General features: G+C 40.6%; 2 protein-coding genes, 1 long non-coding RNA gene and 1 other non-coding gene across 12 annotated transcripts; all 4 read right to left on the reverse strand.

Annotated features, from left to right (window-relative positions):
- Positions 1 to 10240: 10240 nt before the first annotated feature.
- Positions 10241 to 18385, reverse strand: LOC132513422 (uncharacterized). The gene is made up of 3 exons (XR_009538474.1): positions 18288 to 18385; positions 13096 to 13227; positions 10241 to 10964 (listed from the first exon to the last, which is right to left on the reverse strand). It is a non-coding gene; the product is annotated as an uncharacterized LOC132513422 (long non-coding RNA).
- Positions 18386 to 24026: 5641 nt separating this feature from the next.
- TAF1 (TATA-box binding protein associated factor 1) lies at positions 24027 to 121541 on the reverse strand. Of its 9 annotated transcripts, none has more exons than XM_060138471.1 (41): positions 121353 to 121541; positions 120222 to 120336; positions 119967 to 120083; positions 116506 to 116625; positions 115150 to 115391; positions 114564 to 114782; positions 113954 to 114172; positions 113393 to 113600; positions 106077 to 106253; positions 105597 to 105724; positions 105396 to 105503; positions 105106 to 105279; positions 104484 to 104657; positions 104150 to 104254; positions 102173 to 102373; positions 101862 to 102003; positions 101311 to 101441; positions 100579 to 100659; positions 87344 to 87493; positions 87050 to 87169; positions 86569 to 86744; positions 85805 to 85983; positions 83933 to 84146; positions 76397 to 76562; positions 74888 to 75099; positions 71667 to 71775; positions 71349 to 71447; positions 70886 to 71063; positions 67228 to 67295; positions 66021 to 66143; positions 64155 to 64247; positions 63992 to 64076; positions 41106 to 41173; positions 40645 to 40761; positions 37120 to 37245; positions 36206 to 36304; positions 35782 to 35938; positions 35013 to 35190; positions 27737 to 27777; positions 24483 to 24645; positions 24027 to 24239 (listed from the first exon to the last, which is right to left on the reverse strand). In XM_060138471.1, the coding sequence occupies exons 1-40, from the start codon at positions 121530 to 121532 to the stop codon at positions 24506 to 24508; spliced, it is 5739 nt and encodes a 1912-aa protein (XP_059994454.1). In that variant the 5' UTR covers positions 121533 to 121541; the 3' UTR covers positions 24027 to 24239; positions 24483 to 24505. The 9 variants fall into 9 exon arrangements, with proteins under 9 accessions (XP_059994454.1, XP_059994453.1, XP_059994461.1 ...); XM_060138478.1 differs by lacking the exon at positions 24027 to 24239 and adding an exon at positions 26949 to 27088 and having other exon boundaries at positions 24568 to 24645; positions 27738 to 27777; XM_060138469.1 differs by lacking the exon at positions 24027 to 24239 and adding an exon at positions 27998 to 32315 and having other exon boundaries at positions 24568 to 24645.
- Positions 61036 to 61142, reverse strand: LOC132514202 (U6 spliceosomal RNA). The gene has a single exon (XR_009538689.1). It is a non-coding gene; the product is annotated as a U6 spliceosomal RNA (small nuclear RNA).
- A 3460-nt stretch (positions 121542 to 125001) lies between the features above and the next one.
- LOC132512916 (rho-related GTP-binding protein RhoG-like) lies at positions 125002 to 132812 on the reverse strand. The gene is made up of 2 exons (XM_060136953.1): positions 132711 to 132812; positions 125002 to 128453 (listed from the first exon to the last, which is right to left on the reverse strand). Exons 1-2 carry the CDS (start codon positions 132810 to 132812, stop codon positions 127863 to 127865), a joined length of 693 nt encoding a protein of 230 aa, XP_059992936.1. The 3' UTR covers positions 125002 to 127862.
- Positions 132813 to 137141: the final 4329 nt, after the last annotated feature.

Raw genomic sequence — 137141 nt, forward strand, 5'->3', positions numbered from 1 at the left:
TCTGTTTTGTAAATAAGTTCATTTGCATCATTTTTTTTAGCTTCCACATATAAGAGATATCATATGTTATTTGTCTTTCTCTGTCTGACCTACTTTACTTAGTAGGATAATCTCTAGATGACTTCCTTATTTTAAATTCCTTTTACTTGGCTTCTAGGTACTGTACTCCCATCCCTTAATTTTCTTCTTACTTCACAGTCTGTTCCTTCTTGGCTTCCTTTAATGAGTCCTCTGCATCTCCCTGGCCTCTGTATTTGTTGGAGGACCTCAAGATTCGGTCCTTTAATCTCTTCTCTTCTTTGCACTCAATTCTTAGGCCATCTCTCCTAATCCCATGGCTTTAAACACCATCTACATAGTGATGATTCCCAAATTCATATCTCTAGCCCCAACCACTCCCCTCAACTCCAGACTCATATAGCCAATTGCTTATTCAACATCTCCACTTGGTTGTCTAAATGGCACCTCAACCTAATATGTCAAAAACGGAACTCTCTTTTTCCCTTCAAACCTTCTTTTCTCTCAATATTCTCCATTTCACCAAATAGCATCTCCAGCCTTCCAGTCTCTCAGGCTTGGGAGTCATCCCTGACTCCTCTCTTTATTTCATACCTCACATGCAATCCATCAGCAAATCCTGTTGGTTCTACCTTCAGAATACAACCCTACTTTTAACCACTTCTTACCATCTCCGTTACTACCAACCTCATCCAAGCCACCACCATCTCTCGCCTGGATTACTACAATTGCCTACTAACTAGTCTCCCTGCTTCCACCATTGCCCCCTAGTATTTACCACAAAGCCTAAGAGATCCCTTAAAACACAGAAATAAAAATCATGTCACTCCAAGCCTAAAACCTTCTAATGGTTCCCCATACCACAAGGAGTTACATAATCTGGCCCCTGGAAACCTCTCTGACCTCATCACCTTCCACTCTCTCCTTGTTTACACTGCAGCAGACATGATGGCCTCCTTGCTGTTCCTCTAACATGCCAAGCACCTCAACTGTCTCGGCATCGTTGTACTTGCTGTTCTCTCTGCCTGGAATGATCTTCCCCCAGATATCCACATGACTTATTTTCTCACTTCATTAAGTTCTCTGCTCAAATGTCACCCTCTCAGAAAGGCCTTCCCTGAACAGTCTAATAACCCACCCACCCCCAACTCCCTCTCTATACCCTTACCTTACTTGTTTTCTCATGTACTTACCACTACCGTCCATATACAGTCAACCCTCAATATCCTCGGGGAGGCGGGGGGATTGGCTCCAGGACACACACACACACACACACCAAAATCCCTGGATGTTCAAGTCCCTTATTTGCGTATAACCTATGCACATCCTCCCATATACTTTATTTATTTATTTATTTATTATTTATTTATTTGGCTGTGTTGGGTCTTAGTTGTGGCATGCGGGGTCTTAGTTGCGGCACGTGGGATCTAGTTCCCTGAGCAGGGATCGAACCCAGGCCCCCCTGCATTGGGAGTGCAGAGTCTTAGCCACTGGACCACCAGGGAAGTACCCCTCCCATATACTTTAAAGTTTATTTTGTTTTATTTTGTTCAGTGCTGTATTCCCAGCACTTAGATCACTGCCTGGAACAGAGTATTCACTCGCTCAATAAATATTTGTTGAATGAATAAATGTATTAATGATTTAGCTCTTAGATGAACAGTAACTACATAATTGAATAAATGTATCTCTGTACTCCAGGGCCCAGCATAGTACCCTGTACCTAGTTGGTATCAACAAATTTTTGTTGAATGAATGAAAGAAGCCTGTAAATGTGCTCATATCTTACAAGTATTTAAAAAATCTTCTGATGATCCCATTTCTCCCTCTAGTTATTACTATTATTCTTCTTCCCTTCACAGCCTAGCTTTCTCACCTTCCAATCATTATTTCTTAGCCTAAAAATTTTTATGAAATGTATCACAAATACAAAACAATATATACATACTCTTATGACTTATTTAAATCATATATACAAATAATAAAATCATATGTATGTGATTTAAAGAATAATAAAATGAACACTCATGTAACCCACCAATCAGCTTCAGAAACAGAACATTACCAGAGCTTCTGAAGCCCTCTGTATGCCCTTCTGCATTGCATTCCTCTCCTTTCTCACAACATATAACTGCCCGCAGGGATTTTGCTTTTCTTTATTGCTTTCTCACCTGTTTTTGAACTTTACATACATAGAATCATACCGTATGAACTCTTCTGAACTTGACCTTTCTGTAGATTGTGTTTGCGGGATTTATCCATCTTGATATTGTAGATGTAGGTATTCATTTTCACCAATGTGTAGTTTTCCATTTTATGATTATACTGCAATTCATTAAGCCAAATGTCCTGCTGAAGGACATTTGAACTGTTTCCAGCTTTTTGCTATTAAGATCAGTGCTGCTATGAACACGCTTGAACTCCTGTACATACTTTCTGGTACATTTCTGCAAGAATCTTTCTAGTGCTCATAGCTGGGGTAGAATTGCTGAGTCAGAGAGTATGATCATGGGTACTTTTCAGTTCTTACTTGACTTCTTTGTTGCATTTTAAATATTGATTATTGGGAATTCCCTGGCGGTCTAGTGGTTAGAACTCTGTGCTTTCACTGCCAAGGGCCTGGGTTCAATCCTTGGTCGGGGAACTAAGATCCCACAAGCCTCATAGCCAAAAAAAACCAAAAAACCATCTTCTGATGGGAAAGAGAAAGAAAGAAAGGAAGGAAGGAAGGAAGGAAGGGAGGGAGGGAGGGAGGGAGGGAGGGAGGAAGGAGAAAAGAAAGAAGAAAGAGAAAGACTGATTATTCCTTCATTCCTCACTTTCTCTTCCCCCTCTAACTTCTGGATTACACACTTGCTGACTGTTCTTTTGCAATCACCTTGCTGACTCCCCTACCTTTGGTCACCCATTAAATGTTGGATCTTTTCCCCAGAGTTCTGCCCTTGGCCCTCATCTCATTTCCATAACTTCATCTGCCACCCATAGGCTAACGACACAACATGGCCTCTCTCCTAAGCTCCATTATTTCCAATTACTTCCTGAACATCTCCACTTGGATGTCTTACAGACATCTCACCAAACATGACACAACTCCTTATCTACCTCAACCCAAAGCCTATTCCTTCTTTTAAGTTACTCCTCTATTATTCTCCACCCCCACCCCTAGCTTCCCAAGACAAAAACCTGGAAGAATTCCACTCTCCCCTTTGGTCATTACATTCCAAGTTGCTCTACTCAAGTTGCAACACTTCGGTTCTTCCAATACACCAACCTCTTTTCTGCCTCAGAGCCGTTGTTCTTGCTGTTCCCTCTACCTAGGATGATCTTCCTGTGGCTCAATGCAAGGCTAGCTCTTTCTCATCTTCAAGGCTTAGTGAAAATGTCACCTCCTCATTAGAGACTTCTGCTGTCTATCTTACCTAAAGTAGGTCCACAGCCACCCCAACCTGGCCGCAATGACTAATATTCCACCTTCTTTTATTTCTAACACAGTTTGTGTTTCCTTGTTTACTGTCTCTTTTCCACTCAGGTATAAATTCCATGAGAACAGAGATTTATTTCCATGTTTTTCACTGCTACATCCACAGAGTCTAGAACAGTGCCTGGCACATAATAGGCACACTATAAAGATTTACTGACTGAGTCCTATAAGCCTCCTTATTTCTTGCCCCTCTAACAATTAGTCACCAAGCATGGTTAAGTCTACCTCCTAAACATCTCCCAAATCTATGCCATCTACTCCAACCCAAATATCATTGCTCTAGTTGAAGTCCACAACACTTCTCACCTGAACAAATGCAATCGCCTTGTAACAGGTACTCTTTCCTCCAGCCTGGCCTCTTCTCTAACACATTCACTGGAGTGAAGCCAGAGTTAATCTCTTTAAAACCAACCCAAATCGAATCACATCCTTCACCTTCTTCATTGTCCATCAAGATAAAGTCCAAATTCCTCACTGTGGTCTACAACCCCTTGTGGGATCTGTTTCATAATCTACTCTGCCTTCCCCACCTTTCCCCTACCCTCACTTGCCCTCCCCACAGGCCCAATGCTCCAATTCTGCTGGACTACTTGCAGCTCTGCAAACATTCGACGCTGATTCTAGGCTCTGGCTTTTGGATATGTACTATCTGTCTGGAATATCCTCACCCCACCTCACCTGCCAACCCCTCAGCAGCCATTCAAATTCAGCTCAAAGGTCTTTTGAACTGTAAAGCTTTTCTTCACCCTCATCACTGGCCCATAACTTGCAAAATTGATTACTTTTTCCTCTCAACTTTCCCTTTTCCTTTCACATGCTTCCACTGCATTGATCACACTGTACTGTACTCTTGGGTTTTGCTTCTCCTGTCAGTCTGGCTTCCTATGATGCAACAGAGCAGATGCTGTATCATTCTTCTTCGTAACCTCAGTTGTCTCCTGTAGTAGGTGCTGGAACGGTTATTGAATGAATGAAAATAGGCAAAAAACAACTTTTAAATAACATCTAAAATTGACAAAGTTATAGTGAAATTAGTATGTTCACATAGGATGGGTACAAACTTTTGGAAAGCAATGTGACATTACATATCAAAACCCATAAATACCTTTGTAACAGATAAAAGTGGTTGCTTTGGGGAAAGTGAGTGGAGAAGAAAAGGGAAGTGTGGGTAGGGAAGTTGCTATTCATTATGAGCTCTTCTGATTTTTTGACCATGTGTTACATAGATAGAAACTTTATAGAATTGTTTTTAACCACTGGCCTAATAATTCCACACTCACGAACTGATGCTAGAGAAACAATTCAACAGAAGTAAAAGCTATATGCATGGGACTTCTCTGGTGGATGAGTGGTTAAGAATCCACCTTCCAATGCAGGGGACGCAGGTTCGATCCCTGGTCAGGGAACTAAGATCCCACATGCCACGGGTCAACTAAGTCCATGTGCTGCAACCACTGAGCCTGCGTGCCACAACTAGAGAGCCTGTGCACCGCAACTACTGAGCCCCCATGCTCTGGAGCCCACACGCCACAACTGGAGAGAAGCCCACATGCCTCAACGAAAGATCCTGTGTGGTGCAACTAAGACCCAACACAGCCAATAAATAAATAGATACATACATACATATATAAAAAAGTAAAAGCTATATGTATGAAATGTTAATTGTTGAATTATCTAAGACTGGGAAACATTGGAAACAATCTAATGACACAATAATAGGGAAATGGTTAAATAAGTAATGGTAAATTCAATAAACTATTACACAGTCATTAAAAAATGGTATGTGCAAGTATGATCTAATCTTGGTATACATTATATATACACAAGTGTGTAAAGGCCTGGAAGCTAGCTATATACAAAACAAGTTAACGGTGATTTTCTTTGGTGGTGGGATTACAGGTTTGTATTTCCCTCTTTTTTGCCTATCTATATTAATTTTCTACAATGAACAATAATATTTAAATAATAATTATTATTTTTATTTTTTTTAAATAGTAATTTTTAAAAGTTTAAAAAACATATTTTGTACACCATGACTGCTATCAGGTAAAATTATGCAACTACGGGAACAAAGACTGGGAGGTGATACGCAAAAATGAAAACAGTTATTATGTTGGCATCTTTGGATTATAAATGACTTTTTTCTTGTAACAAAACTTATTTTCAACATTTTTATGATGAAAGTAATATATGTTTGTTACAGAAAATTCTCTATAGAAGAAAATTTTTTTAATAAGTTTCTTTTTTTTAATAAATTTTATTTATTTATTGCTGCATTGGGTCTTCGTTGCTGCACACAGGCTTTCTCTAGTTGCAGTGAGTAGGGGCTACTCTTTGTTGTGGTGCGCGGGCTTCTCATTGCGGTGGCTTCTCTTGTTGTGGAGCACGGGCTCTAGGCGTGCGGGCTTCAGTAGTTGTGGCATGCCAGCTCAGTAGCTGTGGCTCATGGTCTCTCGAGCACAGGCTCAGTAGTTGCAGCGCAGTGATTAAGAATCCGCCTGCCAATGCAGGGGACACGGGTTCGAGCCCTGGTCTAGGAAGATCCCACATGTCGTGGAGCAGCTAAGCCCGTGTGCCTCAACTACTGAAGCCTGCATGCCTAGAGCCCATGCTCCGCAACAAGAGAAGCCACCGCAATGAGAAGCCTGCACATCACACGGAACAGTAGTCCCCGCTCGCTGCATAGAGAAAAGCCCGCGTGCAGCAACAAAGACCCAACGCAGCCAAAAATAAAATAAATACATTAAATTAAAAAAAAACATTTACTTTATAGCAGTACACCATATACACTCAATAAATATTTGTTAATCAATAAATATTTAAAAAAAAACAAAAACACTGCACCACCAGGGAAGCCCTCTATGGAAAAATTTTAAAAATAAAATGAAAACCACTCTTCATCCCACTGTGTAGATATAACCAGTGTTGCAATTTTCCTGTATTTCCTTCCAGACTTTTTCTATACTTATTTTTTTTAACAAAAAATGTGGTCATACTTAATTTTGTATACTGTTTGTCTCACTTGACATTGTATCATGAGCATTGTTCCATGTCCCCTGTCCATCTTGTGGCTGTATCTTAATATAATTCCATATTGTCGAACACTCATGGTTTCCATTTTTTAATTTTTTTGCCGCGCCACGTGGCTTGTGGGATCTCAGTTCCCTGACCAGGAAATGAACCCAGGCCACGGCAGTGAAAGCCTGGAATCCTAACCACTAGGCCACTGGGGAACTCCCTCCAATTTTTTATATTAAAAATAGAATGCTTTGATGAGTGTATTTTACATAAATCTTCATGTTCATCTCTGATTATTCCCTTAGGATAATGTTTTTAAACTGGAGTTACTAGACGCAAAGGATGAAAATTCTTAAGGCTCTTGATGCAGTGTCAAATAGCTTTCAGCAAAATTGTACTGAGTTACACTCCCACACACAGTGTGTCAGTGCCTGCTTTATCATACCCTCATCATAACATTTTCTTTAAAGCAGTATTGTGTTCAAAAACATGGGTTTCAGAAACAGATAGCCCTGTATCCAAATCCTGGCTTTACCATTTATAAATACATGACTTTAGGAAAGTTACCTAATTATTCTGATCTTCAGTTTTCTCATCTGTAAAAATGGGCATACTACCACCAACCCTGAGGGTTACTGTGAGGATTAAAGAAGATAATGTATTAGGTTGGACTTCCCTGGTGGCGCAGTGGTTAAGAATCCACCTGCCAATGCAGGGAACACAGGTTCAAGCCCTGGTCCGGGAAGGTCCCACATGCCGCAGAGAAACTGAGCCCGTGTGCCACAACTACTGAGCCTGCGCTCTAGAGCCCGCGAGCCAAAGCTACTGATCCTGTGCGCCTCAACTGCTGAAGCCTGCACACTCTAGGGCCCACGTGCCGCAACTACAGAGCCCGTGTGCCACAACTACTGAAGCCTTAGTGCCTAGAGCCCGTGCTCCACAACGAGAAGCCACTGCAATGAGAAGCCCGTGCACCGCAACTAAGACTAGCCCCTGCTCGCTACAACTAGAGAAAGCCCGCGTACAGAAAGGAAGACCCAACGTAGCCAAAAAAAAAAAAAAAAAACTAGGATAATGTATTAGGTTGAACCATATTAAATCACCAACATTCAATCATTTTGACCTATAAAAATGTTTTCCATATTGTTCAACCTAATACATAAAGCATGCTATCTGGCAAATGGTAGTTACTGAAATTATTATTATGGAAGCAGGATAACAAAAATGAATAGCATCCTTACTGAAATCCCTCAGGTTTAGAAGAAATAAGCAGAGATAAACTCCTAAAGAAAAACTTCTGGCCTTTTTACAAAAGCAGTAGAGGCTTCAAGTACAAAAGGGAAAAGGGAAGAAGAGACCAAAACTAGAGGGAAAGAGTTGGGAGACCGCCTGCCCTTTCCCAGCTGGAAATATTTCTTGTCATTTACATTCAAATGTCCTTACTCTGTGGAAGATGGGAAAATACAAATTTCCTAAATTTGAAAAAGGAAATAAGGAAACTATATAAATAAGGAAACTATAAACATAAAGAATAGTAAGTTTTGTGTCGATGTTTCGCTATTGCAAAACAGGGAGAAGACAGAAATGCTGTAAGCCAGTGTTTCTCAAACTTGGTCTCATAATAAGAATCACCTGGGATGCTTTAAAGCTTGTTTCCAAGCCCACATCCCAGTTAAACTGAACCATATTGTAGAGGAAGGGCTGGGGAACTTGTATAGTTACCCCAGGTAATTATGATAATCAGACAAGCCTGGGAAACTGCTGTACAAATACCTATAGCTTTCAAGAAGGCAATGACGAATTCATAATAACCTCATGGATGAAGAAATAGGAAGTAGTTGGTGGATACTGCAGGCAATATTGGTAGTAATAATAAAATTAAGAGGAGTCAAAATATAAGGAGCCGGGTAGACTTGCCTGTAGTTCTTTTTTTTTTTTTGCGGTACGCGGGCCTCTCACTGTTGTGGCCTCTCGCAGCCATGGCTTACGGGCCTAGCCACTCCGCGGCATGTGGGATCTTCCCGGACCGGGGCACGAGCTCGTGTCCCCTGCATCGGCAGGAAGACTCTCAAACCACTGCGCCACCAGGGAGGCCCCTTGTAGTTCTTCTATAGCAAAGTTATCCCAAATTGCAATTCTCTGTTATTCCTGAATGAACCCATTTTTCTGGTAAAATAATTGGCTGTTTTATTTCTACGGTCAACACCTTCAATGGACTTTCGTACAAAGCAGCCTTTCCCAACTTCCCTTTTTCCTCTGTAAAATAATATTCCTCCCCTTGGTCTCTGGAGTTGCCTATCGTTTGCTATAGTTGGCATGTCCTTAATTGCTATTCCTCTGCCATTCCTAAATAAACTCATATTGCTGGTTAAAAAAATGTAAGGAGTCTATCAAAAGTTCATTACTTACTTTGGTGGCTTTAACTTATGTTCACAACTTCTTTGCTACTTCTTGCTCTAAGTGATGGAACTTAATTTCCCCTCATCTTGAGTGTGAACTAGATTCAGTGACTTGCTTCTAAGGAACAGTACATGGAAAAGGAAAACTAGTAATTTTATAGTGGAGAAACAGCTCCTTAACCAAGTGATTAAGGTTAACATCAACAGTGATAAGTCATGCTGATATTCTGTGCACCGCCTGGTATGATGTGACGAGAAAGGCACTTCACGCTGTGGTCCTCTTCGCCCACATGCATACCACCAGGATAATGAGAAAAATATCAGACAAACCCAAATTGAGGGCCATTCTACAAAATACTGGACCAGTACTCTTCCAAAGCACCAAGGTCATGAGAGACGAGGAAAGACCAAGAAACTTTCACAGACTGGAGGAGACTAAAGAGACATAATGATTAAATGCAACGTGGTATCCTGGATTGGATCCTGGAACAGAAAAAGGACATAGGTGAAAAAACTAGTGAAATTTGAATAGAGTCTCTAGTTTGGTTAATAGAACTGTACCAATGCTAATTTCTTAGTTTTGATAAATGTACCAGATTAAGATGTTAACATTAGGGGAAGTTAGATAAGGGTATAGGGGACCTGTCTGTACTATATTTGAAACTCTACTGTAAATCCAAAGTTCTTTCAACATAAAACTATCGAAGAAAAAAATATAATTTCTTATGTGGTAGGTACACATTTAATGGTTTTATTATTCTTTATATCTAGTACATCCATTATATTCTTTTAAAAAAATTTTATTTTGAACAGTTTTATTTTATTTTTTAAATTTTTGTTTATTTGGTTTAATTTTTATTTATTTGGCTGCGTTGGGTCTTCCTTGCTGCACGTGGGCTTTTAGTTGCAGCGAGTGGGGACTACTCTTCATTGTGGTGCGTGGGCTTCTCACTGCGGTGGCTTCTCTCCTTGTGGAGCCTGCGGTAGTTGCAGCACGTGGGTGCTAGAGCATGCGAGCTTCCGTAGTTGCGGCGCGCAGGCTGTAGGGCACGTGGGCTTCAGTAGTTGTGGCTCGTGGGCTCTAGAGCACAGGCTCAGTAGTTGTGGTGCACAGGCTTAGCTGCTCCGCAGCATGTGGTATCTTCCAGGACCAGGGATCGAACCCGTGTCCCCTGTGTTGGCAGGCAGATTCTTAACCACTGTGCCACCAGGGAAGTCCCCATCCATTATATTCTTTTCTTAAGTTTATTTTATTGAAGTATAGTTGATTTACAATGTTGTGTTAATTTCTGCTGTACAGCAAAGCAATTCAGCTATACAGATATATACATTCTTTTTTATATTCTTTTCCATGATGATTTATCACAGGATATTGAAGATAGTTCCCTGTGCTATACAGTAGGACCTTGTTTATCCATTCTCTATAGTTTGCATCTGCTAATCCCAAACTCCCAATCCCTCTCTCCCCTACCCCCCATTATATCCTTTTATACACATGGACTATTTTATAATTTAAAAACCAATATAGGAAAAATGTAAGGGATCTAAAACAAGCCATCTGTGGAAGGGACCTACAAAATTTTTAATACCCCAAATTCAATTAAGTTGATTTGGGGTAAGCACAGGATGGATTGTTCCAGTAGGTAAGAAGCTTTTATTTTAGCAAATATATGGGCTTTCTTTAGTTGCGTCGAGTGGGGGCTACTCTTCGTTGTGGTGCGTGGGTCTCTCGTTGCGGTGGCTTCTCTTGTTGTGGAGCACAGGCTCTAGAGTGCAGGCTCAGCAGTTGTGGTGCTCAGGCTTAGTTGCTCCGTGGCATGTGGAATCTTCCCAGACCAGGGCTCGAACCCGTGTACCCTGCATTGGCAGGCGGATTCTTAATCACTGTGCCACCAGGGAAGCCCTACTGAGCTCTATCTGACGAAATGGGATATTAACAGAACAAGGATAGTCTGCAAGTCATCAGATACAAGAGTCCAAGGTAGAGGCCAAAGTCATCAATATTCCCCAGCACTGTCTAGGAGGATGTTCTGGTATCAAGTCCATCCCTATACAGAAGATGGGTACATGAGGTTATGACAGCTTGATCCCAGCCATTCAAATTGGCCCGTGTAACAACCAGATAATCGTGTGCCTCCTGATGTGATACAACAGGAAGCACACACCATCAGTTATGAAACATCTTGTTCCTCCCCCTCCCTCGAAAATAAAAACATTCTGAACTTGACTCTAATCAAGCCTCCTGGTCTAACTTCCCATTTACAGGATATACAGGGAATAGAAGACTATTGGGGATACAGTCAGCCATACTGGGAGAAAGTCAGAGTGACCTGGTTTTCTCAACAACAAATGCCATTAAAAAAAGAGAGAGAGGTGGAACTGTTAAAGATTAGAAAGGACTTAAAAGACGTGAACCAAATATAATGTTTGAATCCTGATTTCAACAAGCCAAATGTATACACTTTTTTGAGACAATGGGGACATCTGTACATAGATGGGGTATTAGATAGTATAAGGGGATTTTTTTGGGGGGGCTGCGCCATGCAATATGAGGGACCTTAGTTCCCCAACCAGGGATCGAACCCGTGCCCCCTGCAGTGGAAGCTTGGAGTCTTAACCACTAGACTGCCAGGGAAGTCCCATGATTATTGTCATTTTTGGTATGTGATAAAGGTAGAGGAGTTTTTAAAGTTTTATCCATAAGAGCTACATAATGAAGAATTTTTCTGGCAAAATATGATGTCTGAAAAAAAAAATGATGTCTGGGATTTACTTTAAAATACTACAGCACCTCTCCAAGAAAAGTGGGAGGGATAGATGTAAGAAGACTGGCAAAATGTTAATTGTTCAAGCTATATGAGGGGTTCATGAGGGTTCATTATACACCTCTACTTTTAAGTATGTTTGGAATTTTCCATAGTAAAAATATAAAGGTAAAATCCAACTTACTGCCCTGGTTCTGATTGTCTCCTCACTAAGCAACATTCTGATTACAATGTCTTCTCCTGTAGACTTGTCAACTAGCAGAGAATGTACTAATGAGCAAATATGGGTACTTGCCTATTTGTTAAATTTCTCATTGCTGATTAACAAATTAGTAAATGTTTATGTATCAGTTTGCTTTAAGGTTTAGACACAGCTTCTGATTGGTGAGGCAGAGACCACGGGCTGGGATGAATGTGACCACTGGCCAACTAACTGGGTGGCCAACTGGTCTTCCCTGAGTGGACGGATTACCTCCCAACAGTTTTGCATTCATTGTTTTACGAGCGTGCCGTGCTTTCCTACTTGAACTGCAACCCTGGTAAATTGTGATTTAGGAACTGATGAGCTGTGGAATTAGAACAAGGAAAGAAGGTCCACCTCTCTTCTCCTACTCATCATTATTATTTGTAACAATAAAACGAGAGTTAACACATACTGAGTGCTTACTATGTGCCAGACATTATTCTAAGCACTTCACAATGTATTTTTCATTTAATCTTTACGATTATCCTACTATCCTACATTCACAGATGAGGAAACTTAACGCCCAGGGGACTTGCCTAAAGAGCCATAGGAGTCTGACTTAAAAGCATGTTCCTAGGCATTAGGACATATTATCTTCATTTGAAAACAATGTCGTAAGTCATCTGGTTTATTTTGTAAATCACACACAGGAGCATCTCTGAACTGTCTCTAGGCTCTGAAGCAGCATATTACAGACTAGGCAAGTAAATATGTCCCTGGCAAAATGCACAAGGGTAGCATATGTTGGAGAACAGAAGATTTTGTAATGAGTACTGGGGGGAGGGGACAGGGCAGTATAGCCTCTTTTACCTGTATATTGAGAGATTATCTTCTAAGTCTTGGGCACTACCTATGTTAAGACAGGACACCTAGGGAAAGCGCCAGGCTGTCCTCTTTACACAGCTCCCACTGAATCAAAAGCAGTTTAAGTGCTTGAAATTTTAATAATTAGAGGTTTGCATGGAAAAGCTTAGAATTCGTGTTATAAAATGAGGAGCCCTTGAAACTAGAAATTAATTGACTAAACTGGTACGTGAAATGTGTATAAATTGAATGGATGTATTACTATGTAATAACTTACTTCGAAATAATAATTTAAAAAATCATCATGCTAGGATGGAGTCAAAGAGAACAACTTCTGATTTAGTTGCAAGAAATTTCTCGTCTTACCTTTTTAAAGAATTTATATTATATCTTCTGGCAAAAAAATTCTGCCCAGTCTGATATTTATTGCTCAGAGTTAGGAGTAGCCATACTTGCTTGGTGATCTGAGAGTTAAATCTCATAACTTACAATTTGATTCTAAAGTAAAAAAAAAAAAAATGAAATGAGAAGCAAAACTTTTAAAACCCCAAGTTTTGGGAATTCCCTGTGTAAGGTCGGATCTTAACAAACGGCACCGCGAAACAGAGGAAAGCTTCAAGTGAGCTTTATTAGGGAGCGCTCCCGGGCGAGGTTCACTGGTCCCAGAGAAAGGGGCCAGAGAAGTCGCACCCGGGAGAGGGTTGGGCAAGATTTTATAGGGGAAGAAGGGAAAGGGGTGTGGTGAATCTGGGAGGGTGCAGGGTATTCCTTATTTGGTGGTCTTTTCAGGTATCCTGGGGGACAGTTAGTCCTGCCCCTCGAAAGGCGGGAAGGCTGGGCCGGGTTCAAAGTCCCCAGGTCAGTTCCTGGAACAGGGTAGTCCGGAAAGTCTCCAGGTCAGTTTCTGGAACTGGGTGGTCCGGAAAGTCTCCAGGTCAGTTTCTGGAACTGGGTGGTCCGGAGAGTTTCGGTCTGATGCAACCTGTGAATCTGATTGTGTTCCACTGCCTCGGGCCAGTTGGCCTTACACCCTGGCTGTCCAGTGGTTAGGACTCGGGCGCTTTCACTGCCTCAGCCCAAATTCAATCCCTGGTCAGGGAACTAAGATCCTGCAAGCCGTGTGGCCAAGCTTTTATTCTAAACTTGAATTTCAGAAACACATCAAGTAACTTGGAAGAAAAGCTAAAATATTTAAATTACAAAAGTTAGTGGTGGACAAATTCTTACGCTTTTTTCATATCTGCATAATTTGGCTTTATTACAGTACTTGGAGCTGTCTAGAGCCGTCAGATATTTGTGTTTTACTTTTATTTGACTGTGTCATAAAGAGTTGTTTATTTTAAATAAAGGAGAGTCAAGTAAACTGAGAAGTTGTTTTCTGGCCCTGCCAGAAAGGGAGGTGAAGTCAATACATGGTTCTGAAGCTTTCCCCTCTACCTGTGTAGATTCTCATCCGTAATAGTGACTCACCAAGGCACTGATCTTCAGCCAAGGGGATAATAAAACTCTGGGTGAGAGTGGAAGCAACTCTCCACGTGGGGGGAGAAGATTAACAGGGAATGGGAGTTTGAAAACGTCTCTCAAGTAATTCTGACAAACCCTCCCTTCCTGAGGATTTCTACTGAGTCTGGAATATTTTGCAATTTCACATTAAGATCGAGGTTTCACTTTAAGGAGCTAGAATAACTTAAATTGGTCTAAATGTGTGAACTATTGTTTATTCAGAATAGATAATAACCACAGCTAACATTTACTGGGTGTGAACCATGTGCCAGGCACTGTGATGAGCACTTCATAGGCACTATCTCATTTAACTCTCACTACAACTCTGTCAGATAGCTGAGGAAGCAATGTTAGTTAATTGCTAGTAAGCTGTTATACATAAGTATACATGATACTTAAGCCTGTATTTCAAACCACCACACACTACACTGTTTCTAAGACACTTGGATCTGAAATGTGGGTTTCTGTTGAAATTTTTTTTGTTTTTTTTTTCTGTATGCAGGCCTCTCACTGTTGTGGCCTCTCCCGTTGCGGAGCACAGGCTCCGGACGCGCAGGCTCAGCGACCCTGGCTCACGGGCCCAGCCGCTCCGTGGCATGTGGATCCTCTGGGACCGGGGCACGAACCCGTGTCCCCTGCATCGGCAGGCGGACTCTCAACCACTGCACCACCAGGAAAGCCCCTGTTGAAATATTTTTTTCCTCATAGTCCACAAAGAGATTCTACTGGAATCTGGAGTTACAGCTGGCAATCACAAGGTTGGAGGAAGTGAAACGACTGATAAATTTACCTCAAGAGAATGAAAAAGTGTTGTCCCAACTTTTCTCTCTATTGTAAATTGGTGATCGAGCCTGTAACTTGCTTATGATATTGTCTAAAGATTTAGGAGTATTTAAATTATGCTCTATTGTTTGCAACTTAGACACCCTTGGTGAGAAAGTTACGTTAAACCTCAGACTACACCTCTTTTTAAATTACTTTTTTTTTCAAATTACTTTCTTAACCAGGAGTCTAATAAGCACCTGATATTATATACAAAGCTTATGTACACACCACTATATTTAAAATAGATAACCAACAAGGACCTCCCGTATACCACAGGGAACTCTGCTCAATACTCTGTAATAGGGACTTCCCTGGTGGCACAGCGGTTAAGAATCCACCTGCCAATGCAGGGGACACGGGTTCAAGCCCTGGTCCGGGAAGTTCCCACATGCCGCGGAGCAACTCAGCCCGTGCGCCACAACTACTGAGCCTGCGCTCTAGAGCCCGCTAGCCACCACTACTGAACCTGTGTGCCACAACTACTGAACTCCGCACGCCTAGAGCCCATGCTCTGCAACAAGAGAAGCCACCGCAATGAGAAACCCGCGCACCACAATGAAGAGTAGCCCCCGCTCCGCTCAGTGCAACTAGAGAAAGCCCGCGTGCCACAACGAAGGCCCAACGCAGCCAAAAATTAAAAAAAAAAGAAAATTAAAAAAAATTACTCTGTAATAACCTAAATGGGAAAAAAACTTGAAAAAGAATAGATACGTGTATATGTATAACTATGTTGTACACCTGAAACTAACACAACATTGTTAATCAGCTATGCTCCACTATAAATTTAAAAAATTTTTTTTAAAAAATAAAAAAACTTTATGTGTATTTATATCACAGCTTTTACTATATTTTCAAAATTATCCATATCCCCAAACAGGGTAAGATCCATTATTTTAACCACTGTTTGATAGACTGAGAGCTGTTTGATAGAGAACAAAGGTAAAGGCTGAAAATTCCTCGTTGATAAGAAATCCATTAGTTTTAAATTTAAGTATTGAAACCTACGAATTTTTGTAATATAATATTGGGGAAACTTCATCAAATTGTCTAAATCAGGGATTGGGGAAGGACGGGGCTGGGGGTGGGGTGGGGCAGGTCTCCCTATCACTTGGGAGGCTTTAAAAAAAACCCTCCTCGCAGACTCTGGTGACCTTTCCCACCACCAGAATCTAGAGCAACCCCCCACCACCCCCACCACCCCACCCCGTCTCCCAGAATCTAGAACATTTGTTTACTAATGAATGCTCATCTTAACTCCCAGTGTATTGGGGGAAGAAACAAAGAAACAAATAAGACTGGTTTAAACTTTTGCCTTCAGGGTCATAATATGTGCCCAGCACTATGCTGATGTTATTTTAAAAGATAGGCAGACTGTCAATATTTAGGATAAAGGAATTTAGGAAGTGAGTTGTCTAAAATAAACAGCTTCTAATATACTTTCTTCGATACAGTTGTGAAAACTGAAGCAAAATATATCTGGCACCCTACCAACTTTCATTTTTCATTGATAAATTCTTTTTCCTTCCTAAGTATTTAACTATGTCTCTAGTTTTGGGAACTAGAGCAAATAAATGTGTTCCCAAGTTTTCCCATATAGCTGTTTCCTCCCTTTATAGTATTCCAGATTTCATAAGAAGGAAACACAGGAAAAATGAATAAATTTGTGATCATTGATATGACATACCCTTCACCTACTAAAATGTAATTTAATTCTGCTTACTCTGTTATTTGACCACTTCTTACAGTTAACTCAGTCAAATTTTTGGTTGATACAAGTTCTTATTTGTACTGTGTAAGTGAGAGAGTCACAAACACAGGATATAAGTACACATTTTTATTTTACTGTAAATCAGGATGAGTGGGTATTTTTAAAAGTTGAAAAGCTGTAATGTGCAGTTGATTGAAAACACTGCATTCTGAGACCCCAAAATGTGGAAAATCCAAACCTGTACAGGCATTTTTAAATAAATGATTTTTAAAGTCTTACATCTATTTAAACCAACTTGCAGAATTCATAATTTATATGTAATTTGTCAGTTTAGGTATGACATTTATAAATAATAGATTGAATGCATAACATTAAGGGTAATTTATTATTTTTAAAAACCTTGAATATTAAGTTATTACGAACCAAAAAGCGAAGGATAAATTTGTAATACTATATACCTGATAATTAAAATATTGTGATTCTATACTTCTTCTAAAGTACTTATGTTTACCAAAGGATTATTATGAATATTGTTGCTAGTATTATTTTAAGGATGATCTGCATCAGAATTATAGATGTGCATGTTAAAAATGCACATTCCAAGCCCAGGAATTTAAATTTACAATAAGCAACCCCTATTCCCATTTTGATGTAACACTTGTTGAAGAACAGTGATGCCAAGCAGGAACCTCTGGGGCTCCTGGGCAGGGAGGCCTTTCTGTCCCCCATTTCTTGTAGGCAAGACTCCAGCCTCCATGACCTTCCCTGAGTTCCAAAGGGCAGACCTGAACAGTTGCTAATCAAGGGCCTGAGGCAAGACTAAAGGGACCAGAGAAGTTCAGGAGATTAGTAGACCCTGCATACACCCTAATCTTGTCAGCAACCCCACCCTTTTGAAACTCTGCAGAAGAAAGAATGCAAGACTGTTACTGCCTTGATCCTTATCACATACCTCTGACCACTACCCCTGACTATATAACCTCTCCCTATTCCCCAGTGAAGGGAGGCACAGTTCTTGAGGTGCTAGCCTACTGTGTTCTCCTTTGCCTGGCAAAGAAAGCAAGCCACTCTTTCTCCTCCACAACACTGTCTCCATATTTCTGTTTGGCATTGCTGCACAGAGAGCCAAGATTTTGGCAACAAATCTGGGGGCTCGTCCGGGATTGACTCGTGGGCAGGAGGCCCCGTAGGGCCCTCGGTTTGATCGGTTACTCAGGGATTTCTCTCCACACCACCCTCCCCAGGGAGAGCAGAGGGTTGGAGGATTTCTCTGAGGCCAGATCGCCAGGGTTCCCCTGCCATAGGGCCCTGCCCCGATCATACCCGACCCGCCGTCTCAGCTGCAGAACTCCATGGCTGCGGCGGAGATCGGGGGAGAGGTTGCCCTAGCAGCTGCCGAGGCTTTCTTTGCCTTGAGGACACCTTCCTTCTCCCTTCTCCGCCATCAGCCCGGACATCTACCCTGAGACAACATTAACTCTTGGAGGATCAGAAAGAGGGCGTTTGGTACATCGCAACAAACCTGCCAGCAATTTGGTAAGTTCCCTGGAGTGCACACCGTAGCCTCTTTGACTTTGTTCGTTTGGGGAACTTCGGTTCCAGTTTGGGGAGTTCTCCCTGTGAAGGGAAATTCCATTTGTAAGGCGCCGCTTCGGACAAAGGTCACACGTCTAGTGGGACTGGGAAGTCACATTTAGGGCATTTTTGCCATTTGGTTTTTGATTTCTGGGCATCTCTTTGCTGATATTTTTAATTTTGAGTGTGGCTTCCAGCTGGCAAGGTTTGGGTTCGTTTGGTTACTTTGGTTTGAGCGCGCAGACAGACATGTTACTAACTGCTCAAGCTAGAATGGGAAGCGCTTCCTGTAAGGTTCCACCCCTACCTGGGAGCCCCTTAGAAAAAATTTTGAATGACTGGTCAACCTATAGCTATGATCCAATGACAAAGAAAAATGGCCTAAAAATGGGTCTCTTACAATTAGATCTTTATTGCCACAGGATGGGAAAATGGACTGAGGTTCCCTTATGTCCAGGACTTTCTCCTATAATTGAAAGCCTGAGGAATCAGAAAAACTCTCCTGGCTCAGGGAGGAAAACAAGCCTCCCCCACTTCTGCATGTTCCCTTACTCCTTCAAATTGTTCTGATAAGCCTTAGTAGACCCTGGAACGTGGAATATCAAGGTTCCCGGCTTGGCCAAAGATATCCAGCCGGTGATATTAAGTAGAAGGGTTATATAGTGTCTAAATATAAGGTACCAATTTCTTAAACGTAGGGAAGATCCTCAAAAAATGTTTATAAATAGATTACCAAAATAGGAGGCCACTGGTCTGACTAAACTAACCATAGCTGATATTCAGAGCCTGATAGGAATTTTGGAAGAGGACTCCTCCCCTAAGCTAAATGAGGAAAAGTAAAACTTTCCAACATGGGTAAATGGGTATGTCAGTCCTTCAATATCATTGAGGTAGTCACCCAATTCTTTGAAAAAGAAAACAAAACTGTCCTTGTTTTACAAATGTAGTCTTTACAGGACCAGAGGCGTGGCTCCGAAAATAATCCAAACCCCACCAATCTCTTTCACCACTCCCAAAACCTTCCCTATTTATCTTAAGAGGCTTGTAAGTATTAAACAAAAGGGAAACAAAGTCATCCTAGGAGGAACTTGCCTGTACCATTGAGATGCAAATGTCCTATCTGGTCTTCTCAGGAACACTTAGCTCTGCCATCTTTTTAAACTGGAAATTTTAAAAAGGGTAAAGTAATTTAGAATTTGACTTGTCAAGGATAAATAGAAATGTTAAGTGTCTTTTCTTCTGTAAACACTAGTAAAAAGGGTTTAACCATCTAGATAAGTGACCTTGATGTGTTCCATCTGCTAGAAACCCAATTTGAATCCAACCCCTTGTAACTGATGGCTTTTATGTTGTACCTGACTCAGGGCTGAAATTCGAACAGAAACTATGAGGCCTCTATGTTGGTTTGTGTGTTCGTAAGTGTCTATATGTGTGTTGTAGGTGTATGGTATTGCCAAAAATGAATTCGTAAAAGAGCTCTACTAGTTGGCTTTTTTAAAAATTAAGTGCTTATATAAATATTCAAAAATAGAAAATAATCTGGCTAGAATGAATTTCAGGTTCATGTCATCTGCAAAATATTCAGTACTAAACAGATACCTGGTATTGAAGGTGGCTTAAGCTTGTTGGTTTGATTAATATAGATATGTTAGAGTCATCAATGTCAAGTATAATACTTCTGTCGTACACCTAGAGGTCAAATAAGACCTTATTCTGTATCTATTACAAATTTGTCAACAAGAAAAGGAACTCAATGGGAAAAAACTTTTAAGGAAAGTAAGATATGTGTTTTTAGTAAAAGGTGTGAAGGGCTTCCCTGGTGGCGCAGTGGTTAAGAATCCACCTGCCAATGCAGGGGACACGGGTTTGAGCCCGGGTCCGAGCCCGTGTCCTGCAAGATCCCACATGACGTGGAGCAACTAAGCCCGTGCGCCACAAATACTGAGCCTGTGCTCTAGAGCCCGTGAGCCACAACTACTGAAGCCCACGCGCCTAGAGCCTGTGCTCCGCAACAAGAGAAGCCACCGCAATGAGAAGCCCGCGCACCTCAACGAAGAGTAGACCCCGCTCCCACAACTACAGAAAGCCTGCGCGCAGCAACGAAGACCCAACTCAGTCAAAAATAAACTAAATAATTTTTTTAAAAAAGCATTAAAAAAATGTGTGAAGAATGAAAAATACTGAAAAGAGTGATACATAATCAGGATTTTCTAAGATTGGACTAAATTTAGTTGGGTACATGGATTTCAGTAGGAATGGGCTAGAACAAGACTGGATTTGGTTTCTCCAAAGTATTCTTTTTTTTTTTTACATCTTTATTGGAGTACAATTGCTTTACAATGGTGTGTTAGTTTCTGCTTTATAACAAAGTGAATCAGTTATACATATACATATGTTCCCATATCTCTTCCCTCTTGCGTCTCCCTCCCTCCCACCCTCCCTATTCCACCCCTCTAGGCGGTCACAAAGCACCCAGCTGATCTTCCTGTGCTATGTGGCTGCTTCCCACTAGCTATCTATTTTACGTTTGGTAGTGTATATATGTCCATGCCACTCTCTCACTTTGTCACAGCTTACCCTTCCCCCGCCCCATATCCTCAAGTCCATTCTCTAGTAGGTGTCTTTTTTTTTTTTTTTTTTTTTTTTTGCGGTACGCGGGCCTCTCACTGTTGTGGTCTCTCCCGTTGCGGAGCACAGGCTCCGGACACGCAGGCTCAGCGGCCATGGCTCACGGGTCCAGCCGCTCCGTAGCATGTGGGATCTTCCCGGACCGGGGCACGAACCCGTGTCCCCTGCATCGGCAAGCAGACTCTCAACCACTGCGCCACCAGGGAAGACCAGGTCTGTGTCTTTATTCCCATCTTACCCCTAGGTTCTTCATGACTTTTTTTTTCTTTCTTAAATTCCATATATATGTGTTAGCATACAGTATTTGTTTTTCTCTTTCTGACTTACTTCACTCTGTATGACAGACTCTAGGTCTATCCACCTCACTACAAATAGCTCAATTTCGTTTCTTTTTATGGCTGAGTAATATTCCATTGTATATATGTACCACATCTTTATCCATTCATCCGATGATGGATACTTAGGTTGCTTCCATCTCCTGGCTATTGTAAATAGCGCTGCAATGAACATTTTGGTACATGACTCTTTTTGAATTATGGTTTTCTCAGGGCATATGCCCAAATCAAAACTACAATGAGATATCATCTCACACCGGTCAGAATGGCCATCATCAAAAAATCTAGAAACAAATGCTGGAGAGGGTGTGGAGAAAAGGGAACAGTCTTGCACTGCTGGTGGGAATGTACAGCCACTATGGAGAAAAGTACGGAGGTTCCTTAACAAACGTGCCTTCTTAAGTCTTTTGTCATTATAGACACTTACCGTTTCAATCTAATGCCTTTGCAAAAAATGCTTCCCCTTCAAGAAGATTTATAGAAAGGACTTTTGGATATATACAAGTTTCTGACTTTCAGACCATAATGCTGAACTGTGTAAGAGATTGAAGAATTCTAATGAAAAACCTGATGGCCTCATAAAGCTGTTAACCAAAAAAGGATTAGTTATACAGGATGGAGTGAACTGGTGAATATGGTTATTTTTATGGTTTCTATCTGAAAAAATTACCGGTTTAAATCTGTGTTTTCCAGGTATAAGGAGACCTTCCCCTCAAACTCATTATAACTTACAGAAATTTGGTAAATTATACTTTTTTGTAAGCAGAATTGAAACATTTATCTTATCTATCTGCTCCCTCCAGAGTTTGGAAACTCTTAGGTTCCCTGCAGCTTTATCAGATAAATTAGGAAGGCTACCCCACTAGTGGTTACAGAAATCCCAAGGTATTTTGGAGACCTCAAAAAGGGAGGAATTCACCTACATAGGTTAGGCAAAAATCTGTGATAAACCCTTGGTGTGACTTTCCTAGCCCTGAGAGGTCCTTTAAAAGTCCAGTCTGAGACTCCTTATAAAAGTTTCAGCAAGGGCTTCCCTGGTGGCGCAGTGGTTGAGAGTCTGCCTGCCGATGCAGGGGACACGGGTTCGTGCCCCGTTCTGGGAAGATCCCACATGCCGCGGAGCGGCTGGGCCTGTGAGCCATGGCCGCTGAGCCTGCGCGTCCGGAGCCTGTGCTCCGCAACGGGAGAGGCCACAACAGTGAGAGGCCCGCGTGCCACAAAAAGAAAAAAAAAAAAAGTTTCATCAAGTAAAAAGTCTATATGATCAATTACAGTTATATAAATCATCAAACCAAGTTTACTGAGACCACACTTATTTTGCAAACCATTTAGTTTTAATTTGGTTACATTTAGTAGAAAAGAGGGTAATTTTAGAGAGAAAAAGATTTTACAATGAATGTTAAATCCCAGTTTTGTTAATGGAGATCTGTAATTATTAAGACTCATCTCCCACATAGTTCTTTGCTGTTATGTTATATTAATGTAAAGTTTAATCGAATCATCATTATTATTATTTTTTAGAACAACAGACATAATATCTCACAGTTTCTGTGGAAACAGATATAGGAAAACAGGTGCAACTTAGCCGGGAGTGTCAAAGCCTCAGGCTCCGGCTCTCAGGCAGGCTGCCATCAAAATATTGGCAGGGGCTACAGTCATCTCAAAGCTCAACTGGGGGCTTCCCTGGTGGCACAGCGGTTGGGAGTCTGCCTGCCGATGCAGGGGACACGGGTTCGTGCCCCGGTCGGGGAAGATCCCACATGCCGCGGAGCGGCTGGGCCCGTGAGCCATGGCCGCTGAGCCTGCGCGTCCGGAGCCTGTGCTCCGCAACGGGAGAGGCCACAACAGTGAGAGGCCCGCGTGCCACAAAAAAAAAAAAAAAAAGTTTCAGCAAGTAAAAAGTCTATATGATCAATTACAGTTATATAAATCATCAAACCAAGTTTACTGAGCCCACACTTATTTTACAAACCATCTAGTTTTAATTTGGTTACATTTAGTAAAAAAGAGGGTAATTTTAGAGAGAAAAAGATTTTGCAATGAATGTTAAATCCCAGTTTTGTTAATGGAGATCTGTAATTACTAAGACTCATCTCTCACATAATTCTTTGCTGTTATGTTATATTAATGTAAAGTTTAATCGAATCATTATTATTATTATTATTTTTTAGAACAACAGACATTATCTCAGTTTCTATGAGCCGTGGCCGCTGAGCCTGTGCATCCGGGGCCTGTGCTCCACAACGGGAGAGGCCACAACAGTGAGAAGCCAGCGTACAGCAAAACAAACAAACAAACAAACAAACAAAAAAAACAAAAAAACCACAAAAACTGGGGGAGAGTCCCCTTCCAAGACTGCTCATGTTGCTGTCAGGTCTTCCTTCTTTGTCACATAGGCCTCTCCACTGGCTCTCTGAATGTCCTCATGACATGGCAGCAGTCTACTCATAAGGAGTTGGGAGATTGTTGGGGAAGGTCCACTCATTGGGCAGAAGTCAGGTTACAGAGAATAATTCACCAATCACTGTCCAGCAGCGGGGTGTGAATGTGCAGGTGTTTCACGGCCACCTGAACGCGCCAGTCTGCGTGGCGGGCAGAAGACACTGTGCTGGACGCGCCGCGGCTCAGGTAGCGCAAGTTGGAGAGCCTGTGGTGCGGGATGGTGGGCAGGGCACTGCAGATGGCCTCCTCGTTCATGGTAGTGGGTGGCGCAGGCACTCAGGCAGCCGGTCGATTCCCTGCGAGCCGGGTCGGCAGGCCCTACAGCCTGCCGGACATTAGGTCACGAGGGCATCCATTCTCTGCGCAGCCCACGCCAAGCCGCTGCTTATCCGGAGCCGGAGCGGAGTTTAATTGCATTATTAAAGGATACTCTAAGTTTGTTTCTGAAGCTTATCTCCGTAATTTCTTTGGATGAAGATCAGATGCCCCATGACCTGCAACCAGGGGATTATGCATACCGGAAAAGACAAAATTTAAAGGACTATCTCCAACCTGGAGAGAAGGACCCTTTTCAGGTACTCTTAACTAGCTTATGCACAGCAAAACTGAAGGGAATTGACTTTTGGATTAATTTCCACTCACAAAGGGCCCCTGCACTGGAGTGGCCTATAGAGAGGATGGCTGACCTTGAAAATCACCTCAAAACAATGCTCAAACAAAGGAGAAACTACACTCACACCAGGGCGAGAAGACGACGACATCAGAAGTAGACAGCTTGCCCGAGATCCTGGACCTGGCTCATTTCCCCTTCCCTTGAAGCTCTCTTACCTCCCTTCAAAGCGGGAGACGGGGTGCTGCTGAAGTATGAAAAAGAGCAATGACCTGAGCAGCAGCAGCAGCCTGAAGAAAAAAATGAAAGGGATCTTATCTTAGCACGTTCTTCTTACTACTCACGCCTCTCTAAAATTAGATAGAGTAAAACTGTGGGTACATCATACCAGAGTAAGAAGATTATCAGCTATTGACCAGCCAAGCCTGCCTACAGCCAACAGACTCCTGAGAAACAGACATCTCACCCTTTGGGAAACTTTATTTGTTCCGACAAGTGGAATGAAAGTTGTTTTCTTATCCTTTCTCATACCTTCTACCTATAGATTCACATGCTGATTATTTCGATAATTCTAACTGCTAGACATGTGGTCAGCTTCCTATTTCTGGGTCTTCAGGATTGCCTTGATAGGTTTTCCCCATACAGGGAATGGTTTGGAAACAACTGGCTACAATAAGTCTCTCTGAAGTGCTGGTTCCAGACTGGGCTTCAGACTTACTCCCCTGAATTCCCAAGGAAATGAGATCTGTTCTGTCTACTAACGTTCTAGTTGTCACTCCTCTTACTTCTAACTGGGTCTGCTACACCAAAATGGCAAAACAAAGGTTTGAGTTCTTAATCACACAAGACTCAGATCCAGGACTTGGAACTCAAATACTTCTAATTTGTTATCTATTCCCCAAAATTTAGGCAGGAATACGCCCCAGCTCAGCAAGAAGTAGTTAAAGCTGTTGTCGCCCCGTTCCCTAAAAGATTTGGGGAAAGATACAGCTGAAGTGGGGATGAAAACCGAGTCCCCCGAAAGCTGAGTTCCTCTGCCGAGTTTACGATTAACATCTCTATCCAAAACGATTGTTCCCTTTTCTTGTCCAACATCTGTTCTCCTCAAGATTGAGGAATATCAAAGAAAAGGGATCGATGCTGAGTAGGGCCCTCTGGGGCTCCTGGGCTGGGAGGCCTTTTTGTCTCCCATTTCTTGTAAGCAAGACTCCAGCCTCCATGACCTTCCCTGCGTTCCAAAGGGCAGACCTGAACAGTTGCTAATCAAGGGAGGAGCAGCCACAAAACCACCTGAGGCAAGATTAAAGTGACCAGAGAAGCTCAGGAGATTAGGAGACCCTGAACACACCCTAATCTTGTCAGCAACCCCACCCTTTTGAAACTCTGCAGAAGAAAGAAGAATGCAAGACTGTTACTGCCTTGATCCTTATCACATACCTCTGACCACTACCCCTGACTATACAACTTCTCCCTATTCCCCAGTGAAGGGGGGCACAGTTCTTGAGGCCCTAGCCTACTGTGTTCCCCTTTGCCTGGCAAAGAAATAAAGCCACTCTTTCTTTCTCCTCCATCACTCTGTCTACATATTTCTGTTTGGCACTGGTGCACAGAGAGCTAAGATTTTGGCAACAACAGCTGATACAGAGGATAGCATAAATTTGGGAATGTTGCTGAATCAGTTTCCCAAACTTCTCAGATAAGAATCACTTGGAGGGAATTCCCTGGCAGTCCAATGGTTAGGATTCTGTGCTTTCACTGCCAAGGGCATGGGTTCAATCCCTGTTTGGGGAACTAATATTCCACAAGCTGCGTGGCGTGGCCAAAAAATCACTTGGGCCATCTGTAAAATATACACACCACCAGTCTTCCCCAGACATTCTGACTCAAGAAGGTTGAACTGGGGCCTGGGAATCAGTACAAGTACACCAGTGGCTTATCTTCAACGTCAGGGGGAAACAAATTAGATTATTATATTTAGGCAAATATTTGCACCGTAATACCAAAGACCCTGGAATTGCCAAAGGAGATTAAACTACCAATAGGAAAAAAATTTGTCTATTTTTACACTGATATGGAACCGGTGTTTTGGAAACAATCCTGACGTTACCTTCTCAGGCTCCACCCCACTCCCACTGAAAAATTTCCCACTGCTTTTAGAATACAGACAAAACTCCTTACCATGGTCCACAATGCCCAGAGTCATGGTTTCCTTCCTACTGCTTCTCTATATCCAGTACCCATCTTTCTGGTCTTAATTTAAAGACGGCCCTTCTCTAGGCTAAGGCTAATCTCTTCGACCCTTGGTGCTCCTGAGGAAGTTTCCTCATTTGTAAAATGGGAATAATATTGATCTCATAGATGGTTCAGGATTAAATGAGGTCAGGTAAGAAGAGCTCTCTGCACAGAGGGGCTGGCACAGTGAATGATAGCTATTATTTAATCAAATCAAGCTCTGTTTCTACTTCACATTCAATTCAGTTCTTAAACCCACTTGCCATCTGGTTTCTGCATCCACCATTCCAAAGAAACTATTTTCATTAGGCTCACCAACTGCCAAGTCCAAATGACATATTTCAGTCCTTATCTGACTGACCTTTCTGCAAATACTGGACATTGCTGACCATTCCATCCTCTGAAATTCTCCTTTGGCATCCCAAAAAACTGTATCCTGGTTTCCTCATACTTCTCTGGCCAGTCTTTTAAAGTACCTTTTGTGGTTCCTTCATTGCTTACATTTTCAAATTAAAAAAAAATGTTTTATCACAGTAATACATGCATATTTATACGCCAATGAGAGCTACTCAGCAAGGTCTTCCTTGACCATTAAGTTAGAACCCTCACCCCATACCCTCTCACATCACTTTGTTTTGTCTTCGGAGTACTTCTCTCACTCTGATTCACTTGTTTGTCTCCCCGCCCCCACTAGATCCTAAACTCTTTGAGGGAAGGGGGTATGTTTTATTCACTGATGTATTCAGAGCACGAAGAATAATGCCTGGCACCCACTAGGCTCAATCAGCATTTGACTGACTGAAATATCCCCCACATTTAATCAATCACTTGTAGATTCTACCTCCTCAATTCTCTCAAATCTTTGCCCACTGTTCTTGCTTCACAACTGACTCATATCTTGCTTAAATGACTGCCACAACCATCTCCAGTCCTATTCTATAGTCCATATCCCAAATTGCAGCTAAAGTGATCCAAATCCTTCAATAGATTCCTACTGCCTTTAGGATTATGTCTAGATTCTTTAGCAAAGCATATAGAGCTCTCCATGATCTGGACCCTGGCTAATTCTAGTTTCAGCTTTTGCCAGCCCCTTCCATATGCACCATGCTCTAACCATCCCTATTTATAGTCACATGCAAACTGCTTTACCTTTTCTGCTTCTACACCATGACAGCTGTGTTGCTGAGGACCTTTGGGGAAAAATCACACAATAAAGTAAATCGGTACCATTTTAAATAAACAGCCTTTAACCTCATTTGTTCATTGAACACCTATAACAATCCTTTTATGGATCCCATGTCAGCTCCAGCTCCCATTTCCCTCATGACCATTAAAAAAAAATACCAAGAAACACTTCAACATTAATAGAAGGGTTTACAGTGAAGAGAATGCGCCCCTCCCCAACCCTACCTCACTCCTAGAGGTGTTAAGTTTGAAGTGCAACATGTGGAATCTTCTCTGTGAATATGCAAATATGGATTTACATTCCTTTTGTCTCCTAAACAAGTGAAATTAAATGTCACCTACTATTCTAAGATTTATTTCTTCAAGAATATCTTTCCTATTAGCACATGTAGATTTTCCTCATTCTTCTTCAACAGTTGCATATTTTTTGACTGGACGTACCGCAATTCAACCTCTCTGCTACTAATGGGACATTTAGCAGGTTTTCGGTTTTTCATTCTCTCTCTCAGCAGTTCAACACTTTTATTCGAGCTCCCATCCCATTTTCACTTTTCTCACAAGGATGATTTTACCTATTCCACAGAGGAAACTGAAGCTATGAAGTGTGAATTCCTCCAACTTTCTACCTCCCTCATCTATAGGCTGATCTGTAACTCCAACTCCTTCCTTCCTTTGTCTGGGGGGGGGAATCTCTTCTCCTATAGGAGGAAATGCTATCTATGCTAACATTCCTTCCTGTTTTCACAGAGGTCTTTCCAACAATTATCTTCTCTTGCTTTTTTCCAACCCCTCCTTCTCTATTGCTTTCTCCCTTAAGCCTACGCAAGCATACTTATTTATCTTCCTTTTTTTTTTTTTTAAATTTTGGCTGCGCTTCGCAGGCTCCGCATGCAGGATCTTAATTCCCTGACCAGGAATCAAACCTGCGGCCCCTGCAGTGGAAGTGCAGAGTCTTAACCACTGGACAGGCAGGGAAGTCCCTGTTTTTCTTCCATCTTAAGACTCTCCCCCTCTTTTATTCCTCACAGCCTAGCTTCTTTTTTATTTTTTATTTTTTTTCAGCCTAGCTTCTTGAAGGGGTAGTCTATGATCTCTCTTGTCACTTCCTCATCTTCCATCTGTCCCTCAACCTCCTGCTGGCTGGCTTCTAATCTCACTCTCTTGCTAGCTAAGGTCACCAGGGACCTCCTAGTTGCCAAAGCCCAAAGCTCTCAGGCTTTATTTTACTTCTCTGTGGTATAGATGCTAAGTCTTTTTCTTTTTTCCTTTAAACCTCCTTCCTTGGTTTAAGAAATATCATTCTTCAAGTTCTCCTATTTCTGACCACCCCTAAAAATTGGTCTATACCAGCATTCTGCCCTCCATACTCTTCTGACTCTACACAGGCCTCCTGTGTGATCTCACCTACTCCCAAGTTTGCACAAATCCTAAGCTTTCTACCTATCATAGTTTAAACACACATGCTCCCAACCGAACTTAGCTATTTCTCCTACCTTCCACCCTCAATCTGTTCAGTGAATGGCCATCACCATTTACCCAATCACCTAAGTCAGAAACCTAGATTCCACTTTTTTTTTTTTTTTACTTTCCATTATCCAATCAGTCACCAAGAGGTACCTCTCATTTCACGCCTACTGCCAATGCCTCAGCCAGTTTTAAGTCTCCATCATCTCTCATCTGGCATCAGCCCTCCCCAGCCCATCCATTTTCCACACTGTGCCAGTGATCTAAGATGAGCATTTGAACCTGAGCCTTGTAAATAATCACTACACTACGTATGTTTCCTATATTCCATCCATCCAGAACTACTTGTTGTTCCATGAACAGACCATGTACTTTCATGCCCCTAAGCATTCTGTTCCCTCTGCCTAGAATACTTCCCCCGCACTGACCCCGGCAAACTCCTCCCTACTCTTCATGATCTGAAGGGTTCCCCTCTACGAAGGCTTCTTATCCTCACTTCATAAGCAGAGTTGGTAACTCCTTATCACCATGAAACTTTATAAATATTTATTGCAATGATCATTTCTTATTAAACTTATTTATATTTATGTGTCTACCACTCATTCTAGACCTTAAGTGCCCTGCCATCAGAAACTGTATCTTAACGTCTGTATCAGCATCTAGCAGACTACTTGATAAAAATAGGTGGCTCGATAAATGCTGAATGAATGAATACCATGTACCCATCCAATCAAGCTAAACCAAAATTCTGGAAGCCACCTTTCATTCTTCCTTCTCCACTCCCAAATGCCAATTGGTCATCAAGTCCTGTTGATTCTATCCCCTAAACAGCTCTCAAATTCATCCCCCTCCTCCCCATCTTAATGCCACAGCCCTGGTTCAGGCTCCACTACCCCATACTTGAACTAGATTTGCCCCTCTCCAAACCACTCTCCGCACTAGTGCTGGAATTTTTTTAATTTTTTATTCCAAAAATCATACATTCTTGTAAAAAATTCAAATACAGAAATAAAAGCACAATACCCCACCCAGTATACACACAAGCATATAGCCCCCTCCCCTCCAATCCTCCTCCCCTCCAATCCCACTCCCCAGAGGTTATCACTGCAAACAGTTTTGTGTATATCCTTTCAGACCTTTTCCTTTGCATATACATATAAGCACATATAAATACACACACATGGGTTTTGTCATTTACAAAAACGGTATCACACTTGTTACATGATTGTTCAATTTTTCCTCATTTAATATACAGAAAATTCCTAAAACACAAATCTGATTATATCACTCCACTAGAGCGCCTCATTTCTCATAATATGAATTCATATGCATTAGCATCAAAATCAAAGCTCTTGACGATATGCTTCCTATCCATCTTTCAGTCTCATCTCTAGCCATTCCAGCATTCGAGGGACTGGAACATAAACCACCTTAAATCCTTTCTGGAACAAGGCTGGTACAAACAAACAAACAAACAAACTAGGAACACACTCTGCCATTTCTGGAGTTTGTCCTCTTCACTTCATGTTACACTCTGCCTGCACTTTTCCATCTGGCAAGCTCCTACTAATTAATTCTTCAACAATCAGCTTAAAAATTACCTCTAGGAAGACTTCCCTGACTTTTTCAGACATGATCACTCTTCTTTTTTCCCCTATACTTTATATCTAGCTTCTTAATTGCACTTATCTCACAGTACTGTAATGATTTATTATCGTCTTGAATTCCACCCCCCCTCCCCCAACTTGATGGTGATATTGTTCAGTGAAAGGAATGCGTCTTATTTCATTTTGCATCCCAAGGTTTTGATGGAACGCTTACCATGGAGCAGACGCTCAGTAATGAATCTGTTGAGGATTTTATGATTCTAGGAACATTTACTGAGTACCTACTCTGCACAGAACCATATCCTAAGCATGAAAAGAAACAGAAGACACAGTCTTTGCCCTAAGGAACTTACCATTTCCCTACCATTTCCCCTGGGGGGGAGGGACAGAACACATTTACATGGCAACATATCATTTCTGACATATAGGCTGTTTCAAACATTTAGTTATTTGCCTCCAATCCATTTAGGAACAAGGCATTGTATAATCAAATAAATAATAAAATAATGGGCAGTTCAGTTTGTCCAAGAGGTTTATGTTTTTAGTGTGGCATAGAGTCCACCAGAATCCAATTCTCTGTCCCAGCAGAGGGGCTGTCCCCTGTTCCAGCCTGCAAATTAGAAAACTGAGATGATACCATGCTTGGAAATTTTCTACTACATCAAGAGGACATAAAGTTATTGGTTATTTCATGATTTCTCTTCTTTCCCCAGGAAAGAATGATACTAAGAGCAATAAATGGAGTTAAAGGGGACACTGGAGAAGATTACTCTCTGTTAGTGGTAGGGGGAAGGGGGCTGCTTGGTTTTAAATCAAAGGGTGGCACTGCCCCCAGGAAGATCAGGAGAGGTGATTTTTTATCAGTTACTTACTTACTAAATTTTTTTTTTTTTTTTTTTTTTTTTTTTTTTGTGGTACGCGGGCCTCTGACTGTTGTGGTCTCTCCCGTTGCGGAGCACAGGCTCCAGACATGCAGGCTCAGCGGCCATGGCTCACGGGCCCAGCCGCTCTGCGGCATGTGGGATCTTCCCGGACCAGGGCATGAACCTGTGTCCCCTGCATTGGCAGGCAGACTCTCAACCACTGTGCCACCAGGGAAGCCCTTACTTACTAATTTTTAAAGGCTACGGTACTAGTTAATCTGGTGATTTCAAGATCAGACACTGTACAAATATAAACAAATGGGGGAAAGGTGAACCACCTAGGCTGGAGAACAGGGAAGGCTGACCAAGGAGGCCCAAAGGAAGCCTCATTCATCAGAGTCCAAGTCACTGTCCCCAGCAATGGAGTGGAAATCCTCACTGTCCTCCTCGTCCTCTGACAGGTGGACCTGGCTTAGTACGCTCGGCCCAGAGCGCTGCTCTTCCTCCTCCTCATCTTCTTCCTCCTCTGATACCTCATACCCACCGATGCTGCTGAAGCTTGTGTCTTGGGTGTTCGACTTGGGATCAGGCTCCTCATAGCTCCCATAACTGAGAAGAGAAACATGTCATCTCTCAAGCTCGGACACCATCCTCTAGCTGACCAGTCCCGTTCTTGGTGCCACCAAGGGATCAGCCCATCTCACCTCCCCTGGACACTAAAATGATGGTTCTGGACTGTTCTACAGGTCCCTGAGAGAAAAATGATCCTATTCAAAAACATCAACTTGCCAACTTCATATACGCAAGAATCTGAATGAAAGAAACTCCCCTACACCTGAACAACACACTGCCAGCTTACATGACCATAAATGCTCTGAGAGCCTCATAGTTTCTTCTGCCACTTACAGCTTCACTCATCTACATATCCAATTAGTCAACAGTCCTGAAGATTCTACCTTTTCAATATATCTTGTCTCTACCCCCTCCTTTCCAGCCCTATTCTGCCTGCCTTGGCTTAGTCCTTTGTGATCCCTGGCCGCCTGCACCACTGAAATCAGTCTTCATGCCTCCAGTCTTGCTCTCCTCCAATTAATTCTTCACATTTCTGCCAGAGTGCTGTTTATTTTTGTTTGTTTGTTTATTCTTAATTTTACTTAAAAAAACCCACAAGTAATGCACGTTCACTGGTTAAAAAAAAATTAGAATATACACCAGAAAAAAAGAAAAAGAAAAAAAAACACCAATAACTCTACCACCCAGAGATAATCTTTTGGTATATGACCTTCCAAATTTTTTTCTATGCACTTCACTTTGATGCTTAAACATTTTCTTTTTATTTACAAAATTGGAATACTCTACATACTCTTCAGGAATCTGCTTTTTCACTAATGTTTATAATGAACATCCTTCCATGTCAATAAACATACATCTATATCATCATTTTAATAGCTGCATGGTATTCCACTGTATGGCTGTAACAGGATTTATTTCAGTCTCTCACTAGAACATTTAAGCTGTCTTCAATTTTCCCACTATTAGAAACAATGCTGTGATAAACATCCTTGTACAAACATCTTGATGAAGGTATTTTATTGTTCCCATGGAATAACTTCCTAGATATGGAATGTGGGGGCCAAAGGGGACGCACGCTTTTTAAGTTTCTGATTTATAATGATAAATTGCTGTATCTCTCTCACCTACCCGTTTCAATTTACATTATCAACCAGTCATTTCAGAATGTCTTTTTCCTCATGCCTTTTTCAACACTGGGCATTATCATTCATTTTAATCTCTGCCCATCTTATAGGTAAAAAAATTGCATTTCATTGTTTTATTGCATTTCTTTCTTAGGAAAGCTAATTTTTCATATATTTATTGGCCATTTGCATTTCTTTTGTAAACTGTTAATTCATGGCTTTTGCCCATCTTTCTTTTGGGGCACAGAGCAACTTTTCCAAAATACAGATCTGATCATACTATGCTCATTCAATGTCTGCCCCAAATTTTCAGACCCTTCATGATTTGGTCCTTACCTACTTCTTTAAACTGTCTCTATTACACGGATCATGATCAAAACCTCCAGCCACACTGAGCTACTTGCATTCTCTAGAAGTGTTTCATGTCTCTGTGTCGTCATACATGCTGTTCTTAGTCTCTGGAATGTCCTTCACTTTCCTTTTCATTTAGCTGATTCCTATTCTGATTCAGCTCAGCTTCTCTAACCAGCTCCCCTACTCCACTCCTACCCAAGTCCCAGAAAAATCCTGTCGCTGCCTATCAGAGCACTTTTCTTGTTACACTGTGATCATCATCTGTTTGCCTGTTTTAGATTTCCCACTAGACTAAACTCCTTGAAGCAAGGACAACATCCTTGCTTTTGTACTTGTAAATATCTGCTAGATGAATAGACTCTTACTGCTTGCTGGATACCTGTGGCTTAGATGTATAATATGTACCTTAAATCCAACATGTCCACAGACAAATTCATTTTTTGCCTCCTTTCCCACTCCATCTAATACCTGTTTTTCCTCTTTCTTCTCTTAGTGACATTCCCATTCATTATATATCTAATCTCCTTACCTCCTAAATCCAATTGATCTACCCTCTGAACAGTTCTTGAATATGTCCCTTCCCTTTCTTCCACTCCTAATAGATTCTAGCTGAATTCCTTATCACTGCCCTAGAGTTATTTAACACACAAATTTGATGTTACTTTCTTTTCCTTAAAGTGATGATTCCCATTAACCACAATCCAAATGTCTTAGCATACCAGTTAAGGTCCTCTACAGTATAATCCCTTGCTACTTCTAGAGTCACAACGCCCAGCAACCTCCCTTCTGTCTGGAATTTACTTTGCTATATTTCTGTGCCTTTGAACATACTGTTCCATCTCTAAGGATCTCCTCACCTGTTGCCACTTATCTACTTAGTAGACTCCTATTCATCCTGTAAGGCCCAGTTCAAATGTTCCCTCATCTGTGACACTTTCCCTGATTACTCCAAGCAGAGAGAGATACTCCCTCCTCAGTGGTGACTTGGCACTTTGTACTTAACCTATGCTATGTAGCTCTCATCACACTGTATTTGTAATAATTTCGTTGTATCAGTCTCTTCCACTAGACTGTGAGCTCCTCAAGGGCAGGATATGTCTTGCTCCTCTGTGTATCCCCAAGGGCCTAGCACAGTGCCTGGCCCTAGTAGGTGCTCAGGAAATGTTTGATGGATGAAAGTAATCTGATGCTGGGCCCTCTGACATCATAGCTGGGCACTGATGCCACAGCCCTGTAGCATGTTGCTACCGATTACCTGATGTTGCTATCCTCCAAACCATGAGAAGCCTCCCCACCGTCTCCCTCATAGGACATCATGCTTTCTTCATTTTCCATGCCCATCCTTGTGTTCTCCTGAAGCATGCGGGGCTGTTTGGGTCTTATCCCACCAGATCCCACATCAGAGTCACTTCCACTTTCACTCAGCTGGATAGCTGTGAAAAGAGACAGATCTTGAGATAAGTTTGACAAAGAATTAACATCATTGGCTTAGTCTTCCAGAACTAGTTAATCCCATGCATCTACAGAGGCGTCTTGCCTGGACTCCTCACCTCAGAGGACTGCCTAGGGTCAACACTGACAAGATCTGTAGTTTGGAAAGAGAATTAAAAAATCATTTCCTTTTTCCATTTCAGTGCTATCTATCTGTTCTTCCCCCCCCCATCATGTCCTCCTATACTCATCCCCTGCTATTGTCATTAATCCACAAAAAAATCCCAAAGCAGGATCTTTTTTCTTCATTTTCCTTCCCTATTGCCACATATAACACTTCTATCTCGTTTTTATCAAGTATTTAAATCAAAACCGCTGCTTTGGCATTGCCTTTTTGACTGTCATCTTTTGTACCTCCTGTGTTGTATTTTTTCACCTCTTCTAAGACTAATGAATTTGATCAGCCTATGAGTGAGTGCTCAGTACCCTGAGGTCTACTAATGGGACTTCAATAAAAGAGCAATTTCTGGTAACAGCATATGTGGCCCAGAGCTTCCTCCCAAGTCCTGAGGGTGCCATGGTGAGCTACGTACCAGAGAAAGGGTTATCTCCTTCTTCATCACTCCCAGCATCTTCCTCATCATCTTCTCCTTCAGACATAAGCAAATCCTCATACAGGACACTGGCTTGAGGCTGTTGCACAGTTCCCTCCTCTTCATCTGCAAGATCACCATCTGCATCTTCACCTTCCTAAATGAGACCAGTTGAGGATCAAAGTCCCATTAATCGACCAAGTAAAAGACCAGAAGCCACCACCAGCCGCACCCCCCTTGCTGCCTTACAAGAAGTTACATAATTTTGGTGGATAGATTTGTTTAGCTGGTTCTTACAAGTCAGATTGGGCCTCACTATGGAGACCTTCTGATAGCGCCTGGGGATTTGGCCTGTCCTGTACTACTGGGGCTCCTACCATATAAGGGTATAATGTAACCATGAGCTTTCTGTAAGCATACTCACTGGGGCTGGAGTCTTAGGTTTCCCATCCTCCTCATCATCATACCCTTCAATATCTACATCAGAGTCTTCCTCGCCCAGCCTACCTCGGCCCTGGCGCATCTGAGTAAGGAACACAAATAGCACATCATTGAGGGACGTGCCAGTAGGAGGAGTTAACCGAGGGCTCTCACTCAGGACCGATGCTCCTCCCTGATATCCCAGCCAACCCCACAGCTAGTGGGGGCTGTTTACACAGCTCAAGGCATGTGCATTTTCCCCCATTCATTCTTTGGAAATCACAGGTAGGGTTAAAAGAAAGAAAAACAAAAACCCAAAGAACAGGAAGGCCTTGGTCTACTATTACTGTATCATCACAAGGAGACTCCTCCTTTCTAAACCAAGCTTTCCCTAGCTTGTGTTGGACTCTGGGACAGAAAAACCCTCCGGGATTTTGCACTCTCCAGTGGAACCCTGACTGAGATCAGCTGATAAGATTTCTGGATTCAGATCAGGAGTATCTGCTGATACCTCAAGAAAAGGCCAACTTAAAAAACTTAATTTTAAGAATAACTTTAATTTAGATAACTCATATACAGTAAAGTAGCAGGGCAATTATTTTGAACTCTGTCTCTGAATGCAGTTGGTCTTTCTAGTCACCTGTCAGGCTGCTGCGATGCCTCACACATTTTTCACACTTGTACCTTGCCTTAAGTTCTGCTGTGCCTGACTCTGCCCATGGTGACAGATAGAAGACAATGCCAGTCATGCGACCTGCCACCGTCCCACCTTGAAATCACATTTCCAGGCCTTAATTCCCAGGGCCAAGGGGTCCAATCATCATCCTTGACACATGTCCACACACCACCACCATCACTCCCCCATCCCCTACCCCCAAGCACACTACCAATCTCACAAAGAGAAAAAGAATATCCTACCTGTGTCACCTGCTTTTCTGGAGTGGCAGTGGGAATATCCAGGACAGACATATTGCTCTCATCTTGAAATACAGAGGCATCTCGAGACATACTGAGGGATGTGTTGGTATCATACAAGTCAGGAGGCTGTGGCACAAATCATACAACTTAGCTTCTATTTAGTAAAGGGAGCAAGAAATACAGAGAACTCCCCTTTAGAGCATTCACTGCAGAAAAAGGTCATGCAGAACAATCCATTTAAAGAGAAAACATAGTTTTGACATAGTTTTATGGACAGATTTTTGGGTATCTCACAAATGTTGCTCATTCTAGCAGAGAGGCATCTGATGTATATGATCAGAAGCCTGAAGCAGAAAAGCATCAAAGCTATGGGACAATTCTATGTCCTAACAGCCTTTATGGTCAATAACCTAATTTCTTCTAAGCCTTGTCTTATTGTTTTTAGGCCCAGGGCTTTATACCAGTGCCATTTAGATTGTTTGGTTTAGAGACATCTAATAGAAAATGGGATAAAGAAATTTCAGTTCCAACCAGAGCATGGAATGGGGTAAGAGCTTATGAGCTCACCAGAGGATGCTATGAGGCAAAATGGCATGGTGAAAAACCATGGACTTTGGAGTAAACTGCCCTGGGTTTGAGTCCTGGCTCTACCATTTGCTAGCTGAGTAACTTTAACAAATTACTTAATTTCTCTAAGCCTTGATTTCCTCAACTGTGAAACACGGATGATAATGTCTACCTCACAAGGTTGTTTGGGAGAATTAAGAGATATGTATATGCTCCTTACCCAATGCTTGGTAGTCAACAAATTACAGCTTCCTTCCTTCTTCCCTCTCCTGAAGAGAACAGGGGTTTAACAAACCGTCTAATTCAGTGAAAGGAGGGCAGGAGGGACTAAAAAAGAACAGGCTGGAAAAGTAGGAAAGCATTCTCTAAAAAGCTGGCTGCGGGTAGAAATATTATGTGGCTATTAAAAATGTTTTCAAAGACTATTTAATGAAATAAAATGCTCATGATATAATGTGAAGCGAAAACAAGACAAGATCATAATGACCAATTTCACTTTAAAAATATGTCTATAGGGCTTCGCTGGTGGCACAGTGGTTGAGAGTCCGCCTGCCGATGCAGGGGACACAGGTTCGTGCCCCGGTCCGGGAAGATCCCACATGCCGCGGAGCAGCTGGGCCCGTGAGCCATGGCCGCTGAGCCTGCACGTCCGGACCCTGTGCTCCGCAACGGGAGAGGCCACAACAGTAAGAGGACCACATACCGCAAAAAAAAAAAATGTGTCTATAAACGCACACGTACACGCATTACAGATTTGAAACACGCCAAAATGTTCACAGTGGTTGGTTCTTTCTGACTGGTGGACTTGATTTTAAGTAACTTATTTATTCTGTATATTTTCCAATGTGTCCCAATGAACATGTTACTTTTATCAACAAAAAACCCACATGTGTTACTTTGCTGTTGGTTTTGTTGTTGTTGTTTTTAAAGTAAACAAGGCTGATTGGGAACAGGGTTTTGGAGAAAGAGAGGCAAAACAGAATTCAAAGCATTACACTGCAAATAAACTAGTTGTGGAACAAAAGAAGAGAAAATCAGGGAATGAAACGCTATGTGGGAAAATGTAAAGCAAGCAATTTTAGAGAAAGTGTTAAGCTGAATGTATGGTGCAATATAAGCTGGGTAGAAATAGTTGAGTGAAAATACATTATTGATTACCACCATTTAGAGCTGGAAGTAAAGTAAGATTACTGTCATGTTTCTACACAACAAAATTGTATTATGACAGGTTAAACTTACACAAACACACTTTAATAGCATTTGGGTTTGAGAGTAGTTATGAGTAAGGACAATCACTCATGCGCATCTTCCTCAGGTTTAGAAATAATGCACTGGGCTTTCTAATTTAAAACGTGTATATATGAGTGAAGGCAATGATCAGAGAGTGAACTGGAATAATGAAGAGGCAATACCTACACCCTACTCCTCATAGGAGATCCTCTTAACTGCACAAAACAACAGCTACTGCTCCGGAGGAAGAACAGTTGCCAGGTTTTCCTCCACCATTTGTAGTGTGGGAGGGGAAGGGAAGAAAGGAAGATGGCTTCTGGGTCTAAGGGTCTGACTCACCAAAGGGCTAGCCTTAGGCTGTCACAGAGCAGAGCAAACACGCCACTCAGTAGTTAGACTCTCCTGGGGAATGATGGCTAAAACCCAGGCTTTAACTTACCACAAAGGGTCTTGTGGAAGCTGTGGGCCTATTAGCAAATAGGACCTTCCTGGGCAACATCACTCACCCAAGCCCCCTTGACCCAATCTGCCCACACACTCCAAGAGCCTTTCCTTGTTCTGGGCCTGGAAGACGTATCTTAGGGCTCTTTATACTTGGCCCCTCAGTGGCCTAGGTTTTGGGGTGAAAGAGAGAGTAAAAGATAGGTAAGGAGAGTGCATGAATGAGATATAGACAGCAATTATCCAACAGAGATCACACAGGTTGCATTATTAGTTCAGAGTGAAACCTGAGCAGAATGGAAAAACGTTTTCCAGTGGGAATTGGGAGAAATATGCATTAGAATATTTGGTTAAATTTGAAAGGGCCTCTGAGAACCCTGTAGGTGACTTTCATACAGATAAGGAAATAAACATTTCCTGAATGTCTACTATGTGCTGGGCAAATGACCTTGTTTAATGTTTGCAACAACCTTGAAAAGTACATTTTAGAGAAACGGAAACTGGATTAGAGGGGTTAAGTTAACTTTCCAAGTTCACAAAGCTAGATAGCAGCAGAGCTAAGACTCAAACCCAGGACTGTTTTATACCAACCTTCATGTACTTTCCACTTTACCATAGTGCCTCCAATACAGTTATATTCTGGTAAGTCTTATTATTCAAATATACCAGCCCTCTAAGAGTATAGTATAGATGAAAGAGACTCTTAGTACATTCAAGGGTCAGATCAGAAAGAATAAAAATTTCTTATTAATCTTGCTCTCTAGTCTTTCACATGAAAATTGAAGAACATTATAAAACATTACCTGTCTTCATTTATGGGGAGAGCGAGTCAATCCAGGAAAATGGGTGACATCTGAGCTACACTGAGATATCTCAGAAGGAATGAGTAATCAGGCATCTATAAGGCACAGGAACAATGTGGCCCATGTCTATACTCTAGGGATGTCCTAGAACCCCAATGCATGAGGCAAGGGAGCCCCAGAGACTCAAGAGAATGCCTCTGGCCATGGTAGTCAGGAATCTGGTATTCCTAAATACTGCCTAAACAACTAAGATCCCACCCCGTTCATTCATCCCATATCTGTCTCTTCTGGATTCAACAAGGCTACCAAGACCCACGGCCCTCACTCACCTTAGCCTTTGAGAAGACAAGAAAGCACACGAAAGGCATATGAAGAGGAAGGACAGAGAAGAAGGGTATCTCAGTAAATACATCTGTTAACATGCTCCCAAGTTCCCAAACCAAAAAGAAAACTGTAAGAGGAGGCTTCTAGTCCTCAGACTCACCTGAGGTGTGTAAGGCCCTGGGGTCATTGGGTCCAAGCTTTCTAACTCTGCTTCCTCCAAAGCTGCTTCTTTAGCTGTGCAAATATCCTTCTCAAGTTGAGTCAAATGCTCATCATACTGAGAAATAAAGAAAATTAGTGAATTCATTCAACATTTGTTTTAGACACTGGGGATACAAAAGTTGTAAAAAGAGCAAATGAAAATCCCTGTCTTCAAAGAGCTTCTATTCTAGTGGCAGGACACATATGGTAATTAAAGTAAATAATTACATAGTTTATTAAAAACATTTAGTACTAGGTAAGAAAATAAAGCAGGGGAGGAACTAAGGGATGTGGGCTGAGGTTTGGGGTGGGATATTACATTTTAAAACAGGATAGGCAGAGAAGGCCTCCTCATCACTCTAGGGAACAAAGGGATTCCAGAAAGCTAGATCCTAAGGGGACCTCCTCTTTACCACTTACCTCAGTCAATGTCTGGTAACAGACGTTCACAATCTCCTGAGCAGTCTTGGTATACTGACTTTCAGGCCCTAAAAATGAAAAGAGAATGCCATTACCTTTGCAGACTTCAGTTCCAGAAATTTACATTCTGTCACCAGCGGTAGTGTCCCATTACCCTAGATCCAAAAAATCATGCTTCAGCTTTAACTTGGACTCTTGCTCTACTTTTGGAGGTAGAAAATTTCAAACACATACAAAAACAGAGACACTAATAAAATGAACTCCCATGTACCCATTACTCAATGTCAATGATTATCAATACATGGTCAGCCCTGTTTCATTTACACCAACTTTGACACTTCCCAAATTATTCTGAAGCAAATTGCAGCATTTCATTTCATCCATAAATTGTTCAGTATGTGTCTTTAAGGACTCTAAAAAAATAACTATGTATGATACTATAATGGTAGATACTTGTCACTATACATCTGTCAAAACCCACAGAATGTACAATACCCAGAGTGAACCCTAATGTAAACTATGGACTTTGGGTGATAATGATGTGTCAACGTAGGTTCATTGATTTTAACAAATGTACCACCTTAGTGGGGGAGGCTGATAACAGGGGAAGCTGAGCATGTGTAGGGGCACAGGGTATATGGGGACTCTGTACCTTCTGCTCAATTTTGCTCTAAACTGCTCTAAAAAATAAAGTCTATTTAAAAAAAACCAAACAACTGTATTACACCTAAAATAGTTAACAATAATTCTTTAATATTATTAAACAGCCAGTCAACATTCAAATTTCCCCAACTGTTTTACAAATGTTCTTTTACATTTGATTTTTTGGAATCATAATCCAAATAAGGTCCACACACTGCATCTGACTGATGTAAGACACTTTGATCTATTAGGTGATTCTTAACCAAACTACACAGCTCCCCATACAGTTTTTGTCACAAGTTGCAAACTGGTGGCTTGCAGGTCAATCCAATTTTATTTGGCTCACAAAAAAATCAGTTCAGGTGGTGATCGTTTCATAATGTGCAGAAATGTCAAATCATTGTATTGTACACCTAGAACTAACATATTGTTGTAGGTCAATTATACTTCAATTAAAAAAAATCACTTCAGTTTGTGAAAATGGATTGAGCTGTGCACTCATAATATATACACTTTTCTGTATGTAAACTATACCTCAATAAAAAGTTAAAAAAAATCTTAGTTGGCAACATTCAACAATCAAGAGATTTCATATAAAAACCCAAATGTCTGGCTTCTCTTAAAAAAGTAAAAGATGTGGCAACACAGGGTTAACATTCTCATAATGCACCGATGGGCTGGATCTGAGTAGCAGCTGTCCCTTTTAGATAAGGCATGTGTTTCCCAGGTTACCTTGGTCCCTACCAGGTCTGCTTAATTCATTTACGCCCGGACCCTGAAGGCATCTGAGTTTTTACTCCCTGCCTTAATTGCTTTATAATATTCTTTAACATACTGTTCATTCACCTAATCATTCATAAAACATTTTTGAGTACCTTCTAGGTGCCAGGCACTAGACACAGAAAGGAGTAAGATATAGACCATATCCTCAAGAAGTTATGGTCTAGCACAGTGAGATAGACTATAAACAAATGGGGCAATACAATGCAGTGAAAAAATCTATACAGGGCTCAGTAGAGGCATAGAGGAGGAAGTAGCCAATTTGGGGATGTAAGAAGGAAAGCAGAATTAGGAAAGGCTTCTCAGAGGAGGTGATGCTTGAATTAAATGTACTATTTATCAGGACGTAAAGGATAAAAAATATACCACAAGTGAAGTTTTCGTGCCGTAACTACTCTATTGCAAGCTATTATACAAATAAATAAGTCTCCTTCAGTTAAAATCTCTCACAAGCATAGGTCATCTGTTCTTTTATTTATTTATGGCTGCGCTGGGTCTTCGTTGCTGCATGCGGGCTTTCTCTAGCTGCGGTGAGCGGGGGGCTGCTCTCTTCGTTGCGGTGCGCAGGCTTCTCATTGCCGTGGCTTCTCTTGCTGCGGAGCACGAGCTCTAGGCGCGCGGCTTCAGTAATTGTGGCACTCGGGCTTAGTAGCTGTGGCTTGTGGGCTCTAGAGCACAGGCTCAGTAGTTGTGGCGCACAGGCTTAGTTGCTCCGCGGCATGTGGGATCTTCCTGGACCAGGGCACGAACCCGTGTCCCCTGCATTGGCAGGCGGATTCTTAACCACTGAGCCACGAGGGAAGTCCCAGGTCATCTATTCTTTATAAAAGATAAGTAAAGCTGTGTCCTCACACAAGCTGACTGTGCCAAACACAAACCAGAAAGAAAACGCAGTCAACCAAAAGATATTCAGGACATGTATAAAGACAGCCAGAGCTGGCTCACAGTCAAGAACAGTCTGAGTGATAAGAAGACCGAAGCTGAAGTTTCTGAGTTCTAATCTTCTAGGGCCACCAGTAGGTTGGGTCCTCAAAGTACTGATGGACACAGACTGCAAAAGTTATCAGACAAGCTTTCATGTTGATAGAAATGCATGATGTTAGAGAAAACAGGCTGCATACAGGTTAGAGCCCTCCTTCACCAGGCCAGTACATCAGCTTATTGCAGTATCCTGGCTCTTATACCTACCTACCTGACTCATCCCTCAAACTCCAGCCTATAGAATAAGAATTCAGCTCTTCAGTTTTGAAACCTAAACATACACCAACGCTTTCAATATCTCAGTGCTCTCATAACACAAGGAAAAATTAGTTTATACATTTGCAAAGTTTTTTCTTACTTTAAACCATTTAAAAAATGTGACCTCGGGCTTCCCTGGTGGCGCAGTGGTTGGGAGTCCGCCTGCCAGTTCAGGGGACATGGGTTCGTGCCCCGGTCTGGGAAGATCCCACATGCCGCGGAGCAGCTGGGCCCATGAGCCATGGCCGCTGAGCCTGCACGTCCGGAGCCTGGGCTCCGCAATGGGAGAGGTCACAACAGTGAGATGCCCGCGTACCGTAAAAAAAAAAAAAGATGTGACCTCTTCATCACCCATTTTCTTTGCAACACACAACTCTAAAGAAATACCCACGGGCTTCCCTGGTGGCGCAGTGGCTAAGAATCCGCCTGCCAATTCAGGGGACACAGGTTCGAGCCCTGGTCTGGGAAGATCCCACATGCCGCGGAGCAATGAAGCCCGTGCGCCTAGAGCCCGTGCTCCATAACAAGAGAAGCCACCACAAAGAGAAGCCCACGCACCACAACAAAGAGTAACCCCTGCTCGCTGCTACTAGAGAGAGCCTGTGTGCAGCAACGAAGACCCAATGCAGCCAAAGATAAATAAATAAATAAATTTGTATTAAGAAAACCCTAAAAAAGTAAAATAAATACCCACTAATAAAACCCCCAGAATATAAAAAAATACACTTACTTATATAGCTGACATACTTCTCTGTGTGTTTTGATTACTAGCTGTGTCTGTTCTCAGTTTCTGACAGTCCATGCTCTCAAGAGCTACAAGGGTTTCAGCTATTTAACTCTATTATAACTCTATTATTAACTCTATTATATGCAAAGTGGCACTGAAGTATAATATTTTGGATCAAAGATGGTGGTGGAGTTGGCAAACCACTGTTAACATCACCAAAAACGGATAAAAATACAGATATTTTCTTAACCCTACCTATACCAGAAATTTGTTTGTTCATTTATTTATTTATGGCTGCACTGGGTCTTCGTTGCTGCACACGGGTGGTGAGTGGGGGTTACTCTTTGTTGTGGTGCATGGGCTTCTCATTGCGGTGGCTTCTCCTTGCGGAGCACGGGCTCTAGGCGTGCAGACTTCAGTAGTTGTGGCACGTGGGCTTAGTAGTTGTGATGCACGGGCTTAGCTGCTCCATGGCAAGTGGGGTCTTCCTGGACCAGGGCTTGAACCTATGTCCCCTGCATTTGCAGGCGGATTCTCAACCACTGTGCCACCAGTTAAGTCCCTACACCAGAAATTCTTGAATGGAGTGGTAATGAGTGAGATTCATGAACCCCTCAAACTGTAAACAGAATTCTGTATATAATACATATTTTTCTGAGTAGAAGATCCATAGTTTTCCATCAGATTCTCAAAGGGGTCCATAACCATCTCCATAATGCTAAAAATATTGCTCTATATTCTGCAGCAATCAGGTGCTTACCAAAAGTAGGATGATCAGGGCTTCCCTGGGCACAATGGTTGAGAATCCACCTGCCAATGCAGGGGACACGGGTTCAAGCCCCGGTCCAGGAAGACCCCACGTGCCGCGGAGCAGCTAAGCCCGTGCGCCACAACCACTGAGCCTGTGCTCTAGAGCTTGCGAGCCACAACTACTGAGCCCACGTGCCACAACTACTGAAGCTTGCGTGCCTAGAACCTGTGCTCCGCAATGAGAAGCCACTGCAATGAGAAGTCCGCACACCGCAATGAAGAGTAGCCCCCGCTCGCTGCAACTAGAGAAAGCCCATGCACAGCAACGAAGACTCAACGCAGCCAAAAATAAATAAACAAACAAATAAAAGTAGGATGATCAGCTTTAAGTTTCTCAGCTTAGGAAGAGAAGAGTCATCCAGTGAAAAGACATACACAGACAACAGGGCCTCTGCGGGAATAATAAAGATACTGTGGCTATTGTGGGGAAAAAGAGGAGGCAGAAACTGAATTCCAATTTCCCGGTCTCTAAAGGATTACTATACAGAAAATCAGAATTTATGAAGAGTAATTTCCAGGATGACATGAAAATGAATGTGAAAGATAAAACTGTCTATGAATTATCACTGTGCCCTACAGGAGAACAAGTGACCCATTTGCAAAACGAAATGTTTTTCTGAATAATTTTGTTTTTCTTCTCTCTCCTTATCTAGTAAATCATGGCAAAGCAACTGCAAATATCTAAGAAATATATTTATATTTATACTTTGCCTCATTCATAAGGATTGGCAGTAGCCTACAGAATCACATGTAATTCAAATCAAATGTCCTTAAATAGTGATAATTCCAATGACAGCTTTGGAAAGTTGATATTCCACCAAAATCAAAGAAAATTCCTTTTGTCATTTCTAAGTTAATTTTCCTCTTTAGTAATGTCAGGAGAAGAGAAGAAAGTTACAAGCTTTGTGGTTCTAGTTAGAGAGGGAAAACAAGTATTATTGCTATCTAAAAGGTTTCAGAGAAAAATACCAGTTGAGTTGGTGAGCAGTCCTATGCAACCAAGAGAAGAGGGTTTGTGATCACTCCTAAGCTCCTATTTCCTTTGAGAACATTTCCACAAATACTAAAAATAACCTTCCTCCTAAGAAGATGAACACTGTGCCAAAACAAGCATAAATTATTATCCTGACAGTGAACAGTGTGGGGGATATGCATGTGTTGCAATGTGAATCATTAAAATTAAAAAATAAAATCTCAGTAGCAGTAGAAAGCTTAAAAAAAATCAGTGCCAGATTTAAAAAGAAAAAAAAGGAAAAATGTGCACAGCTAATTCCTAAAGAAACTAGAATTACTAAATTCAATTATGCATAGTCCACAGATCCCAAAAAAGATGAGCTTGGGCTCTCCTAATTCTTAGATATTTATCTCAAACTAGGTCCAGAAAAGGTAAAAAGAGAAGTGAATCTAACCTTTCAGACTGTAGCTAGGCTCTTTACATTAGGTATGATGTAGATCAAATGCAAATTAAGATGTTTAGTTTCCAAGATAAGAGGTTTGAGCTCTCAAACCATTGTAACAGAACTTTACTCAGAATCTGGATTAGAAACTCAAGAAGCTAGAAAATCCAGAGGGGAACTGGGGTAATAAATCTCACTGGGCATGGGTAGGATTTACATTCAGGACCTACCTCATTAAAAGTCCCAAAGAATGTTAAAATACTTTTTTCCCCCAAATGGACCATTCCATTTAGCAACTTAAAAACTACACATATAGCCTTAGCTAAACACACTCATCTCATATTTCTACAATTAGAAAAACAACAATATAGACAATTCAAAACACCTTTTCTTGTAGAATAAAATTTATAACAGCCTAACTCTTCATTTTTAAGTACTTACTGGAAGCCAGGTATAGTGCTAGGCTCTGATGATACGAAGATACAAAAATAAAAAACAGAACAAAACAACAAAAAACAAGAGATAAGTCCTTGTCCTTGATGCCCTTTCACGGCTTCATGGAAGATAAATATACACAAATTCATAATTTCAACAACATACCAAGCACTAAGGGATCATAGAGAAAGTAGCAACTGTGTCAGAGAATGAGGCAGTGTTAAAGAACACTTCTTTGAAACTGTTTTCATCAGGTCAACAGTGATATGCTAACTGCCAAATCCACTCAACATTTTTCAGACTCAACCCTAGAAGTGCTATGTTACATACGCAATTGACGTTCACTTCTTTTCCTTGAAATTCTCCAAGCCCGAGCTTCTACTGCACCACACTTCACTTTTTCTGGGTACTCCACCTCTCTCTTTGACCGTTAGTTCATTCAACAGATATTTACCAAGTGTTTACTATGTGCCAAGAATTATCCTACACACTGGGATATGAGACAGACATGGTTCCTGCCTCCATGGAGCTTAGAGCAATCACTTATTAGATTTAGGCCATTTTTCTTTCTGTGCCCATTTTTCTTTCTATACTCTTCACCTAACTCTACATGATGCCAACTGTAATAGCTTATATAGAATAAACACGGGGAAGTTAACATTGATTTATATCCTTCATGGTAATAAGGTTTTTTGTTTTGTTTCTCCTGGCACCACAGAAAATACACTGCCTTGACAATACATTATAGAAACTCCCAGGCTGACAGAAAGCCTATTTTTCTATATCTCCTTTTTCTTTTAATAAATAATAAATAATAATTTTTATTTTCCCAAATGCTGTTTTTGGAAATGTGGGCTTTGTTGTAGCCTTAACACTTTCTGGTGCATATTTGTTTTCTAGCATATTATAATATCTCACTCACCATAAGTACAGGACTTTCAGTGAGATGATGCCTTGTAACAGATTGCTATATCACTATTTACTAGCTCAATACAGTACATAAGAGAAGAGGGCTAGTAACTTATGGACATCCTATGTCTATTCCCTATCAAACTCAAGCAGATAATGAATTCTTTTTTTTTTTTTTTGATAATGAATTCTTGAACAACAAACAAGTATTCTCACAGAAATGAAATGTCAAAAGACAATTATCACTGGGCAATCTCCCTCTACTTCAGCCACAGTATTTATTTATATATACATATACACACACACACATTTTATTGAGGTATAGTTGATTTATATATTAGTTTCAGGTGTACAACATAGTAATTCAAAATCTTTATCGATTATAGTCCATTTAATTATAAAATATTGGCTGTATTCCCTGTGCCATACAATATATCACTGTACCCTTTTTATACATAGTAGCAGCCACAGTATTTTTTAAAATTGAAGTACAGCTGATTTACAATGTTGTGATAGTTTCAGGTGTCCAGCAAAGTGATTCCATTATACATCTACATATATCTATTCTTTTCTGATTCTTTTTCATTATAGATTATTATAAGATACTGAATATAGTTCCCTGTACTATACAGTAGGTCCTTGTTGATTATCTATTTTATATACAGTAGTGTGTATTTGTTAATCCCAAACTCCTAATTTATCCCTCTCCCCACCTTCCCCCTTTGGTAATTGTAAATTTGTTTTCTACGTCTGTGAGTCTATTTGTTTTGTAAGTAAGTTCTTTTGTATCATTTTTTTAGATTCCACAAAAAAGTGATATCATATGATCTTTGTCTTTTGCTGTCTGACTTACTACATTTAGTATGATAATCTCCAGGTCCATCCCATGTTGCTACAAATGGCATTACTTCATTCTTTTTTATGGCTGAGTAATATTCAATTGTGTGTATGTATGTGTGTATATATATATTACATCTTCTTTACCCATTCATCTGTTGATGGACATTGTTTCCATGTCTTAGCTATTGTAAATAGTGCTGCTATAAACACTGGGGTGCGTGTATCTTTTTTTTTTTCTCGCTGTGTCGTGCAGCATATGGGATCTTAGTTCCCCGACAAGGGATTGAACTCGTGCTCCCTGCAATGGAAGCATGGAGTCTTAACCACTGGACCACCAGGGAAGTCCCCTTGCATGTATCTTTTTGAATTAGAGTTTTCATCTTTTCCAGATAAATGCCCAGGAGTGGAGTTGCTGGATCATATGGTAACTCTATTTTTAGTTTTTTTTAAGGAACCTCCATACTGTTCTCCATAGCAAGCAGCCACAGTATTTTTAAAAGCAAAGTAGAAATCCAATTTAGATTTTTTTTCCAGAAACATTCAAAATGATATTCAGTTCACTCTTTTGCCTTTTTGAGTCACATATGAACAGATTTTATTTAAACAAGATCACATACTTAGACGAATGAAAAATTGTCCATAATATAATGTCAACTGAAAAAAGAAAATTATAGAACAGAATATATGCTTTCATTTGTCAAAAAAAGAAAAAGTATATGGTGTGTACAGAAAAAGGCCCAGAATGCTTCACACCAAAACTAACACTACTCTGGAGAATGGGATGGGTAAAGGGGAAGGACAGGGAGATTTTTCCTTTTCACTATATACAATTCTATATGGTCTGATTTTTTTTAATGCACATGTAACATTTTTATGATGGAAAATTTTAGTTTAAGTTATATACTTGAATTTTACAGAAATAATTTGGCAAAGATTTTAAAACACTGATAATCTCCAGTGTTGGACAGGCTGTAGGGAAACAGGCATTCTCCTTCACTGTTATTTTTATTATAAACAGGTACAGACAGCCCTTTTGGAACACAGTTTTAGAACATCAAAATTTCCTACAAAAATATTCCTACAAATGTGCAAGGATATCAATTATGATATATATTTATGCTATGGAATACATTAAAAAGAATGATAGAGATCTCTATGTACTAACAATAAGACAGGATCAGTAAAGATGTCAATTCTCCCCAAATTGATCTATAGGTTTAACTCAATTCCTATCAAAATCCCAGCAAGACTTTTTTGTAGATATAGACAAGATTCTTCTAAAATTTACATGGAAAGGCTAAAGAATAAGAAAACAATTTAGAAAAAGAATAAAGTGAAAGGAATCACTCTACCTGATGATAAGACTTACTACATAGCTACAGTAATCACGGCAATGTGCAGAGGAACAGATACGTAGGTCAGTGGAACAAAGTAAACCCAGAAACAGACCTACACATTTAACTGATTTTTTACAAAGGTGCTCACAGCAACTCACTGGAGTAACAGTCTTCTCAACCAACAATAATGGAACAATTGGACATCCACAGGCAAAAAGAAAATGAACCTCAACCTAAATCTCATGCCATATATAAAAATAAATTCAAAATGGATCATGGGGCTTCCCTGGTGGCACAGTGGTTAAGAATCTGCCTGCCAATGCAGGGGACACGGGTTCAAGCCCTGGTCCGGGAAGTTCCCACATGCCAGGAAGTCCGGGAAGTCCCACAAGACCTTAGGTTAAGCAAAGTCTTCTTAGAGACATACTGGAAGCACAGTCCAAAAAGAAGAAACTGATAAATTGGATTTCATCAAAATTAAACATTTTATGCTCTTCCAAAGTTACTGTCAAAAGACTGAAAAGACACAGGCTAGAAAAAAATCTTTGTAAATCATATATCTAGGGACTTCCTGGTGGTGTAGTGGTTAAGAATCTGCCTGCCAATGCAGGGGACACGGGTTCGAGCCCTGGTCCAGGAAGACCCCACATGCCACGAAGCAACTAAGCCCGTGCGTCACAACTACTGAGCCTGTGCTCTAGAGCTCGTGAGCCACAACTACTGAAGAGTCCGTGAGCCACAACTACTGAAGCCCGCGTGCTGCAACTACTGAAGCCCGTGAGCCTAGAGCCTGTGCTCCACCAACAAGAGAAGCCACTGCAATGAGAAGCACGTGCACCGTAATGAAAGAGTAGCCCCTGCTCGCCGCAACTAGAGAAAGCCCACAAGAAGCAACGCGGCCAAAAAAAAAAAGTCATATCTAATAAAGGACATACCTAGAATATATAAAGAACCCTCAAAACTCATTAATCATAAGAAAACAATGCAATTAAAACCAGGGCAAAGAAACGAACAGACACTTCACCAAAGAAAATATATGGATGGCAAATAATCACATGAAAAGACGTTTAACATCAACAGCCATTAGGGGAATGCAAAGTAAAAACACAATGAGATAGATGAATGGATACAATTTTTTAAAACAGTGGTAATACCAAATACTGTGGAGAAACGATGATTCATAATTGTTGGTGGGAATGCAACTTGGTACGGGCACTCTGGAAGAGTACAGCAGTTTCTCACAAAACCACACATACATCTACCATCATATTCTTAAGCATTTATTCCAGAGAAATGAAAATTTATATTCACACAAAATCCTGTATACTAATGTTCACAGCAGCTTTATTCATAAGCAAAATACTGGAAAACTGAATGTCTTTCAATGACTGAATGGTTGAACAAACTCTAGTGAGATGGAACACTACTCAACAATTTAAAAAATGAACTACTGACACATACAATAATTTTGATGGATCTCAAGAGAATTATATTTAGTGAAAAAAATCAATCTCAAAAATATTATATTATTCTTTATATAACATGCTCAAGTTTCAAAACTATAGAGATGGAGAAGAGTAAAGAGGTTGCCAGGGAACAAGGAGAATGGTGGGTGCACGTGGAGGGACATGGATGCATAGGGGTAGCGTCAGGGAGTTCTTTTGTGATGACAGACCAGTTCTAAACCTTGATGGTGGTGGTGGTGGTGGTGGTGGTGTGATGGCATAAAACTGCATAAAACTATCCACATGCACAAATGAATACAGATTGTTTTAAAGGTGCAAACTGAATAAGGTCTGTAATCTAATTAACGGTAATGCATCAATATCAATTTCCTGATTTTGATATTGAACCACAGCTATGTAAGATGTCACCATTGGAGGAAGGTGGGTGATGGGTATATAGGACTCTACACTATTTTTGTAATTTCTTGAGTCTAAAATTATTTCAAAATGGAAGCTTAAAAAAGAGGATCAGGATATATTCATGAGTAGAGAGCAAATTACAGAATAATTATCTATAAAAATGACAATTTTTGTAAAAAAAACCCAAAAGTTAAAAACTATTTATGTGTAATTACTTAACATGTTTTGTATAAGTACAGAAAAAAGTATAGACGGGCTTCCCTGGTGGCGCAGTGGTTGAGAGTCCGCCTGCCGATGCAGGAGACATGGGTTCGTGCCCCGGTCCAGGAAGATCCCACGTCACGGAGTGGCTGGGCCCGTGAGCCATGGCTGCTGAGCCTGCGCGTCTGGAGCCTGTGCTCCGCAACGGGAGAGTCCACAACAGTGAGAGGCCCGCGTACGGCAAAAAAAGAAAAAAAAAAGTATAGACGGATACACACCAAACTGTTACCTCTAGGGAATAAAACTATGGGAGATAGGAGCGGGAGGGCAGGAACAAGCTTTTTTTTTTTTTTCCAGGAGAAGGATGGATTTACCACTTGCAGCAAGTAGGGAGAACAATGGGGATATTTCCCAAAGCAGTGTCTCTGGAAGAAGCTTTAATATTTAATTCTATTTCTGTATTGTTTGACCTTTTTCTAAGTATGAATTATTAAAGAGGTCTATCTGACAGGAATGTGAATGATAGGTTAGAAAGAGGTTAAGTCTAAAGGCTGGGACACTGGCCAGGTGACTACTTATTGTAATAATCTAGGCAAAATATAATGAGGGTTTTAGTGATATGCTTGAAGTTGGGGATTTATTCAAGGGAAAGAATCAAAAGTAACTCTGAGGTTTCCAGATGTAGCTACTCAGTGACACTAGCACCCCATTCAACCCAGATTGGAAACAGTAAAGGAGTGAGTCAAGTAAAGGACAGAGGGAGAAAACTGGAATAGAGAAAGGTTGGAAGAACACTCAGTTTGAAGCATGTTTCAAGTTCCACTGGGACATCCAACAGGAAATGTTCAGCAGGTGGTTGGGATATGATATAGATCTTTCCCCAGAATAGAGTTGAGAGTCACCAGGGAAGAGGTAGTAATTAAAGTTGTAGGAACAGGCAGAAGAACATTCAGTAAAGGAGATTGAAAAGGAATGGTCAAAGAGGTAGGAGGAAAGTAAGAGCTGAAAGTTGTTATGAAGCCAATCATACTACAGTTTCAAGGAAGAAATGGTCAGTAATGTCAAATACTGGGGTGAGATCAAGATAAGGACTTGAAAAGTGCCCACTATACCAGGCAATTATGTAATACTGTTCACTTGGTATGCCGGGCAGGGTAGAACCAGATTAAAGCTAAGTGAGGCATGAATGGCAGGTCAAGAATAGCAGAGAAACGTTACATATTCGTTTAAAAAAAAAAAGAAATCCTCATCCATGCTACAACATGGATGGTTGAACCTTGGAAACATTATGCAAAGTGAAATACAAGCCAGACACAGAAGGACAAATATTCTATGTACTGTATGATTCCACTCATATGAGGTACCTAGAAGAGGCAAATTCACAGACAGAAAGTAGAACAGAGGTTACCAAGAACTGGGGGAACGGGAGAATGTGGTTACTGTTTAATGGGTACTGAGTTTCTGTCTGGGATGATGAAAAGGTTCTGGAAATGGATAGTGGTGATGGTTGCACAACACTGTGAGTGTACTTAATGCCACTGAACTGTAAACTTAAAAATGGTTAAAAAAGGTAAATTTTTATGTTGTGTAAATTTTACCATTTTTACGATCAAAAGAGATTTTATTCTCTTCAATGATGTGAGAGACTTAACTTGTATGTAGGAATACGTATACCTTGGCCCCAATCTAAGGAGAGTCATTGACAGAAAGAAAGAAAACCTTAATATTTATTAATGGCCAAACTTACAGAGTAGTCTCAAGGACAGACTTAGAAACTAGTACACAGAAATACTTTAAGCATTATATTAACCTACGAACAATACTATTCTTCAAACTGATTGAAACCTTTAGATTTAATAATCACTTTGGGGGCGGGGAGCACATGTACAACAGTAGCAAAACTTTTAAATTAACTAGGAATAGGGACTTCCCTGGTGACGCAGTGGTTAAGAATCCGCCTGCCAATGCAGGGGAAAGGGGTTCGATCCCTGGTCCGGGAAGATCCCACATGCCGTGGAGCAACTAAGTCCGTGCGCCACGACTGAGCCCACACACCCCAACTACTGAAGCCCACGCACCTAGAGCCCGTGCTCTGCAACGAGAGAAGCCACTGCAATGAGAAGTCTGCGCATCGCAATGAAGAGTAGCCCCTGCTCGCTGCAACTAGAGAAAGCCCACGTGCAGCAACAAAGACCCAACGCAGCCAAAATTAAAATAAATTTATAAATTAATTAATTAATTAACTAGGGAAAAACTCAACAAGAAAAAAGTAGATGCTCAATAGCAACAAAAACTATAAAACATAGAAATAAACAAAAGATGCCTAGAAATTATACAAAAAACCTAGAAGTCTTTGTTGCGGGAGGTAAAAGAAAAATTGAATAAATGAAGAAACATGAGCTCCTAGATGAAGAAGCGTATTATTATAAAGATACACACTCTCTTCAAATTAATCCACAAATTAAAATGTCAATATTATCTACCTACCTACCTATCTATTTATGGACAAGATAGAATCTAACAAAAATGATCCTAGAGTGTATTTAGGGTACTTGGGTGAAGACAGTCTAGCAGAGGAATTCAAAATGATAAAGTCTGAATGATGATCACAGTGATACTATCTGGTGGTAACAGTGCAGACTGGATAAACAAACACATAAAACAAAATAGAAAGCTCCAAAATAGGTTCAAGAATATATATAAGAATTTAGTATATGATAAAGGTGGTATTTTATACTAATGTAGAAAAGGATAGACTATTCCATAAATACAACTTGAACACTTTGGCTAATCCTTTGGAAGAGAAAATAAGTTAGATATTTACCTTATACCTTAGATTCTATTTTTAAAAATCAATAAACATTCAAACGTTTAAAATGTTATATGTATTAGAAAAAAATACGGTTGGATATCTTGGGGGTAGGGAAGGTCTCTTAAACAATTATACCAAAGATAGAATTCATAAAGGCAAAGACTGATAAATGTAACTACATAAAAATGAAGTTTCTATATGTCAGAAAATACCATAAACCTAAAAGACCTCTGGGCATGATAGAGTAACTGCTATTGGACTAGTCTTCCCACTGTAACCAGAAAACTGGAAAAAACACATGAAACAACTGTTTCCAACCAGGAAGTATAGGACTGTGATTCTTGAGAGAAAGGAAATAAAGGAAGTGAGCCCTATAATTGTCCTTAGCTTTCTGCCGAACCCAAGAAAAGCACAGCTAAGTCTTGCTAAGTCATAGAGCCAGATAGTGGAGTCTGAGGAGGCTAAAACAGCTGTAAACTGCAGGACAGATCTGGAGAGAAGAGAACTCCACAGAAAAATAACCTAAGATCTTCCCAGTTTACCTTACATTTAAATCAAACGTTAAGTATTAAGGCCTCTGCCAACGATTTAAGACTTTGTGGCTTTGTTAAGACCAGTAAAAAATGTGGGCTGTGTTTTTCAGACAGGATTTATCTGTATGACTCTCTCACTGACATGGAATGTTGTGTGCCTTTTAAGACTATTGCAGATAGTTCCAATCCCAAGTTTTGGGTTTCCTTGATTATTAACGTTCCTTCAAATGTAATTTGAACATGAACAGAGGCTCTGAGATTGATTCAGTACCTACGTGGTATCTGGAAGGCCTAAAGGCCTAAACTCCAATATCAGTGTGTAGTCCATCACCACCACCTCAAGTACAAGACTGTGTCCTCCAATATGTACTGCATACTTCCAGATGCAGTTTCATCTGGAGTATTACTTATCTTCCACTTGTTGCCCGATGATAACCTTAGTGTTAAGCATTCTAGCTATGTACAATATAGCTCATGTGTCATATACATGATAATACAGGATAAGTCAATGAAGGTATATAAAATGCTATGGAAATACGCCACTATGCAGTGTGATATTATGTGTGAAGGATCTGAATGGAAAGAGTCAAAATAATGTTAACTAGAGATACCATTCTACTAATTTTGGTTAGTAAAATTTTTTGAAATAAAAATTTTAAAGCAGGGAATAGATTCCACATGGACTTTGTTACTATTATATATATATATATTTATATATATATATATACATACACACACATACACACATATATTTTTTTGCGGTACGTGGGCCTCTCACCACTGCGGCCTCTCCCGCTGTGGAGCACAGGCTCCGGACGCACAGGCTCAGCAGCCATGGCCCACGGGCCCACGGGCCCAGCCGCTCTGCGGCACGCAGGATCCTCCCGGACCAGGGCATGAACCCATGTCCCCTGCATTGGCAGGCGGACTCCCAACCACTGCGCCACCAGGGAAGCCCCTGTTACTGTTAATTAGAAACAGAGGCAGGTTCGTATCTGGCCAAACCAACACAGTTTTAAACAAAAGTATTATTTTGTGTATAGTACCTGATGGTAGGAAACATCTCATATGTGCCTTCAACTCCATGATGGGTGTCCTTTTAGTATAAAAAATGTGACATTTCTTATCTCATGACACCATTTACCCTTACAGCCCCATCCAGAGGTTTCTTACACTCTCACCCACTGGTTAAGGATGGGGGGAAGACAGCGTTCCAGGCTGTCCACTGCTACTACCAAATTATTATTTACTTCCCCTTGGAGAAAAGAAAAAAATCCCTCCTACTTTGAGGCTTGTTCTCTACTATGCCAGAGGTTGAAAACCAGCTGCCTTGGAGCCAGATTTGGCCTGCAGACAGATGTTTTTATTTGGCTTGCACAGTTAAAATAATTTTTTTAACTATTTGCAAATATGTAAAAATTGGGAAATGTCATACACACAAAAATCCAGATTTTCAGCTTCTCCTGAAAAATTAAGATACCTAGTGACACTGTATACTCATCTCCTTAGGAAAACAATCAGATGTAGTAAAGTACAAGCCTCTTTAGATGGAATATGTACTCTTCCAGTTTACCACAATCCACACCTGGCCCACCTCACTCATTTACATTACTTGCCTGGCCCCTATAGGCCACCTGAGTCTGAGATCTTTGCTCTTCACCTTTACTCACCATCATTAATCTACTCACATTCACCAAGGACTTGCACACCTGGCACAATCTTCTTGGCTCCAAATCCCTCCCCATCATGGTGGGTTACTCTAACATTCACATGTACCACCCATCCAAAATCCTTGCAAATCCTCATGCCAATGGTTCGCACCTCCACTCCAGCCAAACATATCCACGACTATATCCAGAATGTTGTCTTTACTAAAAACTGCTTCACCTCTGAAAGTTTCAATGCCAACATCCTACACTTCCTTATCACAGCCTTGTATCTGTCTAGTTTTTTCATTCTCTCTCTGAGATCTCAAGGAAACTTGCATCCCCATTAACTCCTGTCTCTGTCAAGCCTCTCCTGGCTTTAGTTCAAAAACTAAGGCAATGTGTAGCAGTATACTGAAGAAAGCTATAGGATCACTGTCATTTATCTTTCTTCATCAGCAGTTTTACTTGAAGATGGAGGTGAGTGTGGGGGAGGGGGAGGATATAAAATAATTCGGTAAGAAATTTGAAACGTTAAAGTACAAAGAGATTTCGCCTAATACAAAATCAGTATAAATTTAAAAGATAAAACATGAATTGCCAAAGAAATTTCAAGCTTTTGTAGAGCTGCTTTGGGATACTCCCCCCAAACTAGAGGCTATGTAGTCATAATTCTCTGCTATAAAGGGACCTTTGGTGACAAAGTTTGAGAAGCTCAACCATCAACTTTTTTTTTCTTGCTAACACTGTCAATTCCCGATCTTTGCGACACATCCAGAAACAAAATCCCAATCCTGAATCAATTCTACCATCTGCCTTGTTTCCTCATGTGGTTTGATGAGCACTGACAAGTTACCCAACTGTGCCAATTGATGCTGTTATAAAGATGAATGATCTCCAACTTCAGCTGGACCCTCAAAGGCTGCTCAGTATTTCTGAAATGTCTCTAAGTCAGCTCCTTTTCAAATTTCCTACAAGAGATAATTCAAACCCTTATCTACATTTCTCTTCAAATTCTCTCTCCCACCACCTCACCCACTCTTAGCAAAAGACCCCATTTGCTACTTTGCAGAGAAAATGAGAGGCTACTGGGCAGAAACTTTCTCAATGTTTATATTCCCATTCTCATAGGAGTCCTATCTTATATTCTTATTTTTCTTCTCTTTCACCTATACAAACATCCCCTGTCCAACTGCCTTCGTCCCCTCCAAAACATTGATTACAGTCTTCCGTCTTCCCTTCACGGGCAAATTTCAGTCTCCACTTAATTCTCACTCATTTATATCCTCTGTAGTCTGGCTTTTGATTCTACCACTGCACTGAAATAGCTCTTCTAATGACCGTTCTCTTTGGTCTTCTCCGTAGCACTTGACCTGTTGGCCATTTTCCTCTTCTCTTGGTTTCCAGGACATTACTCTCTTCTGGTTTTCCTTTTTTCATTCTGGTCACTCCTCAGTATTCTCCACCTGATCCCTTAAATGTTGATTTGGTATTTGTCGAGTATATTCTCATCCTACATTCCCTCTTAACAGTGGGTCTTAACTTTTTTGAGTCACATACAACTTTCGTAGTATGATAAAGCTATGGTCTGAAAAACATACAACCATATTTCACCTATAGCATCAGGGGGTTCAAGGAATGTACCCTACTCCCTATTTGAGCTCATCTACTTATATTTTTATATGCTGATGATTTGAAAAAAATATCCGTATGTACAAATAGTACAGACTTCTCTTCTGAGCTTTGGACCTCTATATAGCTAACTACCTACTGAAAGTCTTCACTTGCATGTCCTACCTTAATACAATATAGCCCAAATTGAACTCTACCACTTTCCTCCAAAACCACTCCTCCTATATTTCCTATTACAGTCAGCCCTCTGTATCCACAGGTTTTGCAACCATGGAAATCAACCAACTGTAGGTCGAAAATATTTGCAAAAAAAAATTCCAGAAAGTTCCAAAGAGTAAAACTTGATTTTTCTGCACACTGGCAACTATTTACATTGCATTTATAACTACTTACACAGCATTTACATTGTATTGGGTACTGTAGGTAATCTAGAGATGATTTAAAGTATATGGGAGGATGTGTGTAGGTTATATGCAAATACTATGCCATTTTATATAAGTGACTTGAACATCTGCAGATTTTGGTATCCATGGGAGTCATGGAACCAATCCCCTGCAGATATCAAGGGACAACTATATTAGTCAATGACACCACCAGTTTGCCCAAGTCAGAATTCTGAATGTCATCTGACTTATCCATCCTTCCAAAAAACGGAAATTTCTTTATTTTTAATTACAAAAGTATTTCATGCTCAATTAAAAAAATTCAAACACCTAAGTACAAAAAAGTATAAAGTGAAGATTATCCTCCACCTCTCCCTTTAGTAATTTTACTCTATGTCAACAATTGAACAAAATAGTGACTGAGCCCTTTAGATGGGGGATGTGCTCTCCAGTTCATCCATTCCTACTGAGCCTGTTTACTCATTTATATAAATGTTACCTGTCTGGCCTCCACAGGATCTGAATTTGCAACTCCTTCTGTAAATACTGTTGAGTGATCTAGTTTTCAAGAGTACATATCTTGGATATATTTTGATATCAGCATATGTAAGGTACAGCTTTATTTGTTAGCTAATCTACCATTCTGATGGCTAAACAGTATTCCATCATATAGATGTACTGTAATTTAACTAATTTCCTATTGTTGGATATTTAGAATGTTCCTATATATCTTTGCAATTACAAACAATGTTGCAATTACAAACATATGTACATTTGTACCTATGCCTTTGCAAACCTGTGTGGAGTATTCCTTTGAGATGAACTTGCTTAGTCAAAGGGAATACACATTTATAGTCCTCTAAAGAGTTTGTACTGATTTATGTTCTCACCAAGAGCATAAGAGTACTTGGCATCATTTTGAATTCTCCCTGTCCTTTACCCATACCCTCAACTTCCAACCATTTATGAAGGTATCAATCCTGCTTCCTCAATATCTCTACCATCTGTCCCCATCTTTCCATTCTTATTGCTACTTAACTTAGTTCAAGCTCTCAGTACTTTTAACTTGGACTGTTGCCAATAGTTTCTTTACTGGTCTCCATATTTCATTTTCCCTCCTATCTATTCTTCAGATAGCTTCCAGAACGATCTTACTAAACTACCTGTTATGATGGTCTGTCCTTTTAAAGGCATACTAGGCCTTTCATGACTTGGCCCCATCTAACTTTAAAAACTAATCTCTTAACACCAAAACTAGCTCCCACTTTGCACCCTAGCCAAACTCAACTATTTGCACTGCCCTATCCAAGGCAGTCTTATCTTTTTAGCATTTGCACTATCTACCTGGAACTTCTTCCCCACCCTTCTCCACTTGACTATTTGTTTGGCACAGCAGGTGCTCACTAAAGAATTAGCTACAATAATCGTCATCCTTCAAAATTTAGCTCAAAAATCACCTCCTCGTGAAAGAGTTTCCTGCCTTCCATACCAGTAGAAAACTTGGAAAACATACAAAAGATGAAAATGAAGACAACCGTAACCTTACATCTCAGAAATAATCACTTATCACCAGCACGTCTTTTTTCTATGTATCTTTTCTTAAAAGCATAACTGAGATGACATAAAGTTATGTTCTGCTTTTCTCACTTAACATTCTAAGCACTTTTGTCATTAGCTTGTTTTTTTTTAACACCTTTATTGGAGTATAATTGCTTTACAATGGTGTTTCTGTTTTATAACAAAAAAATATGGAACGCTTCATGAATTTGCGTGTCATCCTTGTGCACAGGCCATGCTAATCTTCACTGTATCGCTCCAATTTTAGTATATGTGCTGCCGAAGTGAGCACTGTCATTAGTTTTTAAAATAAGCTTTCAATCTTTACACAGCAATCCATCATACAGGTGGCACAATAACTAGTCATTCCCTTTACATTAACCATTCAGGTTATTTCTAATTAATATAAATGACATTATCATGAACAGCTTTGTCTGTACCTCTGATTAGGATAGATTATCCTACCACATGCTAAGCATTTACATGCATTATTTTATTTAATCCTCACGATAGCCCTCTGAGGAGGGTATTATTATTTTCCCCATTTTACAGAAAAGAAAGCAGAGTCTAAGTTACTTGTCCAAAGTCACAGTGCTATGAAGTGGTGGGGCCAATATTCAAATTCAAGTCTACCTGACTATAAAGTCTGTTCACTTAACGATTTTTAGGTCTCAATGCTGTCAAAGAGCTTTCTAAAAATGTCTAACAATGTTACACTGCCAACAGCACATCTGAGAGTACCTGTCTCACTAGCATTTTGAATACTTCCATTAAAAAAGAAATTGAAAAAAAAAAGAGAAATTGAGCTCATCTTAATAGGCAAAAAAATGGTCTGTTTCAATTTGCATTTCTTTGATTACTAGGTACAACTGAATATTCATTTTCATTTGGTATTTAATTTTTGTCTTCTGTGATTTGTCCATCTGCCCTCTTCTCATTTCAGTTACCATCTTCTGGGTTTTTCTTGTTGCCTTACATAAGCTCCTCATAAATCTGCCCTCTATCTTCAGGCAGCCATTACCAGGCCAAGCATCCTCTCTGTAACAGTCTTGCTTATTACTTGTTATACTCATTTTTAGACACCTGTGAGCCTGCCAACTTCTATTACCAGAATTTTGGCTGATTAGCTTTAGGTGTTTTCAGGAGACAATAATGGAGAAATAAATGACCTCACAGAGGTCATTTCCACTTTCCAATCAGCAATAAGAAGGGCACAAGGGACAACGCAGATTCTTTTAATGCAACCCAGATGGAACAAAAATGGAAGGCTCATCTCCTACAACTTCTCTTTTTTTTAAAAAATTTATTTTATTTATTTTTGGCTGTGTTGGATCTTCGCTGCTGCGCATGGGCTTTTCTCTAGTTGCGGCGAGTGGGGGCTACTCTTCATTGCGGTGTGCGGGCTTCTCATTGCAGTGGCTTCTCTTGTTGCGGAGCATGGGCTCTAGGCGTGTGGGCTTCAGTAGTTGTGGCTCACGGGCTCTAGAGCACAGGCTCAATAGTTGTGGCGCACGGGCTTAGTTGCTCCGCGGCATGTGGGATCTTCCCGGACCAGAGATCGAACCCATGTCCCCTGCGTTGGCAGGCAGATTCTCAACCACTGTGCCACCAGGGAAGCCCTCCTACCACTTCTCTTAATGAAATACATAGGTTCTAGTCAAGTACAGTTCCTTGAACTTACCCTGTTCTTTCATTCCTCCATGATATTCTATTCTCTAAACCCAGAATACCCATTTCCTCATCTGTCGTTCTGGTTGTCCCCTCCGTCACCTCCTCTTTCTAATTCTCTGTCCCTTCTATCTGGCAAACTTAACAGCCACACTACTTGGGTTCCTGAATATTGTGGAGAAAAGTCATACAATCAGGTGGATTTTTAGCTGAGACCTCAGTATGCTAGGCAATTCTCTCAAATGCCCTTAGCTCCCTCTTCTGTTTTGCTTCAGGAGTTATTTGGGATTGTCATTTTGCTGCCTAATTCTTTCTATGTTTTTCCATTTAGGATAATGTAAAAGCTCTTAAGTATGACATATGGCATACACTAGGCCCTCTTATGATCTGACACCTGTCTACTTCTCTATATATAACCAGTCATCCATCAACATGTACACTTAACTGCAACCCCAGTAACTTGTTTCTTAAACCCAAGATGCAATTTCAGGTCTCTGTGCCTTCATATATTGCTGTTCTCCCTGCCTAGAACGCTTTCTCCTCATTTTTTGGTTAGCAAACTCCACTGATCCTTTAGAACTCAGCTTAAGAAAACTCTCTTCCAGAAAGCTTCCTCTAATCCCACTCTGACTTAGATATCCTGTTCCTGTTTTCCTTTGGCACTCTGTGAATGCATCTAGCATAATACTTAAGTTCTGTAATTTTTCTTTTCTGTTTTCCCAACTAAACTATAACCAATTTGGAGGCAGAGAACATATCTAATTTGACTTTATATTTGTAACATCCATCAGTGCCAGCACATATTAGGTGCTCAACTGATGTTTACTTAAGTGAGCCATTCAAAACTTAACTGTATTAACTTGTTTATGAAGTCTTCCCTAACCCTTAGGTGAAGGTGTTCCTTCCTCTCCTCTAGGGCACTTTGTACATCCTTCTAATATAGCCCTTGCCAAGCGGCATTTTAACTGTTTCTCTTCATTGACCTGAGGACAATGATGTCTTTCCCACTGGTAGATTTAAGTAGCTAGCACAGCACCTGAGATACATTATGTAATCATTTCATATATTGAGCAAAAACTCCATGCTCTGAGGAAGCACACCATGGTCTATATTTAACACATTTCCCTAAGCTCCATCTAAGGGCCTGGGGCATAGGTGAGTTTTTACATCTCATGGAAAGCAGTGATGGCCCAAAGTATATCCATTTGATTTTTATTCTCATCTCATTTTTCGGTGCTTTCCAAAGTTTAGAAAATAAATATACGTTGTTTTTTCATCATTAAACGTTATTAGCAAACTTTACAGAACACACTAAAGTACGTGCCTGTTTTAAAAAAAATGCAAAGTAAGTCACATGACTGATTCTGCTGACTATCATGGCTCAAGGCTGCTTTATGCACTTAAATTTTAATAATGCTAACTAATGTTGGATGGATATATTGACGGAAAGAGAAAAAAAGGAGAAATACCCACCATTGTATTTAACACTGTTGGCCAGAATAAGGTTGACATCGTCTAGAAAGCTCTCCCGACTCTGATACTTGTGCTTGGAGATATTCTGTGATTAAAAGAATCAGGAACTCAGATACACAAAGTTACTTGATTCCCAAAAGACATTTTAGACCAAATCACTCACCTTACGTATGGTCTCTAAATCCATTGGACTGACAATCACTTTGTAATAATCTGGAACAAACTTCTTATTAACTGGGTGATGAAATGGCCAAGACTAGCAAAAAGAAAGCATGAGAAATTAAATGGAAACCATTCTTTATACCAGAGATTCTCAAACTTCACTGGGTCACAAATATTCTTAAGACTCCGACAAAAGCTATGAACCCTTTTCCCAGAAAGACACATAATCATACAAAACTCTGCATATAATTTAAGGGGATTCCTTTATGGGTTCATGTGCCCTGGTAGGGTAAGGACCCCTGCTCTATATTCACAATTAAAAGCTCTCATTCCCTTGTCCCATGCAGAAGGTTCATAGCAGGGGTCCCCAACCCTTGGGCCATGGACCGGTACCAGCCCGTGGCCTGTTAGGAACCGGGCCGCACAGCAAGAGGTGAGTGGTGGGCAGGTGAGCGAGCGAGTGAAGCTTCATCTGTATTTACAGCCGTTCCCCATCACTCCCATTACCGCCTGAGCTCGACTCCTGTCAGATCAGCAGTGGCATTAGATTCTCACAGGAGTGTGAACCCTACTGGGAACTGGCGCATGTGAGGAATCTAGGTTGCGTGCTCCTTATGAGAATCTAATGCCTGATGATCTGAGGTGGAGCCGAGGTGATAATGCTAGCGCTGGGGAGTGGCTGCCAATACAGATTAGCAGATGATAATTAATGATAATTAGCAGAGAGGCTTGACTGCACAAGAGACCATAATAAATCAATTGCTTGCAGACGCATTATCAAAACCCTATCAGTGAGTGGCAAGTGAAAACAAGCTCAGGCCTCCCACTGATTCTGCATCATGGTGAGTTGTGTAATTATTTCATTATACATTACAATGTAATAATAATAGAAATAAAGTGCACAATAAATGTAATGTGCTTGAATCATCCTGAAACCATCCCCCACCCACCATCCGTGGAAAAATTGTCTTCCACGAAACCGGTCCCTGGTGCCAAAAAGATTGGGGACCGCTGGTTTATAGCGTTACTGCATACACAACATATGCCTACAACACAAAAGGAAACAGTTCAGAATTTCCTAGGGAGGATCATTACAAAATGATACAAAGAATCAACATGGTACCCCTGCCGTAAAGTTGCAAGACAAAAAATGAAACAACAAACGCGGGACTTGGGTGGTGGCACAGTGGTTAAGAATCTGCCTGCCAATGCAGGGGACGTGGGTTCGAGCCCTGGTCTGGGAAGATCCCACATGCCTCGGAGCAACTAAGCCCGTGAGCCACAAGTACCGAGCCTGCACTCTAGGGCCTGCGTGCCACAACTACTGAGCCCGTGTGCCGCAACTACTGAAGCCCACACGCCTAGAGCCTGTGCTCCACAAGAGAAGCCACTGCAATGAGAAGCCTGCACACTGCAACGAAGAGTAGCCCCCGCTCACCGCAACTAGAGAAAGCCGCGCGCAGCAGCAAAGACCCAACGCAGCCAAAAATACATAAATAAAAAAAAGAAAAAAAAAAGACAACGAATGCTGGGTAATTATCAAACTCTCATTTGTTAAGAAGCACCTCTAAATCCAAAACCTCCCATTAGCTGGCATCCTAACTTCTCTCCAGGGCTATTCAGGAGCATTAAAATACTGAATGTCAACAACAGGTATAAAGAACCTCTCTATATCACAGATTCCTGGCCTCTTTGATTTCAATGATAATGCACTCATAGAGCAAAATGGTTTCTTTTTAAAATTATATACCAGTTTGAATTGACAAACACCACACTCCAGACTCCCCAACATACACATGCACACATCCTTTCACCCTTTCCTCTCCCCTGTACTATCCTCACAATATTTAACACACAGACCACTTACATCTGGAACTGCCATCATTTTCTGGGTGACAATGTTGTCCAGAATAAAAGAAAATGCCACTTGGTCATCATCATCCAGCAAGGGGTTGATAGCTTTCTCCAAACGAGCCAATTTGTCTTCTTTCTAACATGAAACAAAGCAAAGGAAAGGCAGAGGTTTCCCTGAGGTATAATCACCATAGAGTATTAAGGATAATTTAAGGTTCAGTGGTCTATTGCCCTTGTCCCAAAAAGTCTAACTTTGAACTGTGGCCTATTCAGTTCCAGACAAAAAGTCCAGATAAGAGAAATAATATTCCAATAAAAGGATCAAAAGAGATGTACTGACCAATTCCTTTAGGTATTCTATCTTCTATTCTTGTAGATCATCAAAAATATACATCCCTGGGCATCAATAGCTTAGCTCCCACAACAAAAACATCTTCACCAAATTAAGTTTTAGTATCAGACTGCTTTTGCCGTAAAACTACTGCTGAAAACACTGAACACATTATTGTTGAGTAGTGACTTTTGTGTAAGGGAATCTAACCCAACAAATTCATTTTAGATTGTACTAGGAAAAAGTTTGTGTGTCAACTGCTCCATATCCTCATACACTAAAACTCAGTCTTTTGTTTTTTTAAGTCTTTAAATTTTAGTCTTTCTAAGGGAGATATGCAGTGTTAACTAATCACGGTTTAAATTTGTATCTCCCCAATGATCAATCAAGTTGAGAATCTTTTCATGTTTACCGGCCATTTGGTTATCCTCTTTTATGAAATTTCTACTGCAATATTAACATCATCATACTTATACTTTTTAAGCCTATTAAGGTACCATTTATTTTTGTTGTTAAGAAGATGAAATACAGATAGATTATCTTTTAAAAATTAAAATTTCTCCCTGCCAAAACAGTCTCTTAGCTTCAGCTGACTTCCTGGGAAGTCAATTTCCTAAGAGTTATATGGATTTTATATTTTAATCGTAGCCCTACTATTTAATAGCCATGATGCCCAAGACAAATTAGTTTCTTCTGTGGACCTCAGTCTTTCCATCTACAAAAGGGAGGGATTAGATTACATGATTTCTAAGGTCCCCTCCAGACTCTAACGTACAAAAGACCTGCTACTCCCTCATTTCTCTACTCTTCCTTCTGTTACATTCCCTACTTCCTCAATACTGGTACCTGCCAGCTTCATTCTGCTTTTCTCTCATTTTAAATGTCTTACCTCTTTAAGTTTTTCATCACAGAGATCCAGCATGGATTGAGAGATCTGGGTCAATGAGTGCTTCGGTCCTAGATTACAGAGGAACAATAAAAGAGATGGGACCACTAAAAAGGGGAGGCAAGGGCTTCCCTGGTGGCGCAGTGGCTGAGAGTCCGCCTGCCGATGCAGGGGACACGGGTTTGTGCCCCAGTCCAGGAAGATCCCACATGCCGCGGAGCGGCTAAGCCCGTGAGCCATGGCCGCTGAGCCTGCGCGTCCGCGACGGGAGAGGCCACAACAGTGAGAGGCCCGCGTACCACAAAAAAAAAAAAAAGGGAGGCAAGAGCTACCAACACCTCTCCAGACTTTTAACTCATTTACTTAATCACCTAATATGTGCCAGGCACCAGCCTAGCTGCTGGGTTAGACAGATGTATCAGTCTTATCTCCATTTTTCAGTGCCTAACACATAGCAGATGCACAATATGGATGAATAAACTAATTTTAACTCTCTCCCTTATTTGTGTATATCCATACATAGCGGTACTACTGTCGATACTGCTGCCTTTAATACCTTGAAAATAAAACTATGGATGGGGAATGACAATTTGTTTAAGGATGGCTAAGGAGACCAATGAATGATTTATAATCTTTCCAGACTCAGCATACAAAATTTGTGACTGCAATTTTTGTTTGCAGAACTCATGGTTTGTGATGTCCATCCAACATACGGCTAGTCCAAAGCCTTTGTCAGAAAAGAATCTCCACCCCACCCCAGACTATTACTTTAGTTTCCCTGAAATCCATAACAAGAGCTTCACAGAATCCTCCAACTACCTCCTACATTCCCTGCTTATGGCTACCCTAATTTAAGCTCATCATAGGGATAGTGAAAACATTTTCATGTAAAAAAACAGTAATTCTGGCTACTTCCTTTCAGTATACTTTCTCATCTTCCTCTGTCAATTCTTTCGTGTAAGTGCTCCCCAGAGCCTAAAACTCAGCTCTTTTCTCAACTACTTATTAATTAATTAACAGGGATTTGTTTATTCATTCAACAACTGTTTAATGACTGTCTGTGATGTGTTCAATGTTGAGAATAAAGGGAAAATAAGACATAGTCCCTACCTTAGAGAGTTCTTGGTTTAGTTAAAGAAAATGATATGAAAATAAAACAATGCACGACAGGGTGTAAGTGCTTGAAGTATCTACAGATGAAATGATATGACGTCTGGAAATACAGGCTAAACAATGAACAAGACTGGCCATATATGCTGGTGATTGTGGAACTGGGTGAATAGGTGCACTGAAGTTTATTTACTTTCTCTCTACTTCTGTATATGCCTAACAATTTCCATAATAAAGTTTTTAAAAAGTGAGTGTAAGTGCAAATAGAGGAATACACTGATTACTATGAACTGTGGAGGGGTTGCAACGTGTTTTAAGTTGTTTTACAACAATTAAATCTGAGTACCAGGGAGGAGTAGGGAAGGCTTGTTGTGAATGACAATCGAGCAGTGTTATTAAACAAGAGAAGTCTATCAGGTAGACAGTAGGGTTGAAAAACATTCCAGAGGGAGGAAAAAGTATGCAAAAACATGTTAAGTAAGCAAATTCATGGAAACATGAAACAATACATTTCACAACAGGAATCACAAGTAGTTTGGTACAACTGGAATACAGGTAGGTATGTGTGGAGGAGAAATAGGAAATGGAACTTGGAAAGGCAAGAAGGGACATATTACAATGGTCTCACAGGAGATACAAAGGCACTGGAGATTTTAAGCTAGAGAGTAATTTTTCAAATTTGTGTATCAGAAAAAAATACCGTCAACAGTGTGAAGAATTAATAAGGCAAGCAGCAGAGAGAAAGTCTGGAAGCTATTGCAAGAGGTCAAACAAGAGACGACAAGGGCTTCAACTAAGATAGTAGCAATGGAGACCAAAAGGAAGGGGATGTATTCCAGCAAAATTTAGAAGGTACAATTTATACAACTTAGTGATCTATGAGTATAGGGCAGGAAGAGTGGAATAACAACGGCCAACATTTCTAGGTTGTACAACTAGATGGACAGCAATACTAGCAATGGTGGCACTACTACTATTATCACTATTATCAGCATTTGGGTATGAGAAAGAAGAAAGATTGAGTTAGAGGGGGATGTGGAGAAAGTCATAACTTAAATTTCCAAATTTTTACGAACACTGCCACCTAAATGACCCACAAGTACCTCAAGCTCTGTATTTCCAAAGTCAACTCTTACCTTCCCATTCCCCTTCCAAGCTGATTTTTGTTTATGCATTTATCCTCGTCACCTTGAATGACAGTTGGGACTAATAAATTTATTATTCCTTTGTATGTGTCTGGTACTCTGCTACGCCCTCGGAATACAAAGATGAATAGTCTCTCTAGGAGGTCACAAAGTGATGGGAAAATCAGATATATAAACAATTATATATAACACATAAGAGCTATAAAACTTGATTTAATTGTGTTGGGGGGCACAGAGGATTGAAAAAATGGGTACTTTGGGCAATCTGAATAAGTCTTTATGAAGAGATGATATGAGTTGGTCTGGAAATATGAATGGAAATGGAATAAAGGACACTCTGCAGACAAAGGGCAAAGACTGTACAAAGACATGAAGACATGGTATAGGATATTTAGTTAAATACAACACTGAGCATAGCCAGAGTCTCTATCTATAGTAGGTCTGGGAGCCAGTCTCTATAGATGAGACTAGATAAATGGGTCAGGCCTGCTTGTGAAACGTATTAAAATCTAGGTACTACTATTGTCCCATGTGTACAGGTAAGAAAACTGAAGAGGCTATGAGAGGTTAAATAAGTTGTCTAGGGGCTTCTCTGGTGGCGCAGTTGTTGACAGTCCACCTGCCAATGCAGGGGACACGGGTTCGTGCCCCCGTCCGGGAGGACCCTGCGTGCCGCGGAGCAGCTGGGCCCATGAGCCATGGCTGCTGAGCCTGCGCGTCCGGAGCCTGTGCTCCGCAACGGGAGAGGCCACAACAGTGAGAGGCCCGCGTACCGCGCAAAAAAAAAAAAAAAAAAAAAAAAAAAAAAAAAAGTTGTCTAAGGTAACTCAATTAGTAAGTGGCAGAGCCATAGTTCATACTCTATCTGTAACCTTAATCCCTACACTAAGGATACAACTGGAAACCAGAAAACTTTATCCTCTACATGCAGAAGCTATACTGTTTCTTGAACTCTTTAAGACTCAGAAAACAGATTTCTTCCTCCTTGCCTTTCCAGCTTTTGAGCAAAATAGACATATAACAGCCCCTATAACAGATCTGTAGACCAAATCAAAGACAAATATAGTCAACAAGCATATACTCTGCGGGGGTTCCATCCACACTGAATGCCTCTCCCTTCTATTTACTTATAGGCTCACTCCTATCTCTCACTGCTTCTCATGCAATTATTTCATTTCAACAGATTCTCTAAATTCTCTAGAGGATACATTAAAAAGTGGGAATAAAAAGAAGCAATACTTATTAAATGATTAAAATGTACATTACCTGATTTTCATAACCCCAAAATGCACTAATACATTGTAGGTCCTTTCAGTCAGTCCAATCTAGTCTAAATTTAGGACTAGTAAGGGATAAATAAGGATCTGAAAGGTGACCTTTGCAGTCAAAGAACAGGTGATTCTTACCATTGTAGGTTGCACTATTTTTCACAATTAGCTCCAAATGCTCTCTGAACTCTTCCCGAGATGGGTAGAGGCGTTTACGCACATTTTCACGGAGCGTTTGTAAGTCCATTGGTCGGGTGATAATTTTGTAGTAGTCCTTTACAACCTTTGCATTGACTGGAGTGTGGAAAGGGTACGTCTGTGCAAACAAGAGCCAGCACCATCCATGAGCAAAGAACAACTGCCAGACCAATTCTTCAAGACTCTCTCACATCTTACCTCTACCTGGCCGTCAACTCTCAAAGGAATCTCTAGATGGAGCAGGTCTGTTTCCTCTACTAAACTGTTAAAAAATAAATGAAAAACTATATCCCAAAGAATCAGGAGTTCCAGGTTCCTAGGACTATACTCTACTGCCATCTATCTGAAATCACACAGAACAGCCTTGCCATCCATACTGTAGATCTGAATGAAATGAACTCACATTTGGAAGATCTCTCATGTCATTGATGATAGACTCCAAAATGGATGACAATGTCACCATGGGGTCTGTCCGGCGCCGGTGAATGGACTTATGAGGTCTCTAAGGAAAAACAAGAAATCAGAATGCTTCTTTAGATTAAAAAAAAAAAATAAACGCCAATACATATATAGTTTGGAAACCCTGTAATGCACAGTACACGTAATTCTCAGGGCAAGGCCAAAGGGAGAATCTAAGGCTATATCAGGGCCATGGCTTAGAGGGCTGGGGGAATTAATGAGAACCCTATGTGGTCAGAAAGCAGGCAATGCCAATACTCACATTTAAATAGTCACAGTGAACAGTGGTTCCAACTCGCCGTTTCTTCTTGGGAGGAAGTTGCTGCTTAGGGAACTTGAGAACCAGAGATTTTCTGCGAACCTCATCTGCACTGCAATCAATAACACTTTCATAGCGTGCAGTCCCTATTTCTAGTCCCCAGAAAAAAAGCAACTACAATGAAAAAGTCCAAAGTACCTGAGCATGAGCCTGGGGAGGAAAAAGCCAAACCAAAGGCCAGACATCCACATTCTAAGGCTCAGATCAGGCAAGGCCTCATAGGATCTCCAAATTAATAAAAAACTAGGCAAGCCACAACTTCACCTCAGTTTCCTATTTGGATGATAAGGGAACTAGGCTAAAGGAATTTCAAGAATCCTCCCAGCTCCAACATTCTATCTTTGGGTTAAAAGGCTAGGAAATTTAACTTACTCAGAATAGAAACAAGGAAGAAATTAAAGCAGGTTTGAAAAGAAAAACTAATTTGAGTCTCCATCATTAAAAGCCCATCCACCTTTTTCCTTTCCATCATATGGGATCAAGTTACTACATTTTCCTTTTCTAATGTGCTTCAAAACATGACTACTATAGATATTGATAAATTAAATTAACGAGGATGGAAAACAACCCTCAAATCTAAACAGAAACAGAAACAAATGAATATAACTGCATATCAAATTAATTAAAAATTATATACTCAAAAAAGAATTCAAATATATTTTGAATAGAATACCCTGACTGTACAACTTCAGTGGCATATAATCCAAGGACAACTAATTACAGAAAACACCTTGAACCTACTGTACAGATTTGCTGTTGGTAGTAGTATTGGTATTGTAATTCTCAAACTATTTTGTAAATATCATAGGACAGAGCAAGATGTTGGGAACCAAAGAAAGGATACAAATATGAAACGGAGGAAGATGAGGAAGAAGCTGTAGATACAATTTGAATTGGAGGTATTGATATGAAGTTGTGATTTACAATATATGTATATTTCCTAGTTCTGTCTACTAAGAGCCTAGAAGCAATGACATCTCAGTGGCAATGAGTATACCTAACACCTAGATATTGTTTTCTAAATACCATTCTCCAATAAAAGGAACCAGGAATCCCTGAGAAATGGCTGATTCTGGGTCTGGGACAGGGAAATTTCAAGGATAGCCTGGAACATCTCATGCCAAAAAGCAAAGAAGTTTTCAAAATTTATAGGGTCATTTCCAAAGGACACAGGTCAGGCCTGAAGGGATCAAATTTGGGACAATCTGGCCATCAAAATTAATAATGATGTTAATAGATGTTAATATATTAAAGTTTCCAAAAGAAAGAATTTCAGAATCTATAGTAATACCCAAACAAAAAAGGGAGGGGGAAGCTCTTTACAGAATGCCAGTTAACGTAGAAAGAATGAAAAGAATTAGAAAAACCACCATTAAGCAACCCCCAATGTAATAACTCAGTTATCAGGTAATGATCATCAATGGATGTTAAAACTATTGAGAGAAAGATTGTTAGCAGGATAGACCGCAGTCCCTAGTGACACCTTGAAGGCAGCCTCTGAGCAGAGGACCCAGCTGAGCTGTGCCCAGACTCCTGACCCACAGAAACTGTGAGATAATAAATGTATGTTGTTTCAAGCTACTGGAAAAAAAAAAAAAAAGGGACTTCCCTGGTGGTGCAGTGGTTAAGAATCTGTCTGTCAATGCAGGGGACATGGGTTTGATCCCTGGTCCGGGAAGATCCCACATGCTGCAGAGCAACTAAGCCCAAGAGCCACAACTACTACTGAGCCTGCATGCCACAACTATTGAAGCCCACGCACCCTAGAGCCCATGTGCCACAACTACTGAGCCCGCATGCTGCAACTACTAAAGCCTGCAATGCCTAGAGCCTGTGCTCCGCAATAAGAGAAGCCACTGCAACAAGAAGCCCACGCACCGCGATGAAGAGTAGCCCCCACTTGCCACAACTAGAGAAAGCCCACGTGCAGCAATGGAGACACAACACAGTCAAAAAAAAAATTTTTAAAAAACCAGGATATTCACCCACATATTAATTACAATGGAAAAAACATACCTTTATTATAGAGGAATCTGAGGATTAACACTTTAATAAGATAATCAAAATACTGAGAAAACCTGATGTTATCTGCTTCCTGATGTGGTGCAGTAAGTACATAATACCACCTATGTTGTAATCTTGCCAAAGACATTTACTCTGAATATAATCAATGTGAAAACAGACAAATCCAGAATGTGGAATGTTTTATGAGACCATTGGCCTGGACTCTTCAAAACATTCAAAGTCATGAAAACCAAAAAGGTGGGGAGGACAGTTGTAGATTAAGAGAGACTCAAAATACTTAATGTTTGAACTGGAATTGGATCCTGAAGGGGGGTGAGGGGCAGGCAATAAAGGACATTGACACAGCTGGCGAAATTTGAATAAGGACTGAATATTAGATCCTATTGAATTAATGTTAATTTTCTTACGTGTAGTAATAGTATCATGTTTGCCAATCTTTATTCTTTATGTGTGCTAAAGAATCTGAGTGAAATGCCATGATGCCTAAAACTTCCAAATGTTTCAGCAGAAAGAAAATGTTTTAGATATATAAAGATGAAACAAATGTGACAAATATTAACAGCTGGTGAATTAAGAGGAACAACAAACTTTATTATTCCTTCAGCTTTTCTGTAGGTTTGCAATTTTCAAATTAAAAATTTAGGGGAGAATTTGTTTTATTTAAAAACTTTTCTACTTGATTATCAAATTCTCTGAGAGCAAGAGACAGATAAGTATAAGCATAGTTTGTCTCCTTAATCTTTTTGGATGGTCCATTATCAGAACATCTGAGATCAGGGACCTTACAAATATTACAAGTGCCTGGAAGTAGAATGGGAAGAGCATCTACTATATGCCAGGCACTATACTACATTTTTTATACAGTCTCCCTCATTTTACCTTCATAGCTACCGTTGTAAGGGTGATTTTATTTTCTAAATAAGGAAACTAAGACTCAGAAAAGTTAGGTAGCATGCCCAAGGGCACGTGGTGGAGCTTAATGAGTGCTTCACAAGACTAATTTTCATTACTGGCAACAATTAGTGAGGAAAATCCATCAAAGTTCCTATGTCCTCAGTTCCACTTCAGAGAACACATCACATCCACCCCTGCCACCCATCGATACCACCAACAGATCTCTCCCACCTGCTATCTCTTACCTCTCAATTAGTTGCTTCCCTAAGACAATCTTGGTCCCTTCAACCTTGATAAGTTCTTCATTATCATTATGAATGACTGTCTTTTCCAACTCTTCCTCCTGCTCCTCTGTCATGGCAACAGGGTTGGAAGGTGGGGCATTTGTTTGATAATAAAGGGGGCAGAATTTGTTTGTTCTCATGTGCCCAATGGCACCACAAGCCCCACATTTCAGCTGCAAAAGGAAAGTATCAACATGTCAGAGGTAAGCAGGCTTCTTCCTGTTAGCTTTAAGAAATATATAGAAGGTAGAAAAGAAACAAAGGCAGGCCCAGAAATTTTATTCTAACAGAATCGTTATACGCCTTTCAACCAGAAGGCACTAGACAAAAGTGCATGTATGGAAATGACACATTAAAAACAAAACGAAATCCAGAGACTGAACATTACTTTAAAAACCAAGTGAAGGAGAAAAGAGAGAGGATTTCTACCCCCAATTTAAGTTGTAAACTACGAAAATATTAAATATGCATAAGAAAGGCTACTGGAAGCCCAAGGCTGCATTCAGCTTCACAGGCAGCCAGCATGGGTGTATTCCCAGCCTCAAGGAAAAGGCTTAATAATACCAAGTCTCCAGGAATTCCCTGGTGGTCCAGTGGTTAGGACTCCGTGCTCTCATTGCAGAGGGCCTGGGTTCAACCCCTGGTCAGGGAACTAAGATCCCACAAGCCATGCAGTGTGGCAAAAAACCCCAAAAAACAAAAAGCCGAAGTCTCCATCTTACTTTTGCAACTGCCCTCAGTTTCATCTGTAAAATGGATCAATACTGTATCATACAATACTTATATCACATGGAAGAAAGAAACATTAAAATACTTAATGACCTCAGTACGTGTTAACAGCAGTTCCCATTTGTTGAGAATTTTAGTTTATAAAGTGCTTCCCATGCATTATATACTTTAATACAACACCAGTGTGAGATAGGTATCATTTTATAGAAGAGAAAACAGGTTTGGCGAGGTTACGGTCACAGAGTTACTAAATGGCAGAACAAGAACCTGAACCCAGATCTTCTGTTTCCGAGTCCATGGCTCTTTCCACTGTACCACAGTTGCCTCATTTTGTGATGCACGTTACAGTTACACTGCAGAGTAATATCTGGAATCCCACCTAAATTATGCAAAGCAACCTGTATTGTATGATTTTTTTCTGTTGCTTCTTTTAATACATGCAATTGAAAAACAAGATGTGTTCATATATGTACATACGTGTACATGTTAAAAAAAATCCACCACGCCTATCTCAACTCACAGAAAATATTTCCAATGGATGAAGTATAAATGACACCCGAAGACACCAGATCAAGTCTGGTGTTGTCAGTACCAGTCACAATAGTACTAATAACACCCAAGTGGCCACATCAATTCAAACTAGTTTTCCACAATACTGCCCTCATTCCCAGTAAGGGAGGATGCCAAAAGCTAAGGGAAAAGGTATGCTTTCTTAGTTATGATCACACCACATACACTTACTTTTAGGTCAGGACGCTCCTTCATTTTTTTGGGCTTCTTCTCAGGAGGACCCTTAAGCTTCTCCTTTTCCTGGTTTCGCTTAAGCCGCCTCAGTTGCTCTTGAATCCTCCGCCGTTCTTTTCGCATCTCTTCTCGATGCTGCTCATCAAAAAGGGCAAATTTGCGACTAAATAATGGGGAAAAAAATCACAGATCCATAAGTAAACTTAAACCAAGAACACTGTCCTGATAGCAAACATCTCAGGACTAAAGTAATCCATCAATAATGAAACAAAAGGGCCTACCTGGCATCCCCATCTAACCTGCTCATCATTCTTCCACGTGCAGAGAGGCACCTCTCTCAGAATGAGAAGCCCTGAGGAGTCCCTAAGATTTTTGCCAACCAACCAATGAAAATACAAAGGACCCAGTGGAACTAAACACATGCCTTTATTTTGCAGCAAATTTGGAATTCTCCCTGTGATTTGGCTTTGTTCAAACCCAAAGTTCTAAAGGCAAAATGGTTCCCAATTAAAACAGACTTCCAGGGACAACTGTGCAGAATCCTGTCACTAAAACTCAAGCATCGGGAGGAACCAAGATGGCAGAGTAGAAGGACGTGCTCTCACTCCCTCTTGCGAGAACACCAGAATCACAACTAGCTGCTGCTGGACAATCATCAACAGGGAGACACTGGAACTCACCAAAAAAGATACCCCACATCCAAAGACAAAGAAGCCACAATGAGACAGTAGGAGGGGCGCAATCACAGTAAAATCAAATCCCATAACTGGTGGGTGGGTGACTCACAGACTGGCGAACACTTATACCACAGAAGTCAACCCACTGGCATGAAGGTTCTGAGCCCCATGTCAGGCTTCCCAACCTGGGGGTCCAGCAATGGGAGGAGGAATTCCTAGAGAATCAGACTTTGAAGCCTAGTGGGAATTGATTGCAGGACTTTGACAGGACTGGGGGAAAGAGAGACTCCAATTTTGGAGGGCACACACAAAGTAGTGTGCGCATTGGGACCCTTGGGAAGGAGCAGTGACTCCAGGGGAGGCCTCCAGGGAACCAGACCTACCTGCTAGTGTTGGAGGGTCTCCTGCAGAGGCGATGTTGGGGGGGCTGTGGCTCACGGTAGGGACAAGGACACTGGCAGCAGAAGTTCTGGGAAGTACTCCTTGGAGTGAGCCCTCCCAGAGTCTGTCATTAGCCCCACCAAAGAGCCCAGGTAGGCTCCACTGTTGGGTTGCCTCAGGCCAAACAACCAACAAGGAGGGAACACAACCTCACCCATCAACAGTCAAGTGGATTAAAGTTTAACTAAGCTCTGCCCACCAGAGCAACAGTCAGCTCTACCCACCAACAGTCCCTCCCATCAAGCCTCTTAGATAGCCTCATCCACCAGAGGGCAGACAGGAGAAGAAGGAAGAACTACAATCCTGCAGCCTGTGGAACAAAAACCACATTCACAGAAAGACAGACAAGATGAAAAGGTAGAGGGCTAATACCAGATGAAGGAACAAGATAAAACGCCAGAAAAACAACTAAATGAAGTGGAGATAGGCAACCTTCCAGAAAAAGAATTCAGATAATGATAGTGAAGATGATCCAGGACCTTGGGAAAAAAATGGAGGCAAAGATCAAGAAGATGCAAGAAATGTTTAACAAAGACCTAGAAGAATTAAAGAACAAACAAACAGAGATGAACAATACAATAACTGAAATGAAAACTACACTAGAAGGAATCAATAGCAGAATAACTGAGGCAGAAGAACGGATAAGTGACCTGGAAGACAGAATGGTGGAATTCACTGCTGTGGAACAGACTAAAGAAAAAAGAATGAAAAGAAATGAAGACAGCCTAAGAGACGTCTGGGACAACATTAAACACAACAACATTCGCATTATAGGGGTCCCAGAAGGAGAAGAGAGAGAGAAAGGACCCGAGAAGATATCTGAAGAGATTATAGTCGAAAACTTCCCTAACATGGGAAAGGAAATAGCCACCCAAGTCCAGGAAGCGCAGAAAGTCTCATACAGGATAAACCCAAGGAGAAACACGCTGAGACACATAGTAATCAAACTGGCAAAAATTAAAGACAAAGAAAAATTATTGAAAGCAGCAAGGGAAAAACAACAAATAAAATACAAGGGAACTCCCATAAGGTTAACAGCTGATTTCTCAGCAGAAACTCTACAAGCCAGAAGGGAGTGGCATGATATACTTAAAGTGATGATAGGGAAGAAACTACAACCAAGATTACTCTATGCAGCAAGGATCTCATTCAGATTCCATGGAGAAATCAAAAGCTTTACAGACAAGCAAAAGCTAAAAGAATTCAGCACCACCAAACCAGCTCTACAACAACTGCTAAAGGAACTTCTCCGAGTGGGAAACACAAGAGAAGAAAAGGACCTACAAAAACAAACCAAAAACAATTAAGAAACTGGTCATAGGAACATACATATCGATAATTACCTTAAAAGCGAATGGATTAAATGCTCCAACCAAAAGACACAGGCTTGCTGAATGGATACAAAAACAAGACCCATATATATGCTGTCTAGAAGAGACCCACTTCAGACCTAGGGACACATACAGACTGAAAGTGAGGGGATGGAAAAAGATATTCCATGAAAATGGAAATCAAAAGAAAGCTGGAGTAGCTAACTCATATCAGAAAAAATACTTTAAAATAAAGAATATTACAAGAGAAAGGAAGGACACTACATAATGATCAAGGGATCAATCCAAGAAGATACAACAATTATAAATATATATGCACCCAACACAGGAGCGCTCTCAATACATAAGGCAACTGCTAACAGCTATAAAAGAGGAAATTGACAGTAACACAATAACAGTGGGGGACTTTAACACCTCACTTACACCAGTGGACAGATCATCCAAACAGAAAATAAACAAAGAAATAGAAGCTTTAAATGACACAACAGACCAGATAGATTTAATTGATATTTATAGGACATCCCATCCAAAAACAGCAGATTACACTTTCTTCTAGGGCGCACGGAACATTCTCCAGGACAGATCACATCTTGGGTCACAAATCAAGCCTCAGTAAATTTAAGAAAATTGAAATCATATAAAGCATCTTTTCTGACCACAATGCTATGAGATTAGAAATGAATTACAGGGAAAAAAACGTAAAAAACACAAACACATGGAGGCTAAACAATACGTTGCTAAATAACCAAGAGATCACTGAAGAAATCAAAGAGGACATCAAAAAATAACTAGAGACAAATGACAATGAAAACACGATGATCCAAAATCTATGGGATGCAGCAAAAGCAGTTCTAAGAGGGAAGTTTATAGCTACACAAGCCTACCTCAAGAAACAAAAATCTCAAGTAAACAATCTAACATTACACCTAAAGGAACTAGAAAAAGAAGAACAAACAAAATCCAAAATTAGCAGAAGGAAAGAAATCATAAAGAGCAGAGCAGAAGTAAATGAAATAGAAACAAAGAAAACAATAGCAAAGATCAATAAAACTAAAACTGGTTCTTTGAGAAGATAAACAAAATTGATAAACCATTAGCCAGACTCATCAAGAAAAAGAGGAGAGGACTCAAATCAATAAAATTAGAAATGAAAAAGAAGTTACAACAGACACCACAGAAATACAAAGCATCCTAAGAGACTACTATAAGCAACTCTATGCCAATAAAATGGACAACCTGGAAAAAATGGACAAATTCTTAGAAAGGTATAACCTTCCAAGACTGAACCAGGAAGAAAGAGAAAATATGAACAGACTAATCAAAAGTAATGAAATTGAAACTGTGATTAAAAATCTTCCAAGAAACAAAAGTCCAGGAACAGATGGCTTCACAGGTGAATTCTATCAAAAATTCAGAGAAGAGCTAACACCCATCCTTCTCAAACTCTTCCAAAATACTGCAGAGGAAGGAACACTCCCAAACTCATTCTATGAGGCCACCATCACCCCGACACCAAAACCAGACAAAGATACTACAAAAAAAGAAAATAACAGACCAATATCACTGATGAATATAGATGCAAAAATCCTCAACAAAATACTAGCAACAGAATCCACAAGACATTAAAAGGATCATACACCATGATCAAGTGGGATTTATCCCAGGGATGCAAGGATTCTTCAATATACACAAATCAACCAATGTGATACACCATATTAACAAATTGAAGAATAAAAACCATATGATCATCTCAATAGATGCAGAAAAAGCTTTTTACAAAATTCAACACCAATTTATGATAAAAACTCTCCAGAAAGTGGGCATAGAGGGAACCTACCTCAACATAATAAAGGCCATATATGACAAACCACAGCAAACATCATTCTCAATGGTGAAAAACTGAAAGCATTTCCTCTAAGATCAGGAACAAGACAAGGATGTCCACTCTCACCACTATTATTCAACACAGTTTTGGAAGTCCTAGCTATGGCAATCACAGAAGGAAAAGAAATAAAAGGAATACAAACTGGAAAAGAAGTAAAACTGTCACTGTTTGCAGATGACATGATACTATACACAGAAAATCCTAAAGATGCCACCAGAAAACTACTAGAGCTAATCAATGAATTTGGTAAAGTTGCAGGATACAAAATTAATGCACAGAAATCTCTTGCATTCCTATACACTAATGATGAAAAATCTGAAAGAGAAATTATGGAAACACTCTCATTTACCAAAAAAGAATAAAAGACCTGTATGCAGAAAACTATAAGACACTGATGAAAGAAATTAAAGATGATACCAACAGATGGAGAGATATACCATGTTCTTGGATTGGCAGAATCAACATTGTGAAATTGACTACACTACCCAAAGCAATCTACAGATTCAATGCAATCCCTATCAAATTACCAATGGCATTTTTTACGGAACTAGAACAAATCGTCTTAAAATTTGTATGGAGACACAAAAGACCCTGAATAGCCAAAGCAATCTTGAGGGAAAAAAACGGAGCTGGAGGAATCAGACACCCTGACTTCAGACTATACTACAAAGCTACAGTAATCAAGACAATATGGTACTGGCACAAAAACAGAAACGTAGATCAATGGAACAAGACAGAAAGCCCAGAGATAAACCCATGCACCTATGGTCAACTAATCTATGACAAAGGAAGCAAAGATATACAATGGAGAAAAGACAGTCTCTTCAATACGTGGTGCTGGGCAAACTGGACAGCTACATGTAAAAGAATGAAATTAGAACACTCCCTAACACCATACACAAAAATAAACTCAAAATGGATTAAAGACCTAAATGTAAGGCCAGAAACTATCAAACTCTTAGAGGAAAACATAGGAAGAAACACTCTTTGACATAAATCACAGCAAGATCTTTTTTTATCCACCTCCTAGAGTAATGGAAATAAAAACAAAAATAAACAAATGGGACCTAATGAAACTTCCAAGCTTCTGCACAGCAAAGGAAACCATAAACAAGACAAAAAGATAACCCTCAGAATGGGAGAAAATATTTGCAAATGAATCAATGGACAAAGAATTAATCTCCAAAATATATAAACAGCTCATGCAGCTCAATATTAAAGAAACAAACAACCCAATCCAAAAATGGGCAGAAGACCTAAATAGACATTTCTCCAAAGAAGACATACAGATGGCCAAGAAGCACATGAAAAGCTGCTCAACATCAGTAATTAGTAGAGAAGTGCAAATCAAAACTACAATGAGGTATCACCTCACACCAGTTAGAATGGGCATCATCAGAAAATCTACAAACAACAAATGCTGGAGAGGGTGTGGAGAAAAGGGAACCCTCTTGCACTGTTGGTGGGAATGTAAATTGATACAGCCACTATGGAGAACAGTATGGAGGTTCCTTAAAAAACGAAAAATAGAATTACCATATGACCCAACAATCCCACTATTGGGCATATACCCAGAGAAAACCATAATTCAAAAAGACACATGCACCCCAATGTTCACTGCAGCACTATTTACAATAACCAGGTCATGGAAGCAACCTAAATGCCCATCGACAGACGAATGGATAAAGAAGTTGTGTTACATATATACAATGGAATATTACTCAGCTATAAAAAGGAACGAAATTGAGTCATTTGTTGAGACGTGGATGGATCTAGAGACTGTCATACAGAGTGAAGTAAGTCAGAAAGAGAAAAACAAATATCGTATATTAACACATGTATGTGGAACCTAGAAAAATGGTACAGATGAACCGGTTTGCAGGGCAGAAGTTGAGACACAAACTAACAAAAAAACAACTAATACTAAACTTTCTTTGGGTTATTTGTATGGACATATGTTAATATAAATGTTTCAGACATGACATGAAATTTCTAAAAATCTTATATGTTCTGGTATAATGTTATAAGTCATACTTCTAGTTATTATTTTAAAATGTGTATCTCAGAAATAACGAAATTTCCTTGTCAATTGCGTTATTATGAACTTTCATCAAATCTTTAACCATGGTCATTTTTAAGTCTTTTGTCATTTACAGACAGTTCTGGGTGTCCTCTGATGCTTTTGCAAACATGTTCCTATAAAAGGTTTTCATCTTCAAGGAATTCATGGAAAAGACTCTGACAAGTACAGGTTTCTGGTAACTGACTATACTGCTGAACTGAAGTGAATAAGCATTTTCAGAACTCTAATGTAAAACTGATGAATTCATAAAAGTGCTAACAAAAGATCAAGATGGGGCTTCCCTGGTGGCACAGTGGTTAAGAATCTGTCTGCCAACGCAAGGGACACGGGTTCAAGCCCTGGCCTGGGAAGATCCCACATGCCACGGAGCAACTAAGCCTGTGTGCCACAACTACTGAGCCTGAGTTCTAGAGCTCGTGAGCCACAACTACTGAGCCCGTGTGCTACAACTACTGAAGCCTGCACGCCTAGAGCCTGTGCTCTGCAACAAGTGAAGCGACGACAATGAGAAGCCCATGCATGGCAATGAAGAGTAGCCCCCACTTGCCGCAACTAGAGAAAGCCTGCGTGCAGCAACAAAAACCCAACGCAGCCATAAATAAATAAACAAACAAATAAATAAATATTGAAAAAAAGATCAAGATAAAAAAAATTAATTACATGGGACTGAGTGAACTAATGAGGATGATTATAATTTTTATGACTTTGTTTGAATTAAAAAAAGAAAAAGCCACCAGGACTCAGAGGCAAAAAATATACAAATCAATTTTCACTGCAAAGTAAAGGAGCTGTTATAGTGGAGGATTACTGGACTGAGTGTCAATACTATGACATAGTATGAGTGTGTTTCATGTTTGGTAATTGCAATCATTGTTACTTTTGTTGTGGTCATCCATTTACAATGCTTGGTGTCAGTTTATCTCTTGTAAAAATAAAATACAGTGTGTGTGTGTGTGTGTGTGTGTGTGTGTGTGAAAAAGAATATTCAAATAATAAAAAATAAAAAAATATTTAAAAATTAAAAATATAAAAAACTCAAGCATCCACCCTCACTCCCTTCCCCATCATTATCATTCTTCTTATCGCACTGGAAAGTGGGGAGGGAGTCAAACTCACATGAATTCCTCATCTTTCGTGGTCCGTATACGCACATAGGCATCAATGACAGCTGGCTTTCGGACGGTCTCACAGCGAACATATTCTTTCCCCTCTTCATCGCGAAATGTGCGATAAATCTTGAGACAACGGCCGGTGGCAGAAGAGTTAAGGCTAGTCACAGAAGCTGTGTCATCATCTCTGTGATTGTTTCCTGATGCTGCTGAGCCTGCTGCTGCAAGGCAGAAAAAGATTTCCACAAATTCCCCCTACCACCCAAATGGCCATTTTCTTGGGGCTGAGTGGAGACCCTGAAGCTCAACATGCCACAGAACTATGTTTCTACAGAAAGCATCAGTCACCACCAGCCCCAAGAATACACTGAGTTGTCCTTTCCTGACTTCATTTTACCACTGTCAGAGTTATCATTTTTGTAAGTACAGAAAGTTCTGAAAGGATCTCAAAAAACAGGTTTGTTATATAGAGGACAGAAGAGCAGTAGCTGTATTCTGATTCCTCTGAACAACAGCACAAGAATAAAGTCCAAGCAGGAAGCAGTTGATGGTCGCATTATAGAAAAGCACCCAGGGGAAAAAGATGGCACCACAGGGCTTCCCTGGTGGTGCAGTGGTTGAGAGTCTGCCTGCCGATGCAGGGGACACGGGTTTGTGCCCCGGTCTGGGAAGATCCCATGTGCCGCGGAGCGGCTGGGCCCATGAGCCATGGCCGCTGGGCCTGCGCGTCTGGAGCCTGTGCTTCGCAACGGGAGAGGCCACAACAGTGAGAGGCCTGCGTACCGCAAAAAAAAAAAAAAAAAAAAAAAAAAATGGCACCACAGGAAAAATCCAGAGTTTCAAGCCCTAGCGTATGCTTCTCAAACTTTTAATATGAATGAATAGGAATCATCTGAGGATCTTGTTAAAATAGATTCTAATTCAGTAGGTTTGGGGTGAGACCTGAGATGCTGCATTTCTAACAAGCTCCCATGTGATGTAGATACTGCTGGTCCAGGACCACACTCGAGGAAAGGCTTTATCACATCTTCACAAAGTAGCCAGAACAACAGAATTACACAAAGCTTTTACAGGGAGGAAACAAAGGAAAGACTACTGTGAGTGAAAATAGTCATTTAAACCTTCATCTTCAGCCTTTATCCTCCCTCTCAGTATCTACAACCAAGTTTTCAATTGCCTGCTTGACATCTATACTGGGAGTATCATGGGGACCTCAAACACCACATATTACACCTTTCCTTCTTAAACCTGCTTCTTTTTCTGAAATTTACTACTTTAATCAATGGTACCACCATCTTTCTAGCAAGCAAGAGTGAAATCTTAAGGTCCCTTTGATTTTTCTCCTCTTTTCATTCCCAGTGACCAGATCCCAAACCAGTTTAGGCTTTTCTCATCCCCACCGTCAACTTATGCAATTTTGGGTTGGTGATTTTAAACTTTTTAGGGTCTAAGACTCCTTTAAGAATCTTCTGAAAGCCATATGGATCTTCTCAGAAAAGGCACATTTGCACAGAATTGTACATGTGATTTCAGAGGGTTCATTAACAATCCCCCAATTCATCCACAGATTCTGTATTAAAAACTCTTATCCTCTAGGATGAATGCCCAGAAAACTCAACTGATGTACAGCACGGATAGCCCTGGCTTGGCCAGGCCTAATACAGACAGAGGCCGTAGTGGACTGGCAACATCTCTTCAATTTGTGCCCCACAGACAAACCTACAGTCCAGTTTGCAGAATCTCTCTACCTCTTCTATAGCCTTTTCTACACTCGTCCCCTACTTCTTCTGCCTCCAGCTCTATCTCAGTTATTAGTGTGGTTATTTACACTTTCTTCATCTTTCTTTTTCTTGTCTGTCTGTGAAGTCACTACCCTCACCCAGTAGCATCCGCTGCAGTTCCTTCCGCTCCTGCTCCTCCCGCTCACGTGACAGCTGAGAGCTGGTTTTCTTATTCTGCAACATGTTCTCGATGTTCTTTCCCATCTCCTCAAAGTCACTGTCTTCAGCTGAGCTGCTATCTGTGTCAGTTGATAAGATTTCAGTTGATGACAAAACCCTAAAAAGAAAAAACAATGTTAAGAAGAGGGAAACATAAACGTGTAGAAACAACTGAAGAAATACAGTTTTAGTTTAGGCAAGAGTAGGAAATTGAGAAATCAACCTTAAAAAAGAAATATTCAAAATCCACTAAGACATGGGACCCTGAACAGAGAAGCTCTACGAAGTTTTCCCAGAAATTTAGTCACAAGGCAAGTTCAAAATATGAAATAGTACTGCAACTCTTTCACAATTCCTGGAAAAAGCCTGAGAAACAAATCAGTACATTGGTCATTTTAAATAGAGCATTACCATCCTCTAACCACTAAGCCTACTGTTGCCCATCACCACTGTAATGGCTGCCAGGCCCAAGTAGGCCACAAAAGTTGCCATGGAACCTAGCAGTTCTTGCCATTCAAAACCTTTGCCAAGCTGCTTTGAAGGGAGTAGGTACTCTAGCAGTATTATGAATAGACACCGCCCTGAAATCTCAGATACCTGACCACTAGTCACTTTATTAGGTGACCTTCTCTTCACTATAAAATAATGTCTGGGACCCCTCCCCTTTTCAGCCTGGATTTTCTACAGCACTAAAACAACACACTTGTTCTGCAGGTCAAAGATGCGCTGACATTCCTCTTTGTAACGCTCTTGATGCTCAGCGACAGAAAACCTTGATCCACGGGCAAATTTACTCATGGGCCCCTCTCCAGAGCGGGCCTGTTCTGTTGACATTGTGCGTACTACATCGATCACTTCCCAGCGGGACAACTTTTTAATCTACAAGAGACACACACACACAAATCATTCAGGGATTTCAAAGGACAAACCAGGGTACACGGTTAGAGAGTTAGACCAAAAAAAACCCCCAAAAAACCAAAAAAACACAACAACAATGAAATCACCCAAAGCACGTTAACCAGAAAGCTTTGAGAAAGCTAACTCCTGAAAAAGTATCTAAGATCCAGTTTACCACAACCTACCCTACAAAATTCTCCAGATTAGTTCCTAACATCTGCCTCCAAGCTTTTCCCTCTCTATACAAAGCCCCTAGGAGCCTGTAAGTCTTCCTCTTCCACACCCACCTCTTCCTCAGGCACGCCAAATTTACGTAGAAGTTGCTTGGCATTTTTCAGTGACAGGCGACGGAGGTCTGCATCTGTTCCTGTCACTGTCTTCTTCACTGGCTGAGGCTCCTTATCATCCTACCTCAGAAACAAAACAAGAGAGAATACTAGTAAAACTCTTTATAGTAGGCATTTAAGTCATCCTGTCAACATTTTAATGGCTTTCCAGATCCCCACCCATTCATCTCCATTCCTTAACCTCTATTTCTTCCTCCCTTGATTTTTAACCTTTAGAAATTCAGACAGTCTCACCTTCTGCTGTGTTGGTTTGTTTGGAATCTTCACATAGGAGAATCCTTCACCACACCCTGTGGGATCTGCCACCCCAGTCACCTCCAGGAGACACTTGCCCTTCATGGCAGCAATGAAGGCCCTTGTGGTGTTCCAAGGAGCAGTGCGAACCTGAGGTACAGAAAAAGATTCAAAGGGTGGTGGGAAACATTTGCTCTATGTCTAGCCATACTTAGAAGGTGAGGATAATTACAATAATGTACAATTTGATGCTTCCTTAAACTGCCCACAGAGATCAATAGTTTCATAAAGCTGCCCAGTACTCAGCCTGCTGTTCTTTCCTATGGTACTTAAATCATGATAATAAATAGAGGCCAAGATCTCAGTCAGTGTAAGTAGGAATATGTTGAACAGTGGTACCTTCAGCCCCATATCCCTTGGGTTTGACTAAGAGTTCTCAAAGACAGTGTTCCCCCCACCCTCATGATGCTCAAAGAGTTAAGTTAGATTGATGACCAAATTTGATTGTCCAATTGCTCAAACGCCTTCTTCAGAATGACTCTCACAATTAGATGATAAGCATGCTTTACAAAAGCACTGGCCCCAGTCCCAGTAGCAATAAATTAAAGTGTATTCTACCTCTGCCACTGGTTTGGTCAAAAAGGCCTGTCCTCTCCTGGGACCCTGAATAGTGTTCATCGACCCCATTAAATAATCAGGCAGTTAAGACAAGGGGAATGTGCTTGTCCAAACAGACCAGTCAAGAGTATAAATTATTAGCTAGAAAGAGACCAATTCTCTACTCGAAATTCAATCTTGAAGGCCATTCAACAGAATCTTTAATTTTGGAAATTCTTAGACATACACTCATTGTTAACTCCAACCTCAAAAGAATAGTACAACAATGCTTCTTTAGTCACTCTGCCTGACCTCACTGACAATCATTCACTCATTTAACAAATATTTATGGAATACCTACCACATGTCAAGCACTACTTTCTCAAGGACCTCATATTAGTGAGGGAGAGACAAATAAACCAACGAATTCAATACTGCATGATCAGTGCCATGATAGGAAAGTAAAAAGTGCTATATGTACACAAAGAAGGAAAGGATGGTGATCCAATCTGAATGAAGGGTGGGAGTGAGGGCCAGAGTTGGGGAAAGCTTCCAGGAGAATATAACTTGTAGATGAAGGTCAGATGACAGAGGAGTGGAGAGAAACATTCTAGGCAGAAGGAGGAGCAGTTGCAAAATCCCAGAAGACAGCAGAAAGAAATTAAGGGAACTGAATGAACTTCAGTATGTTTGGAGCTTAGAGTATAAGATGGGCAGTGAAGAGATATGGGAACATATGTATATATATAACTGATTCATTTTGTTGTGAAGCTGAAACTAACATACCATTGTAAAGCAATTATACTCCAATAAAGATGTTTAAAAAAAAAAAAAAAAGATGGGCAGTGACAGATGAGAGGAGGTGAGAGTTGTATTACAGTACAAGACCAAAATCATGTAAAGCCTTATGAATCACGTTAAGGATTTCTTCCTAAAAGAAATGAGGACCCAAAGGAAGTCTTTGGGCAAGAGAGTGATATGACCAAATTTTTGTTTTAAAAGATAATTTAATTTTTTGATAAATGGTACTAGAATAACTGGACATTCATATGCAAAGAAAAATGAACCTTAGGGCTTCCCTGGTGGCGCAGTGGTTGAAAGTCTGCCTGCCAATGCAGGGGACATGGGTTCGTGCTCCGGTCTGGGAAGATCCCACATGCCGCAGAGCAGCTAGGCCCGTGAGCCATGGCTGCTGGGCCTGCGCATCTGGAGCCTGTGCTCCGCAACGGGAGAGGCCACAACAGTGAGAGGCCTGTGTACCACAAAAAAAAAAAAAAAAAAAAAAGAACCTTAATCTACACCTTACACCCTAAACAAAAATTAACTCAAAATGGATCTAACCATAAGATCTAAAACAATAAAACCTTTAGAAGAAAATATAAGAAAAAAATTTTGCAACCCTGAGTTAGATTAAAATATCTTACATATAACACCAAAACCACAAGCAACAAAGGAGAAGATTTACAAGTTAGACTTCAGCTCTTCATAAGACACTGCTAAGACAATTAAAACACAAGCTTCAGACTGGGAGAAAAATCTTTGTAAATCACATACCTGATAAGGAACTCGGACCTAGAATACATAAAGAACTCTCAAAACTTTAGAAGAAAACAAACAACTAATTAAAAATAAAAATGGGCAAAAGAGATACAGACCCTCAACCAAAGAAGATAACTGGATGATAAATAAGCACATAGAAAGATGCTCAACATCTTTAGCTATCAGGGAAATGCAAATTAAAACTGCAATGACAGACCACTTCACACCCACTATAGGAGGGCAATAATAATAAGAGTAATAATAATAAATAGAAAATAACAAGTGTTGATAAGGATGTTGGAAAACTGGAACCCTCATACACTGCTAGTAGGAATGTAGATGGTGCAGCCACTGTGGAAAAGTCTGGCAGTTCCTCCAAAGGTAAAACAGAGTTACCACACAACCCAGCAATTTCACTTCTAGGAATTTACCCCCCCACCAAAAAAATGTATGTCCATATAAAGATTTATACATGGATATTTAAAGCAGCTTTATTCATAATAGCCAAAAACTGGGAACAACCAAACTGCCCTTTGACAGATGATTAAACAAACTGTGGTACATCCATACTGTAGTATGCTACGCAGCAATAAAAGGAACAAACTATTAATACACACAACCACCTGGATGAATCTCAACATCATTAGAGTGAAGAACACAGACAAGAAAAAATTTATACTTTCAACAAATGGTGCTGGGAAAATAGAACACCCACGTACAAAATAACGAAGGTGGACCTTTACTTTACGCCATATACAAAAATTAACTCAAAATGGGACAAACACCGAAATGTAAGAACAATGTAAAACTCTTAGAAGAAAAGACGGGGAAAAGCTTCCCGACACTGGATTTGGCAATGATCTCCTGGATATGGAACCAAAAGCACAAGTGACAAAAGTAAAATTAGGTAAACTGGACTACATCAAAATTTAAAATTTCTCAGCAAAAAGGACACAACCGAGTGAAAGGCAACCTATGGAATGGGAGAAAATATTTGCATAACATATATCTGAAAAGAGATTAACACCCAGAATATATAAACTCCTGCAACTCAACCGCAAAAAGCAAACAACACAATTCAAAAATGGGCAAAAGGGGCTTCCCTGGTGGCGCAGTGGTTGAGAGTCCGCCTGCCGATGCAGCGGACATGGGTTTGTGCCCCAAACCGGGAATATCCCACATGCCGCAGAGCGGCTCGGCCCATGAGCCATGGTCGCTGAGCCTGCACGTCCAGAGCCTGTGCTCCGCAACAGGGAGAGGCCACAACAGTGAGAGGCCCTCGTACCGCCAAAAAAACAAACAAACAAACAAAAAATGGGCAAAGGGCTTGAACAGACATTTCTCAAAATAAGGCATACAAACGGCCAACAAGCACATGAAAAGACACTAATCATCAACGAAATGCAAATCAAAACCACACTAAGATACCACCTCACACCCACTGACATAGCTACTTATCAAAAAAACAATAAATAAATGCTGACGAAAAAGTGGAGATGTTGGAACTCTTATACACCATTGATAGGAATGTAAAACAGTGCAGATGCTTTGAAAAACATTATGGAGGTTCCTGAAACAACTACTGATAAAAACAGAATTACCATATGATCCAACAATTCCATTTCTGGGTATATATGCAAAAGAATTGAAAGTAAGGTCTTGAAGAGATACCTGCACACCCATGTTCATAGTAGCACTATTCACAACAGCTAAGAGGTGGAAACAATGCAAATGTCCATCAATGGATGAATGGATAACCAAAATAATATTCCATGGTATATGTGTGTGTGTGTGTGTGTGTATATATCTATCACAGAATATTATTCAGCCTTAAAAAGGAAGGAAGGGCTTCCCTGGTGGCGCAGTGGTTAAGAATCTGCCTGCCAATGCAGGGGACACGGGTTCGAGCCCTGGTCCGGGAAGATCCCACATGCCATGGAGCAACTAAGCCCGTGCACCACAACTACTGAGCCTGCGCTCTAGAGCCCATGCGCCACAACTACTGAAGCCCGCGCACCTAGATCCCGTGCTCCGCAACAAAAGAAGCCACTGCAATGAGAAGCCCGCTCTCCGCAACAAAGAGTAGCCCCCGCTCGCCGCAACTAGAGAAAGCCCGCGTGCAGCAACAAAGACCCAACACAGCCAAAGATAATAAAAAACAAAACAAAAACTCTAAAAAAAAAAAAGGAAGGAAATTCTGACACATGCTACAACCTGAATGAACCTTGAGAATATTATCCCAGATGAAATAAATCAGTGATATAAATAAAAACAAATACTGGAGCAGAGAAGAAGATGGTGTAAGAGTAAGACACCGAGATCACCTTCCTCCCCACAGATACACCAGAAATACATCTACACGTGGAGCAACTCCTACAGAACACCTACTGAATGCTGGCAGAAGACCTCAGACCTCCCAAAAGGCAAGAAACTCCCCACGTACCCGGGTAGGGCAAAAGAAAAAAGAAAAAACAGAGACAAAAGAATAGGGACGGAACCTGCACCAGTGGGAGAGAGCTGTGAAGGAGGAAAGGTTTCCACACACTAGGAAGCCCCTTCGCGGGTGGAGACTGCAGGTGGCGGGTGGCGGAGGGGGGAGCTTCGGAGCCGTGGAGGAGAGCACAGCAACAGGGGTGTGAAGGGCAAAGCGGGGAGATTCCCGCACAGAGGATCGGTGCTGACAGGCACTCAACAGCCCCAGAGGCTTCTCTGCTCACCCTCCGGGGTGGGCGGGGCTGCGAGCTGAGGCTCGGGCTTTGGTCAGAGACCAGGGGGAGGACTGGGGTTGGCGGCGTGAACACAGCCTGAAGGGGTTAGTGCACCACAGCTAGCCGGGAGGGAGTCCAGGAAAAGGTCTAGGCAAGAGACTTTTTCTTCCCTCTTTGTTTCCCTGTGTGCGAGGAGAGGGGTTTAAGAGCACTGCTTAAAGGAACTCCAAAGACGGGCGCGAGCCGTGGGTAAAAACGCGAACCCCACAGACGGGTGGGAGATGCTAAGGCTGCTGCTGCTGCCACCAAGGGGCCTGTGTACGAGCACAGGTCACTATCCACACCCCTCTTCTGGGGAGCCTGTGCAGCCCGCCACTGCCAGGTTCCCGGGATCCAGGGACAACTTCCCCGGGAGAACGCATGGCGGGCCTCAGGCTGGTGCAAGGTCACGCCGGCCTCTGCCACTGCAGGCTCGCCCCACATTCCACGCCCCTCCCTCCCCCCCGGCCTGAGTGAGCCAGAGCCCCCGAATCAGCGGCTCCTTTAACCCCGTCCTGTCTGAGCAAAAAACAGACGCCCTCCAGTGACCTACATGTAGAGGCGGGGCCAAATCCAAAGCTGAGCCCCTGGGAGCTGTGAGAACAAGGAAGAGAAAGGGAAATCTCTCCCGGCAGCCTCAGAAGCAGCAGATTAAAGCTCCACAATCAACTTGATGTACCCTGCATCTGTGGAATACATGAATAGACAACAAATCATCCCAAATTGAGGAGGTGGACTTCGAGAGCAAAATTTATGATTTTTTTCCCCTTTTTCTCTTTTTGTGAGTGTGTATGTGTATGCTTCTGTGTGAGAATTTATCTGTATAGCTTTGCTTCCACCACTTGTCCTAGGGTTCTATCCATCCTTTTTTTAAAATTTTTCTTAATAATTAATTTTAATAACTTTATTATACCTTACCTTCTTTCTTTCTTTCGTTCGTTCTTTCCTTCCTTCCTTCCTTCCCTCCTTTAGACAACGAATCATCCCAAATCGAGAAGGTGGACCTTGAGAGCAAGATTTATGATTTTTTCCCCTTTTTCTCTTTTTGTGAGTGTGTATGTGTATGTTTCTGTGTGAGAATTTATCTGTATAGCTTTGCTTCCACCACTTGTCCTAGGGTTCTATCCGTCCGTTTTTTAAAATTTTTTTCCTTAATAATTAATTTTAATAACTTTATTATACCTTACCTTCTTTCTTTCTTTCTTTCGTTCTTACCTTCCTTCCTTCCTTCCCTCCTTTAGACAACAAATCATCCCATATCGAGGAGGTGGACCTTGAGAGCAAGATTTATGATTTTTTCCCTTTTCTCTTTTTGTGAGTGTGTATGTGTATGTTTCCGTGTGAGAATTTATCTGTATAGCTTTGCTTCCACCACTTGTCCTAGGGTTCTATCCGTCCGTTTTTTAAAATTTTTTTCCTTAATAATTAACTTTAATAACTTTATTATACCTTACCTTCTTTCTTTCTTTTGTTCGTTCTTACCTTCCTTCCTTCCTTCCTTCCCTCCTTTAGACAACAAATCATCCCATATCGAGGAGGTGGACCTTGAGAGCAAGATTTATGATTTTTTTCCCCTTTCTCTCTTTTTGTGAGTGTGTATGTGTATGCTTCTCTGTGAGAATTTATCTGTATAGCTTTGCTTCCACCACTTGTCCTAGGGTTCTATCCATCCGTTTTTTTTTAAGTTTTTTTTCTTAATAATTAACTTTAATAACTTTATTATACCTTACCTTCTTTTTTTCGTTCGTTCTTTCCTTCCTTCCTTCCTTCCTTCCCTCCTTTAGACAACGAATCATCCCAAATCGAGGAGGTGGACCTTGAGAGCAAGATTTATGATTTTTTTACCCTTCACCTCTTTTTGGGAGGGTGTATGTGTATGCTTCTGTGTAAGATTTTGCCTGTATACCTTTGCTTCCACCATTTGTCCTAAGGTTCTATCTGTCCCTTTTTTTCCCCTAAATAATTATTTTCTAATTTAGTAACTTTATTATACTTTATTTTATTTTACTGTACCTTCTTTCTTTTTTCCTTCCTTCCCTCCTTCCTTCTGTCCTTCCTCCCTCCTTCCTTTCTTTCCCTCTTTCCTTTCTTTCTTCCTTCCTTCTCTCCCTCCCTCCCTCCCTTCCTCCTTCCTTTCTTTCTTCCTACCTCTACTAATTCTCTCTCTACTCTTTCTCCCTTTTACTCTGAGCCGTATGGGTGAAAGGCTCTTGGTGCTGCAGCCAGGAGTCAGTGCTGTGCCTCTCAGGTGGGAGAGCCAACTTCACGACACTGGACAAAAAGAGACCTCCCAGCTCCACATAATATCAAACAGTGAAAATCTCCCAGAGATCTCCATCTCAACACCAGCACCCAGCTTCACTCAACGACCAGCAAGCTACAGTGCTGGACAACCTATGCCAAATAACTGCAAAACAGGAACACAACCCCACCCATTAGCAGAGAGGCTACCTAAAATCATAATAAGTCCACAGACACCCCAAAACACACCACCAGACGTGGACCTGCCCACTAGACAGACAAGATCCAGCCTCATCCACCAGAACACAGGCACTAGTCCCCTCCACCAGGAAGCCTACACAACCCACTGGAGACAGTCATCAAATACAACGGGAACTACGAACCTGCAGCCTGCAAAAAGGAGACCCCAAACACAGTAAGATAAGCAAAATGAGAAGACAGAAAAACACACAGCAGATGAGGGAGCAAGATAAAAACCCACGAGACCTAACAAATGAATAGGACATAGGCAGTCTACCTGAAAAAGAATTCAGAATAATGATATTAAAGATGATCCAAAATCTTGGAAATAGAATGGACAAAATGCAAGAAACATTTAACAAGGACCTAGAAGAACTAAAGATGAAACAAACAATGATGAACAACACAATAAATGAAATGAAAAATACTCTAGATGGAATCAATAGCAGAATAACTGAGGCAGAAGAACGGATAAGTGACCTGGAAGATAAAATAGTGGAAATAACTACTGCAGAGCAGAATAAAGAAAAAAGAATGAAAAGAACTGAGGACAGTCTCAGAGACCTCTGGGACAGCATTAAATGCAGCAACATCCAAATTACAGGGGTTCCAGAAGAAGAAGAGAAAAAGAAAGGGACTGAGAAAATATTTGCAGAGATTATAGTTGAAAACTTCCCTACTATGGAAAAGGAAATAGTCCAGGAAGCACAGAGAGTCCCATACAGGATAAATCCAAGGAGAAATACACCAAGACACATATTAATCAAACTGTCAAAAATTAAATACAAAGAAAGCATATTAGGAGCAGCAAGAGAAAAACAACAAATAACACACAAGGGAAACTCTGCAAGCCAGAAGGGAGTGGCAGGACATACTGAAAGTGATGAAGGAGAAAAATCTGCAACCAAGATTACTCTACCCAGCAAGGATCTCATTCAGATTTGATGGAGAAATTAAAACCTTTACAGACAAGCAAAAGCTGAGAGAGTTCACCACCAAACCAGCTTTACAACAAATGCTAAAGGAACTTCTCTAGGCAAGAAACACAAGAGAAGGAAAAGATCTATAATAACGAACCCAAAACAATTTAGAAAATGGGAATAGGAACATACATATCGATAATTACCTTAAATGTAAACGGACTAAATGCTCCCACCAAAAGACACAGATTGGCTGAATGGATACAAAAACAAGACCCATATATATGCTGTCTATAAGAGACCCACTTCAGACCTAGAGACACATACAGACTGAAAGTGAGGGGATGGAAAAAGATATTCCATGCAAATGGAAAGCAAAAGAAAGCTGGAGTAGCAATTCTCATATCAGACAAAATAGACTTTAAAATAAAGACTATTAGAAGAGACAAAGAAGGACACTACATAATGATCAAGGGATCAATCCAAGAAAAAGATATAACAATTGTAAATATTTATGCACCCAACATAGGAGCACCTCAATACATAAGGCAAATACTAACAGCCAGAAAAGGGGAAATTGACAGTAACACATTCATAGTAGGGGACTTTAACACCCCACTTTCACCAATGGACAGATCATCCAAAATGAAAATAAATAAGGAAACACAAGTTTAAATGATACATTAAACAAGATGGACTTAATTGATATTTATAGGACACTCCATCCAAAAACAACAGAATACACATTTTTCTCAAGTGCTCATGGAACATTCTCCAGGATAGATCATATCTTGGGTCACAAATCAAGCCTTGGTAAATTTAAGAAAACTGAAATTGTATCAAGTATCTTTTCTGACCACAACGCCATGAAACTAGATATCAATTACAGGAAAAGATCTGTAAAAAATACAAACACATGGAGGCTAAACAATACACTACTTTATAACGAAGTGATCACTGAAGAAATCAAAGAGGAAATAAAAAAATACCTAGAAACAAATGACAATGGAGACACAATGACCCCAAACCTATGGGATGCAGCAAAATCAGTTCTAAGAGGGAAGTTTATAGCAATACAAGCCCACCTTAAGAAACAGGAAACATCTCAAATAAACAACCTAACCTTGCACCTCAAGCAATTAGAGAAAGAAGAACAAAAATACCCCAAAGTTAGCAGAAGGAAAGAAATCATAAAAATCAGATCAGAAATAAATGAAAAAGAAATGAAGGAAACGATAGCAAAGATCAATAAAACTAAAAGCTGGTTCTTTGAGAAGATAAACAAAATAGATAAACCATTACCCAGACTCATCAAGAAAAAAAGGGAGAAGACTCAAATCAATAGAATTAGAAATGAAAAAGAAGTAACAACTGACACTGCAGAAACAAAAAAGATTATGAGAGATTACTACAAGCAACTCTATGCCAATAAAATGGACAAACTGGAAAAAATGGACAAATTCTTAGAAATGCACAACCTGCCAAGACTGAATCAGGAAGAAATAGAAAATATAAACAGACCAATCACAAGCACTGAAATTGAAACTGTGATTAAAAATCTTCCAACAAACAAAAGCCCAGGACCAGATGGCTTCACAGGCGAATTCTTTCAAACATTTGGAGAAGAGCTAACACCTATCCTTCTCAAACTCTTCCAACATATAGCAGAGGGAGGAACACCCCCAAACTCATTTTACGAGACCACCATCACCCTGACACCAAAACCAAACAAGGATGTCACAAAGAAAGAAAACTACAGGCCAATATCACTGATGAACATAGATGCAAAAATCCTCAACAAAGTACTAGCAAACAATCCAACAGCACATTAAAAGGATCATACACCATGATCAAGTGGGGTTTATTCCAGGAAAGCAAGGATTCTTCAATATACACAAATCTATCAATGTGATAAACCATATTAACAAATTGAAGGAGAAAACCACATGATCATCTCAATACATGCAAAGAAAGCTTTTGACAAAATTCAACACCCATTTCTGATAAAAACCCTGCAGAAAAGTAGGCACAGAGGGAACATTCCTCAACATAATAAAGGCCATATATGACAAGCCCACAGCCAACATTCTCAATGGTGAAAAACGGAAAGCATTTCCACTAAGATCAGGAACAAGACAAGGTTGCCCACTCTCACCACTCTTATTCAACATAGTTTTGGAAGTTTTAGCCACAGCAATCAGAGAAGAAAAGGAAATAAAAGGAATCCAAATCGGAAAAGAAGTAAAGCTGTCACTGTTTGCAGATGACATGATACTATACATAGAGAATCCTAAAGATGCTTCCAGAAAACTACTAGGGCTAATCAATGAATTTGGTAAAGTAGGAGCATACAAAATCAATGCACAGAAATCTCTGGCATTCCTATACACTAATGATGAAAAATCTGAAAGTGATCTCAAGAAAACACTCCCATTTACCATTGCAACAAAAAGAATAAAATATCTAGGACTAAACCTACCTAAGGAGACAAAACACCTGTATGCAGAAAATTATAAGACACTGATGAAAGAAATTAAAGATGATACGAATAGATGGAGAGATATACCATGTTCTTGGATTGGAAGAATCAACATTGTGAAAATGACTCTACTACCCAAAGCAATCTATAGATTCAATGCAACCCCTATCAAAGTACCACTGGCATTTTTCACAGAACTAGAACAAAAAATTTCACAGTTTGTATGGAAACACAAAAGACCCCGAATAGCCAAAGCAATCTTGGGAACGAAAAACGGAGCTGGAGGAATCAGGCTCCCTGACTTCACACTATGCTACAAAGCTACAGTAATCAAGACAATATGGTACTGGCACAGAAACAGAGAGATAGATCAATGGAACAGGATAGAAAGCCCAGAGATAAACCCATGCACATATGGTCACCTTATCTTTGATAAAGGAGGCAGGCATGTACAGTGGAGAAAGGACAGCCTCTTCAATAAGTGGTGCTGGGAAAACTGGACAGGTACATGTAAAAGTATGAGATTAGACCACTCCCTAACAACATACACAAAAATAAGCTCAAAATGGATTAAAGACCTAAATGTAAGGCCAGAAACTATCAAACTCTTAGAGGAAAACATAGGCAGAACACTGTGACATAAATCGAAGCAAGATCCTTTTGGACCCACCTCCTAGAGAAAGGGAAATAAAAACAAAAATAAACAAATGGGACCTAATGAAACTTCAAGGCTTTTGCACAGCAAAGGAAACCATAAACAAGAGCAAAAGACAACCCTCAGAATGGGAGAAAATATTTGCAAATGAAGCAACTGACAACGGATTAATTTCCAAAACATACAAGCAGCTCATGCAGCTCAGTAACAAAAAAAAACCCAATCCAAAAATGGGCAGAAGACCTAAAGAGACATTTCTCCAAAGATATAGACTGCCAACAAACACATGAAAGAATGCTCAACATCATTAATCATTAGAGAAATGCAAATCAAAACTACAATGAGGTATCATCTCACACCAGTCAGAATGGCCATCATCAAAAAATCTAGAAACAATAAATGCTGGAAAGGGTGTGGACAAAAGGGAACACTCTTGCACTGCTGGTGGGAATGTGAATTGATTCAGCCACTATGGAGAACAGTATGGAGGTTCCTTAAAAAACTACAAATAGAACTACCATATGACCCAGCAATCCCACTACTGGGCATATACCCTGAGAATACCAAAGTTCAAAAAGAGTCATGTACGAAAATGTTCATTGCAGCTCTATGTACAATAGCCTAGAGATGGAAACAACCTAAGTGCCCATCATCAGATGAATGGATAAAGAAGATGTGGCACATAAATACCACGGAATATTACTCAGCCATAAAAAGAAACAAAATTAAGCTATTTGTAATGAGGTAGATAGACCTAGAGTCTGTCATACAGAGTGAAGTAAGTCAGAAAGAGAAAGACAAATCCCGTATGCTAACACATATATATGGAATTTAAGAAAAAAAATGTCACAAAGAACCTAGGGGTAAGACAGGAATAAAGACACAGACCTACTGGAGAACGGACTTGAGGATATGGGTAGGGGGAAGGGTGAGCTGTGACAGGGCGAGAGAGAGGCATGGACATACATACACTAACAAATGTAAGGTAGATAGCTGGTGGGAAGCAGCCGCATGGCACAGGGATATCGGCTAGGTGCTTTGTGACCGCCTGGAGGGGTAGGATAGGGAGGGTGTGAGGGAGGGAGACGTAAGAGGGAGGAGATATGGGAACATATGTATGTGTATAGCTGATTCACTTTGTTATAAAGCAGAAACTAGCACACCATTGTAAAGCAATTATACCCCAATAAAGATGTTTAAAAAAAAAAAAACCAAATACTGTAAGGTGAAGCACCTAAAGTAGTAAAATTCATAGGGACAGAAAGTAAAATGGTGGTTGCCAGGGGCTGAGGGAGGGAAAAACGGTGAATTACTGTTTAATGGGTAATAGTTTCAGTTTTACAAGATGAAAAGCGTTCTGGAGATTGGCTGTATAACAATGTGAATGTAGTTAACACTACTGAATACACACTTAAAGGTTAAGATGGTAAATTTTGTGTTACATGTATTTTACCACAATTAAAAAAAAAAAGAGTACATGTAACTGTACGATTCCATTTACCTAAAATTCTAAAAAGTGTAAACTCATCTATAGTGAGAGGAAGCACATCAGTGGTTGTCAAGGAGGGACAGGGAGGGTAGAGAGAAGGGAGGAGAATGGAGAAAGGGATTTCAAAGAGGCACGAAGAAACTTGTGGGGGTGACAGATACACTCATTATCTTGTCACGACAATTTCACAGGTATAAACATACAACGAAATGTACCAAATAGTACACTTTAAATATGTGCCGTTTATTGTATGTCAATCATCTCAATAAAGCTGTTTTTTTTAAAAAAAAGGATAAATGGGATGTACCAATGAAGATTAAAGCCGTACCTCATCATCAATCTTCATCTGGAAATCTTCCTCATTTTCCTCTTCTGGAGCAAAAAAGGACTTCTCACCATAGCCAGCATCCTGGAAGAGGACAAATCCATGCATAAGACAAAGCACAAGTTTCACTGAATACCAAGTACAGAACACCAAAAGCCCATTTTGCATAGAGAATGGATTCTGTAAAGTCTTAGGCGTACCTATCACCATTCTACATCCTTAGGCTAATACATGTGGATAGTTAAGGCCCATTAGGAAGCGGAATAGAGATGCTTATTAACTCAATGGGACAGAGTTGTGCTATCTCACCCCAGCTAGACCTTTCCTATTTTGGCCTGATAAGGACATTATGCTTCTCTAAGCCACATGTCCAGCACCATCATCATCTCTGCCCACCTGGAAGGCTATAGAAAACAACTAAGAAGTACTTTTCCTGCTAACACACCTGTCTTACAAAGAACAGAGATTAAAACCACCACCCAAATGAATGAGCAACCATTTTCAAAGCAAAACAATATGCCCTAAGTCCCTCACTAGGCCTTCCCACTGGTATGTAGCTACAATGCAGTTTACCCCAGAACTGATGTACACAGAGTACATCATACAGTTTGACTTTATAAATAGTTGGTAATAATCTAGTAACCATCATTTGTAAGCCATTGAGAAAAGTCTTCACCCTCATCTCTCTGAAAAAAACCCATAGGCACAAGTAGTGCCTAAGAGGAAGGTGTTCACCTTCAGCCGCTGCTCTGCTGCTATCATACTATAATAAGCGCAGCACTGCTCTGGAGACACCATAGCCCTGATCTCCTCCTCAGTTGGTAAACGAAAATCAGACTTCAGCACCCACCAGTTTGAGTCCATGCCTAGAAAAGATAGAGAAAATGAGACCATTCTGAATTCCAAAGGCCCTTTCATTGACAGCAACAGGGATAGCGAAACAAGACTGAACTAGGCAATGTCCCAGAAGGTATCAGGCCTAGCCACAGTTAGCCTGACTGTCCGGCAAAGAAAAGCCCTGCTGCTAGGTTTCCTATATCTCATGTAAGACATCCAATAATCACACTGAATTTCCTGACAGGCAAGATTAAATAGCAAAAAAAAAAAAAAAAAAAAAATTAAATAGTAATCAGAGTCTCCATAATTAGAAGATTTGCTACCTCCTTTTGATGACTTTATTATTTTTTTCTACTTTATTAACTGTATGTTTATCCTTTTAACTGGAAGCCGTAATTCCTTTCTTGGAGAGAGGCAGAGAGGACATATAATCAGTCACAATTGATGACCTGTGCGTTTGAAGTCAGCGCAGAGCTTTAGCCTCTTCCGGATGCTGCTTTCTGAATGGGAAGGAAAGGCTTTTTTTATATCTTCCATTCGGATCCGCCGTGGCCGATCTTTACTCTTCCAGAACAGGCGGTAAATAAACACCTGCCCAACAAACGGAATTTTTTTTATTTGGCAAAGTAAGGATAAAAGTCCTCCCCAGGGCCCCTTCCCCTGCTAATGCCCTATGTGTTTTGATCTTTCCTGGTGTGCCCCCAAGTCCACATATCCTTTTATGTACACCCAGAGCCCCTCCCTATCCTCTCATTCTTACCTGGAGAAAGTCTCGAATATGTGTATTGGCCCTTTTGGAGTTGGGCCCAGGAACTTCAAACAAGGGGCACTGCTGTCCAACCACAAAAATATCCACTAATTCCCGAATATAGTAACCTTGTCTTGTGCGAATGATAAGGAAGTCACTTTCTGGCATCTTATGAAGATAAATTGGAGCACGAAAAAGATTGTTCTCAAATGCCTAACAAAAACAAAAACACAAAAGTTATATACAGAGAAACCCTGGAAATTTAGTAAACTAATGAGAAAGGAAAATCAAGCTTGTTTGTTCTCTATCCCCATTATGCCATGTAAGGTCTATCGAATAACGTAAACAAATTATAACATGGAGTATCAAATGGGATTAGACAGATAATTTTTTACCCACTGGCTACCTTTAAGAGTCAGTAGTAGGGAAACTACAGGATTTGGATTCAGATGACACTGGCTCTGCTACTCACTGTATGATGTCAGATAAATTACTTAATAGCTATGAGCTTAATTTTCCTCATCTCCAAAATGGAGATATTTAAAACGCCTATACCTCACACGATTGCTATAAAGATTACATATGAAAATCACTTTATAAACTAACAAGTACCATACTATTACCCTAGACCTAGCATAGCCCTTGACATAATATGTGAGATCAAAACATTTGTTAAGTAAATTAATAAAAAAATAAAACAACAAAAACAACTGATGAATTAGAAAGTGTGCTAGAAAAGACAGACTAAACATGCAGGACAGAAACATTTGAGCTTGTTTAAGCAGCAGCCAGATGAGGATCAACTATCACAAGAAACTGTGATTCTAAGGAAAGACTTTTCAAAAAAATCAGAAAAGTAGAAAGAGGGAGGATCTTCAATAGATAGGTGTGGAAAGAAAATTCTAAATGTGAAAAAGAGTTACAGGGGAAGGTAAAAAAGGATCTCTCTGAGAGACTACAAAAGTAGCCACATAAGAAGGGGATGGACTGGTAGAAAATCTCAATAGAAAGTTACAAGGGTAGGAACTCCAGGAACAATATGAAGGTGATACTCAAAATATGGTGGGAAACGGATTACAGATGTAGAGGATAAAAAAAATGTGCTTATTAGATGCTTTAAGAGAATAAGCAATAGAAACAATGGAATAAAGTAGGTACAAGAGCAGGTAAAATGGTTAAGATTGCCAAGAGAAATGAAGTGGGGCGGGAGTGGGGGGGAAACAAGGTAGAAGAGTGCTAAAGATTTCCTCACATCATTTGTGGACCTCTGTACATTGCCTTAACAAAACATGTAAAAGCTAGGTTACCAAAGGGCATCTCTATACCCATCAGAACAAAGAGGGGAAAAAACCATTTCACTACAGCTGGGGACTGTAAGTAGCACAGTTCAGGGTGGTTCAATACTCAAAATGACCATGACTAATATAATCAAAACATAACCATCTTACACATACAAATTAAACATTCATAAATTAACTATCGTAAATATTTTTTAAGATTTTTTTAAAAATGTGGACCATTTTTAAAGGCTTTATTGAATTTGTTACAATACTGCGTCTGTTTTATGTTTTGGTTTTTTGGCCCCAAGGCATGTGGGATCTTAGCTCCCCAACCAGGTATTGAACCTGCACCCCCTGCATTGGAAGGTGAAGTCTTAACCACTGGACCACCAGGGAAGTCCCTATAGTAAATTATTAATCCCAGGTTGATTTCCCTATGCCACCCAGATGTTTCTAGACTTCTTACCACTAGGTATTTTCAAAAAACTATTTCAAATTTAACTTACTGAATAACATAATAAGGAGCCAGTTTCAATAAAAAGATGCAAAAAATTTTTGTATTTTAATCATTTTTAGTTTATATTGCTCTTTCCCATACTTGATGTATAAACAGTATCTCAATCAACTAGAATTGGTCCTTTCTGGGCTGACTAGCTCCTCATCTGTCAATTTCCTTAGGAAAGAGTTACAACAGGAAGTAATTCCTCACCTGCAGTAATTGTCCAGGATGGAGTGAGCCTAGAAAAGGAGATGTATGGCAGTAAACAGTTTCTCCATATTTACAATCTGGGGCTCCGGGATCTTTTCCGGGTTTCTATAAGGAATGCAGCAGACCCAGTTACTATCCCAGAATATAATCAATAAGCCTACACAAAATATTCCATGAGCACAGCATTCTACTAATAGTACTACCTGCGAAATGGATATCATTCCTTTCTCCCAATAAATTTCTAGTATAAAATAAGAAAATACACGTTCACATATGATCACTGGATATTTAACTACAACTATACTAACAACAAAGATTTTCTGAGCAGACTCACCCGCTTATAGTAGTTTTTAATCTTGGTTGCCATGCCAACCTGCATCATTAATGGTCCATTTTCCTCACTATATTCTGCAAGAATAAGATCTCCATCTTTGCCTGTGAGGTCCTGAGGTGTGCGCATGAAAAACATCTCTCCACCACCTGAAGCTTGCCTCTCTTGTTCTCTCATCTGCCGAGAACAAAGACAATACAGTACAGCTACTGACAGGACAATAATTACAGAGTGATATTGTTCATTGAGACATCAAAAACTCTTACCTGCCTTTTTTTTTCCAATTTCATTGCAAAAATTTTCAAACATAAAGTCAAAACTATGAACACCTATTATCCCACCACTTAGATGTAACTTTATATTTTGCCATATTTGTTTTACCTGTAACTCTCTCTCAATAGATTTTGCTTAACCGTTTTTCAAAGTCGCAGTTATCGTGGCACTTCACCGCATTTTCATACATCTCCCAAGAATAAGGACATTCTCCTAAGTAACCACAGTAACATTCTATCACATCTAAGAAAATAAATAATATCCTAGTATCATCTAATATCCAGTCCATCTCCCCCATTTGTACTCCAATGTCTTTTATAGCTGTTTTTTTCTAACCAAGATTCAATCATACCTTAGCCTTCTTTTTGATGTGCTTTAGCAAGGGCTGGACTGAGTGGGGACCTGGCTGAGATAGTGCCCCAAAGGAGTACTTCTTTAGAGGTGGGCGATGGAACTGCCGTAGTTTAATGGGCCCCATGTGGGTGGGAAAGAAGGGCTGCCGCAATTCCACAGCAGGAATTGAGTGCTAAGACAGAAATATAAGGGTTCAAATTAAACTCCAGCCTAGGCAAGATTTACCCATATCCTCCATCATAAAAAAGCAGTGGTTCCCATTCACCACAGAAAAAATGCTACTTTTACCTGAATAATATTTCCTCCAAAGGTGCCTCGAAGACCCTGTTGCTTAGGGTAGTAATATTCATCATTGGAGAGATTCCATGGATCTTTCACTTCTGGCTGAGACATGTTCTAATGATAGATCATCAAACCTTAGTGAGACTATCCTTCTCCATTACCTTTCTTTGTTCTTCTAAACACCAAACCCCTTTTCCCTTCACAGACCTGCTGTGGTTCCTCCTTGATGACTCCTGTTTTCCCTAACAGAATTCGACTCTTCTTCAGAGATGATTCCTTCTTACTCTCCTTGGAGGGGGAGTTAGAAGTAGCCTCTTCCTTTTCATCTGGAATTTCTGAGGAAACAAAAGTCACCCTGGAGTTGTTATCCCTTAAGATTCACCTTTCCTAATGACACCTTTGCAATTCCTAACCAGATTTCTCATCCTTCTCCAGACCACTTCTAGTCCATAATCAACTCCAACCAAACTACACTCCTGACATCTCCAAGGTACTACTTTCCAACATTCCTATCTTATGAGTTTTCCCTAAACAATACACAAATACTAGAAACTGACAGCCACAACTTTGCTCTCTCAAACTGCTATCAAGAAGCTTCCCAACCCTTCTGATTTGCTCCTGCCCCCGACATTAGCAGAGCAAGCTGTCAATTATGGAGGAGAAACACTGACCCAGCCAGTACCATACCCAAAATGAGGTTCTCATCATTGGGATCAAGTGTCAAAACAGGAGGCTCCAAGAGCCGGGGCATGGCCTGAGCATCCCAAATGATATTGTCCTCCCAGCGTCCATATACTAGCTCCTCATTGTCAATGGGAAAAATGGAGTACCAAGGTTTGTCATCATCCAGGGTTGCTGCAAAACCTAGTCAAAACACGAGAAAACAATAACAAACAAAACATTTATGCCCCCTTCAATTCTAGCAAAGGGAAAAGGAGCAAATGCTAGTAGTTACTCATGTGGCTACTGAAAAGGAACCTAGTGGATACAGTGTATTTTAAAAAATGTTGCAGACAAAAATGCTCACTGCAATGTTTTTTTATAATAGTCAAAATTTAAACAGCTAAGTGTTTAGTAATGGACTGATTAAATAAATTATGGTAATAAATGATATGCTAAAATACGCTAACAATAAATGTAGTAAAATGTTATATTTAAAATACAATAATTATTGGTAAATTATGAAAACATCCAAGTATGACTGCTATGTAACTAATAAAGTGTTTAGATAGAAGGAAGGAAAGAGGTTCAGCTCCAGGTCAGCCGGCAGTCGCATCCTTCCCATGACCTCTGCCCACAGCGGGGCACAGGCCTGAATAAGGAACTGGGCGTGCTCTGCAGAGATTCGCGGCCTCTGAGGGCAGCAAGAAGCAGAGGTGCAAATGCTGGTGAAGGAGACGGGAGGTGTGTACGTGTCTGTGCTCTGGAACCTCACAAAGTTCGGCTTCCACACTCTTCCTCTGATTCCTCTTCCCGAATACCTTCTAAAGGTTCTTGCCGTGTGGATGAAAGGCTCTTGGTGCTGCAGCCAGGAGTCAGTGCTGTGCCTCTGAGGTGGGAGAGCCAACTTCAGGACACTGGTCCACAAGAGACCTCCCAGCTCCACATAATATCAAACGGCGAAAATCTCCCAGAGATCTCCATCTCAGCACCAGCACCCAGTTTCACTCAACGACCAGCAAGCTACAGTGCTGGACATCCTATACCAAACAACTAGCAAGAAAGGAACACAACCCCATCCATTAGCAGAGAGGCTGCCTAAAATCAAAATAAATCCACAGACACACCAAAACACACCACCAGACTTGGATCTGCCCACCAGAAAGACAAGATCCAGCCTCATCCACCAGAACACAGGCACTAGTCCCCTCCACCAGGAAGCCTACACAACCCACTGAACCAACCTTAGCCACTGGGGACAGACACCAAAAACAACGGGAACTACGTACCAGCAGCCTGCAAAAAGGAGACCCCAAACACAGTAAGATAAGCAAAATGAGAAGACAGAAAAACACACAGCAGATGAAGGAGCAAGATAAAAACCCACGAGACCTAACAAATGAAGAGGAAATCGGCAGTCTACCCGAAAAAGAATTCAGAATAATGATATTAAAGATGATCCAAAATCTTGGAAATAGAATGGACAAAATGCAAGAAAACATTTAACAAGGACCTAGAAGAACTAAAGATGAAACAAACAACGATGAACAACACAATAAATGAAATGAAAAATACTCTAGATGGGATCAATAGCAGAATAACTGAGGCAGAAGAACAGATAAGTGACCTGGAAGATAAACAGTGGAAATAACTACTGCAGAGCAGAATAAAGAAAAAAGAATGAAAAGAACTGAGGACAGTCTCAGAGACTTCTAGGACAACATTAAACGCACCAACATTCGAATTATAGGGGTTCCAGAAGAAGAAGAGAAAAAGAAAGGGACTGAGAAAATATTTGAAGAGATTATAGTTGAAAACTTCCCTAACATGGGAAAGGAAATAGTTAATCAAGTCCAGGAAGCAGAGTCCCATACAAGATAAATCCAAGGAGAAATACACCAAGACACATATTAATCAAACTGTCAAAAATTAAATACAAAGAAAACATATTAAAAGCAGCAAGGGAAAAACAATAAATAACACACAAGGGAATCCCCAAAAGGTTAACAGCTGGTCTTTCAGCAGAAACTCTGCAAGCCAGAAGGGAGTGGCAGGACATATTTAAAGTGATGAAAGAGAAAAACCTGCAACCAAGATTACTCTACCCAGCAAGGATCTCATTCAGATTTGATGGAGAAATAAAACCTTTACAGACAAGCAAAAGCTGAGAGAGTTCAGCACCACCAAACCAGCTTTACAACAAATGCTAAAGGAACTTCTCTAGGCAACAAACACAAGAGAAGGAAAAGACCTACAATAACGAACCCAAAATAATTCAGAAAATGGGAACAGGGACATACATATCGATACTTACCTTAAATGTAAATGGACTAAATGCTCCCACCAAAAGACAGATTGGCTGAATGGATACAAAAACAAGACCCATATATTTGCTGTCTATAAGAGACCCACTTCAGACCTAGAGACACATACAGACTGAAAGTAAGGAGATAGAAATTTCATGCAATTGGAAACCAAAAGAAAGCTGGAGTAGCAATTCTCATATCAGACAAAATAGACTTTAAAATAAAGACTATTAGAAGAGACAAAGAAAGACACTACATAATGATCAAGGGATCGGTCCAAGAAGAAGATGTAACAATTGTAAATATTTATGCACCCAACATAGGAGCACCTCAATACGTAAGGCAAACACTAACAGCCAGAAAAGGGGAAATTGACAGTAACACATTCATAGCCCCACTTTCACCAATGGACAGATCATGCAAAATGAAAATAAATAAGGAAACACAAGCTTTAAATGATATATTAAACAAGATGGATTTAATTGATATTTATAGGACACTCCATCCAAAATCAACAGAATACACATTTTTCTCAAGTGCTCATGGAACATTCTCCAGGATAGATCATATCTTGGGTCACAAATCAAGCCTTGGTAAATTTAAGAAAATTAAAATTGTATCAAGTATCTTTTCCGACCACAACGCTATGAGACTAGATATCAATTACAGAAAAAGATCTGTAAAAAATACAAACACATGGAGGCTAAATACACTACTTTATAACGAAGTGATCACTGAAGAAATCAAAGAGGAAATAAAAAATACCTAGAAACAAATGACAATAGAGACAGGACGACCCCAAACCTATGGGATGCAGCAAAAGCAGTTCTAAGAGGGAAGTTTATAGCAATACAATCCTACCTTAAGAAACAGGAAACATCTCAAATAAACAACCTAACCTTGCACCTCAAGCAATTAGAGAAAGAAGAACAAAAATACCCCAAAGTTAGCAGAAGGAAAGAAATCATAAAAATCAGATCAGAAATAAATGAAAAAGAAATGAAGGAAACGATAGCAAAGATCAATAAAACTACAAGCTGGTTCTTTGAGAAGATAAACAAAATTGATGAACCATTAGCCAGACTCATCAAGAAAAAAAGGGAGAAGACTCAAATCAATAGAATTAGAAATGAAAAAGGAGAAGTAACAACTTGACACTGCAGAAACAAAAAACATTATGAGAGATTACTACAAGCAACTCTATGCCAATAAAATGGACAACCTGGAAGAAATGGACAAATTCTTAGAAATGCACAACCTGCCAAGACTGAATCAGGAAGAAATAGAAAATATGAACAGACCAATCACAAGCACTGAAATTGAAACTGTGATTAAAAATCTTCCAACAAACAAAAGCCCAGGACCAGATGGCTTCACAGGCGAATTCTATCAAACATTTAGAGAAGAGCTAACAGCTATCCTTCTCAAACTCTTCCAAAATATAGCAGAGGGAGGAACATTCCCAAACTCATTCTACGAGGCCACCATCACCCTGATACCGAAACCAGACAAGGATGTCACAAAGAAAGAAAACTACAGGCCAATATTACTGATGAACATAGATGCAAGAACCCTCAACAAAATACTAGCAAACAATCCAACAGCACATTAAAAGGATCATACGCCATGATCAAGTGGGGTTTATTCCAGGAATGCAAGGATTCTTCAATATATGCCAATCAATCAACGTGATACACCATATTAACAAACTGGAGGAGAAAAACCATATGATCATCTCAATAGATGCAGAGAAAGCTTTTGACAAAATTCAACACCCATTTATGATAAAAACCCTGCAGAAAAGTAGGCACAGAGGGAACTTTCCTCAACATAATAAAGGCCATATATGACAAACCCACAGCCAACATCGTCCTCAATGGTGAAAAACTGAAAGCATTTCCACTAAGCTCAGGAACAAGACAAGGTTGCCCACTCTCACCACTCTTATTCAACATAGTCTTGGAAGTTTTAGCCACAGCAATCAGAGAAGAAAAGGAAATAAAAGGAATCCAAATCGGAAAAGAAGAAGTAAAGCTGTCACCGAGTGCAGATGACATGATACTATACATAGAGAATCCTCAAGATGCTACCAGAAAACTACTAGAGCTAATCAATGAATTTGGTAAAGTAGGAGCATACATAATTAATGCACAGAAATCTCTGGCATTCCTATACACTAATGATGAAAAATCTGAAAGTGAAATCAAGAAAACACTCCCATTTACCATTGCAACAAACAGAATAAAATATCTAGGAATAAACCTACCTAAGGAGACGAAACACCTGTATGCAGAAAATTATAAGACACTGATGAAAGAAATTAAAGATGATACAAATAGATGGAGAGATATACCATGTTCTTGGATTGGAAGAATCAACATTGTGAAAATGACTCTACTACCCAAAGCAATCTACAGATTCAATGCAATCCCTACCAAACTACCACTGGCATTTTTCACAGAACTAGAACAAAAAATTTCAATTTGTATGGCAACAGAAAAGACCCCGAATAGCCAAAGCAATCTTGAGAACGAAAAACGGAGCTGGAGGAATCAGGCTCCCTGACTTCAGACTATACTACAAAGCTACAGTAATCAAGGCAGTATGGTACCGGCACAAAAACAGAAAGATAGATCAATGGAACAGGATAGAAAGCCCAGAGACATACCCATGCACATATGGTCACCTTATCTTTGATAAAGGAGGCAGGAATGTACAGTGGAGAAAGGACAGCCTCTTCAATAAGTGGTGCTGGGAAAACTGGACAGGTACATGTAAAAGTATGAGATGAGATCACTCCCTAACTCCATACACAAAAATAAGGTCAAAATGGATTAAAGGCATAACATAAGGCCAGAAACTATCAAACTCTTAGAGGAAAATACAGGCAGGACACTCTTGTGACATAAATCACAGCAAGATCCTTTTGACCCACCTCCTAGAGTAATGGAAATAAAAACAAAAATAAACAAATGGGATCTAATTAAACTTCAAAGCTTCTGCACAGCAAAGGATACCATAAACAAGACCAAAAGACAACCCTCAGAATGGGAGAAAATATTTGCAAATGAAGCAACTGACAAAGGATTAATCTCCAAAATTTATAAGCAGCTCATGCAGCTTAATAACAAAAAACCAAACAACCCAACCCAAAAATGGGCAGAAGACCTAAATAGACATTTCTCCAAAGAAGATATACAGACTGCCAACAAACACATGAAAGAATGCTCAACATCATTAATCATTAGAGAAATGCAAATCAAAACTACAATGAGATATCATCTCACACCAGTCAGAATGGCCATCATCAAAAAATCTAGAAACAATAAATGCTGGAGAGGGTGTGGATGAAAGGGAACCCTCTCGCACTGTTGGTGGGAATGTAAACTGATACAGCCACTATGGAGAACAGTATGGATGTTCCTAAAAATACTAAAAATAGAACTACCGTACGACCCTGCAATCTCACTACTGGGCATATACCCTGAGAAAACCATAATTCAAAGAGTCATGTACCAAAATGTTCATTGCAGCTCTATTTACAATAGCCTGGAGATGGAAACAACCTAAGTGTCCATCATTGGATGAATGGATAAAGAAGACGTGGCACATATATACAATGGAATATTACTCAGCCATAAAAAGAAACGAAATTGAGCTATTTGTAATGAGGTGGATAGACCTAGAGTCTGTCATACAGAGTGAAGTAAGTCAGAAAGAGAGAGACAAATACCGTATGCTAACACATATATATGGAATTTAGGGAAAAAAATGTCATGAAGAACCTATGGGTAATACAGGAATAAAGAGACAGACCTACTAGAGAATGGAATTGAGGATATGGGGATGGGGAAGGGTAAGCTGTGACAAAGCGAGAAAGAGGCATGGACATATATACACTACCGAACGTAAGGTAGATAGCTAGTGGGAAGCAGCCGCATAGCACAGGGAGATCAGCTTGGTGCTTCGTGACCACCTGGAGGGGTGGGATAGGGAGGGTGGGATAGGGAGGGTGGGAGGGAGGGTGGGAGGGAGGGAGACGCAAGAGGGATGAGATATGGGAACATATGTATATATATAACTGATTCATTTTGTTGTAAAGCAGAAACTAACACACCATTGTAAAGCAAGTATACTCCAATACAGATGTTAAGAAAAAAAAAGGGAAGGAAAAAGAAAAAAAACTATTTCTTAGATTTAAAAGACATTTTTGGTTTTCCTCTGAATTATAAAAGCAATCCAGATTAACTCAAGAAAATCTGGAAAATACACAAAAGGTATAAAGAAAACTGCGAAGCTGTTTGTGATCTTACAAACTATAAGGAACCACTGTAAATCCCATAGTATATTCCCTTTTAGTAAACTTTCTGTTTATACAGTGTGTTTTTCTTTTTCACTTATGCAAACAGGTTATCAAATATGCCACTTCATATCTGGGTTTTTTTTCCATTTAAAATGAATTTCCCATGTCATTAAACATTTTTATGAAGAGCTTTAAATGACGTAAAATAATATTACATTATGTGAAAAGCACAACATGTAAAATTGAATGAGCTCAGCTACATACACACACAAGACAGAAAACTGAAAGAAAAATACACCAAAATGTTAAAGCTGATAGTCTCGAGATGGTAGGATTACCAGTGATTTTTGACACTGTACTGTATCTTCACAGTTTTCTACATTAAGCATAGCATACCTTTTTTGAGTGTCCACGTGTATTTAAGAAGGAAAAAAGCAAATTGTAGAACGATAAAGATAAAGGGCCTTCGGAAACAAAAGTAGACTATAAAGATAAAAGCATTGTTACAGTTCAGAAAGATCTTTAACTTCAAAGTAGTTTTCACATTTTTCTAATGAGAAATCAGAGTCCAACCTAGTTCATTAACAGTGTAAAAAAAACATTACAGACTAAAATCAGGGCTCAGATCCAAAACATTTCACTGTCCCTCAGCAGCCAAGATGACAGCTAAGCCTACTTAAGATGACTGAGATGAAGGACAGTTTGTGCTGGACTCAGCGGGCATAGATGCACACCTTGTTGAACATTGTAAGCCATGGCATTCCTAGTCATGCTGGAAGGAAGCCAGCCTGCCAAGCTTGCACGCTGTGGTTTTGTCCCTTTGTGTTTGACATCCTCGCCATCCCAGATGATATCATCCTCCCAATGCAGCTGTGTCACCATCAGGAAGTTTTCATCAGCCAGAAGATCAGTGCCACTGCTTTCCTCAAGTTTCCTGAAGTCCTACACAAGTAGGAGAGGAACAACAAATCCCTGAATGGTCACTAGTCAGAGTTCTCACTCCAAATGCCACAACAGATACATCAAGTGTGGTCCCTGACTTGAGAGAAGAACCTGATAACAAAGGGGTATCTGCCTCCTCCCACTCCTAGTCTGGCACAGCACTCATCTCACAAACAGAATCCTTGCAGTGGGGCCAAGTTGCTAGGGTGATATACCACACCAAACAAAAGGCTTGGACACCTCAATCTCCCACCAAGGAAACCCTACCCAGTGTCTCCCCAGTTGAAAAGTAAAGTAAAACTGATAGGGCTCTGGGCACAGTGATTCCTTTCTTACATACCAGTGTTACTTACCTCCATCATTCTACATTTCATCACAGGTTCAAGTTCCATCTTTCTCAGTTTGAAGCCATAGTCAAACCCACTGCCATCTTCAGGAACACCCAGCATATCATACCACAGTCTAGCAGGACCATAACGCCACTCAGCCACTCTTGGCTTGGTGTCTGTCACTTTATCTGTATCTCCAGTTGACTGGGAAAACTTGGACTCCACAGGAGCCATCATTGTGATCTGTAACAGAATAAAGTAGAAGGGGAGGAAGATATCCTGATCCCAGATGCCCTAAGGCTACAGGGAGTTAAGAGGCAGGAGGGGAACTTAGAGGAGCCGTAAGGATGATTCTTGAACAGGACTGGAGTTCGAATGTAAACAATGGAGGTATATCATGGCATACTCTATCATTCAACTTTCCTACTCATCAGTGTATCACCATCTGCCTGTCCCCAATACTTTTCTATTACAACAGGGAAGGGACAGCCACTGGGATTGAAATCGTGATTACTTAATGATAATCAGCACAGGACACTACCTGCTAAGGTATCATTTTCAATTTAGACATAAGCTAGGGAGAACTCATTTGTTCCCCTCTTAGGTCTTAATTCCAGATCTCTACTTTGCCTACTTCATCATCAGAGAGACACTGCTCTGGAGGTGGTGGTGGAGCGTAGTCGTAGTTCCACAAAGATTTCTGGTTGACTTCTGATTCTACTGAGCACTCCACCTCCTGGATCTGCTCTTCCTGTATTAGTTCACGGTGCTTCTTCTTCCTCTTTCTCCGAGCACTCCGCCAAACAGATGGGACATTCTTCCCTGGTCCAAAAAGACGTAGGAAGCGTAACACCTAGAACACAAAACGTGCTTCTATGTCAGAGACTCAATATCAGATACGAAAACAGTAGCTCTGAGTCTGGAAACTCCCTTGAGGATTCTACTCAACTGTGAGGGAGGGATCAAGAAATGCTGAACTCAGATTTATAACATCTGCCAAGAAAGTAAAGTGTTCATTAATAATTTGGATTAGTTCTTTTTAAACAGAAAGGACAATTTCTAATGAGAACTATATAAATCACATGTACTATCAATGCACAAAACTTAAAAAAAGGAAACCTTTAGATTCTACCCATTCCACATTCAATATCTTAACAACACAACTCAGTGTCTACAAGAGGGCAGTGGTTTGCAATGTGGACATTCTCCATAGAAAGTACCTTCCCAGGACGAAATTCTGGGAAAAGTTCTGTGACACTCGGCAACAGCTTGGTGGCATCATGCTGCATAATCCCAGCCAATGGTAGGGTCAGCTTTCCATCCTCAGATTCTGCCTGTGTTGCTTCCTGAGGTCCCATCTCAGATTCTGAGTCAGAGGAACTACTGAAGTCCACTTTCTCTGAGGCCAAAGAGGAAGGGGCAATGATGGAGGGCAAGATGATGCCTTCTCCATCCTCAGACACTGCAACAAGGAAGAGAAACCCCTTTGGCATGTAACTGTGAGCATATTTCCTCAAATTCAGCCAACACCCACTCTAGGCTTAAGCATGGCTCAATGGCAGGGGATACAGTTCCAAGCACCCAGATTACTAGTAGGCAACCCAGAAAACTCATTCCAACTCATTATCTCCCACCATCCCCAACTCACCTTGTACCTGGTACCCTGGGGTTGTGATGAGAGAAAACAAACACTATTACTACATTTACTACTTTCTGTAAGTATATTAGGTTAAAGAAATGTGACCAATAGAAAAATTACATAACACTTTTATACCAGTCAGGCCTTATGTCCGATTCAGGGACCCATAAACTGGAGAGATTTTTTTAAGCCCACAGGGTAACAATGAAATTATTTAGCATAAAATAAGATCTATGCCACAAATGCTACTTAGCCTGCAGACTAAAAAGGAAATAGCTTAAAACTCTAATAGGAGACACTTAGGTTGACATAAGCCTCAAAATACAGGAGATCAAAGATACTGCTCTTCCCCAATCTTCTAGCCTAGAACAGGGTTACTTACTGCTGTTGCAGACATAGGAATAGGTGAGACGATCATTAAAGACCCTGCCTTTGAAATCTCTGACTCTGACAGGTGGCTCTAAATGATTTATACACATTCTAGGTGCCTTCCTATTTAATCATTTCTTTTAAAGAAAGTCATCTAAACAGGTAGATTCCAAATACCAGTACAGATCAGTTGCATCAGAAACTGCTTGGGGGAATTCTCTGAAATCCCTGAGCTCTACCTCAGATCTTCTGAATCAGATTCTCCAAGGGTGACAGTCAGAAATCTGTATTTTTTTAAAAGACTCGAGGTGATTCTGATGGGCAGCCAGATTTGAGAACCACACTGACCTAAACTACTTTTTCTTGAGCGCATGTTAAAATACTGTTGCCAAATGTTTTAAAAGTAAAATTTCCCTTTAATACTGAAATTTGAAAATTGTATGAATCACTTCTAGAAGTTGTGTCCTTTCCTAGCAGCTTAATTTTAATAGCCCACTATGAGCATGCCAAAAATTTGGACCAGGAATGGAACTTGCTCCTCAGACAAAAATAGACAGTCTCTACTTACCACCAGTAATAGCATCCTGGTCCTTATCCTTCTTCATTGGTCCTGGGGGTGGAGGTGGAGGAGGCATCAACTTGCAATCAATGTCTTCACAATCAGCATCATAGTCATCCTCATCGTAATCTAATAAAACCAAGAAAGTGATCTCCTCATTATCCAGAATGTCACACAACAGCCTTGAGCTCCCTTGTCGTTCAAGAATTTAAAGCACCACATGAAGAACTAGGCAGATGCCTTGACAACACACAAGAGATGCAGTTTCTGCCTTCAGAAAGAGATGGCACCATATTGCCAAGTGCTATGAACACCATGTATATCTCACACAGGAATTTAGGAAGCTCCCAAGAACTGTTTAAAACCTTTGCTCCTTCTCCTGGTCAAACCCTGTTCCTTTATTTTCATGCTACTCAATCTCATAACGGAACTGAACATTCTTCTTTCCTCTGTCAGCTTAAGACTGGACTTTTTTCTCACCTCCCAAGTCTTTGACACATTTTTTTCTGTCTACCTTCTATAGTCTGTTATTCTTTTCACTACCCTTTAACCAATGGCATCACTCAATACTTAGTCCTGAACACTCTGCTTTTATTCCTCTATACACTCTCCATTCCCTTTCTAAAGAATCACCTTTATCCAGACTAAACTCAAATCTGTTCAGTCTTGCCCTGACTTAGCCCCTCTACAATTGCACTGCATGTTCTGCTGCCTGAAGAGCTTTTCCATTCATATATTCAACAACCGCATTCTGTATCACACTGAAATATCCTTCAACTCTTTTAAATTCCCTTTTGTTACTATCAATACCACCTCCATCCTCATTTTCCCAGCTTATGATTTTAGCCTCCTGTCTCCTTCATCAATCTCTTACCCCCAACACACCTTTTCCAATCAATCATTAATAGTAGTCATTATAGCAACTTCTATTCACTGAGCTCCCATTATGTGCCATGTACTTTTAGCTATTTTATCTATAATCCTCCCAATAATGCTACAAAGTAGGAATTATTCTGAGATACAGAAGCGAAGTGACTTAGGGCCATACAGTTTTAAGTGACAAAAGTCAGAATTCAAGCCTGGTTTAACAACAGTGTCTTTCCAACACGCTTGCTTACTCACCAAGTTCTACCGATGTTTTATCAGCAACTCTCAAGTCTGACACTGCCTATCATTTTCCACAACTGTCATCCTATTCCAGACCTTGATAACTTTTGATAACTTTACATCTAGCCCACAAGAACTGTCTCCAAGTTAGTCTGCCCCTTCACCCTTTTTCTAATCAAAACCCCAAAGCAACAAGCATCACTTTTCATTTTCATTTAGGAAGGAAAGACAACTAACATTTATAGAGCATCCACCACGACACTGTTCTATGTAGGTGCTTTCATACCATGTGATAATGAACTTGAATTCCCACCAAAGTCCTATTAATGAGGTAGGTATTAATACACTTATTGCAGAAAGAAAACTGACGGATTACTACAAATGAGAAATCCAAGCCTCAGAGACTGAGCAACTTTCCCAGGGTCAAACTAAATATGGAGTTGGGACTTGAACCTATGACATTCTGACTCCAAAGTCCATCTTCTTTTCATTATACCATCCTGCTTCTTACTCAACAATCTGTATCAGTTTACAATCCTTTATGGCAGCAAACCCCAAGTAATGCGTACATAAAGGTGCTGTCAAATTGCTCTATGGTTGGTTCTTACTATTTGGTGTATGTTTTCCACTCCTTCCAAGAAAACTTGCTGGCCAATTCCCCCCACACTACTTGCTTATTTCTATCTCCCAACCTTTATGCAAGCCATGTTTCCAAACCACAATGCCCTGCTGCGACCTCTTCATCAAACCTTATCTTTCAAAATTTTGCTCAAAATTCACCTCCATGAAGCCTCTTCTAATGACCTCCATCTACTTCTAATTATTCCAAAGAAACACCCTTATCAATCAAGCCATGTGAAAGGGCCAATGCCAGGGAAGGAGGAAGCTAAGGGCATAGATGAAGGTACCCTCAGAGGACAAGAGAACTTGGAAATGAGCTTCCCACAGTACTGAGACTCTATCAAATACAGCATCCTCCTTTTCCAGGAGGCCAGCTCACACAACCCAACTAAGAACCCCCCACCTATCCTCTTCCTTACCATCCCTAGCCAAGACAACAAATCCAAAACTGAAAACTATAACATGCCCTGAAAAATCAGATCTGCTACCACCTCCCCCTCAGCCTAAGTCAGGGTGCTCAAACAAATAGTTATGCTATTTGACTTAGCTAGTCTGGCAGCCCTTCAAAATTAAGTATAACACTCTATACAGAAATATGAGCTGGCAACTGGTTTATGTCTTCTTATTATGAATAATTATGTTTTGCAGTCATTTATCTCACCTTCCCCAAATGATAACAATACCCCTGAAAGTAATGCCTGTACCTTCTATTTTTCTAGGTTACTTCTTGTGTATGTGGTGCAGTTAATTCTCTTTATATAAGAAGCACCCAAATATATTAACTGGCTTTGAAGAAACTAAGTTCAGCTCTTTACCAAGGTTTTATCTATACTTCTCAGCAGCCTGAAATCTAATTCAAAGAGGTGGATAATGAATAAACAGTGAACAACTTCATACAAAAGTCCCAAACAGTGAAAGGTAGTACAGCGCTGTGGAAAGAATGAACTAGGATCAGCAAGTCTAGGTTCCAGACCACAAAGCCGAGCTACTCAAAAATCAGAAAATGGATTTTATTATCTTTGTACTTTACTATCACAGTTTATAACACATAACGGGTGCTCAATGCCTAATAAACTGAAATGCTGAATTAGTCAAGGTCTGCCACTAGTAACTACAGAAATTTTGATAAAGTTCCACATTTTATTAAAGTTTTCTGAAGTTCCAGGTTTCCATATCTATGATGAGGTTAAGAATAAATAATCACTAAAACCCCTTCAAACTCTGACATTTTGCTTCTATAATGTAGCACCTTATACTAGGAGGAAAACCCATGTTGTGAGCAAGCATTAAGCGCACCATGTCGGCATACAGGTAGTGAGTGATTAACAGAAGCTGAGCCGATAAATACATATGCTTGTTTATATACAACATAGCATACTTAATCTTTCTTCAACTACCAATTCCTTGAGGACAAAGACTGAGTTTAAATAGCATCTAAAACAGTACTGTGAACCCCATAGGTACTCAAGTACCAGATGATAAGGAGAAAAGAATTATCATCCTTATTTGGCATTCACCAAGAATTTGGGACTAACCAGTATGAGGAATAAAAGCCTGAGTATAGTAACGCTGCCCCAGAACACAAGAGAGGACAGCAGCTACTTGGAACTGAGCTGACAAAGGGAGAGAAGCAAAGACATAAAGAGCAGAAACAACGACAGAAAGCTTGGATAGAAACAAACTGGACTACACAGCAAGAAAATGTACTGGAGTGCTCTTAACTGATGGCACCAAAGAATCACCTGCATGGCAAAGGGGCTGCAAGGTCCCCATTGTTTGCTGGTATCTTCGGCTTTCATCTTCTGCTACCTCATTAATGTCTGAATAGTCCACAGCATCTTCTGTACTCCTGATCCATCCTATAAATAAAAAGGGGAGGTAGATCTAAACAAAGAGCAAGAAACTTTCGCTCCCTTAGATAATTCCCACTGAAAAGTACATGTACAGTAAGTGGCTAGCCTCCTCCCCCACCTTACTCCCCATGACCCAGACTTCACCTTCATCATTTACCAGGGCACCATCAGTCCCAATCAATTCTTCATTTGCTGTGAGTTCAGTGATCAGGCTGCCCAGACCCAAAGCCCCCAAGCCTGCCAAGCGCTTCTTACACTCCTGAAAAAGGGACAGCACCAGAATCAAAGACAATACCTAAACCTAAGTTTCCCACACCACAAGGCTTATTTCCCAGATCCACGACAAAGCTATAAATCCATCTGAAAAACGACTCGGCAGCGTGCTAAAAGCAGCATCACATCTGAGAACTGTAAAGTACATCTTCCACTAAACTCCACATTGATCAGATCTTTATTAACACATCATGTCCAATTTCATCACCATCCTTTAAACTAATGTAAGGAAAGATTATTCAAGGAACACCCACCAAGACTAAATAAGTGGAATAGCAGTTGCCTGAATAAAGGCTAAGGAAACTGAGGTCATTCCGATCAGAGAAAGCAAGGCAAGAACTTTACTGCTGTCTTTATTGTGTGTTGCAGGGAATGAGGAATATTGGTATTTTCTCCTTGGGGAGACGAACTTAAATGAAGCTAGGTGAGTGTCAGGCGCAAGAAACTATTTCATGAATGTCAGTGAACGGTGGGAAAACTATGTAAGAAGTGCACTGGGACCAGAAGGGGTCTGCCCTGGATAGTTCGAACACTGGCTGTTCTAAGAACTGGGACCTGAACCACGTGATTTGGTGCAGGTCCTGTCCTCTCGCTCTAGAGCCTCCTCTAGCCAGCGATGGCACAAACGCAGTTTCAAGAATCTCCAAAGTTCTCGCAGCAAAGGTTTGAAAGCACTCTCACTAGGTTAAGCTATTTCTCCATCTAATCAGCTCCAAAGCCACCCATATCAGCGCCGCTGACGTCCCAGAGCTTGCCTACTGTTCTCCTCTCTTGTCTCCACCCTCGCCCAAACTGAGCCCCCTCGCTCTCCGTTACTGCACAATCTTTGCTAGCATGGCAACCGCTTCTCTGGTCCTCTTCGCGTACGTTAAGGGCGCCCTCTCACTGGGGGAGGGCCGCATCGCCCTCTTTTTCCAGTTCCTAAGACCACTCAACTCTCCTCACTCCACCTTTTCCTTAGCCGATCCACCCCCAGCCCTATCCCCACGCCCATCCCCTCACATCATCCAAGACGCTTTCCCCCTCCAGCTGCCCGGCTCCATTAATGTTGCCGAAAAGGAAACCGGCTAAAGAAAATGGGCCGCCTCCAGCGGAATCTTCATCGCTGTCCGTGTCTGACATGATGGCGGCGTCGATGCGGGCAGCCGCTACGGGGAAGAGGAAACCCCAGCCTCGTCCCATAGTCCGGAAATAAACTGTCATGTCGACCAGAAGTGACTCACAGAGTTCAGTGACCCTACCAGCCCCTACCGGATGCGGAATAAAGAAAAACAGAACCGGAAAGGCCGCCAGTCCTACGAGAAAGGAGAATTGGTGTCACTACATTACTAGAGGCTTTTGATTGGACTATATGCGATCAGGAGGCTGGATCTGTGAAAAGCGGTTAGTCAGAGAAAACGTTCGCTCCCGCCCCCTTCCACTTATCTAAGCAGGAGCTGTCTCAGTGCACTGGGGGGAGAGTGCTTCCTAGGTCACGTGATCTACGTACTGGTAACCGCAGGTAACCACGCCACAGGACATGGAAGTAAAGATTAGAACCGGTTTTTCTCGTCTGTGTTGTCTCCTCTTGTACTGTTTCGTTCCAAAGAGAAACTGGCAGTGTGCCAAAGGTACCTTTGCAGTTAGTTGTTTTGAATTAAAATTTACCCTTAGAAATGGACTTTCTCCCCCGTTTTTTTCGGGAAATGTGAAACTAAAAGATAAGTAAAACGAACAGGCGAACCTTAACCTAGATTCACAGTTTTAACATTTTGCTAGGTTTGTTTTCCTGAACCATTTAAAAGTGGGTTACGGATATCGTGATTCTTCACCCCTAAAAATACTTTTTTCTACACAACCACAATACCATTAGCACATATTTAAAACTTAACATTAATTCAATATCATTTAACATACAGTCCGTATTTAAATTTCCAAAATTGTCCTAATTGGAGCATTTTACATTTCAATCCGGGATCCACTCAAGGTTCATGCATTGTATTTGTTTATCTCCCTTTAGTCTCTCAATCCAGAATCGACCAGCTTTTTTCTTTGTGTTGCATGACCGTACGTATTTGGAAGTTGTCTTGAAGGGAAGGGAAGTTGTCTTGAAAATATTCTATATGCTGAATTCGTCTAATCTTTTCTTCAAAGTGATTCCGGTTAAATATCTTACCGGTCATCAGAAGGCACACTGTCAGGTTGTCCCAATGTTGGTGATACTAAATTTGATCACTTCAAAAAGGTGTCCACCAGATCTCTCCGTCGCAATGACACATTTTTCCTTTTGTATTAGTAAATAACCTATGGGGTGGTACTTTGAAATTCTGTGAATATTCTGTTCCCTATCCCCTTGCACCCAAAGGTTTTAGCATCCGTCGATGATCCTTGCCTGAATCAATTATATTGGAAGAGTGCAAAAGGGTGATTTTTCTAATTCTTAATTCCTTCTACATTTATTAACTGGACTTATTCAGTAAAGAACTTTCCTTTTTCTTATCTCCTTTCTTGTATTTTTATTTTAATGTGTTACAATCTAACACCATCATTATCCTTTTTGATCCTCAAACTGTTACAAATTTGTCCAATGGTTACCACTTCACTCTGGCTCCTGTGTCCTTTTGACATGACCCCAATTAGTCTTTGAGCACTTCCTTGCTTTTTGGCACAAGATGTTCCAGGCTCACTCTGTGCATTCCCTGTCCTGGATCTGATATAAGCCATTTCTCCAAGGAGCCCTGGTTCCTTTTAGTGGGGAATGGTGTTTAGAAACTGGGGCATCGGGAATTCCCTGGTGGTCCAGCGGCTAAGACTCCGCCCTCCCAATGCAGGGGGCCCAGGCTCGATCCACATGCAGCAACTAAGAGTTCGCGTGCTGCAGCTAAAGATCCCGCGTGCCGCAACTGAGACCCGCCACAGCCAAATAAATATTTTTTTTAAAAAACAAAACTGGGTCATCATTGCTTGTAGGCCCTTTCAGTGGAGAGAGAGAAAAAATTTTAAATTAATGAGTTTATACTAATACCTTCGATTCAAATCTAATACCACAGGGTTCTCCCTCGCCGTTCCCCATTTCATATTTGTATCTTGCTTCTCTTACAATGAAAACTCTGGTTCCTAACACCAATATATTACTCTTTTCAGAATTACAAGACCAATACCACTACCAACAATTAACCTAAGTAAAGTTCAGAAGTTCTTCGCAGTTTTCTGTCCTTAGACTATATCCTATTAAAAATTACGTGAATCTTTTTTTTTCCTCTGTGGAGTTGTTTCCGTTTGTATTCAACTTTAGGATTTGCTTTTATTGTCCTTTTTAATAAAAAGGATAAAAATTTTATAAAATTTTTATTTTTAAAAAATGTAAACTTTTACATGGTTCAAAGTCAAAACTATTTAAAAAGCTATTTCCAGAGAAGTCTTGCTCCCATGCCTACGCTCTCTGCCCCATTGTCACCCACTCCCTGTAACCATTTTCATTAATTTCTGGTTTATCCTTCGTTTATTATTTTTTCAATTGAGGCGTAATTGACATTAACATTAGTTTCAGATGTACAGCATGATTCGCTATTTGTATTTCCTTTTTCTTTTTGAAAATATATGCAAATGAGTATGTTCTTATCTCTTCTTTTTCGTTATATACCCATGTATTGTTTGATTCCGTTTATATGAAATGTTCAGAAAAGACAAAGATTAGTGGTTGCCTAGGGCTGGGGGTGGGAACGGGGATTAACCGCATGAGGGATCTCTTTGGGGTGATGGAAGTGTTCTCAAACTTAATTTTGGTGATGGTTGCATGACTCGGTAAATTTACTAAAAATCATTAAATTGTACACTTGAAATAGGTGAATTGTACAGTATGTAAATTATACCTCAATAAAGCTGTTTTTAAAAAAACACAAAACATGGTTTTGCACTTCTTTACTCACCAGCGCTATTTACAGTTGCCAGCCAGGATTGGGGGGGTTCTTTGTGTTTTTTTGGGGGGGAGGAGATCGAACCCTCAGCAGTGAAGGCACAGAGTCCTAACCACTGGACCACCAGGGAATTCCCTAGTTCATTTTTATAACAAACGGGAAGATTTTTCTGAGATAACTGGAAGAGGCAAAAAATATTAAATGATATATCTTATCTTCACAACCCAGCCCCTAGCACAGTCAAGCCTGTAACACAGTAGGAGCTTGATAATTGTTTACTGAATGTAGTGTAATAAGTGAGGAAAATCACCAACAGGGAACTAACTGGTCTGTCATTATTGAAAACCAGGAAATGAAGCTAAATCCTGGGGATGAATAGGTAGGGGGTGGGCAGGAACTAAACAATCAATGTTAGCAGGGCAGACAGTTCCTTACCCTGATTATCTGATGTAGAGAAATAAGCACAGCTACACATAGGTGCCATGTGCAATATGACAATTATAGTTATTTCATCCTTTGCAAGCTGAAAAGCATTTAGAAACCACTCAAAGCAAAGGGGTGGTGGGGAGGAATTGCTTTGATTTTTAGAAAACGATGGACCCAGTAAAATCAGAAAAGTTTATTACCATTCCTTATGAATAATTTAAAAGTGATATTAGCATGTTAGTCTTCATACAAATTCCTTTCAAGTATAAAAACCAAGATGTCAGTGTATGCTTAAGACTACTAAATCAGACCAATACAAAACCACTCTCTCAGACTTGTGGATCACACCTCCATTTATTAGAGGACACAAATTTGCCCAAACCAAACCCAGGCTTACATTTGGGAATTTGCCAGGCAAAGGGAGAGCAGGAGGCACTATTAAATTAAAAGCCAACTTAAAAGATTTCAGTAGCTAATTAGAAAGTTCCCAGAGACCCAGGTGACAGCCATGTTTCTAACCCCTTTGAACCGTGAAGTCCCGTGAGCACCCAAGGTGGCATCAATCAGAACATCCTGAGACTGGAATACACTTTCATTTGGCTGCCTTTGGGAAAACCCAGTGACTCTACCCAAGGGCAGTGGGCACAGTGCCCAGAAGCCAGTTGACTTCTACGGTGGCCACGTTACTGTAACAGCAGCCCCACTTTCCAAAGTGCTACTGGGCCTTAGTTGAGGAGGTCCACCCTCACCCTCTTCCAGCTGACTCACTTCTCATACATAATCCCTGCCACCCCCAGGAGGCCCTGAGTCACACACTGGAAAACAGATACAATACATTGGACCTGAGATAGAAGGCAAGCGCTGGACAACAGTATTCATCCTGGATCCTCCACAGCTTTAGACAATCAGCAGTGTAGAAATATACACCAGTGAAGTACTATGTGAAGTGGAGGGTACAGTCATGAAGGAAAAAGAAAACAAAACACTAGTCCACCGTGAGGGAAAAGGCAACCAGAAGAAAAGGAGGAAGAATAGAGAATTTACATAACCATTTTTAGAAAATATTTATTTATTTATTTATTTTGGCTGCACCAGGTCTTAGTTGAGGCAGGCGGACTTCTTAGTTGCGGCAGGCGGGATCTAGTTCCCCGACCAGGGACCAAACCTGGGCCCCCTGCATCGTCAGCGCAGAGTCTTACCCACTGGACCACGAGGGAAGTCCCTACATAACCTTTTATCTTCTATCAATACTTGATATTTGACCTCCAGTTTCCAGGTTCTCCAAGAGTAGGGTTGCCAGATTTAGCAAATAAAAATACAGGATGCCCCATTAAATTTGAATTTCAGATAAACAGCAAATAATTTTTTAGTGTGTGTCCCAAATATTGCACGGAACACACTTATACTAAACAATTATGGTATTTTATCTGGCAACCCTATTCAGGAGGTTCAGTTAGCCTGAGGTTACTCTGATCATATCCCGTCAAAGAGCAACAGCAAGATGATCACAGAGCGAAGCTCAGGCACTCCACCCACCCCAAGGGGAGGTATGTGTTCCTTTTAGCTCCATTTCCCAAACTCTCAAAAATCCCATGCTGTTCTGGCAGGGTGAGAGGATATGTGCACGGTGGAGTTGTCAACCACTATTTGCCAGGTAGAGAAGTTAAGGTTTCCTTCCATATCAAATGAAGAAGGTCAAAAATACAACTAGGGAGAAGGAGCAGCAGGCCCGCTGGGATATGGAATCTGACTCCTTCCACCCCGAGAGCAGGCTGAGCAACTCCAGCAACACCATCACAAGGGCGACGACAGCCCTGCGGCCTGGAAACCCAACGTACCCCAGCTCTCTTGGAGCAACCTCAAAAGGCACACAGGGCTGAACAAACACACAGGGAGATATACAGAGGCGGGAGGAACAGGAAGAGAGCAAGGTAGTCTTTATAGTGACTCAGAGGAATGACAGCAGAAGAGAAGTATCAGAGGGAATCACAGAACCCCCTGACAGTGACTGGCAGGACATTTTATTTCGTTGGTCGTTTCATTGGTTTTATTTAGGGGGTTAATCTTCAGTGGTCTTTCCTTCAAGCGGAAGGATGATGAGAGAAAAAAGAGCCACACAGAAGTCTCAGAGACACAGCTCTTCAGAGGGACTGTTCATTACACATCACCGTGCCTATTGTGCTAGCAGAATCCAAGAGCAGATCTGAACATCAGATCCCACAGCCGATATACTATCGTGACTAAGTGCCAAACCCACCTCCTGAGGATGGAAGAGGAACCAATAACAAGGCCATGGCTGGTAAACATTCCTCTCAAAGGCAATGAAGAGGGAAACAGCACAAAGAACAGGACCACATTATGCTTTTTTCACAGTCTCCGCCATGAGAATTCCCAGTCCCTTGTAATCCAGCATCTCTGAAACTGTGTTCCCAGAGATGTTAATAGGTGTTGCATGGGGCCAAAAAACAAAAGTTCAGTGAAATAAGTTTGGGAAATATTGCATACTTATTAAAAGTTATAACTTCCTGCAGTAGAAGAAACTATTCGGCATTATTTAAATCACTGGTTCCTGCCTTATTTGACCACAGAACCCTTTTAAGAAACATCTATTACCATCTCACAGAACTCTAGAAATGCTGCTTAACCATTATTGCAAAAATATCTCCTCTCAAGAATGGAAAGAGCATGTCAACATTGGGAACACCCAGGAATCACACATAAGATGGTTTCCAAAAATTAGTATATCAGAAAGCTTAAGGCAATGATTTGAAAATTTGGAGAACCTTGTCTTTCTGTGAGGCACTTGCTCAACGGTAAATACAGCCAGGAACGCTGAAATTAGATTTTAAACAGCCAAGCAAAAGCCTACAAACAACAGTGCTAGGCTGCTCTGCTTAGTCGTGGCCTGGCCAGGACAGAAAAGAACAGCACTTGGTGGCATCTCCTCTTACCACTTCGACAGGAGAGACACACACACTCACTCTCTCAAACTTCCTCCAAAAGGTTCAGACCAAACTTCAAAGCAGCCAAGTGCAAACTAGCCTCTCCTTGTTCCTCCAAAAGCTGAATAACCTGGAGTCTAGGGTTTCCAGGGGAAGAGATAAGTGGCTCACGCTGGCATTGTTAAATGCTGTCAAAGGAATTCCCCCTTATTCTCCTTAGGTGCAGTCCCCAAGCAGCACTCCAAAAGCTATAAGAGGACACACTTCTTGCTGTTCTTCTTTGTGGCAGGGTAAAGCACAGCCCGGACAGCTTCTGAAAATACCTCATGGACCCCATCCTGCATCAGGGCTGAACATTCCAGATACTTCACAGCCCCCACCTGCTTAGCCAGGGAAGTGCCTTGCTGAGGAGTTGTGGGCACTAGGCTCTGTTCCTTCAGCTTCTTCACTGTCTCAATGTCACTTCGCAGGTCCCTCTTGGTGCCTACCAGCAAAACAGGTACATTGGGGCAATGATGGGAGACCTCTGGGTACCACTTATGCCTCACATTGGCATAAGAAGATGGGTTGCCAATGGAAAAACAAATGACGAAGATATTGGTCTGGGGGTAGGAGAGTGTTCGCAGTCGGTCATACTCCTCTTGGCCAGCTGTGTCCCACAGGTTCAGGCTGACGATCTGGCCGTCCACAGATGTCTGGGCACTATAGTTGTCAAAGACAGTAGGGATATACTCCTCGGGAAAGGCGTTTGTTGTGTAACTGATGAGGAGGCAGGTCTTACCTACAGCCCCATCTCCTACAACCACACATTTAATCGTCTGCATTCTTCCCTTGGAGTCCTACAGACAAGAGAGAAAGAAAGAATGTTCACAGACGTCTGGTTAATTTAGGGAGCCTAAGCCGTATAAACATTTCTCTCTGAGAAGAAAGAAAGGAGGTGAGACCCCCCCCACCGCCACCGCCACTTGCCTGGCCTCTTAACACTATGGAAGAGTCAGCTGCGAAAGGTTGCAGAGGGCAAGAATTCTTACCATGGAGTCCATGGACTGCTAGAGGATAAGCTTCAGTAGATTCTAGAAGCCACCTCTGCAGTTATGTGCAATATTATGTGCATAAGGAAATTTTTCTGGAAAGAAGATCCAAAGCTGTCATCAGACTCTCAAAAAGGACTGTGAGCCCAACAAGATAGGTTATTTATGTTGCAGTATCGTCATAAGGTCTGCATATACAGTATCAAAGGTTCTAAAATATAGCAGATGCTAAATAAATGTTAACTAATTAAAAAACAAAAAAATTGGTATAGAAAGAAGGTTCCCAAGGTTGAAACGAAAGGAAACATGTCTCTTACTTTGGGTCTGTGGCTATAGACTCAGCAAAGGACACTCTGTTCCTGAAAAAGTGACATCATAATATTGGAGAGAAAGGTAGGCCAGTCAGACTCAGCCATATAGAGAAGTGGCTAAGAGTCCAGACTCTGAAGTCAGACCTCCTGGAGTCGAAAACCAGTCCTCTCTTTTCCTAAGCTTTGTGAAACTCGGGCAAGTTTTTAACCTGAAGCTTACATGAAAGAATGCATGTGCTGTACTTATTAGTGCCTGCCACATAGGAAGTACTCATTAAGTGTTAGAAGCTACTATGACTTCACAGAAATTACTAATCTGCCGGGGAAGGCAAAAGTTCTATAATGTGAGTACAATGCTAGACAAACCAGGGGGTCTCACCCCTTCCGACCTTATCTGAGTAAAACTACAGGTCATAACACCACTATATTCTCGTCCATTTCTTCATGAATCAAGTATTTGCGAGTTAATGGTACAACACAGATGATCTCCAAGGAGCATGTTTACTATGAGCTCCCATGTCTGTATCCCCTTATTAATATTCTGTCAATGCCCTACTGTGTCAGTGCCTCCACAGCACTCCATTTTCTTTAGCTTCTTAACTAGTACCCTAATTTCAGATCCAATCCTCACGGCACTAACTTCAAGTGTCCGAACATGGAGGAAAGGGGACACATTATCATATGTATTTGATTATGGAAAAAAATTTGAGAATCAATTAGTTTCTCACCTTGGGAATGTGGGGGAATAGACACATTCCCCCATCCTGCTGTCTTATTAGCTAAGGTCTACATTAGGTCCATATCATAGACAAAAACCAGACAAAACAAAACAGCTCATTTTGGGTGAAGGTAAAAAAAAGTTGGCCTTCTCAGCATGCTTCGCACAGGCCCGCTAGGGGTAGCTCTCTCCTCACACAGCCAGCTCTGCCCAGTGAGGCGTTCCACCTAGAAGGCTTCCTTTCCTTGGCACAGGTCCCACAGCTAAAAGTCCAGAGCTGATTCAGCTCTAGTAGGCAATCATCCCAGAAGACTCACTGACCATAGCTGTCTTTTTCCATCTAGGAATACGCATGAGGATCAAACACACAAGGTCAATGGAAACAGGGCAAAGTCACCACCACACCCCTTGAGAATAGCCTTCCTTGACTTTCCCAGTTTGGATTAATTTCTTTTGCCTCTGATAGCAATCACTCCCTGTACAACTCATCTTTCCAGCCGCCTCTAGGTATCATCCGGTGTCTCTGCTCAAAGTGACAACAGTGCATCTGAGGGGGTTGCTGAACCAGAGCAAAACTCTTAGGCACAAAGACCGTTTTGCATCCGAAGTTCAGCTCCTCACCTCTATAACTAGGAAGAGCCATCTACACTCTTTTCTACTTGTTTACGTCTACCAGTACTCCTGGTATATATAATAAATACCAGGCCTACATGATGAAATGCACCTAGAACATCCCAGGTCTGAACAAAACCAAAACATCCTCACCTATAGCAAACTCTCAAAGAAAGGGAAGGTTCAGCAGAAGTGGGGGGGCTGCTTTGTACAGTTGACTCATTCATTCAGCCCACATATTCATTATACGATTTTCTCTGCTTGTGTGTATATTTGAAATTCTCCATATTTAACAAGTTTAAAAATAAGACTAAAAAATATAATCCAAGAGAATTGAAGACAGGATCTCAAAGAGATAATCGCACACCCACGTTCATTGCATCATTATTCACAATAGCCAAGAGATGGAAGCAACCTAAATGTCCATCGATGGACAATGGATAAAGAAGAAAAATATATATGCATACATATATAATTCAGCCTTAAAAAGAAAAAGGAAATCTTTTCATACACTACAACATGGATGAACCTTGAAGACATTATGCTAAGTGAAATAAGCCAGTCACAAAAAGCCAAATATTGCATGATTCCACTTATATGAGGTATCTAGAATAGTCAAATTCATAGAAACAGAAAGTAGAATGGTAGTTGCCGGGGGCAGGGGGAGGGGGAAATGGGTAGTTGTTTAAGGGATATAGACTTTCAGTTTTTCAAGATAAAAAAATTCTAAAGATCTATTGCACAAAAATGTGCATATAGTTACTGTACTGTACACTTTAAAATGGTTAAAAATACTAAAAATAAAAATAATACTTTTTAAAGGGCTGGGAACTCTGAGAGAAGGCTAGGAGTTACAAGAGAGAGGCAAATATTCTGTTTATCACCCATATGAGAAAAGCTTGTTTCATTCAGCTCCAGCATCCAGCACAATGCTGTCCGGTTACAGATCACCCACAGCTTTTCCCTCATCACCACCACTGTCCACACACTCTCCCAGGCACTACTATGCACAATGCACTGCTAGGAGAGACTCAAAGAAGGGTTAAAAAATAAAGAACGATGATAGAAGTTTATAGTCTTAGGGTAAAGGCAGGACTTCTATAAAAAGGTAAACAATAATACACAGTAAAGCATGGTCCAGAGAAAAATAAGTTGCTATGAGGAAACAAGGGGAAATTAAAAACTGAGAGCCTGTTACAGGCATTGTGTAAAATACTTTCACATATCTTATTTAAGCTTCATAGTAGCACTGTAAAGTAGACATCACCTCAGCTCAGAGATCACTAAATATGCCTCTAGGATTGGAAATTGGAAGAGGCCTGGAGCTGCAGAGACCAACACCTCAGAAGGCATTCACTTTTAACCTTGGAATTACAGTTTCTTCTAAATCTTCCATTCTCATCTGACAAAGCATCCTTCTTCACATGTACATTTCCCAGCAGTCACTTTTCTCCTAGGTTAGAGGCACAACATAAAAGACCCCATAACTGGACTTCCCTGGTGGCGCAGTGGTTAAGAATCCGCCTGCCAATGCAGGGGCACGGGTTTGAGCTCTGGTCCGGGAAGACCCCACATGCCGCGGAGCAACTAAGCCGGTGTGCCACAACTGCTGAAGCCGGGGCGCCTAGAGCCCGTGCTCCGCAACAAGAGAAGCCACTGCAATGAGAAGCCCGCGCACCCCAACGAAGAGTAGCCCCCGCTCCCGCAACTAGAGAAAGCCCGTGCGCAGCAACGAAGACCCAATGCAGCCAAAAATAAATAAATTTTAAAAAAAGACCCAGTAGCAGTAAAGACAAGAATGTAGCTCAGAGTATTACTATTTCTAGCACATTCTCCCCCCAAGTCTCACCCTTTCCAAAAGTCAAACCCACTTGAAATCACTCTAACTTTCTGAAACTAAGACAATTCAGCAGAAGACCCTCATTTTTATTCACTACTTTCTGCAACTTAGTTATCTACTAAATCCGGGAAGCTTTTTCACATTGAGGACTGACTTTTTGGTTCAAGTCCAGTCAAAGACACCCCAGGGCGAAGGAAGCCATGTGAACACTCCCCAACCCGGAGCCAGGGAAGACTATCCTGCGCTTGGAAACTTAACCAGAGAGGCAATTCTAGTGACCCATCGATAGCCACCGCAAGCCCGCTTGGCCTTTCCCTCACATCCTTTCCACCGAGGGTCCTTGGTTCTGGGACTTCAGATGGACTCGTGAGCCTGGGACAGAGAGGTGCCTCACGTCGGATTCACAAATAGGAAGAGCTGGCTCGATCTCCCCCGCTATACATACAACTCATCCCACTCTCAAATCCCTTCCATCCAAGGAGTGGCTCATATACTAAGGTAACCGTCCCGGGGATGGGGAGACTCGAAGAGAAAAGAGCGGATGAGGGGGCCTCCTGGGGGGGGTGGTTCTCCATAAGGATTACCCGACAAACTAGTCGTCCTCCCGCGCTGTTGAACCGCAGCTGGCAGAGCCTCCCAGGCGTCTCTCGCTGGGCTGGGCAGGCTCGGCGGGCTCGGCGCCACATCCGGGCAGCTACCGAGTCCCGCCCCCGTCGTCGGACGCAGTCTCCCTCCGGTGCCCCGCGACCTCCTGGGAAATGGAGTTCTAGCGCCCGCCGCGTGCTCTGCAAGTCGTTGGCTTCTAAACTACACCTTTGGGTAATCAAGGATCTCTGGGGTCCCAGTTCCTCGGTTCGGAGGTCCCCGAGCTTCACATTTCCCGTGACAAAGTGAGGCCGCTTCCTCCTCCCCGGACCGCTGTTTTCTCCTCAAGACAAATATTAACATAAAGAGGCAGTCAGGGAACTGAAAAAGTGTTAGTAAAAACGGAGGCGATAAAAGAAAATGTGGTAGTGAGTTAAGGTAGCTGTCACCATATATTAGTTTGCATTTTCTAGAGTTTTATATAAATGAAATCATACAGTATGCACTTTTTTTAACAGCTTTATTGAGATATAAATTCACATACCATACAATTCACTCACTTAAATTGTACAATTCAATAGTTTTTGATATATTACATTATTAATTTTTAAAAATAGTAGTAAATATATATAACAAAATTTGCCATTTCAACCATTTTTAAGTGTACAATCCAGTGGCGTTAAGTACATTCGCAATGTTGTGGAACCATCACCCTTGTCTATTTCTGAAACTTTTTCATCACCCCGAATAGAAACTCTGTACCCACTAAGCAATAGCTGCTCATTCCCCTCTTCCCACAGCCCCTGAAAACCAACCTCTAATCCACTTTCTGTCTCCATGAATTCGACTTGTCTAGCTACTATTCATCTATTGATGGACATTTGGATTGTTTCCAACTTTTGACTATTGTGAATAATGCTGCAATGAACACTGGTGTACAAGAATATGGTTTTGTTGATTTTTCTCTATTGTTTGTTTTCTATCTCACTGATTTCCACTTTGATCTTCATTATTTTTGTTCTTTGAGTTTTATTTGCTCTTCTTTTTACTGAAGTGAAAGCTGAAGCTATTGTTTTGAGACTTCCTTCTGTTCTGATATAGGTGTTTAGTGCTTAAAAATTACCCTGTAACTATTGTTTCAGCAGAATGTCATGAATTATATGGTGTGGTTTCATTTTCATTCAGTTCAAAATATGGTCGAATTTCTTTTTTGATTTCTTCTTTGTCCCATGTGTTGTCTAGAAGTGGATTAGTTTTCAAATATTTGAGGATTTTCCAGAGATGTTTCTGTTATTGATAGGTAATTTAAATTCCATTATTCATATTTTGTGTGACTTGAATCCTTTCAAATTCATTGAGACTTGTTTTGTGGCCTAGAATATAGCCTATCCTGGTAGATACTCCATGTACACTTGACAAGAATGTGTACTTTGCTGCTATTGGGTGGACTGTTCTATAAATGTCAACCAGGTCAATTTGGTTGATAGTGTTATTTACTTCTATATCCTTGCTCATTTTATGCCTACTCGTTCTATCAGTTATTAAGAGTATTGAAATCTCTGACTTGAATTGTGGATTTGTTTATTTCTCTTTGCAAGTTTATCAGTTTTTGATTCATGGATTTTTTTTTTTTTTTTTGGCCATGCCACGCAACATGTGAGATCTTAGTTCCTGGACCAGGGATCGAACCCGCACCCCCTGCAGTGGAAGCGCAGAGTCATAACCACTGGACAACCAGGGAAGTCCATGATTCACATATTTTGTAGGTCTTATATTAGATGCACAAGCGTTTAGAATTGTTATGTCCTCTTCATTAATTGACCCCTCTATCATTATGAAATTACCTTCTTTATTCATGGTATCTTTGCTCTGAAATCTACTTTGTCCAATATTAATATAGCCCCTCCAGCTTTCTTTTGACTAGTGTTATCATGGTACATCTTTTTTTTTACATACTTTTACTTTTAACCTATTTGTGTCTTTGTATTTAAGGAGTATTTTTTGTAGGAAGCATACGGTTGGGTCTTGCTTTTTTTACCCAATCTGATCATCTTTACCCTGTAACTGGGGTGTTTAGACCATCTACATTTAACGTGATTGTTGATTTGTGATTGTTAGGTTTGAGTCTGTCATCTTGCTATTTGTTTTCTATTTGCCCCATCTCTTCTTTGTTCTCTTTTTCTGCCTTCTTTTGGATTAATCAATATTATTTTTATTCCATTTAATCTCCTTTGTTGGCTTATTGGCTATACCCTCCCCCTTTTTTGGGGGGGGCCACATCGAGCGGCATGTGGGATCTTAGTTCCCCAACCAGGGATCAAGCTCGTGCCCCCTGCATTGGAAGCATGGAGTCTTAACCACTGGGCCATCAGGGAAGTCCCTAGCTATACCTCTTTGTTTTTTTATTTCAGTGGTTGCTTAAAGGTTGATAGTGTACATCTATAAGTTATCAGTTTACCTTTAAGTGTTTATTATACCACTTCACAAACAGTATAAGAACCTTACATTATTATACTTCCATTCTCTCTTCCTGGACCGCTCGTTATGCATTCTACTTTTATCTCATGATACATTGTTATTATTTTTGTTTAAACAGTTACTTTTTTTTATTTTATTGTTTTTGGCTGCGTTGGGTCTTCATTGCTGTGCTCGGCCTTTCTCTAGTTGCAGCGAGCCAGTGCTACTCTTCGTTGCGGTGCACCGGCTTCTCATTGTGGTGGCTTCTCTTGTTGCAGAGCACAGGCTCTAGGCGCCCTGGCTTCAGTAGTTGTGGCACGTGGGCTCAGTAGTTGTGGCTCGCGGGCTCTAGAGCGCAGGCTCAGTAGTTGTGGCACACAGGCTTCGTTGCTCCGTGGCATGTGGGATCTTCCCCGACCAGGGCTTGAACCCGTGTCCCCTGCATTGGCAGGCGGATTCTTAACCACTGTGCCACCAGGGAAGCCCTAAATAGTTACTTTTTAATACTGCATTATTTAGAGCAGTTTCAGGGTCACAGCAAAATTGAGCGGAAGGTAGAGAGTTCCCATGATATGTCTGTTACAATCAACAAACCTACATTGGCACATCATTATCATCCAAAGTCCACAGTTTACCTTAGGATTTATTCTTGGAGTTGTGCATTCTACGAGTTTTAACAAATGTATTCACCATTATAGTATTATACAGAATAGTTTCACTGCCCTAAAAATCCTCTGTGGCCTGCCTATGCATCCCTCCCTCCCTCCTAACCCCTGGCAGCCACTGATCTTTTTACTGTCTTTTAGTTTTGCCTTTTCTAGAATGCTATATAGTTGTAATCAATCTTTAGCCTTTTCAAATTGGCTTCTTTCACTTAGTAATATGCATTTGAATTTCATCCGTGGCTTTTCATGGCTTTATAGCTCATTTCTTCTTTTTTAAAAATAGAGTTTATTTTTCAGAGTAGTTTTAAATTCAAATCAAAATTGAGCTGAAAATAGAGAGTTCCCATATATTCCCTGCCCTCTCACATGTACAACCTCCCCCATGATCAACATCCTACACTAGAGTGGTACAGTTTTTACAATTGATAAACCTACACTGATACATTATTACTACCCAAAGTCCAGTTTGCATTAGAGTTCACTCTTGGTGGTGTACATTCTATGAGTTTTGACAACTGTATGATGACATGTATTCACCATTATAGTATCGTACAGAATAGTTTCACTGCCCTAAAAATCCTCTGTGGTCCACCTATTCATTCCCCTCTCCCCCCAGTATCTGACAACTACTGACCTTTTTATTGTCTCCATAGCTTTGCCTTAGTTGGAATCATACCATATGTAGCCTTTTCAGATTGGCTTCTTTCACTTAGTAATGTGCATTTGAGGTTCCTCCATGTCTTTTCCTGGCTTGATAGCTCATTTCTTTTTAGTGCTGAATAATATTTCATTGTCTGGATGTACCACAGTTTATCCATCTACTCACTGAAGGACATCTTGGTTGCTTCCAAGACTTGGCAATTATGAATAAAGTACTATAAACATCTAAGTGCAGGTTTTTGTGCAAACATAAGTTTTCAACTCATTTGGATAGACACCAAGGAGCGTGATTGCTGGACCATATGGTCAATTATCTTTTTAAAACAGCTTTATTGAAATACAATTTACATACCATAAATTCATTCACTTTAAGTATACAATTAAATGATTTTTAGTAAATTTACAACATTGTGCTACTATCATCACAATCTGATTTTTAAATTTTTTTTCATGTCTGGTTTTAAAACATTTCCGTCACCCCAAAAAGATCCTTCTTGCCCAGTTACAGTCACTCCCTGTTCCCAACCCCCAGGCAACAACCACTAATCCACTTGTCTCTACAAAGTTGTCTTTCCTGACCATTTGACATGAATGGGATCACACAGTATATCATCTTTTTGTATTTGGTTTCTTCCACTTAGCGTAATG

Source organism: Lagenorhynchus albirostris, chromosome X (assembly GCF_949774975.1).
Source record: "Lagenorhynchus albirostris chromosome X, mLagAlb1.1, whole genome shotgun sequence".
In the NCBI taxonomy this organism is placed as follows: Eukaryota; Metazoa; Chordata; class Mammalia; order Artiodactyla; family Delphinidae; genus Lagenorhynchus; species Lagenorhynchus albirostris.

What these genes read in the sequence shown, in the direction of transcription:
- LOC132512916 (XM_060136953.1), bottom strand. Translation starts at nt 132,812, where the DNA reads ATGTGGCGCCGAGCCCGCCGAGCCTGCCCAGCCCAGCGAGAGACGCCT. An exon ending in GAGGACGACTAGTTTGTCGG is followed by an intron (nt 128,454 to 132,710) that starts GTAATCCTTATG and finishes TCTTGTCTGTAG; the next exon opens with GACTCCAAGGGAAGAATGCA.
- TAF1 (XM_060138478.1), bottom strand. Translation starts at nt 121,532, where the DNA reads ATGGGACGAGGCTGGGGTTTCCTCTTCCCCGTAGCGGCTGCCCGCATC. An exon ending in CCAGGATGCTATTACTGGTG is followed by an intron (nt 115,392 to 116,505) that starts GTAAGTAGAGAC and finishes TCCTTGTTGCAG; the next exon opens with TGTCTGAGGATGGAGAAGGC. An exon ending in TTGGAGGATAGCAACATCAG is followed by an intron (nt 27,778 to 35,012) that starts GTAATCGGTAGC and finishes TTTTCCCCAAAG; the next exon opens with GTCCTCAGCAACACAGCTGT.